The sequence below is a fragment of the Eublepharis macularius genome, chromosome 5, assembly GCF_028583425.1.
Source record: "Eublepharis macularius isolate TG4126 chromosome 5, MPM_Emac_v1.0, whole genome shotgun sequence".
Taxonomy (NCBI): domain Eukaryota; kingdom Metazoa; phylum Chordata; class Lepidosauria; order Squamata; family Eublepharidae; genus Eublepharis; species Eublepharis macularius.
The window spans coordinates 120,956,881-121,101,059 of record NC_072794.1 but is presented as its reverse complement, the minus strand read 5'-3'; the positions used below and the strand labels follow the sequence as shown (position 1 = coordinate 121,101,059).

At 41.0% G+C, this 144,179-nt stretch overlaps 1 protein-coding gene across 2 annotated transcripts; it reads right to left on the bottom strand.

The window, feature by feature from the left end:
• Window positions 1-27,299: 27,299 nt before the first annotated feature.
• Window positions 27,300-142,256, bottom strand: RAP1A (RAP1A, member of RAS oncogene family). Of its 2 annotated transcripts, XM_054980845.1 has the most exons (9): window positions 142,095-142,256; window positions 79,985-80,055; window positions 58,061-58,144; window positions 45,273-45,341; window positions 44,535-44,591; window positions 43,528-43,668; window positions 36,412-36,555; window positions 29,398-29,513; window positions 27,300-28,022 (listed from the first exon to the last, which is right to left on the bottom strand). In XM_054980845.1, the coding sequence occupies exons 3-8, from the start codon at window positions 58,115-58,117 to the stop codon at window positions 29,427-29,429; spliced, it is 555 nt and encodes a 184-aa protein (XP_054836820.1). In that variant the 5' UTR covers window positions 58,118-58,144; window positions 79,985-80,055; window positions 142,095-142,256; the 3' UTR covers window positions 27,300-28,022; window positions 29,398-29,426. The 2 variants fall into 2 exon arrangements, with proteins under 2 accessions (XP_054836820.1, XP_054836821.1); XM_054980846.1 differs by lacking the exon at window positions 79,985-80,055.
• Between the last annotated feature and the right edge of the window lie 1,923 nt (window positions 142,257-144,179).

The window sequence follows — 144,179 nt, the reverse complement described above, 5'->3', positions numbered from 1 at the left end:
TCTTCTTAAGTGACTAGAATAGAGTTACATTTCAAAGATAGATTTGAAGGCACTGAAGCCAGTTTGGCCCTCAATCTTTTCTGCTCTGCAGGAAACCCTCACTTTCCAGAAAGAAGCCTGGACTGTTGCCACTTTTGATAGTTAATATGCTCAGCAGCCAAGCCTTCCTTTAGCTTTTTTTTCCCTCTTGAAGTCCTGAGGCTAACTCTGACATTGCATGTTAGCCTTAAAACTATAATTGGGCTCTTGAACCTGGGAGGTTTTTTAACCAAACTTTCTGGTGAACCTATGAAGGAGGAGACCAACTTTGAGTGAAGCAAACTGCTCCATCCCCGCCTTTCATATGAGCCATTAGACAAAGTGCTTCCTTAAACCGGCCATGGAACAGCCAGGTTAAACATCAATAAGAAGAGGCAAAGTAGACAGAAAACTGAAATGAGGGTGCGTTTGTAAATAGTTCAATGTCAAGGGGGGGAAGTACAGAGAAACAAGACTTTTTCTTTTTAAAGGAATGGCACTGGTCCAATCAGACATTGTATCTAAGGTCACATTCTCTAACCTTCTTAGTATGATGAGAAGTTTTTGTTTGCTAAGGCAATAGTAGTGGATTTTTTTTAACAAACATGACACTGGGAAACATTAATTTAGGCACCACAATCCTCTTGGATTGGAGTCAATCATACCACCTCAAATGTGAAAGTACAGTATGTGAGGCAAAGCAACGGACCTGTACATCTCTACTCACATGCTATGTACCCTGGCAATCTCTATTCACATGCGATGTACCCTGGCAATCCAGGCCCAGCTGCTCATACTTGCTGAACAAAAAATCTGCAGCTAGGTTCTTGAAGCAGATAAAGCCTCACTAAGATCACTGTAAATTCCTGTTTTATTAACTTTGTGGGGGGAAACTTGAAAATATCTAATGGATTCATCAGATTCCTGCCCTCTATGAAAGAGATGGCAGAGTGGGGAAATACTCATGTGGAGGAGGATGCCATCTGGCTGTTTAACACTCAGCCCCACAATAAAAGCTGTGTACTCAACTCACAAGTGCTCAACTGTCTGCCCATGAAGTTACCCTTTGTGATTGTTGCATCAGCTGCTGTAGGGGAAAGGACTAGTGGGAAGTCACATAGCTGAGTACACTGCTTCTTGGGCACACAATGACTGGGGCCTAGCCAAGGCCAGGCTGACCCAAGGGCTGGCTGTCACTTGACTATTTCCGCAGAGATTTTTAATGTAGCAGAGTGCTTATATAAGTACTGGATTAAATGAGGTATTGTTGAGATTGTAGGAACCCAGCACCAGCTAACATCCATTAGAGGGTTGGGGATAGTTTCATGTATGCAATTTTCTGAGTGATTTAAATACAAAGCTGCCATATAATAGTCCTGATACATAAAATGTGCAACGAGTCCTCAGTCATTCCCTTTCAACTTGATCTACCTCTCAGGGTTATTGTGAGAATAAAACTATTGATGGAAAACTAAGAAAAGCTAAGATATTGTATGAAGATAATGTAGCCTTTACATCACAAAAACTTCAAAAGTCAAGCTGTATTTCTGATTAGATAACAAAGGAATTTGGTGCTTTGTTAAGATAGAGAATAAATCTGGGAAAAATCAGTCTTGATATCCTTGACTGGACAAAGCTAAAATCACTAGCATTACAGGATCTTGATGACATAGTCAGGGTTTCCAGGCCTCCCTGGCAACTTGTGAGAACGAGGGGGGGGGCTTCAATACTTACCAGGCTTTTCCTTCTTTCTGTGCGCACTTTCTCCAGGCTGGTGTGCGATGACATCACTTCTAGAAGGAAGTGCTCCAGTGCTTCATGTGGGATGAATTCTTACAGAATTGGCCTATTTGGGCTGAAATTGGACCTGTATGAAGTACAGGAGCACTCCTGCAGCCACCTCAATGGCATCACTTTTGGAAGTGATCTGTCATCACACTGGGTAGGGAGTGTGCACGCTGTGTGTTTGCTTGGGTTGCCTGTTGGTGATGGGCAACTGCTGGTTGGCTTGTCACCTCCCACTGATCACAAGCAATCAGTGGGCAGAGGGGCAAACCATCTGGAGTTTTCCCACCACCAATGGGCCCCCGGGGACTCTGGAGATAGTAATATGAGATACTTAGGTATCCATTTTTCTACCAATATTGAAAATCTTGCCCTTGTTTAATAAAAGGTTTTGAAGCTCAATTGAACAGTGATCATCTACATATAAACTATCATGGCTAGGGATAGTGTTACCAGTCCTCCAGTGGGGGAGAGGGATTCCCCACTCCCAGCCTCTATCCCCCTGCCACCACTTACCTGGCTGGCAGGGTGGAGAGGAGTGAGGAATAGGCTCAGGAACCCCCCCAGCACACTCATATGAGCTACGGAGCACTTCCTTGTCATGCTGGGAATGACAAGGAAGTGAAGACCTCCGAGCAGGGCTGATTTGATGCGCTCACCCCCCCCCCCCACTCCCCAACCTCTGGTTTGGGCTTCAGGGGACCTGGAAACTCTAGCTAGTGAAGATAGCAGTAATAAAAATAAAAGTATTTTGAAGATTTAATAGTCAAATCAAAGCAAGAAAAAATCCTGATGGCCAAAATTTATTCTTATATTTGGGCTATAGATAAAATTTATCGGGTATACAAACCAGTGGCGAAAATATTTTTTAGTAAAAATACCTTTAGAAAGATGAGCAAAGATGCTTAGGAAAGTAACTAAACATTTTTTTGAAAGCAGGGATTAGAGAGAACTGCCACAACTTACAATTCATTGGCATTACACTCCAATTTGGCTGTCTAAAATTTCAGGAGGCTCTGTTTATTGCTGGAGATGTGAAAAATTTGAAAGCAGTCTAAATCACATGTGGTGGGAAATTATGGATGCACAAAAAATAGCAGCGGTTGGCTATATTTTTGTCCCTTCACCTATGATCTATCTATTGCAGGATCTGTCGACAGCTATAAAAAAAAGAACAGTGATTTAATTAGGAATCCCATCATTGCAACAAGGTTGGCAATAGCTCAAGTTTGGAGGCAACAGGCAGTTCCAGGAAAAAAGGATTAACTAGATAGCATGTGGCACATAATAAAGATGGAGAAACTCTGCATATGTATGTGGTAAGGAAAGAATGGATCACATTTGTAAAGAACTGGTCCCATTTAGTTGTTTTTGGGACAAGTACAACTCTTAGGATAAAACTGAAACTGAAGATCTATGATGTGATGTAGTCAGGCTCCTCTAGTCCCATCTAGAGATGGACACGAACAGAAAAAAACCCTGAACATGATGTTCGTTGTTTGTTGCCATCCACGAACAGGGACTCACGAACACTTACGAGCATGACCTGTTCATGAACATGTTTGTGGTTGGATGTTCTTGGGGGCCAGCAGGTTCTCCTCCAGCCAGGAAAGGTACCAATAATAAATAATAGCTCGGCCCCAGAGCCTGGCAGCAGCCCTGGAACTTGAAGGGGTAGACCCCTACCGCACCACTCCCAGAATCCTTACCTGAGCAGCAAAGGTACCAATAATAAATAATAGCTTGGCCCAGAGCCTGGAAGCAGCCCTGGAACCTGAAAGGGTAGATCCCTATCCCACCACACACAAAGAAAATTCAAGCTCCAATGCACTCTCTCTATCAAAATGCCAACCGCAACTGTTTCTCCCTCACTGTCTGCAAAGCCAGAGCTGGGAGCCCCCCCTCCCCCCTGGACTTTGCTCCCTTCTAACAAATTTGGAGCTCTACACTTGAAAGGAAGACCTGCCTATCAAGCTAAATTGGGCTTAGATTGGGGTTTCCAGGGCAACAGCAGGAGTTCAGACAGAGTTCAGACGATCCCTGCCTAAGATGCCAAGGGAATTGATTGCAGGTGCCAGACTGTCTGGCTTGACAAACAACAACGAACGAGGCTTGCAACGACCACCTGTTCATTTAAAATGGGGCCTCATGAACAGCTTGTTCTCGAACAGCAGATTGGGCTGTTGGTAGCTTTTTTTTGTTCGTATTGCGGTTTGTGCCCATCTCTAGTCCCATCATAATATAAAACATGCATAATTGGTTTTGTTAAGACTCATATGTATTTTTTTTATACAATGATAATGACTTTGTTTTTCCTACCAGCAAGGACAGATAGGAGAGCCCTCAGAGCTTCCTGCCTCTTGGTCAGACATGTTTCCATCCCAGCTGTGCTTCAGCTCTGCCCATAACAAAGAATCAGGCAAAAATTAATAATGTGTCTATTTTAAGCATCAGTTAGGAGGGAAATGAAAATGCATAGGGTCAAAGTTATTAGGTCATAACAAGGAAATATTATATCAGTACTAGCTTTGAAGGGAAGTTGGTAGCTGTGAAAATGCAGGTAAGACTAATATTTTGAAAAGTTTCAAGCAAATATCTGAATTCAACTAACAAGGTTGACCTATATGAGAATTCTGTGAGAAAATTTATATTTTTAACTCATTGACTCTGGTATCACTTCTATTTGTGCATTTATATGTGTTCGGCCTCAGATTAGTAACTAGAGCCTCCCCTGAAACTGCTTTCTCCCCTTTTCCTCCTTGATTTCCTCTTAGTTAGCCTCCTATGTGTGCAGCGTGTGTATGTAAGTTTGCCTTTTTATTTCTCTTTTAATTAAAAAAAACCTTTCCAGTTGAACATCTGGCTGGCTTTATTTCAAGACTTTGCCACATAAACATAGATGGAGAATCCCAGTTACCTCATCTCACTTGTTTCCTTTAAGCTAATTCCCCCAATGAATCAGTCCGACTCGAATGTTGCGCCCTCCTTCTCTTCCCTTCCTTCCCCCCCTGTTTACTATAAACAGGGATGGATGTTAAGGTTGAGAACCTGCCATCTCGGAGATTGCAGACTGTATATTTTATGGGTATTATGATTGTTTGATTTTGTTGTGATTTTAAATTGTATTTATTTTTGATGTAATCCACCCTGAGCCCATCTGTGGGGAGCGTGGGCTAAGAATTGAACAACAACAACAACAAATTAGGAGACTGCCTATTGGGTACATCTGGTGTAGGTCACCTCAAACAGACCACTTTGCCACACAATGTTGTGCCTGTGTAGCAGCTGCTTGCTCCTTGCAGCAAGTAGAATCAGAATGGTCTTGAAAACAGACAAATATTGATAGCAATAAAGCAGCATCAAAAGTAGTCGGAGTGGTTCATATTTGTACCATTCATGGTATTGTATGTGATAGTTGGTTGGATATGTGCTGTTGGCATATTATCACAATATACTGGCTTGATTGGATTACATATTTGTAATGCAACTGAACTACTTTGATTACTTGATATAAAGAGAATTTGTCAGTGTTGGGGGTTGGCAATCTAATGCAAGTTCAATCCAAGGTGTATAACCCATCACTGGTTGAATGTTAGTAGTAAGGTCCTGTATTGGAAACATTCTGTTGCTTCTTGTGCAATGGATGCCCTTTCTCCCCCCTCCCTTTACTTCTGCAACAGAAATATCCCTTTATAATTACCTTTACAGGGAAATCTCCTTAGGGCACTTCTTTCCTATACCTGAATCTACACCCCAGCTCAAACAGAGGTGATATTCATATCTTGCCTGAAAGGAACACTGTCACACTGAAATACCCTAACAGATCCTTGGCTACATAAACACTGGCTGTTTAAGAAATACCTTGTTTGAAATAGCAAGTTGGGGAGAATATATTTCAAACTTTTTTTTTCTTTTACAATGAAGAACATCCATTTAAAACTGGTACTGTGGACTGCAAAAATATCTAATGAAACCAAACATCAAATTTCTTCCTCTCTACCATTTTTGTTTAGGCTGTATGACAAATTTAAAAAGTATTAGGAACACGTATTTCTCAGAAATCATCACACACACTCTATTGAGCCGAAGGCTTTCCACAACCACCATCACTCTATTGAGCCTTAACTATTCAAAAGCCCACACCAGAATTAGGAGTGTTTCCATACATGAAGCTTATACTGCCTTTACTTTTCTGGTGCTATTTATGAATCCTGAATGCCAAAATTTTGAAAAACACAAGAGAGGAATTAGTTATTCAAATGCATAATAGGTGTTACATGCACTTTACAAACCAATTGAATAAGTAATTTTCATATGTGAAAAAGTCCCAAATAGTAAGAAATCAGTACACACCCGCCCTTTGAGAAATCAGCAACCCTCCTGCAAAATACACGCATCTAATGGTGCATTTAGGGGTTTCATGAACCTCATAGTATTGCAAAGTTTTTCTAGCATTCCGAATGGCATGAATATTTCAAAGCCATTCCTTCCAAGCAGTGCCAGGAAGTAACTACCATTCTCAAATTATCTTTTTCAAGCCAGCTGAAAGAACGCTGTGAAATATTTCTGTAACTAAAATTCCAAAGGCTACATTGCTTCCACGCACAGCCTCAGTTTGAGCCAAAGGTGATTAAACAGATGGTTTGACTCTGGCTTTGTGGAAAGAGATAAAGGGAAAGAGAAATGGGTACTTGTTCCCCTCCTGCTCTATTTTCCCCTCAGTCCATCCTGATTTTTTTCCCTTTCCTGTCTTGCATCATACAAAGAAAAGCTACATTTTGGAATAAAGCAATTCAATCTGATAGTCAATCTGAGTCTTTACCACAGTCAGTGGCAAATACGTGATGAGTCCAATAATGGCTTCTCTCAGCTTAATTCTTATCTTTCATAATGCCAATCTATTTCTGCAAAAAAGTCAGAAGTAGAGATGGGCACGAAACAAACCACGGAACAAAATTCCGTATGGAATGGCTGGTTCATTTGCACATATTCCGTGGGAACGCGTTTTTATGGAACAAACAAATTTTTCCAGCTGTTCCGTGGCCGGTTCAGAGTTTCACAGACCCTGCACCGGTTTCAGCCCATTGGCTGAACCCAGCACAGGGTCTGTGAAACTGACAGCCCGTGCGCAGGAGAAAGAGGCTGTCAGTTTTGCAGACACTGCACTGGGTTCAGCCAATGGACTGAAACCATTGTGGGGTCTGTGAAATTAACAACCTCTTTTCCCACTGCCCAGGCTGTCAGTTTCACAGACCCTGCGGCTGAACCCAGTGCGGGGTCTGTGAAACTGGCAGCCCCTTTCTCCTGCCACTCTGGCAGCAGGAGAAAGAGGCTGTCAGTTTCACAGACCCTGTGCTGGGTTCCGCCCATTGGCTGTAACTTGTGAGGAGTCTGTGAAACTGATAGCCCAGTTCTCCTGCTGCCTGGGCAGCAGAACAAAGGGGCTGTCTGTTTCAAACGCCTCACACCGGCTTCAGCAGCCAGTACAGGGTGGTTGAAATGCCATGAACCACGAACTGGCAAAAGGTCGAAAGTTCGTGGTTCAAGGTTCCGTGGAATGCTATGAACCACGAATCATGTGGTTTGTTTGTTTGGTTGGTTCATGCCCAAGAAGTAACAAGAAGTATAAAACATTAGTAGCAACCATTTGTTGTGACTCTACATTGAAATTCAGGCAAAAATCCTCCCTCTGCTAAGACTGTATTCTCATTATTCCTTTCAATCAGGTCTTCTGCCTCCAACAAGATACTTGATATCAGTGTCATATCTCCAAATCCTGATTGGAGTGATCATCCATCAATCAGAATTCCCTCCTTACTGAGAGCAATATTGGACTTAGTGTAGGTATTCCTTGTAACAAGAATATTCTGATTGGTTAGTGATTGCTCCCATCAGGATTTGGAGGCAAGACAGTGCTCCAACCCTCTGTTGCAATTGGAGGATGTCATCCCTTCAGTTCAAGACTTCCACAGATGACACAAACAGACCAGAAGGAATGGCTTCATAGCTCTCACTGCAGTAACAATCCAGAATGATTTCTTTCCTTTGGCTTCTCTGTAGGGCACAAAAATACTTTGTTAAGAGGTAGCTCATGGAGCTCCAATGTCTCATATAGTTTGGCCCTTAGAACTGCCTGTGAAATTTTACCTAAAGAGAAATCTGAAGTAGATTTGAAGTTTCTTCAGGAAAAACAGCTGAGAAATTCTGAGGGAAGCCAAGGGTATCAATAAAAACCCTGAAATTTCTCATCAGTGTTTTATATTCTAGGTTGTCACTAGAGGTCACTCAAAGTGAAATTCAGAATGAAGTTGGAGGTTCTTCCTTAGCCTGAACATCTGAAGTCTGGTTTAAACATGAAATTAGTGTGGTAAAAAAGCTTAGCATTCACATAGCATCTCATTTAAGATGAGCTGTTCCCATGCAAAGTAGCTGTGTGCACTCAATTAGGAATAGAATTAGGCCACTGCAAGTTACCGAAATTAAGAACAGAAATGTTAGGGATAGAACCCTGCAATCAATCAATGGAAAACAATAGCAGAGATCTTTTTGACTCTACACTATCCCCAGAAGCCATTTCTGAAAATTTATTCTCAAGGTCACAAATCCCAGGGAGAGTAACAGCCATGTATGTCAGGAGGCTTCAGAAATGATGGGAAGGGAGGGGGGTTGCTTCCTTCTGCTCCCTGCATGAGCAGGGTTCTGCTGATGGAAGCGGCAAGCAGGAACAATTTCTGGCTCCCTATTACAACCGCCAAAACCTACATCGAGTCCCTGTGGGTCCTACAACAACAGAAATAAACTTTCCCAGGGTTGGAAATTGTTGCTTGGAGAGAGGAAGAGCTGGGAAGATTTGAGATCCTTGTATGGATCTCTGACAGTCCTGATGTTGAATCCCAACCCAGATGCCCACCAGTTGGCTTGCATGTATGTTACCAGCCTATATATGCGCCTGTTAAATTGGCTGTTCCTACTGTGTTTAGTTTTCTGAGCTTGTTGTACAAATTATGAAGTCTGAGTGCTATTAGAAGGTTCCTACTTAGAAGCATAGCAGGAACAAACAGAGAATAAAAAACTTAAGCTGTTTCAATTGTACTTTGCATCTTATCAGGAAAAATAAATAGGGAGCTCTTGCATAAAGTGAAGGCATTCTTGGAGGAAGGACAAAGTTAAAAGGCCCAATACTAGCCTTCAGCAGAGACAAAATGATGCTGTGCTAAGCAAAATTCTTCCTTCTCTCATGCCAGCTTTGCATTCCAAATACGACACGGTAAGATGCTTTTTGTGAATTGCAGAAAGAAATGTAGAATGGAAAATTCCACCATGAGCTGTTCTCATAAATATTATAAAGAATCCAGCAGTAGCAGCAACATTTTCCAGTACCTTTGAGACTATAGTGCAGTTTACTCAGAGATTAAATGTCAGTTCTATCCTCATGATACAGGATACAAAACTAATATAAAAAATTCAGTAAATTAATCAATGTAAAGAACACACCAAATATGAAGGCTTTCAGGAGTCTGGAGATGCAGGGTTGTCTTCATTCCTCCCTCCTTCCTTGCATGTAGCCCTTTCCCGTCCCTTACTCCAACGGGAGTTTAAACTGATATTGACCTTCTTCAGCTCCTCTTCCAAGACAGCAATTCCTTCTATATTTTCCATCTTGGCACTACTCTGCCAGACTACCTTTAACTCTCTTTTGTTGTCTTCTTCCAAGTCTGTCTGTGTGTGTATAGGCCAGTGTTTCCCCATTAAGGTCCTATGGAACCCTGGGGTTTCTTACTACATCATCAGGGGTTCCATGAGAAATCGTAGAATAAAGAAATAAAAAAAAATTGAGACAGTTCCAAATATGCCTTGAAATATAGTAGTTATCAAGGTTATGTAAGCTGACAGAGAGAGACCAACCATGCAACTCTTTGCAAATAAATTTTTTTGACAATAATTTAGCAGTAATTGAATTGCGCACTATGGAGCTTGTTCGCATAGTTGTTGGGAAATCAGATATATATATATATATATATATATATATATATATATATATATATATATATATATATATATATATATATATATATATATATGCACCTCTGAAAAAAGAGCATGTAACTTGTGGCCCCACCCCCAGCGCCCAAAGACCCATGGGCCATCTCCCCGGGTGGAGCTTCTGCCGGGCTGCCTGCTTCTCCCAGCCTTTCCCTCCCTCCTTCCGAACCTTTTTCTTTCCTTGCTTCCTTCCTTCTTTCTTTCTTTCCCTCCCTTCCTTTCTCTTTCCATGTCTTTTCTTCTTCCCTTTCTTTACCTTTGTTGGTCAAGTGGAATCTGTGTTCAGTCAATGGGGAAATGGGAAGGAGATGCTTATAAGGGATCTTTACTTGGCGGACTTTTTTTTTTTTGGCATTCTGCTGACTGTTCCATGCAGTCTTTTGCATTTAAGTGGTCAAGAGACTAACAGTATGTCATGTTAAATTGCTTCTGTTTTGTTTTGGCTGTGTATCAGCTTTCTGCTTGTTTTCAAATTTATGCAGTCCATGCCCTATTGTATTATCGAATGTCCCAGCCGTAGATCATATTGACATACACTGTAATCTGCCTTGAGTCTCAGTGAGAGAAGCAGACCATAAATAACATAAGTAAATAAATTGGACATTACCTAGTCCCACAACCTAGGGAAATAGAAGAATCTGTATTTAAGACTGTTTAATGCCACAGCTTTCTGTCAGATTTAGGTAGAAAGTCATAAACTAGTGAAGGGTGGCTATATCCTTTATGGTTATCTGGACAAGCCAATCTAAGCCATGAGATATTGTTGCTCTAGGGTTTCCTATTAAGCTGAAGTAAAATAATGGCTGTGGGCTGTGATCCAGGAGGTCCCTGGTTCAAATCTCACTTCTGCCAGGATCTCACAAGGTAGCCTTAGGTACTCTCAATCTGCAATATGAGAACAACACTGGCCTACCTTACAGGGTCATTGTAAGGGTTACCAGAAATATTTGCAATGCTCTCTGAACAATGAAATTGCTATAGAAATGCAAAACATTATTTCACTTAGGAAAAAGTGCAATAATACAAAGCACTGTAGCTTTATCTTTATTTATTTTCTTATTGGACTTCTATCCCACCCCATCCCAAAGGCAGGATAGCTTGCAATACTTTATCACTCTTGTTTATGTACCAGCAAAACTGCAGCACTGGAAAAGTAATCATAAGCAAAGCCTACTTATCTTCTGAGATCTAAGGTCAGGCTAACCTGGCTATACTGCCCCAGTTAACGCTTATGCTAAAATAACTGTGAATAGATCTTTCATCCACACGTTTATCTAATCATTTTTAAAGTCCCTAATACCCCCATAGCAGTTTAAAGTCCCTAATACCCTCTAGTAGTTTCCACTTTGTGTGGCAGTGAACTCCATATATCACAGATGCACTCTTTAATATCCAGAGGAGTTAGCCGTGTTAGTCTGTAGTTGCAAAATAGTAAAAGGTCCAGTAGCGCCTTTAAGACTAACCAACTGCATTGAAGCACAAGCTTTCGAGAACCCCATGCATAAGTGGGTGTCATCAAAATATGCCTCAGACAATCTAATTCAAAAGTCTTTTAATCAAATGGATTCTGGTTTTGGAAAAGGCATGACCAAACTTTCAATTTGCTGCTCACAAAGTAGATTTCTGGCTCACAACACTGCACCGCTTAGAGGGAACATTGGGGTAGGGAAGCAAGTGGGCACGAATTGAGGGAGCGCTCTGGGGGGGTGGCTGCACCCTGCATGATGACTTTGTGCACAGGTGATAATAGAGAGATCCACCACCTCTTTTCCCAGAAAAAAGCTTTGATATGATGTAAAGCCACAAGGCTGGAATAGATTCCTTTTTGAGATCAGATCATGACATCTAGACGAGCTATCATGTTGCCTTCTGAGCTCCTTTGCAACATCAGAGCAGATCTGGCACTCAGCGGGGCACAACTGTTAAAGGCTACAGTCCTTGAAGTTATGAGCTGGATCCAATCAGATTTTTTGTCAACAACAAAAAAAAGAATTGTGCAAAAAAACTAGGGATGATAAGACCTGTAAGGAGGAGAACTGAATGAGATTGAGTGAAAATGGTAACAGCATTCAACCCTATTTTTCTGAAATGAATGTGGCCTTTTGCCACCTTACTCCACTAATTCAGAACAACTTGCCAAGTATATAAGCCATAAAAGGTGATCCATTGGATCTCTCAGTGGACAGGTCTCTTCATTTTCTGTCTCTGGAAAATCAGCTCAATGGCCAACATACTATGGCCCATATTGGCATGAAGTTTTGGTTGGTTTCACTGTCTGGAGGATCAATTCACAAGTCTGAATTGAATTAGATGTTTAAAAACATTTCCACAGCTGCAAGGACCAAGCATGCATGCACACCAAGAGCCATTGATGACTCAACACACTTCCAGCTTTAAAAAAAACCCTCCATGCCTGCTTTGTCTGTGAGCAGAACATTACGATAGCTTCCTGCAGCTGCTACAATTTTGCCACCTTCTTCAGAGAGTAATGAATTGCTCTGGCTCAGACACTTTTACTGTTGCCAGGGGTTTATTGCAGATGCTGCCTGAAGTCTTGGGGGCCAGAGGGACGGAAGTTGCTGTTCTGCTGGCCTTTTGAACACGCTGGAATCCTTCCAAATTTAAGTCCCTTGTTATCTTTCATGTAGAAATGGAGAACTGGTTCACAAAATAAAAATATGTGCCCACAAGCAGGACCTGCCTTCCTTTGCTACACATGTCATGAACAAAATGTACGAGGTGGACTAGGTGACTCTTCATGGCCAGCTGCAATTTCTGTGAAATTAATCCCCTTCTTTGACTTTTCTCATTGAATATTTTAAGTCACACAAGCTAAATGTTTGAATAAAATGGGTCAGTTTATCAGAATGAAATAGTGAAGTTATTCCTGGGTTGTAACTCCTTCAGGCTACGTTTTGAGATTTCTTTTCTTAGAAAGCTAGTATGATGGGTAACTGGTTCACTTTCCCATTGATTTATCCTGTTTCTATATGCAGGGTTTTTCCCCCTATGGGGGAAATTCAAGCACATATCACCTAGTGCAGTGCCACAAAAACTTTATCGATGGTTTGAAATGTCTGCACTAGCCCCAAGCTAACACCAGACTGAAAATTCCTGATATTATACAAGTCAAGATTTAGCAGACACCAGAACAGGAATGATTCATATATTAAATCACTATGATGATTTCTGCTAAATGCTGAACAGCTAGGCAGACACACAGAAAGAGACCCATCCCAAGATCAGAGCCATCTCCCCTAAACCAATGGTCTTAATCTATTTAAATCCACCCATCTTCTTATTAAAGTTGGATTTCAGTCCTAGAAAATACTCACCAATCACTCAAACTCAGACATAGCTCCTCACTTGAAATCATTTAGCAGTGGCTAAAATTAACATAACAATCTTTCAAGTTAAGCAGGCAGGGGAGAGGGGAAATGGTGCCTGTCCTTTTGCTATTCTTGTGCTCGGGCCCTTAAATTATAAACCTGGCAGGCAGTAGCAGAGGTATATTGCTGCTCAATCAGAGTTAACAATTGTATGTATCAGGAACCCATGAATAAATGCTGTGAAACACAGCAACAAGGAGATGATTCTACATACCCTTTCCAATGAGAACCATTTCACTGCTCACACCTTCATAAACACTACCAGTAGAAGCCATTCACAAAGATTGGCCTCTATAGTTCTTCCTCCGCATCATTTTGCAGCCTGTATAGGAGCTCCCGCCACTGCACAGGGCAATGATCCCTCTTCAAAACACAGTGAAAGGATAGACAGATGATATCTCAATTCCAGAAACTGAAGCTAGTCAACAGGTCAAAATTGCTGATTTTGTTGACCAAAATTCCAGAAAAGCTGACAAAAAGCTGACAAATTACTGAACAATTTAATTGCAGCCTATTGATAAATTAGTGGTTTAATGGGCCTTCATTAAAAAAATATTATTATCTGGCCTCCACCATCCCCATAGCCAGCCATCGCATACCTTTTTATTAGATTTATTTTTAATGAAGATAGGACAATGGTTTATTATCGTACAAAGTTTAAGGCAAAAAAGATTACTTTTAAAAATAATTGCATACTGCAGATAATAAAACAGCAAAACATATTAAAACAAAACATAATTACTGTAAGGTAAGATTTGTCTTTACTTTTGCTTTATCTTTGGGGGACTTTTTTGCTGGAACAAGAAGTTATTAACGAACTCTTTCGATGGTTGTTGTGGATTTTCCGAGCTGTATAGACATGGTCTTGGCATTGTAGTTCCTGATGTTTCGCCAGCAGCTGTGGCTGGCATCTTCAGAGGTGTAGCACCAAAAGACAGAGATCTCTCAGTGTCACAGTGTGGAAAAGATGTTGGCAGGTCATTTATATCTATTCAGGAGGGCTGGGGTTGGGCTGAGTCATCCTGTAAGAGTTTTCCAGGGTGTGGAATGCTAATGGAGGGAGGTTTCACTGTATCCTGAGGAGGTTCTTTTGCATATGAATTGGTGCTTGATGTGCTAATCTTCTCTGCAGGGCTATTGTCGGATATAGAGTGTTTTGTTAGCCTGGTGTTTTTCAGAACTGGAAACAATGCTCTATTCATTCTTAAAATCTCTTCTTTCCTGTTGAAATTGTGCTTATGCTTGTGAATTTCAACGGCTTCCCTGTGCAGTCTGACAAAGTAGTTGGAAGTACTGTCAAGTATTTTAGTGTCCTGGAATAGGATACTTTGTCCTGTTTGAGTTAGGCTATGTTCAGCCACTGCTGATTTTTCCGGATGGCCAAGTCTGCAATGTCTTTCATGTTCTTTTATTCTTGTCTGAATGCTACGCTTTGTGGTCCCGATGTAAACTTGTCCACAGCTGCAGGGTATACGGTATACTCCTGTAGAGGTAAGGGGGTCTCTACTGTCTTTTGCTGAATGTAGCATCTGTTGTATTTTTCTGGTGAGTCTGAATACCGTTTGTAAGCTGTGCTTTTTCATAAGCTTTCCCATCTGATCAGTGATTCCTTTGATATATGGCAAAAACACTTTTCCTGCGGGAGACTGTTTTTCCTTAGTTGTTTGATTTATCCTTGGTTTACTCACTCTTCTGATTTCATTTCTGGAGTAGCCATTTGCTTGAAGTGTGTGGTTTAGATGATTAATTTCCTCATTGAGAAAGTGCGGTTCACATATCCGTCTTGCACGGTCTACTAATGTTTTTATTATGCCTCTTTTCTGTCAAGGGTGGTGATTGGAGTTTTTGTGTAAGTACCAATCCGTGTGAGTTGGTTTCCTGTAGACCTTGTGACCTAGCTGAAAGTTTGCTTTGCAGATGACCAAGGTATCTAGAAATGGAAGTTTACCCTCGGTTTCTCTCTCCATGGTGAATTGTATGTTCAAGTGGATATTGTTGAGGTGGTTTAAAAACTCCATCAATTCTTTCTCACCATGGCTCCAAATGATAAAGGTATCATCCACGAACCGGAACCAGACTGTAGGTTTGTGGGGTGCTGATTCTAGAGTTGTTTTTTCAAAATGTTCCATGTAGAAGTTTGCTGTAACTGGGCTGAGAGGGCTTCCCATGGCCACCCCATCCATCTGTTCAGAGAATTCGTTATCCCATTGGAAGTAACTGGTTGTCAGACAATGGTGGAATAAGGCTGTTACATCCTCTGGAAAAATCTGATTAATAAGTGCGATTGTGTTTTTTACCGGAAACTTGGTAAATAGGGATACAACATCAAAACTGACGAGTATGTCCTGTGGATTGAGTTTCAGAGAGCTGATTTTGTTGATGAAATGTGCTGAATCTTTGATGTAAGACGTGGTTTTTCCGATGTGGTCCTGTAGAAGATTGGACAGATGTTTAGCTAATTCATACGTTGGTGAACCAATGGCACTCACAATGGGTCGGAGTGGGACTGAATCCTTATGAATTTTAGGGAGTCCATATAGTCGTGGTGGCTGTGCTTCTGTCTTGCATAGTTTTCTGTGCGTGTCGGGATGAAGTGAGGAATTCTTGATCAGGGCATTAGTTAGCCTGGTGATTTTGCAGGTTGGACCTCATTTTCGTTTTTTGTAGGTGGAAGGGTCCAGGAGTTCCTTAACCTTCCTTTTGTATTCTTCTGTTTTCATGATCACTGTGGCATTGCCTTTGTCAGCTGGTAGAATAATGATGTCTGAATCCACATTGAGGGTCTTGATGGCGTTCCTCTCCATGCGTGTTATATTGCTGGTGGGAAATTTAGCCTTATGTAGAATCCTGGCCGTCTCTCCTCTTATTTCCTCAGCTTTTTCTTCAGGTAGATGACGAATGGTAGCTCCCACATTTGCAATGATGTCGTCCACAGGAATTTTGGTGGGGGTGATTGCAAAGTTTCCTCCCTTAGCCAAGATGGAGGTTTCTTCTGGTGAGAGTTGACGATCCGTCAGATTGATGACAATGTGTGCATTGTCGAGCATTGGGTTTGTGTCTTTTTCCCTGTAATTTGTTAAACTTCTGCTTCTGTCTGAAAGTATGGCTGGTGAACACATGTTCCATCTTTCTGTAGGTGAGATTATCGATCTTGTCCCAATCATGACTTCTCATTTTGTGGCTGGTGTTGATATGCAAGGAGAATAGCTCCTTGTCTGTGGCAGCAAGTTCTCTGCAGGCAGTATGGATTCGTTCACGTAAGAGGGCCTGTTCCAGACGGTCATAAATGCGGTTAGCCTGTGGAGTTTTGAAGATTCTTTTTTGTTTTGAGAAAAGATGGAATGGTTTTCATGTCCCTGCAGCATAGGAGAAAGGTTAAAGAACAGAGTAGAAGTGCTTTCTTGTTCCGAAGTGTTTCCAATCTCCAGGTCTGTTGAAATGTTTCCTCCCTGTAGAGGTGTTCAATATATTGTCGAAGGCTTTCACGGCCGGAGAACGATGGTTGTTGTGGATTTTCTGGGCTGTATAGCCGTGGTCTTGGCATTGTAGTTCCTGATGTTTCGCCAGCAGCTGTGGCTGGCATCTTCAGAGGTGTAGCACCAAAAGACAGAGATCTCTCAGTGTCACAGTGTGGAAAAGAAGTTGGCAGGTCATTTATATCTACTCAGGAGGGTTGGGATTGGGCTGAGTCATCCTGTAAGAGTTTCCCAGGGTGTGGAATGCTCATGGAGGGAGGCTTCACTGTATCCTGAGGAGGTTCTTTTGCATATGGATTGGTGCTACAATGCCAAGACCACGGCTATACAGCCCGGAAAATCCACAACAACCATTGTTCTCCGGCTGTGAAAGCCTTCGACAATATAACGAACTCTTTCGTTTCTCAACAGTTTTCCGCACTGCATCTGCCAGCATTTTTTCTTGTCCTCTTCTTCCATTGCTTTCACCACTCCTTCTAGCACGAGCTGTGCTGTGTTGAATCCCACCATATCCTTTTTCTTAGCAGCCTCCTTTACATGTTTGGTTGCATCACTTAGCAATGTTCGAGCAATCAAACTGATTTTTCAGTTTTACTCCTTTTCTTGTATACTATCCTTTTCACTTCCTATCTTCTTACACCTTTCTAACTACTCTGCCTTTTCCCTTTCTCTTCTTTTCACTCCTTCTCTTTAATGGCACGCTGTTCATCACAATATTTCATGAGCTGTACTTGCCACCTGAAAAGCTCCTGTGTGATATTAACACGGTGTACCTTGTTTTCATATACATGATATAAAGTTTCTTTGACCATCAGGTGGGCATTCAAAGTTCTCTCTGCTGGCCCTTTCATTGGTCCAAATGTGTCCAGATTTTGAAAACCCTCTTTCTATGTCTGCACTACCATGTGAAAACGATAATGCTGCTTTCACCACCTTGGTAACCAGTGGGTATTTGGGATCTCCAGATTGTTTGGTCTTTTCAAAGAACTGATTACAGTATGTATCCATGCAGCAAGTTTCCATTCATCCACAATCATGTCCAGTGGAATATCCATTGGGAGCACTGCTGCTACTTTCATTATATCCTTGTAGGTTCCTTCCTTGACTCGTTGTGCTGGAGCTAAACATTGGAGATTTCTGAGGATGGGCTTGTCCGAAGATGACTGAAGTAAAAAGTGTTTGCAGGCTGCTATGAATTTTTTTTTTTGCTCCTGCTAAAAAGAGTAGCTGTTCCTGTTCAGAAAGTATTTTTCAGTTCATCACAGATTCTGCTGTCACTGATTACTTCTCTCACAGGTATGTAATGCTCATCACTGAAGACTTCAAGAAACAATGATGCTGAACTCTTACAAACACAATTCATTATGGTTCTTGTGAGCGTTTTTACTTCACTGTGCATCACATGCACCAAAGGCTCTTCTTTCTGGAACACTCCAGTGAACTTTGTAAATAAGCGGGCACTCATGCCAGAGAACATCACCTTTGCTTTCGTTGTCTCATGTTTTAAGAGGTTAGTTATGTTTCTATACTTTGTGGAATATTTCACCAAATCACTTTTACTCTTAGAAACAAAGCCCTTAAAGAACTTCATACCTGCTGGTTGCTGTTCACTCAGTTTTGTGGCAGCACTCTCTAGTGATAACCATCTAGAAGAAACATACTTCAAGAAACAATGATTTGGGATACCAAGATCTCTTTGAATTTTTGTGAAATCTTCCCATCATGATGGCCACCCATCAAAAAAATCATGGAAGAAGGAAAATTAAATTTGATGCATTGTCTCCCAGTTCTGCCATGCCCCTATGGAATGCATTGCTCAGAAGTCATCATGTTTTCCCCAAAATGCAATAATGAAAACAAAAAACAAATTGATGGCTGTTGTGGGTTTTCTGGGCTGTATTGCCGTGGTCTTGGCATTGTAGTTCCTGACGTTTCACCAGCAGCTGTGGCTGGCATCTTCAGAGGTGTAGCACCAAAAGACAGAGATGTCTTTGTCTGTCTTTTGGTGCTACACCTCTGAAGATGCCAGCCACAGCTGCTGGCGAAACGTCAGGAACTACAATGCCAAGACCACGGCAATACAGCCCGGAAAACCCACAACAGCCATCGTTCTCCGGCCGTGAAAGCCTTTGACAATACAAAAAAAAATTGCTGATCGAGATGAAAAATCTGACTTTTGCTGACCATTTTCCACCCCTGTGTTCCCTGCTGTCTTCCAGAGGCAACCCAAAGCACAGATTTTAACCTAGAAAACACTTTCTGCTTTTCTTAGATATAGAAAAATCATTGCATTGACTGCAAGAGCTGCTTTGCACACATTCATAGGTTTGAGGCTTGTTCAAAAAGGAAGGGAATTGGGGGAAGATGTTTGCCAGCTGAGCTTTTGTTTCCTTCCTGTTGCAGATATTAAAAGCCTGGGTGTGGCTAGAGGCATGAGCCAAAGGGCAAAAGTCAAAAAGATCTTGGCCTGTATGCTTGCAGCCTGCAGCACTGAATGACAGGCCTGGTGGGGACACAGTCTAAAAACATATCATGTGAATGAAGCAAACAGGTCTCCCATGCTGGTATACTCAACAGGGAGCTAAAAATGGCTGGATGTCTGTTGAGTGTATGCTTGCAGACAGAGCAAGGGGTGTGTTCCCATAACATGAGAAATAGCCAATAGAGAGGAGTGATTACTTTTTCTAGACTCTACCATAGCTTATCAGAGACTTGCCAAAGCTGCTTCAAAGAGCACTGTGAAGGTGCATCCAGACTGGAACTTATTTGAGTCAAAACTAAAGTCTAAATTAATAAAACATTCAGCAGTTCCCTGGAAACTCTCCACATGTCTCTTCCACAGTAGGGTTGCAGCATGAACATAGCAAGTTATCAGTATGGTAAACATCCGATTCGGTTTCGTTTTCCCGGCCATGTTGGATGCTCCTATCCACAGGTCCAGGAGGAAACGTCCGAGCAGCCTGACCGGGCGGTTGACTCGCGAGGGTTAACCCCCAGGACTCCCAGTGAGGGAGCAAGGGTCTTGAGTGTGGCGGGAAGAACCCCCTGAAAGCAATGCAGGGGGTAAATTGCCCGTTTGCTCCAACAGAGGCCAGCAGACTTGCGCAGCACATCGCGTGCAGCCGGGCCATGGAGAACGGCAATAAGCAGATTTAAGGTGAAAACCTGTAAGTAAGCGAATCCCTTCTGATTTCTAAGCGTATACGAAGGATTGGTGGGAGTTGAAGCTAAGAAGGTGCGGATTTCTTCCCCTTCACGGAGTTTCGGAACTTAGCTGGCGCCCCCCCCCCCCAAGATGGCGACGAAAAAGCAGAGCCCTGCAATGAGTAAATCGGTGATGGCGATGTTACAGGGGAAGGGGGAAACTTTGGAAGAGACGGTTAGACGAGCAGTCTTTGAAGCTGTGCAGCCCTTTGTAGCGAAGTTAAATGAAATGGGGCAAAAGGTTGATTCAGTGGAAAGTGAAGTGAAAACCATTAAAGAAACAGCGTCTCGAGCAGAGCAGTCTGCACGCGAAAACGTAGTACTCATGAAAGCAACAATTAAAGAAGTGAAGCTTTTGGAAAATCAAATAATAGGATTGCAAGTGGACCGTGCCCAAATGGTACTGCGTCTTCAGAATGTAAAAGAGGAGCAAAGTGAAAATTGAAAAGATCTGGTGTCGGGACTTTTGGCGTCATTCGCAAAGGCAACTAAAGAAGAGTTAAAAAGCGATATTTTGGAAGTCCGTCGGACATCTTCAAAGTATGTAATGAAGCGTCAGCTGCCTCGTGAGATTATTATTGACTTTTCATCTAAGAAGACTCGGGACACCATCTTATATAATTCGTATAATGTGGACTTGGACTATTTGGGCAACAAGGTTAAAATATTGAAGGATGTTCCATTTCTGGCTCGTAAAAGAAGATTTAAGTATAAAAGACTTGCAGCTTTCCTGAGGAAATGTGATGTAAAATACAAATGGTTGTTTCCGGAAGGCGTCTGGTTCAGATATAAGTATCAAACCTACAAGATTACATCGGAAGTACAGCTGACAGACTTTTTGTTCAACCATCAGGAGTTTCAGCAAGAAGAAAGTTCAAAGTCTGAAGGGGAAAGTGGGGGGGGGGGAGAGAACGAGTGCAGCTGTTGCAGCTGCGCAGAGAGAACTGAGACCGAGACGCAGGGGGGGGGGGAGAAGACCTGATCCTGAATATAGTCTGTATTGTATAAGATCTACCAATAGGATAGCATATTAGAAAGTTAACTTTAAAGAAAAATTGCAGCATGAAGGGAATACAAGACATGTAGAGTAGTGTGCGTTTTTTGTTCATATGTTGCTCTTCCCTTTTCCCCAGTCCCCCCTTTTTTCCTTATATCTTTGTAGTCTCTTTTAGTTTTCTATGTTAGATATTAAAAATAAAAAAATTGCAAAAAAAAAAAGTATGGTAAACATCCATTATCAGCCAATTATTTCATGTTTACTAGTGACCTCCCTTCTATCATATGCAATGTCAGAAGAAGCTAAAACTTCTTGTGCTAGTCTCCTTGAGACAAGGACAGGTGGGATATAAGTATTTTAATAAATAATGAAGAATTAATGCCATTTTATGAATGAAAAATAGAATTAGTATAATTTTATTCAAGTTTTCATGGTTATAGATCAGGGTTCTCCAATGTGTTGCCTGTGGGTGCCACGGAACCCAGTGGTACTTCCCTTGGCACCGAGTTTTTCAGAAAGTAGGTGGAGCCACTGTAAGGCAGGGCTTGTTACTGGCTGTCGAGGATTTCCACTGGAAGATCCGGACTGGGCTTTCCTTAATCAGTGTATGGTTCCATTCCCTCTTCAGGCTTTCTTTCCTTCCAGGAGAACTGAGAAGGGAGCTATTCAGCCCCATCTTCTGTGGCAATCATTTCAGGTTTCGCTCCAGCTCCTGTGCTGGCCATTTTGCAATAACACTCACCACCATTCTGGAAATTCTTAAGGTGCCCACAAGCTCAAAAACGTTGGATCACCATTATAGATACTGGGCTGAAGCAACAAGCACTCCTGCTCAGGCAAGGGGACTCCCCATATATTTTACCACCAGGCTGCATCCAACACTGTTCATGAAGGTCCCCCAACCCTAAGCTGTAGCACAGAGAGGAAATTAGGAAAGGCCTACTATGCAAACCAAGCCTGGCTTGGTCCTTTGGATCCAACACAATATATATAAAGTGCACGTGAATGTAGAAAAGCAGCAACAGTGTTGGTTGCACTTTTGCATTTCTTTCTGTACACTAGCCCCATAATATGCTGTCTCTTGCAACGTAAGTTAAAAATGCAGCTTACTCTTAGACATCACAGAATATCTCCTTAGTCTATAACTTCAGTCAGAAGTGGAGGCTCCCTTTAGTCAGCAAGCTAGTACCATTGAGGTATTAGCCATCTACATCTGCCCCTATGTACACTGGCAGTGAATTCCTCTGCAAGCAGAGCACTTTAGCATATTTCCCTTTTATCCTCACAACACTCCTGAGGTGAAGAAACAGTTGCTTGACTAATGCCACACAGTAACACTAGATAACTGGAGATCTGGATCAGAACCCCTGTATCCAAATTGTATTATATCCACACACAATCATGTATGCAGTGCTCTTCTGATGAAATTGACTTGCCACCGATATGTGCATTGTGGAAACATTCAGTTAATAAACCAAACCATCGTTTCAGATCCTAGTTTGATGTACTCTAACTATATTGAGTGGTGTAGCCCACATTTGGAGGATCACAAACTACAGTTTCACATGAAGTCTTAACCAAGCCACTGTGTGGTCATTTTGCTGTGGAAAATGTTATGCTTTGTTCATAAATGTATCTGTTTTTTTCCATCAGACATATAACTACAGCACCATCTACTGGCACAGGGAATAGCTAGTACTTTTTCCTAGTGGTAAGGAAAAATTAAATTACATTGTACTCGTCTGGCTGCATACATTTCTGCATCATTTTCAGTTGTCCAATTTCAAAAAAGTATCAGCAAGATCTGTTTTTAATGTGAGAAATAGTATTAAAAATATATCCCCCTAAAATAACCCCCCAAATGAACCATCTATGCTATAACTAAATATTGAGGGGAAACCCAGGGTTTCCAACTCCATGGTTCCCTCTTAATACCAATACAGGCAGTTGGATACCCTTGCAAGTGGATATTTGCATGCAAAGAGGAATTTAAGTCCTTTCCTGCCCACAAGTTCTCCCCTAAAAATCCCCTTCACTGCACTTTTACATTCATTTTCTGCTCAGAGATAAGCTCAAAAGCCAAAAGTAAGCACACCTAGAGCAAGAGACAGCCTAATGGATTTTCACAAGGCTGTATGCAAGCATATTTTCGTTTGAGAGGTGCATATAAGTCTGTTCTCTCTGAACAGAGACTCAACTATCCGTACACCCAGCATCTGACCCTCCTATACAATTATTGGATTTTCCTTTTGAAACAAAAGGGCAGATAGAAATATTATAACAAATCCAAACATCAAGGGATTTACAATGTAGCCCGCTGCAAATGCCGTCCTGGGTTTTGTACATCTAGTGATACAATATGGAAAACACAATGGTTTGTTCTGCATTACATTGTCACTGATTTCAATATACAGGGTATTGGGTAAGCCACCCTTCTTTCTGTTCCATCAGAGTGGTGGTAGCAAATCGGACAAAACATAAAAGCTCATCACATTTCCCAGCTGTCTTTCCTTTACTCTCACTCTCACTCCTCCTGCTCTGTGTAAACCTATCCACCCCTTTTGCTTCCCTCCCCTAAAACTTTGACTTCTTCTGCCCTCTTATCATCTTTCATGCTAACACACTCACTCTCTCATATACACACAATGTTTAACAGACAAAACCCCTAACCAATAACAGATCCAATAAAAAAACTAAACCTACTCAATCAATATGGACTAGTCTAGACATTACAGTGGTTCTGCGGAGATTGACAGGAATAGTTGGTCTGGCTTGCTGATACAAGCTCAAGAGTACTTCCTGTGAGGAATCTCACCATTCTGCCAATCTTTACACTTCATCCCTGCTACTATACCTCTGTGGAAGTCAGTATGTGAAGTATTTGTGGGGCACAGCCAGACTCCATACATGAAGTCAGCAGGGTGCACTTCTATACAAAATGTCTCCCTACTGAAGTCCATGAGCTCAGATGGTGCTAATTCCTTCTGGCTGCATGCGCACACCATGACTAGAAAAAGTTGCAGCCCCCCCCCCCCCATGACAGAAGCACTTTTTCATGGGGGCATCCTTTGTACCTGAAATTCTGTAAAGGAGAAGCAACCCCTCTGGAACTCTTTAAAGCTAAAATAATCCAGACCTTTCTTATTCACCACTATGTTAGAAAAAAAGTAACTCATTCATGTATGATCGTATGATGGTTTGAACCACATTTGCTAGTTGCATAAAGCCTAGCTTTAATGTTGCTCCAGTCCTCAAACACCACCTGGTGGAGATAAAGCAAGTGATCATGTATAGCATCACTATGAGCGGAACTACAAGTGACAAAAGGCACAGGTTGGACACTTGTCAGCTTCCCTCAAGTTTTGATGGGAAATGTAGGCATCCTAGTCTTGCAGCTTGGCTCTCTGACTGCTGTCCAATGGACTTTTCAACTGTCACTTGTCCAACATTCCGCCAAGCTGCCTACATTTCCCATCAAAACTTGAGGGAAGCTGACAAGTGCCAACCTGTGCCTTTTGTCGCTTGTAGTTCCGCTCTATGTCTAATTTTCAACATGGCTCCATCTGTGGATACTTAAATGCTGAGCCATGAGCAGACAAGACAGATCATTGTACAAAGCTAAGAAATGTCCCCATTTGCAGAAAAACCTGAAATCTTAAAAAAAAAATTACACTGATGGGGGTTAACACCCCCCCACCAAATAACAGAAACAATAGAAGCAACCATAATATTGCAGCCCTTGAGCCTTGGCTTTTGTTACTGAAAGGGAGGGGCAGCCCTTTGGACTCTTTCCAGTGTTATTTTGGCCTCTTAGCCTACCTCTGCTTCCCTCCTGCTCTGGAGTGAGGATTTACTCGTCCAGGCCCAGCAGCAACCACTGGCAACTTGCTACCATGCAATCTGCATATCTCACCCAGGTGCAGCAGTGACTACTATGAGATGACACACAACTTGCCTGGGCATAGCAGCAGCCTTCATTCAACTTGCATGACTTGGCTGGAGCTGGCAGTGGCCATTATGTTACTCATCTGAGTGACTTGCTACCACATGAATTCTGCAATTCCGCTACTTTTTCCAGGGATAGGGGAGAAGGGAAAGGTGAGAACTAGTGTGGTGTAAATGTACAGTGTCAGACTATGATCGGGGAAACTGAGGTTCAAATACCCACTCTGCCCTGCAAGTCTGCTGGATGACTGTGGGCCAGTCACACACTGTCAGCCTAATCTACCTCACAAGGTTGTTGTGAGGATAAAATGGAGAGGAAAATGTATTTTGAGTCCTCATTGGAGAATAAGGTGGCGTATAAATGAATAAATAATAAATAAAGCTGAAACCTGGTGGAGGGAAGATAAAGACAAAAGGAGGTTTGGTCGATGACTGGAACAGAAGGAAGCAGGGAAAAGGGAGAGGATAGGGGGGCTGCCAGGAGGAGAGAAAAAGGAAATTATGTGGGGAAGGTGATACAGAGGCAAATGAATTGAACCCCCGTAAATCTTTGCAGGTTCCCTGCTTATGCACGTCTATTGCCTGATGTCACAAAAGAAATGTTTTGCAAAGCACTGAGTAGAAGTGCGCAAAGCCTACCTACTTTTCAGTTTGCTCAGGTAGCCAAGTTCACACACCCCCCCCCCCCCGCTGACTGCAGACCAAATAGAGTTTCATAACAACTTACCGGTTACTATGGGCACTATTTTTTTTAAAAAAAAAAACATTTCAAGAGTGTGAGAAGTCAATTGTCAAGCACTCAGTTTAAATTTGAGGTCTTTTTATAGAATCTATTCTTCTGTACCTCACTAGTTCACTATTTTCTCCAGTGAACAATAAGTCTGAATCGAACCAAGTTTGCCAAACTCCTCAAACTCAAAACTATGGCCGCTACATTAAACTTAATATCTGGGGCAGACTCCAAGCATTGGGGAATGGTGTCTCCCCTCCCCACCCACGCAGATTACTTCCCCACTTGCTGTTGGAAGCATAACTCCAGTTTTACTCTACGACAGGTTTTCAAATAGATTGCAACACAATTTTGCAATGCTGTCTCTCCAAAGCAATTGAAAGAATAGCTGCACTCAAACCTAACACTAACAATTAACACTAACGGTTAACCATTAACAAACTGTTTAAAAACTTCATTGCATTTTTAATATTTAAAGTTGCACAGAATCTCTCCAATGTGGGAAGAGGGGTTGAAGTGGCCTGTAGAGTTTTCTGCAAAATTTACATCCACCAGGTGGCGTGGAAAAGCTGCTTAATTATGACGAGCTGGTTTTCACAAGCTAGTAAGAACGGCTCGAAATGTCTCAGGCATATATCTGCACGTGGGAATTAATGCAGACAAAAACACCAGTGTTTCCTTGATCATTTCTCCCATTATGTTTTTCTCCATCCCAAGCCATAGCGCAGTGGCTAGAGCATGTGCCTTGAATGCAACCACCCTGGCATCTCTACCTAAAGGATCCCAGGGAGCAGGTGTTGGGAAAGACCTTGGCGATTCACTGCCGGTCACAGCAGACAAGAATGAATTAGATGGACCAGAGTTGACTAACTGCTAAGGAGATTCATTTGTTCTTACGTCCTTAGCCTCAAGGAGACTGAGAGCCAGAAAGCTGGCATGGCGTATTATCAAACCGAGACATGAGACAACTAGTTATTAGTCCCTGATCTGCTATGGACATTTGCCAGGTAATCTTGGACCCATCACACTCTCAGCTCAATCTACCTTACAGGGCTGTTGTGCAGTGAGGGTGGAGGAGGGGAGAATGATGAATGCTGTTTTGGGTTCTGATTAGGGAGAAAAGGATATAAATAGATTTTTTGGAAAAAGTAACTTGTACTGAAGAGATCCTAGCACTGTATAACCACTAGGTTTCAGAACAACAGAGAAAACATTTGGAATTTACAATTCCAGTCATTTACTGTTAGCTTAATAACTAATGGCTTAATTATGCTTATATAATAGTACTGTCCATCCATTAACGAATCAATCCTATCTACATCTAATAACAGATGTAGACAGATAATATAATGTAAATGTTATTTTGCTATCATCTCTGTCTGGAGTGGTCTATAAAGTTAAAACGTGTGTACCAACTTACTAACAGATATGATTGCAATGAAATCACCTTTCCTATCTTATGGCACTAGTCTTATTCATTCATTCATTCATTCATTCATTCATTCATTCATTCATTCATTCATTCATTCATTCATTCATTCATTCGCTTCAACTTATATTCTGCCCTCCCCACACCAGCAGGCTCAGGGCGGTTCCTAGTGAAACACATGGAAATTATATAAAATGTCTCAGTAATGTTTACCATTACATCTTTTAAACTGCACTTTTAACCAAAGTCTGAAACGTGGAACAGAAACACACAAACAAAATGAAAATGTACTAAAATTTAATCATTCATAAAAGCTGTAATTTAATCTGTGACAGTAAAACACAAGAAGCAATATTAGAGTTGGTTTAGTATATTATATATTTTAGCTTTCAAAGCCATAGAAATCAGTTATCCCAGTTTTTTTCCTATAAAAGACCCATTTTTTCAAAGCATTATGCACAATTTTAATTAGAATATAATGGCAAAACGAAAATAATGATATTCCGTAACTTTTTAAATATAAAATGAAGTCAATGACTTGGGAAGTTATTTGCTGCAGTGAGTTCAAAAGGTAAAATTTGTATTGTCATATCTATCTCGATAGATATAAAGTATTAATTGACTGACCTTTTTAGTGCTTGATGGGAGAAGAATTATGGTAAGAGGTCATTATGAAATTATAGTAGCAATATCTAACATCTGAAATGCATCCATGCTCTTTGTATAATCATACAACTAGAGTCAATTATATTTATCACATCTGTTAACTGCTATTGCAAAGGAGAAGGACTATTGTCTTTAATTTCCAAGAGATATACACAGAGAAATTTTCTTTTTTTTTCTTCAGGGACCTTTGTGCAAACCATTATAAGATCAAAATTCTTCACATAATATATAAAAACAGGAGAAGCCTCTTCAGATATGTTGTTAATTGGTGGTGTAGTTATTTGAAGTCTGGAATGCTGGCACTTTCCAAGTTAGGCAACAGTTCTTCATTCCTGCAATCCTGGGCAGCAGAAACAGAACAAAACAGAATTTAGAAATGATTAATCTTTGTTTTAAAAAATTAAGGATACAGAGAACTGAAGGTACTCTCTCAATATACTCTTAAGGAGGAATGCCCCTAGTGGCGATTTATTTATTATGGGAAGATATTTCACTGCTTAACTGGGCTCAAATCGAAGAGCATATTTTTTAAAGGCTGATGTAATTGGATACTGGATTATTCAGACTCTTTACAAGCTCTCTAGGCAATGGCTTAGATTTAACACAAGTAAAGCAGCACTCAATGAAGAGAACTCTCCCGCATCCTCCTTCCTATTGCAGCCTGCTGAGTCCCCAAGAATTGTGCCACCTGAGGGTCAGTGATATGCAGTGCTGAAGTAGGGTGGGAGAGGTAAACAGAGATAATCGCCCTCTCCTTTTATGCTGGTGGAAGTTCCACCTAGGATTCAAGCCAAAGTTTTGTAGGCAGGGGGGAGAGAATAGGGAAGACAGTACAACTGTACTCACATCAGGCCCATGAGAGATAAAACTAGATGTCAAATACTAGTAAGTCAACAAAGGGAACTTCAGCATCACAAAGAACACAAAGGAATGTGTTCGCAGAACTCAGTATACATTGCAATACCATACTACTGCTCAAAATCTGTTCTAGTACTCCCCCTCATAAACACTATGCCTTTTAAAGCCACAACAATACCATGTATTTTGACTCAATTCTTTATGACTATATGTGGGGAAGGAGTCCACATACATTATTACCCCTACTCATAGAGCAGCATCCCAATCTCCAGAGAACGGGGGGAGGCCATTTGGCTTTCACTTCTCAGTGAACAAAGCAAGATCTGGGGAGGAGGAGAGAGAAGAAAAAGGATCCTCTGTTGTGTGTACTTTTTTCTTGCGGCAAATTATTTGTTATGAAAAATAATGACCTAAAGGAACAGCCAGGTAAAACTTGAGTCTGTAGCAGGTGGCTGTAAGATTCCTCAGAAAAGATGGTACTTGGGACAGAGAACTAGCAGGGAGTGTGAAGCAAAATTGTGTCAGGCCCTGTGTCAAGTTTACAGCATGAGGTATTTTTCTCTTCATGTCTTCAAACCTGAGGAGAATGATGTGTTGGGTCGTCTATGTGAGAACATGTAGGACACAGAATGCTTGGCCAGATTACACAGGAAGGTTATTTATAGAATGTACCCAAAACATGGAATGTTTGGCAGCTTCTCACTGCTTTGCCAAAGGAACCCATGCACCCTCCGCCCCCAGTCTGCAAGTATCCTCACATCACACATTCCAGCTGCAGCAAAGCCAGGAAGACCACAACATCTGAGCAGAGTTCAGAGGACAGAAGAATAAGGTCGGTGTTCTGGTCAGCTGCTCACCTGGCTCAGAGCTGCTGCATGCTGTGGGTCTAAAGCAGCAGACACGATTTCTTTTTAGGCTTCTTCTTTTCCACTGGTGTTTTTCTATTTATCTGTCTGACAAGATCATAAAAGATCTGGGAGAAAATCAGAAAAGCAGGAGTTAGAGAGTACCTACTTCTTACACAATCCTACGCTATGGTTTAAAAGTTTTAGGTTAAATTAAAGATGAGATATAAATGGTGGGGGTGATGAGAGTGAGAGAGAGCACAAGAACACGCATGCATTGAAATCCTCTCAGCGCTTTCTTAACTAGAATCTGGGTCAGGCACTCTTAACCTCTTGTCCTAAGAAATGCAAGGCTGTCCTAATTTATTTTTAGAGTCTCTTTAGATGGGCACCAAAACTCAAGTTTTATTGGAAGAATCCCAACTCATGTTTGTTTGAGCCAAAGTATACCTTAAAAACAGTATGTGTGTGGTTGCAAATGGGCTCCTGGGCAAGCACACAGGCAGGAGAAGAATCCTTGTCCCTCCTTTGAACCCTGGATGCTTTACCTAGCAAAGAGGGACTTGTAGGGGGAGGGATATTTGTCTTACAGCCAGTTCCATGCATCTGCTTAGAATCTTCCCACATCACTTAATCATGCCAGGGCAGACGCATGGAACTGCATGGCCCTTCTCTGCCAGTTAAATCATGAGAGGGGGGATAAAGATGCATGCATACATGGTGGCCAATTTGCACTCACTATCACCACTGCTTCAAAGGTAAGCTTTGGGGCACATATTAAACACAAGTTTCCCCCAATCAAAGTCAAGTTTGGTGTACATATAATGAGATCCTCAGAAAGGCACCTGTTGGGGCTTACCCAACTATGGGCTAGCTACAGTTTCTTTCCTGCAGTTACATCAGAAAGACAGGGAATGGTTTAAAAAGTGTTCCCCAATAAAAATCATTTCATTACAAAAGATTCACTACAAAACATTCTGTGCACATCTCACACACTGGACATGTTATACACAATCTTGCAACAGTTGCTTTGATGAGTTTCAGTTGTTGCCACCTTAGAAAGATGACAGGTTTCCTGGAAAAGAACAACCGACCACATCAGTGCCGGACTTTGCCCATCTTGGCTTATTATAGCTTGCTGGTCCGGGGGCAGGGGGGGAAGTGGTGGCAAGGAGATGGGGGAGAACAGTAACTGGATTAGAGGTTAAGTTACTACTGTCTTAAGGAAGGAACCTGTTCCAAATAACTTAAAGGAAAAGGCCATGGATCCTATAGAAATCCTCTTTGGATTCAGGCAATCATAACAATATAGGCTGGTGACAAATATCCACTTAAACTTTTGAGCAAATTAGTCTTAAACAATCTAAACTTATTTCAATTTCATATCTGACTTAGCTTTGAAACTGACCAGTTCTGAATTATGACTGTGTCTGAGAAAGGTTGTGATCTCGTTGATTCCCCTGGATCTCTCTGTAGCTTTTAATATCATCAACCCACTGGTTCCATTTCCTGATTGCTCAATCCCTCGGAATTGTGCTATGGGTTCCCTATGTCTGGTCTCCTATGCTGATTAGCATTAAATAATGATGCCATTGGGGGAAGCCATCCAGACAGCTGCAATGAAGTGTCTGCGTTTTGCTGATGATCCCCAACTCCAGGGGCAAATGAATCATTAAGGGCACCAATGGCCTCCCACTCTACCTGGGCCAGTGGTCTGGCCCATATAAGGCAGGTGGTGCTCAGTACGTTGGGGAGGCAGGTTGCCTCTTCCTACTTCTTCTTTTGGGAGAGGCAGGCAGTCTGCCCCTTCTGCCCTCCCTCATGATGAGCAGGGCCCTTTTCAAGGCCATTTTTCCTTCCCAGTCTCCCCCTGCCCAACTCTGTATTTATAGATGAGGTGAATTTTGTGATCAGTTTTTATTTTATTGTATTGTGAACTGCCTCAAAAATGATAGTAGGAAAAACATGCTAACAAATACAAATACTTTTGGTCCAGTACAAGAAGGAGTATTAGTAATAGCCTCAGTCATATCATCTACTAGCTTTGTTTATTCTAAACAACTGTTCATATATAAGCCGCAAGCAATGCAGCATCAAGAGGGCAGCACTCTCTTTACAGCCTTTCCACTTACAGTACATGATTGCTCAGCTCTTAGGGTAAGTGAAAGATTTGACTATCAGTAATGGCTACCATTAAGGCCCAAGTGTTGTTGCACATAATATACTTACCTTTTGATTACATGAACACAGAAGTACCCAATATGTGGATGGGTAGGTGGGGGAACAACCTTTTCCAGTCACCCTTTTCACAAATTTCACTACATTGCTGAATGTGAAGCAAGAGATTGTTTTGCAAATGTCTACATGGTACAGTTAGCTTTGTATGAATGCTAATATACTACTTAGCCTGATAGGAAACTCCATTTTTCCTACCCTGTGTGGCTAAGTCTGCAGTTCTTCGTGAACTGCAATATGGGGTTATTCGCTGCAACCTTGATATTATCTTTTTTCAGAAGGCTGAAGCAGAGCCAAGCACTTTCAAAAAAGTAAGATAAAGCCAGCATCTCTTTCATTCTGTACAATCACATGCTATAACAGCATTTTGATTTCTCACACATGCTCCCCATTGGGTTTACAATTACATGGTTTGATGCTGTCAGCCTAAGGCAAAATACATCCGCCTGTACTCTGGTATGGTCACCTTGGCTTCTTGTGAGACGCTTAACAGAATTTAGAGATTAAAGATTGCAAAGGAAAGGCTCACTATGCTGGTGCAGGGGAGAGAAAAGGAGGGAAATTCAGAACTGCTACCATGTGGGATATACTATTATTTCTATTTTACAGATAAGAGAACAGAGACTTACTCAGAGATATTTGGGAAGTCCATCCCGGAGTTATGACTTCAGTCCTTCTCATTCCTCTGCACCACACTCGTTTCCATCCTCCAAATCATCTATACATGCACACCCCAGCCCTTGCTCAGTTGCTGTACCAAATGGTACAGCACAGGTGCCTGGGAACAGCAGTCTAGATGAGCTCTTCAGCTTCATGATTCCCAGTAGTTTTAGGTGGGTAGCCATATTGGTCTGCAGTAGAACAGCAGGATTTGAGTCCAGAGGCATCTTAGAGGCCAATAAGATTTTCACGGTGTAAGCTTCAGGGAGCTCTGACTCTCAAAAGCTTACACCCTGAAAATCTTGTTGGCTGCTAAGGTATCACTGGTCTCAAAACCTAATGGTTACCAGTAGCATCTTGGAAGGTGACTTTTAAAAAAACTATTCTAGATTCTAAGGCTATGCACAGACAGAATCTCTCTACACTAGTAGAGCCACTGTCATCCTCTTCTTGCAGGAGGTAGGGTGTTCCCACCATCCACCCTGCAAAACTACTGCTTTGCTCAACTGCAATGCTTGGAAATGCTTGCATAGGCTTTAGGTTCTAGAGTACAGGATCAAATAAAGCGTTGCTTTCCATAATGGTTCATTATCTTACTATATAAAAGGCTAAGCGTATTCAAGACACTTCCTACCCTGGTGTGCCTCCAGAAGGCGCTGCTGTGGAGGGAAGCCCAGATGAGGCAGTCAGACCTCCAGAGAGTGTGCCGTAGCATGAAGCCCAGGCTGGGATCAGGCATGGAGCCAGAGGCAATGCCCACCCCCTCCTTCACCCAGCTGGGATCAGGAACAGAGAAGGAGCAATGCCCGCCTCCTGCCTTCACCCAGCAGGGATCAGGAGCAGAGCAGGTGGCAATACCCAGCCCCCGCCTTCACCCAGCAGAGATCAGGAGCAGAGAGGGGGCAATGCCTGCCACTCCCTTCACCCAGCTGGGATCAGGAGTGGAGCAGGTGGCAATGCCCAATGCTCCACCCAGCTGGGATCAGGTACAGAGCAGGTGGTAATGCCCAGCCCCCCTTCATGTGGCTGGAATCAAGTGCAGAGCAGGTGGCAGTGCCTGCCCCCTGCCTTCAGCTGGCTGGGATGAGGAGCAGAGCAGGTGGCAATGCCCACCCCCCTTCACTCAGCTGGGATCAGTCACAAAGCAGAAGGAAATGCCAGCTGGGATCGGGAGTGGAGCAGGTGACAATGCCTGCCCCTTTCACCTGGCTGGGATCAGGAGTGGAGCATGAGGCAATGCCCGCCCCCCCCCCTCACCTGGTCTGGCTCAGGCGCAAAGCAGGAGGTAAAGCCTGCCCTCTTTTACCCAGCTAGGTCAGGCAAGGAGCAGGTGGCAATGCCCACCCCCCGACTTCACCCAGCAGGAATCAGGTGCAGAGCAGGAGGCAATGCCTGCTCCCCGTTCAAACTGCCAGAATCTGGTGCGGAGCAGGTGGCAATGTCCCCGCTTCACTCGGCCAAAATCAGGTGCAGAGCAGGTGGTAATGCCCACCCCCACTTCACCTGGCCAGGATCAGGCAGCAATGCCCACCCCCTTTCACCTGGCCGGGATCAGATGCGGAGCAGAAGACAATTCCTGCCCCCCTTCACTCAGCTGGGGTCAGGCATAGAAGAGGTGGCCATGCCTGCCCCCCCTACCATATCAGTGATGGATTTCCCCTCTCTACAGAGCCAGCAAAGATGGCTCCCTCAGAGGGTTTGTTTATTGCCTTTTTGCCTCCTAGAAGGGGAGGTGCAACTGACAGAGCCTTGGAGAGGCAAAGAGAAAATTAGCAAACCCTCTGAGGAGATCTTTGCTGGCTCTGCAGAGAGGGGAAATTGACAAAGCTTTCTGATCTCTTTTAAAACTCAGCTTCCCAGCTAACACTGCAACTCCCTTCACGTGCGCATCCTTGTGTAATTCGTCTCTTGTCGTTTAGCTCTCAGATGCTGAAAAATGGAAGTTACTTGTTACTTCCAAGAAATAAAGCAGCAATCACAGATTTGGCACAGCTGTAAGAAAACCCAAAAATCAGCCAACAATTGCTTCCAAAAATAAAACAAAAAATGGAAATGCATCACAAAAACAGCCTATAGACCACTTCTTTCAATCTAACAAATGAGAAGCAAAGATTTGCCAAATACCAAACCATGAATCACTCACTGAGGATGGTCACATAATTTACAGGTAAGGTAATGGGTGCAAAATAGTTGCCTCTAGGTGACAAAGGAGTGACATTCCCCACTTGCTCGGCTGAGATCCCTAACATATTAAAATGCTTTGAGAGATACGAAGCATTTCCCTTAGTTCCATGAGTGCTTGTTATGGCTGAAAATGATTTGTTTTATTTAATGTCACACTCACTCTGTATTTTAACTACTATAGCCTGTTCAGACAACTGGATTCCAGCTAAAAAAGGTATGCTCTTTTTCTAAAGGATCTTGGTTTAAAAAAAATACCAGGGCTATTTTCAGTGACTACTTAACTGCTAAGCACCCACTTGTCCATCAACTTCAGTGATTTCCACTTTCCAATCTGTGCTTTTAAAAACTATGCCAGCAAAAACGGTGTTATGGAGAAAGTATACTTGAGCAAACCACAAACAGTTCAGACCTCAATCAGATCTTGGCCGCTCATTATTTCCGAGTAGGTGTAAAAACATTTGTATCTTATTAAACATGCATTAACTTTCCTGCAATATCCTCTTTTGTTACACTGCACAAATAACTACAGATGAGTTAAGTATCAGCTCATTGCAGTTTAAGGACCAAAACACAGGCTATGAAAGGAGAAAAGCCCACCACACACACCATACCAAGAAACACTTACTGACCACCCTTTTCACCCATTTCTGTTCTGTTGCCCTTTTTTCATAGTTTCAGTATTATTTTTAATTTAATTTAATTTATTGGATTTATACTCCGCCCTCTCCACATCAGCAGGCTCAGGGCGGAGTATAAATCCAATGGTTAGACAATCCTTCTTTCCAAGGATTCCAGCCAATCAGAGATCACATAATGAATGTGATGGCACTATACAGCTACACTGGGCTATCAGTTGTGTCACAGGGAGCCAACAAAGCTGATTGTAAAGGCAGCCAATGTGGTATAGCAGTCAGAGTGTCAGACTAGGATCTGGGAAGTTCAAGTCTGAATCACCACTCTGTTGTAACTCTTACCCTTCTCTTGCTACATGGCATTGTACCAGTAACACACTCAACCTAACCTACCCCACAGGGTTGTTAGGAAGAAAAAATGGAGAGGAGAATAATGCAAACCTCTTTGGGTTGCCACTGAGAAGAAAGAAGGCATATACATGAAATAAAATAAAGGCTGGTTTCACAGATTGTAACGGTATCACTGATTGAGCAACAGCTTCTCCCCTTTGGGACCAAACCCTAAAAAATTGCCAAAGGGATGTGGTGTATACGTGTGTGTGTGTGTGGGGGGGGAGAATGCTGTTGAATACTTAAACAGTAAGCATTTTCATTTTTGCTCAGCCCTACTAATGTTTTGTAATTCCATCCTTCCCCCTATATACCAATTTTGCTTATATCCATTTAGATGCCAATCCCCATCAATTAAATCATGAAGTTTCTTCCTTTCATCTGTGTGCCTTAAGCTTGCATAATCTCTATTTTATTTTCAAGAGACATTACAAGTGCTTTGGGATATTAAAAATGAAATGCATGGCACACCTGTTTACACAGGTGCTTGCCAAGCAAACACAACAAAAACCATTTAAGATTTACATTTAGTCCCATTGTTAAAGCACAGTTAGTCTGAATTGGAGGAAGAATTCTGGGCTAAAGGATTACTTCTCTCTAAGGCAATATGACAGCGAAATGAATCTGATACAAACAGCTCGGGAGAGATAAATATCTACAACCTGCATTATGGCCTCAGCACTCTGACACTGCCTATGTGCACTGTGGCAAATTTCACTTTTAGAAGATAAAGTTTTGTACCGAACAGCAATGGCAATGAAGCAAATAGCATCCCTTTAGAACAGAGCCACAATTTTTTTCAGAGCTGCAAATGGCTACTCTAATGAAACTTTAGAAATATAATATGGGTGACACACACTTAGGTACACTTAAGACTACTAACACAAGGCACATGCTGCATTCTGATGGATCAACTGATAGTTACCTCGTTAACATTGATTTTAGACTTTGCAGACGACTCTAGAAAGGCACAGTTACACCACTGTCTTGCTAAATTCTGTCCCTGTTCTTTGCCAACTACACGTTCATCTTCCAGGTCACATTTATTGCCAACCAAAATCATTGGAACCTGTGTAGAGAGACAGAAAGAGAGACAGAGGTTATGAATATGTGCTTAACCTGGAGTGCAAAAATATTAGTGAACAAGGTTGCCAATCTGCAGAAAGTTATGTTGCTTCATTGATTTCACCCACAACAACCATTGTTCTCCAGCCGTGAAAGCCTTCGACAATACTGATTATATTCACTTGAACATCCTCGTGTAATTCATCTTGTGTGGTTTGGTGTTCAGTTGGGAAGTGATTAGAGCCCAGGGACAGTGCAGTGGGCAGGGACAGCTGAGGGGAAGTGGTGAGAAGTGCCACCTCTCTCTTAGCATATGCTGCTCTGATGGTTTTGAGTTCACACCTCTATTCCAACAAACAGCATAAAGGTTTATAAAATTATGAACTGTGTAAATGAGAAAACAAATGATTATGTTCTCTCAACATATCAGAACTTGGAGTCATCCAAAAAAGTTAACTGCCAATTGGTTAAGGAGAAACAAAGAGAAGTTTGATTGTTTCAACCACCTTGCCTCATATAAAAGCAAGACCCGTTTTTTTAATTCACTAATTAGGTTATGCACAATTAACACAGAATTCACTGTCATATGATATGGCTGGGGCCACCAACATAAATGAGTTTTAAGGAAGATTAGACAAATAGGAGGTTTTTAAAACAAGCAACTTTCATTGCTTGATTATTCACTATGCAACTTAAAAATGGAAATGTCATGTTTCTGAAGCAGTCTCTCTTCATGAACAGATGCTGGGAACAAACAAAGCATGGCTGTTTCCACCAAGCCCTGCTTGGGAGGTGCTAGCTGGACACTGCTGGGGACAGCACACGACATTAGATTGATCTTTAACCTGCTCCAGCAATGCAGTCCTTACATTCTAATTCTGAATTTTACAGAGGTTTTGGCAGTACACTGCCCATGAAGAGCTCAACTGTAAAATACTAACATACACACCCATCCTGTTTCCCCAGAGCCATGTAAAAACACTACGGACAGGCAGAAAGCTGCTGATATTGGGTGTGCACACCATTCCGTTTCCTGAAATACTGAAACCCACAGATAGATACACAAAAGCAGCTGCAAAGCCTGCATCTTCCAAAGGAAAGCACACCAACACACTTATGCTCATAAATAATTACCGGCATACAGTAAGAAATTTTGAAAGAACGTCAATATTTAAATATTTAAAATTGGCTGTGCAAAAGCAGTTACTGACTGCCGCTTTCATGTGGATTTAGAATTGCTTTTAATATCTGTTGGAACTCCGGAATGTTTTCTCTATTCAGAAAGATCAGAATAGATTCGAACTTCAGGGGAAACCAGTTTGTGTGATTTTGAAAACCCCTCATCAAATCAAACTTACTCTACAAGCAAAGATATAGCCATATTGAGACACAAATGCCAAGAATTAAATCAGATGTCCCTCAAAAGATCATTTGATCTTCCCTCAGATAGGAAACAAACTGCAAATGTTTTTCAAAGATGCTGAACAGGAGTGTTAAGACATGCAACAGTGAGGTATAGGGCTGTGCACTTCGGTATTCGCTTCAGGTAAAAATACCCAAAGCGGAGCCGATCCGGAAAGATTCTGGATATCCCAAATCAAAGCTTTCTGAAGCTTTTGGAAAGCTTCAGGGCTAAGTTTAAAGGCCTTTAAACATCATCCCACCCCCACCTACCTTGTTGGCAGCAGCTGCCGCTGACTCAGCCTGCGGGGCATTGGGGAACGCCAGAGCTGCCTCCTCCGGCCCTTCCTGCCCTTTCAAGTGGCAGGAAGGGCCGGAGGAGGCGGAGAAAGCCCTTCTGCCCCTCAAATGGCTGCTGCGGCGCCGGCATGCCATGGCCATTTGAGGGGCAGGAAGGGGCTGAGGAGGCAGCTCCCCGGAGGCTCAGGCAGCGGTGGCAGCACGAGGCTGCTGCGACGGCCTGGAGCCTCCAGGCCATCACAGCCCTGTGCCGCTGCCGCTGTGGCAGCAGCCCGCAGCACAGATGACCCTTCCACCAGGTAAGGTAAGTGGATGGGGGGTGGAGTTCCCCAGGGGGATGGGGGGTGGAAGAGTTGCCTCCCTCACTTCAGTATGCTCTGAATATTTACAGAGCATACCGAAGCGAGTAAGCTGCTTCGGAATTAAGGTATTTCCGAAATTTTTTCATGTTTCAGGTAAACCCGTAAACCCAAATCAACCCCCTCCTGTACACCGCTAGTGAGGTATAGTGAAAATAAAGGTTACAATTCTGAGCAAGCTTGTGTAGTTCTATTGAAAGCCCAGTGATTTCCGTATGTTTATAGTGCCATGCTAAGCAGAGTTACACTCTAAGTTCAACTGACTTCAATAGCTTCAGAAGCTAGAACGCTGCATAAGATGGTAACATTAAGCATGCACCTATGCTATGCACAGAACTGTAGCCATAAGGACAGAACTGAAAAGATAGTGAATGTAAGACCGCAATGTCACACAACACATGTTCTTAACTATTCTGCATTACTGAAGCAAAGTGAATTTTATTATTGCTTCTGAGAATTTAGATGTTCAAATACAAGGCGGGAAGTACTTTTGCTGAAATGAGATGAACTGCTGTTATTTCATGGTTGTTGTGGGTTTTCCGGGCTGTACTGCCGTGGTCTTGGCATTGTAGTTCCTGACGTTTCGCCAGCAGCTGTTGCTGGCATCTTCAGCCAGCCACAGCTGCTGGCAAAACGTCAGGAACTACAATGCCAAGACCACGGCAATACAGCCCGGAAAACCCACAACAACCATCGTTCTCCAGCCGTGAAAGCCTTCGACAATGCTGTTATTTCAGTTAGCAATTCAGGGACCGTGCATTCCTATTCATGATACCACAAGTTAGAAACACATTTAGCATATTTAGATCTGGAACCTATCAACACGAATTCAGCAGTCAATTAGAATGAAGGGAACTGCCTCCATTATGATTCTCCTAGGATACAAGGGCCATCTAGGACCTCTCCTAAGATACAAGTGCCACTGCAAGATGTGTTAACTGCTTCCACAGCACAGCTCTTTGACCTAATGCTAAGAAAGGAATCAGGTTCCAAAGGGTTTATGTGAACATAATCCCTATCTAAAAGAAGATTAGTCTTAAAAAAGGTAGCAAACACATTGCATAAAAAAATAAAGAAGTTAAAGATATTGATCAGCAAAGATGTAAACAGAAAAAGAGAAAGGAGTGATTAAAATGTATTTCAACAGAGCTGGCATCTTTCAGCACTATCCAGTCACTTACTCATCTTTCAGGCAATGAATAACCATTTATGTACAATGGGCTAGACAGGCATACTAGTTTTGTTTTCTGATTAAGTGGAAAGATCTATCAAGAAATGAAAAGCCTGTCAAAGGAACAAGCTGCATTTGACATTAATCAAACACTTCATAATTGCCTGGACATCAAAAAATTTTATCACCAACAGAAATTATGACTGCATTGTGTTTTCTAGTACTAAATTTTTTAAAACCTGGGACTTGTTTTCTACAATTTTACAACAGTTTAACCTACAACATATCAAGATGGTAAACCTCTATCAAATACTACCAAAACTGAGCACAAAAAGTTTAAAGCAATCATGAACAGCTGCTTTTAAGCACATTTTAATGTGCCTAAATACATTAGTTACACAAAGCTTCTAGTTGATACTTGGGTCTAACTAGAAAGAATGCCAATTTATGGAAGAAGATACCAATAATGCCTCACTACCAACATGATTATTCTGGAAGAATATTCCAGGGGCCTAAAATTATATTCCCAAATAAGAAAATCTAACCCAGTTTACAGCGTGAGAACTCCAATCAGTCTGAAAATATGGATTAAAAAATCTCATCCAAATATGCAACCAGCTCATTTCTAAGACATGTAAGTATGCCAAAGTATTGCCCTGTCATAGCTCTGGTCAAGAACCCCCTTCACTTTCCATTGATAAGGCCACTACAGGAAGAGGAAGCAGCAGCCAGTTACCTTTTTATTATGTCTGGATGCAGCTCAGCAGAGAACCTCTTACTTGTGAACCACCTGTATTTAATGGCATGTCTGGTTGTATATTCGTTATTTATTTTTTATTTGCATGCCACCTCCATCATAACTCTGGATAGGTGCTTAAATATCTCCCAAACATACACAACTTTTCTATTTTTCTTTTATTTCTGAGCACCACTTCCGGAGCATATTTTGACTGAAAAGCAAGGTTAAAAATATAAATACATTCACTCTGTTATTGATAATAATAAATCTAGATGAAGCAAGCCTGCCAGGTGCTTGACACTTTGTCTTGATTTCACTGTCTCAACAATGCAACAAAAGCAGGTGGTTTATTTATGTTGTTTATTATCCACCTTTCTCACTGAGACTTAAGGTGGACTACAGGGTCAATCAATGTGATCAATGGCTGGAACATTCAATAAAAAATGCAATAGGGTACAGACTGCAAAAATTTGAAAAGAATCAGAAATCTAACACAGAGCTAAACCAATGCTGAAACAAAGCACACGCAATTTAATTTTGAATCCCTGGTGGACTACAAATCGGCTGGACTAAATGGATTTTTGATCTGATCTGGCAAGGCTGCAATTGGCAGATGCCGCATTGGCCCCTGTGGATACTGAAGGCATCCATTCTCAACAACACAGACGACTGCATGAATGACTTCAAAGGAACTGATAATGCGATATAAAACCTAAGAGCTTGGATTACTGAGTGATCAGTAGTGATTACACTACAGTACTTGCTTAACAGCTGTGTGTTGGAACAGGACATCAAATATATTTATTTATAAATTACTGATTGACCTTACTGTTGAACAGATCTGATATTGCACAGCAAGCTGACTACCAGAGCTAACATTTAGCTGATTACCAAGTATTAGCAGATTCTTAAGGCTGTAAGGGTTACTCAAAGGATTCTTTCCTTGTATGAACCTGTGCAACAACTGTGTTCCTCTTAGCAACTCTTGAAGACTGCACAATCTTTCAGGGCCACGAGATCTGCCTCAGCTTATTTGTAGGCTTTTCCTGCCGTTGCCCCTTGCAGAAGAGGTCAGGAAATAGTTTTCCCTATTGTCTTTCAGGAAACTGTGTCAGTGCTTTTTACAAAAACCTGTAGCTAACTACATTATGATGTTGGTGGTATTTCTTTATGGATTTTTAATGTCTTTTTAATATGCATGCTTTACTGTGGTAATGATTTGGGTATATATAAGCTGCTTGGACCTCCTCAAGGAAGGGAGAAAGGAATTTAAGAGTAAATAATGCATGAAGTAAGTGAAATATTTGGTACTGACAACAAAAAAAGCAATCTTGTTTATATTTAGTGGGATCGGAAAAGCCTATGTACTGCAAAAAAAACAAAAAAAGGGAACCATTGGATCAGGAAGCTGAACAGGTAAAAGCCTTTAAAAGTAATTTGAGAGGAGCCCAAGTGATGCAGTAGGCTGAAGCACAGGTGAAAAGAGAAGTTGAAATCAGTAAAAGGTAACAGATTTCCTGACAAGTAAATGCAAGAAGCATTTTAGTTTACTGTTGTACTTAATGTGCCATACAATTGCACACAGTTCAACATTTGATCAGAAAATGCTGAATACACCTGAAATTGGCTCTAGGGTCAGACTGTATAGTAATGGGATTTCTTCAGAACACAACCACCTTCAGAATAAAGCAACTCTGATCCTGGCAAAAGCTCAGTCTAGATTCTGAGACATATGCACCCCAAATTTAATAATACGCTCAAATGGGTCAAACGCTCCGCAACAAGGAAAACGTTTTATCTGGATTCTGTACATGTCTAGTTTCATCAAAAGACAAGAATAAAATTAAGAGTCCAGTGGCACCTATAGCATCTAGGTGACATTCTAGCTGTATCTGAAGTGAGCTGTAGCTCATGAAAGCTCATACATACCACAAATTTTGTTAGTCTTATAGGTGCTATGGGACTCTTGCTCTTTTCTACTGCTACTGACAGACTAACACAGCTACCCATCTTGAATAAAAATTAAACCATTTTGCACATCTTGCTTATGTATATGAGAGAAATAATTTGGAAATACAGGAATAAGGCAGTACACAGCAAGCTGCAGGTATTCTCAGGCAACAGCATTTAATGTTGTATTCTATTTGGAATGCATTATTATCCACAGAGTCATACTGCATCTATTAGGACTACATGGCCATGACTTGTGGGAAGGGGGATTGGTTATGCATTAGATTCAAGCAGCATATAGTGCAAGGAAGTTTGATGGTAGTGTGACTTTTCTGACCACTAAGCAGCTCATAATATTTAACATGCACACCCTCACACAATTTCAGCATATACCAGTTTTGCTTTATACACAATCATTTTATTTACTTTATATATAGACTGCTTTTCCTCCCAAAAGGAACTCAGTGTGGCTTACAATGTTTTCCCCTACTCCATTTTATTCTCATAAAAACTCTGCTTGGTAGGTTAGGCTGAGCACACAAGACTAGTTCAAGATCACCCAGCAAACTTCCATGGCTAGCCACTACCCCACATCATTCTCTATTAAGAAGCTACAAAATCCATTTAACATCACAACAGCAAGTATGGAAGCTTGTCTGCAATGGAACTATTGAGCTTTCTAATAATCTGACTATAAGTTCATTTCCTTCAGATGGAACTGATGCTTGGGGGACATTCTAGAGATTGCGTGTAAAAATGTATGCTACAGAATGGTCCAACACCCCCCACCCCCAGCTTCTTACAAGAGCTGAACTCTTCCCAAAGTTCACCCCAGTTTGGGATGCTGGGTATTTGTGACTAACTGTCCAGTAATGTCCATGTGAATAAAGAAAGGGGATCTCTCAAACATTCAAATAGAGAATATGATTATATTGTAACTGAGCTGTCTAAAGCTGCGTTCTTCAGCCATCTTGCAACTATGCAAAAACAGATGCTAGCTTGTTTAGTTTGAAAAGGATTCCAAGGTTTTCTCAAAGCAAAAAGCTATTTACTTACATCTTCAGTGTCCTTGACCCGTAAGATCTGTTCCCTCAGGTCCTGTAAATCATTGAACGTAGACTGTGCTGTAATAGAATATACTAGTGCAAACCCCTGACCATTCTTCATATAGAGATCCCTCATTGCTGTAAATTGCTCCTGGAATAAAACATTTTTGGAAAAAACAGCTTTAGGACAATCAACTAATTGCTGTGCATACAATAAGAACAAGAACGTCATGACTATTTTAAATTTCTGCTCTTTGCTCTTGCAAAGAGTCCAATGAAGCATGTGAATTTAATTCTGAAGTAGTCTGTTATCTCAAACTCAAGATGAATGGGTGGGGGTTACATTGTGACAGGCAACTATATATTCTTCACCAACTGACATTCCTTCATGCTGCATAAGCTCTCCATTGAAAAGATATTAAGACAGACTTATTATTTATGTCATGGTGTGTAGAAGATGAAAAAAAACGGGAAGCCATGTTGCACATTGTGCGAAGAAGCAGACACATTAGAAATTGGTATGCATTTTGCATTTAGTAAATAAGGTGTGAATGAGCCTTAGATATGGAGGGATTTGGGGGGTGTTATTAAAAAATCCAGAACCACTACTGGCTTTAAAGAACAGACAAATGGTAGATAGATCTTACAGGGCAGTTATAGGGCAACTGTGTAGGTATGTTTTTAACAGCTGCAATTTGTACACACACAAAGACACAGATAGCCTTAAAGAAAGTATTTAGATGTTTTGTTGAAACTTTTGAATCTTGGTGAGGCAAATAAGCTCTAATGGAAAAATCTTATTGAATTCCATCCATGTGACATTTCAGGTCATTCTTTTTTAATAAAGGAAAACGTGATAGAATAACAAAGGAGTTGTACAGCTTGAGATACCATTATTTTTAGTTTGCTTAACATTAGCATAAATGGCATTTCACATGGTAAAGACAGCAAAATACTTTACAGCAAGAAGTTATCATCTGAGATCTCATTGCCCTCCCACATGCAGATCTCACTTACTGTCCCTGCTGTATCGAGGATTTCAAGCATACATTGTTGACAGTCTACTTCCACTTGCTGAAAAACAAAAGTAGAGACAAAGAGCATTAAAGCCTCAAAAACCCGATGTAAGATAATTCAGAGCTTGCTTGCACCAGTGGCTACTTTTCACAGTTTCCTGAGTATACTACATGGAAATGTAGACAACTGAAGAATTTGTGGAAAGTACACAAAAATTTCACACCAAGATTTGAGGGGAACGTTTTTATTTGGGCCCACTGTAGGCTAAAAAGAACATGAAAGATAGAAGGTAGGTTCACAGTAACAGAAACTATAATAATAATATTTTTTTTAAAAAACCTTGGCATAAACTTTAGGACACTGGAGTTGTGAGTGACGTTTCTCAGGCATGATATGATCATTACTTTGGAGTGGCCCAGGTTCCAGTTTTGAGGAGATGGCCAAGAATTCTGCCAAGTGAAAAGTGTAAAATCAATTCCAAAGGCCTGATTTCATCAAGATGCTAATGAGGCAAAATAGCCATGTGATTTTGCAAGGGATCAAGAGGCTGATACCTGTACAAAACAGTTAGCATGCCATTGCAACAGCTGCACGGGCCATGTACTGCTAGAAAGCTAACTATGCAGATGAAGGTTCTCTGCATGGATAGCAGGCTAGATTAAAACAAAATACTAAGCCTTGACAGAATTATACTGCAATAAGGCCAACGTTACTATATAATGTGGAGAAAGTATTTACCTTTCTGTAGGAGTCTTCTATTGTAGGGTCATACTTTTCAACAAAAATTCCCTGAACAAACTGTACAGTCTGGGGGGGAAAAGACACACAGACAGGTCAGTTAATTACCTATAAATCAATAAGCTAAACTGGGTAAAACTTTTATGGAGCAGAGAGCTTTGATTTTATTCCTCTCAGTCTTATTTATAAGCCGTTCACTGGTGTCTAAAGCTCAAAATGATTAATACAAAGATTTATGATCCATTTCTGATTCCATGCTGAAACTTCCTACTAGCGTGCAACTAGCCTAGTGGAAATCTCTTATCTGGCAAGCCTACTAAGGAGAATAGTTTCAGGCCTTTGGCATTTTTACATTATTTTCACAACAGCGTGTTCAACTGTATCTGACTTACTATGTGTACAGCGCCAACTTTCCTGCACAGCTGTTGCTGACAAGTTCCAAGGCAGCCAACCACCATATTTAGGTTACTGCATTACATGCAGTGCAATCTTCTTCCCACCCTACCTTCTACCACATAGTTTATATCCACCCTGGCATAAACAGCTAAAGCTTTAAAAAGACAAATAGAGGCAAACATTTAAACACAATGTCTATTTTAAATGTTGTATATGTATGGGCATATATGTTTCAACAAACAGGGTCATGACTAAAGCTCCTGTAGCCAATCAAGTCATTATAGGCTTGCTTCTTGCATTCTTCAAAAGGGGTCAGGCCATAGACTCATGATGGATTTAATGTGACCATTACGCTTCCGTACTGAGAAATGTAGTCTATTACATTCAGGAGTCTACAAATTTGAGTTGACTTTAGCAGCCAGTTAAAGTCCATATTCTCCACAGCCTCTGCCCCTTTTCCAACTTGGTAGGATAGAGCCGTGCTATTATCAATGTTATTCAGAGACTCTTCAAAAGAATGGGAACACTTGCTGGTTTCGGAATGGTTCAGAAGCTCTGTGTAATATCATTAAGAGAATCTACACTTCTGTGCTGGGAGCAGGGAGGGGTCTTTTGACCACACTGAGCTTAACTTAGTCAGATTTAAAGTGTGCTGACCAGCTGAGCATATTTATGACCCCCTGACTACAAACTCAGTTCTGACCAAGATCTTATGTATCAGGTTCTGTGCTTTCAGCTTCATCGTCACCTAATTATAATCCACTTCCATAGCTCTTTCATTGTGATTATGGCACCAAAATGATAAAATTTCCTCACCAGGGGTATTTGTCTGCTCCTTTCTGTCATTGTCTTCCACCAACAGGTGATAACTTTCTGTTTTGTTTAGCATTTACTCACTCCTTTTTGTTTATGTTTTTGTTTGTGCATATGCATTATTTTATATTTATGTATTTAAACTTAGTTGTTTTAATGTTTTTGACTGCTCACTGCCTTGTGGCCTTTAAGCTGGGCAGAAAGGCAGAATAAAAATAAAATGTAATTCATCTTTCATGTGCCAAGTGTTACAGTGAACAAAAAGGTTTGAACAAAGTTTTCCATGCCATACTCAATGAGTTTCAAGAGGTTTTAAGGGGGAATTTAATCCATTTTTGTGGGGGTGCTAATAATTCTTATAAAATAGACACTCTGTAATTTTTTAACATCTAAACAGTCAGTCGGTATTGGACAGCTTTGCTTTCAATATAGCAAAAATGTTTTTGTACAGTGGCTCACATAAACAGTTATTCTAGATACCAGCTCTTAGCAGTCACAAGAAGTCTTTAAGACTAGCCTCATTTTATTCAGGGTCATAGCTGAGATTTTTCTCAAGATGTCAAGAATGTCAAGCTCTAATGCTCCTAAATAAGCAGTTTCAGATTTTGACAGCCCTCTTATCTGCAAAAGGCACCACTGTATTTTGGAGAGTGCTGTATGTTTCCATGATTTCCAAACCAGGGAGAAAACAATTGTCTAGTTTTTATGTTCAGTGATACTTTCCTGAGCTTGGGGTAGGGGAGAGAACAGAGATACCCCCAAGAAATGTATTATGCCACCCCAGCTCAAGCTACACTGTCACCAAGGAAGATCAAGGTGTCTCCCTGTACAGCATCGCAATGAAAATTCAGTATTATCTCAGGATTTTTTTTTCAATACGAGAGATTCCAAGCGTTTTCAGCTACCAATAATAAGTAATTAAGGTCAAAATATGGCATAGAGATTACAAACTTCTGATGAAAGCCTGGATTCTCAGTTAATGCTAGAAATTTTAATTTGCCTTTCAAGCCATTTGCAAGTGGTTAAAAAGTTACAAAGAACTAGCCCATAGTTTTTGATTAAATTATTAAAGGAAAGAGATGCAGGGCTATAGAAGCCATTTCTAACCCCCATTATACACCCCTACTGCATACAGATTGAAGTTCACTATACAACCAGCTCATTCTGTATTTCATATGGCTTTTATGACAGGATGTGTAATGTATTACATTAAGTTCTAAGAAAAAAGCAAACTTTTACAACAGAAAAAATTCATTTATATCCTGCCTTTCTCCCCAATGGGGACCCAAAGTGGCTTATATTGATTCTTTAACAACAACAACATTCAATTTATATACTACCCTTCGGGACAACTTAACACCCATTCAGAGGAGTATATTATCCCCACAACAATCACCCTGTGAGGTGGGTGGGGCTGAGTGAGCTCCGAGAATCTGTGACTGACCCAAGGCCACCCAGCTGGCTTCAAGTGGAGGAGTGATGAATCAAATACAGTTCTCTAGATTCGAGTCCTGCCACTCTTAACCACTACACCAAACTGGCTCTCTACATCAAACTGGGTCTCACAAAAGCCCAATGGGGCCCCATATTGACTCATTTTAGCCTCACAAAAACCATGTATGGTAGGTTTGGCTGAGAGTATACACCTATTGCAATGTCATCCAGCAAACTTCCATAGCAGAGTGGGGATCTGAACCTGGGTCCTAGTCCACTACACCACACTGAAGGAGGCCTTTTCCACTTAAAGATTTATTTATTGTAGCATGAACTTTCCTAGGCAAGATCCTCCATCAGTTGCGCCAAGTATAGATAAGTAATTTACACTAGTGCTTTTTCCCAGCATCACAGAAACAAAGACCCTGTGTCCAACGTATGTCCCTTTATATCTATTTTCACAGAAAAGACAATCCACACATTTATACCTTATGGTTGGTCTAGTGCAGCGATGGTGAACCTATGGCACGCGTGCCACAGCTGGCACGCAGAGCCCTCTCTGTGGGCACGCAAGCCAAGTCGCTGATCGCTAGGTCCAGGGCTCATTTGGAGGTGGAACGCCTGCAACGGCGTTCCAGTAGCTCTGAGCAGAGATCACATGGGTTTTGGCCCTGCCCACGTGATTCCTTTTCCTCAAGGCTGCCTCCCTGCTGCCCATCACTTTAGCAACAGGAAGCAGAGGCAGCAGCCAGGCTGCTGGGGCTGGCTTTCTCAAGAAGAGTAAGCTGCAATGATTTAACTTGCTTTACTTTCAGTCATGGCTCTTGAGTGAATAAGAGAGAGAGTGCTTGCAAGCAGGGCTGCTGGTCTAAAGAAGGGCAAACTGCTTTGACTTAACTTGCTTTACTTTCAGTCGTGGCTCTTGAGAGAGAGAGAGAGAGAGAGAGAGAGAGAGAGAGAGAGAGAGAGAGAGAGAGAGAGAGAGAGAGAGAGCTTGCAAGCAGGGCTGCTAGTCTAAAGAAGGGCAAACTGCTTTGATTTAACTTGCTTTACTTTCATACGTGGCTCCTGAGAGAGAGAGAGAGAGAGAGAGAGAGAGAGAGAGAGAGAGAGAGAGAGAGAGATGTTAATTCGTTGGGACAACTGTATGAGTTATTTTTTCTTAACTAAAACCTCAGTATTCAGGTTTAATCGCAGTGCTGGCACTTTGAAATAAATAAGTTGGTTTTGTGTTGCAGTTTGGGCACTCGGGCTCAAAAAGGTTCGCCATCACTGGTCTAGTGTAATGTGACACTGCCTTTGAAAACATTTCATAATGCAGCAGCCCAATTACAACCAGCTGATATGAACACTTCTTAACTGTTTAAAAAGAGCTACATTGGCTGTCTCTCCCCATATGCCAACTGCAGGCCTCTGGCTACCATCTCCTGGTTATTTTCCCATTTAAGTTGTCTGTTAGTATCTACTAGAATAAAAGCTTACTTCAGACACTGCAAGGATATGGCTGTTAATGCAATATGAGATGTAGGTATTTTCTTGAGGGATGGGGTTAACAGGTCTTTATTTTAGAATCTTAAGCTTCTTTAAGCCACAAGGGAAAAGTGGGGTTTAAGTATTTTAATAAAATGTTAAAGAGTAGCAGCTGTTATTTTTTTAAAGATGCTGTAGCTGAGTATGTCTTCTAGCACTGCTATAGATACTTTTAAGGACTGTGAATTAAGTCTACCTGTTACTAGTATATATTATTATGCTTGTCAGTTGTGGTGTGGGTTTCTCAAGTCTACAGCCGTATTCCAGACCAGTCTTGGGAAGTTCTGCATGTTCTCCTTCTCTCCTCCCCATAGGCAGCTTGGGGACTGAAAACTTACACATACTTGCATCACAGTTTGTAATATCTAAATTGGGCAATTTGTTATCTTGCCTATAAACCACAGTTACAATGTAGCTTGGAATGCTGGTTTATAGTCAAAAGAACAATTTTGTTGTTTTAGTCACTGTTTATTTAGAAAAGTTGTATGCTGCCTCTCTAGACTGCTCATGCAACAAAACAAAGACAAGGGCAATAAAAATAAGTCCATAAAGATACATCATGCACAAACCAAAAAAAAAAGTTCATAAACACAAACCAAGGCAAAAAGCACATCAGGTAACCAATCAAGGAGAGTACACGGTAAGTAACAACGAAAGCAAGAAGTCTCACATGTACTGACTAATGAACCTTTTAACAAAAATTATGGCTGAATCCACATTACCTCGGCGCATCCTGGTGTTGCACTAAATGTTTGCTAAACACCCGTAAGTATAGCGTCTTTCAAGTGCAATTTCTGAATCGCGTTAGAAAAACGTTATACTTCCGGGTGTTTAGCGAACATTTAGTGCAACGCCGGGACGTGCCGAGGTAATGTGGATTCAGCCTATGTGTCAGTTTCTTATTTAATGCTACTATATATAATCTAAATAACATACACAGTGGTACCTGATAATACACTAAAGAGAATATGAGGACTTCCTATCACTGCTGGAATTACAATTTGTACATCTGCTATAACATAAGTAACCTTCTATCCAAGTATACATAAAGTGCTATTGCTAAGGTGCTGTAGTAAACTTACATATTATTGCACATTCTTAAAAAGTGCAAGTGCATAATATAGCAGCAACCAAGCAAATATATATCAATATACACGAACCATTATATACAGAGGTCATGAGCACTATGTATCCAGGTGGCAAAGAAAAGTCCAAAAAGCTGTCTCAGATACAAGTCTATACACAACAAGGGAAGCTGCCCGGATAGTGATGAATCACAACAAACAAACAATTCCGGGAATATATATTTAACTATCAATTTTTATATTTTTATAGTGCATAAGTGCGAAGTGTGGTACATAATTATATGCAATAATAAATATTCAATAAATACAATAAAATGCTGATTTCTCTGTCTCGATATGCAATAAATACAATAAAAGTACACCAAATTTTTAATTGTTATAAGGTTATTTTTCGAAGAATCAATGTCCATAGGCTATATAAGGTGGAAATGTGGCAGCATACAAAATTCCTTATATAGAGTTCCAATGCAGATGTTAAGAAGCAGGTGTTGGGAGGCTCCAGTCCAAACTAAAGATAATTCCAAAAGTGCCGACGGGATTATGCGTGCATATTTATACAATTCCCGTTTCGTATATCATACTTCTTCATGGGCACAATAAATGCGGACGGCCCCCAGTTCACTGGTAACTCAAGTATTGCTGCTTATGCCATTCTAGTTCAAATTCAATACACAAGACGCATGGATTGACAGCAATACTTGAGTTACCAGTGAACTGGGGGCCGTCTGCATTTATTGTGCCCATGAAGAAGTATGATATACGAAACGGGAATTGTATAAATATGCACGCATAATCCCGTCGGCACTTTTGGAATTATCTTTAGTTTGGACTGGAGCCTCCCAACACCTGCTTCTTAACATCTGCATTGGAACTCTATATAAGGAATTTTGTATGCTGCCACATTTCCACCTTATATAGCCTATGGACATTGATTCTTCGAAAAATAACCTTATAACAATTAAAAATTTGGTGTACTTTTATTGTATTTATTGCATATCGAGACAGAGAAATCAGCATTTTATTGTATTTATTGAATATTTATTATTGCGTATAATTATGTACCACACCTTGCACTTTGCACTTATGCACTATAAAAATATAAAAATTGATAGTTAAATATATATTCCCGGAATTGTTTGTTTGTTGTGTCTCAGATACAAGTGGCTGTGAAAAGTCTTATATGAAGAGATGTATTCTTTCAGGTCCTCTGACGGGTTGTCTAGATCCTTAGATTAATCCTGTTTCAAAATTCCATCTTTTTCAAAGAGTACACAGACAAAAATCCATTTATATTTTTTTCAGCAAGTTTGACAGTTTCTTCACAAAAGTTTCTTCACACAGTGATTGTTACTTTTGTGAAGAAACTGTCACAAACCCGTCAGAGGACCTGAAAGAAACCTGAAACCTGTCAGCAGTGATAGGAAGTCCTCATATTCTCTTTAGTGTACTATCAGGTACCACTGTGTGTGTTATTTAGATTATATATAGTAGCATTAAATAAGAAACTGACACATAATTTTTGTTAAAAGGTCCACGTGAGACTTCTTGCTTTTGTTATAAAAGCACATAAAAACAGAGCCATCTAAAATATTGATCAAACTGTCCTCAGGCTAGAAGTAGATCATAAAACAGCTAAAAATATAGCATTCCTTGGTCAAAAGTGAAGAAAAATATTTTGCCTCAATGCCAAAAGGAAAGGAAAACAGGCACCAGGCAAGTCTCTGGGCAAAACACATTCCAAAGGTAAGGTGCCGCCACCACAGAGGCTTGTCTCTGGTCACCACACACTCCTTTCCTCTGCAAGAGGGTCCAAAGAACAGTGCTTGAGAAGAGAATTTCAACTGCAAGGCTAGACATTAGGGGAAGAGTTAGTCTCATTTTTTGTCATGATGCAGCCTGAGGTCCTAAACCAGGCATGATATTGTACACAAGTACACAGATAGCCTATCTGGTAAAACCCAGAACATGTATGAGTTGGGAGCTAAAATGGGAACTGCTGCTGTGCTTGGCGTCCCCTTCATCAAGCGCATTCTCCTCTGCTGCTGCCTCCCTGAGTAAGAAGCCCAGATGTTTCCCTGGTGCCAGTATTTGCTTGCTGGGGATGGGGTGGAGGAGAGAGGGGAGGAAAGAAAGTGGCATGCATGCTGCTACCTCCCTAAAGTCACATCACAGCATGGGACTAGTGGCATGGTAAGAAAGGGAAAACAGAAGCGGCGAAAGTCATGCTCAGAGAAGGTAATGATGGCAACAACAGCACTTCCTGTTTCTATCTGATGGCATGTTCCCATTCCACGGCAGTAACTGATTCAGGTTAACCAGATGGCCACAAGACTGTGGAGCAACCTGTGAGTTTACACATGTAAGATTTCATGTATAGTTAAGCAAGTGCCACAGTGAAGAGAGCTGAAGCCATGTTGCTTTAAAAACCACACACCAATATGCTTTGCAGCCTATAGAGAAAGATATGGAAGAGGATATTAAAACAACAAAATAACTAACTGGTGGTCTTTTGAAACTTTGGGGGAAAATCCGAAATAATGGAAACCTGGCTGTTTTCCCTATGCCAGATATCATTTACGCTTTGCATAAAATAAATAAACACATAAATAAATAAATAATTCATACAAGGTACATCAACCTTATTGGAACCAGGACTTTTTTTCTGGGAAAAGAGGTGGTGGAACTCAGTGGGCTGCCCTCGGAGAAAATGGTCACATGGCTGGCACCGCCGGAGGGCAATCTAATCTCCCCTCTGTCAGGGGGCGGAGCCTTTTCAAGAGGTTCCGGAACTCCGTTCCACCGCGTTCCTGCTGAAAAAAAGCCCTGATTGGAACTATGGGATATTACAATAGCTGGGTGGCAGCCATGAAGTTGGAGGAATTCTGGAATAGCTTTCAGAAAAATCATTTTAATCTAAGTCAGACATTACGTGATAGAAAAATGTTTCAACAAATTTTGAAAGCTAACAATTTCTGAGGAAAAGATTTTTTTAAAACCTCCTCAGAAAGTTTCATGGTTTGATAGGATTCTATGTGAAACTGGCACTAAGGACACAACATATATTAAAACTCGGGGGGTGGGAGCGGGGGGTGGGATTAAAAACCTATATATCCTTTGCTATATTGTAAGAATTCCAGACAAGAGCTGTGTGGTTGTTAAGATACCATGGGTTCTTGTTTGGCTGCAACTGCCTAACCATTTATTGTGGCATATGCTTTTGTGAATTATAGTCCACTCTGCCAGATCCACGAAGTGTTATCCATTGACAGTTACTTAGGAATATATATGGGTATAGAGAGCCACCAATTTTGCAATGATAGCAATAGTCACATTTTCTGTGGAAAGCTAGATGTACACAACCTAAGTATACCATAGCATAGCAATCACAGTCTTTCTTACTATGCTAATTTTAACCTGAAAGCGCCAATTACATAGGAAAGACAATCACTAGAGGACAGAGGCTTTGAGTTCATCCTGTTCTGTAGGAGATATACCAGACAGTTTAGGGGCAGAGTTTAAGCATTGCTAAACCTGGGTTCTACTAGAAAGTTGTGTTGGGGGGGGGGGGGTCTGTGTTCCAAAGACTATTTGTATACTAGGCCCAGCTTACAATAAAACTTCAATCTTACTTATGTCTGAATTTAAAACAGTTAAATTTGCTAGTAAATTCTAATTCAGCAGCTAAAACCTTCCTTTGAAGTTTTATTTCTTTTCCCTTGTTTGCTTAAAGCCATAGATCATCAAAATAAGCGAATGAAGTGGTATACCAAATGTAAAAATTAAGGGGTCCCAAAAAACAGATGAAATCTTGTCTTAATGTTTTACACAGTGATTGCATATCAAGCCGCTCGATGCATTGCAAACTTAACATGTTACTCCTATACAATACTGGCATCTCAAAACTGAGAAGTTCAGCCTTGGCAAGAACACTGCCAAAACCATTTTTCTACAGACTGCTCATAAGGGTCCATATTATAAACAATGGAACAACATCTGCCATGCATTTAAAACAATGTATATCAACTGTTAACTTCTCTTCTAGACGAACCACTGATATTAGGATGGAAGCAGAGGATTATCAATGCCCTTGCTGAGCAATATGTGAAATGATGACAATAGTGTCCTCCTAACACATGGTTAACATTTTAAAAAATGAAACTGAGAAAGTAGAATGCTGGCAATAAATACAATATTTGTGTGAATTGCAACCTCATTCACCTGGTTCTTTGTTTCCTGGCAATGTCAGCCTTCATCACTATCAGTCTGGGAATAGCTTGTCATCTAATGATTTTGCATACCTGTACCCAAATAGCAGAAGGACATTGTTGACAAGTGATGGCAAGTATCATGTTGGCAGGTGTACCTGTGATGGTATGGCTGACATTATTAGGTCTTGTAATAGTGTTGCCAAAGCATACGGCCAATACCAACAGTTCACCACTTGTCACCTACAGCTGTCAGCTAAAACTGTTTCAAAGCATCACTGACTTCCAACCCATCCTGAGAACCCATACTTTCTCACAGAACTTGGGTAGTTAGGCCTACTCTCACTTACAGATATTTTCTAATCAAAAACAGCTACTCATAAGCAACAGCAGACAATCAAAGACTTGCCCCAAGAGCCTGTCACAAACCCTAGTGTGAGCTTTATAGGCACTTCCACTCAGGTAACATTATTACAGCACAGAACTTCTTTATCAGGTAAACCATTAGGGATTCCTTCACCTGACACACTATCTTATGTGAAGTATTAACACCACAAGACAACTATGCTCTTCAGCTATTTGTACAGGACAAATAGTTCAGTACTTCAGTAAAAGAATAAATTATGAAAAAATGCCAACATGTCAGTTGCCCAGGACAATGGCGATCCCAGTGCTTATTTTGACAAAAGAATTCTAATGGGGACTCCTAAGGAGAAATGTGACACTGTTAATACTATCTGTTACATTCTGTGGCCTTTTGAACTCTTGTAAAGGGCCAGCTGACCCAGGAAGTACAGTCACAGGAAAGACAGCTTCAAGCAGCCAACACTCACACATTTAACATGGCAAGGGACTTGGGTTTTGGACAATGGGCACCATGTATTATTACTGGTGTATTAACTGAGATCGTTAAGTTGCTGTTACTTGCTGTTTGTAAGGATAGTTAGGTGGGTAGCCATACCAATCTGCAGGAGAACCGCACAATTTTCATCCAGAGACCAACAAGTTTTTCAGAGTGTAAGCTTTTGAGAATCAGAGTTCCCCTTCTTCAGGCCTTCTTCCACTCACTGAAGAAGGGAGCTCTGACTCTCAAAAGCTTACACTCTGAAAAGCTTGTTGGTCTCTAAGGTGTCACTGGACGAAAATTGTGTTGTTTTGCTGTCTTAGATAAAATACAGACAAGTAACAAAAGTTGCTGGCTTTCAGGAGTCTAGTCCACAGAACTGATTCAGGTAAAAAGAATTTGAAAAAGACCTATGTCACTACTGCCTAAAATATTGATTTCTACCGTACTCTCACTTTATGGAGTAGGCTCCTCTGAGAAGGTGAGGGATAGCTCTCTAGAAATTGTTTGGATACACTGCAATGCTAATTTATTTATTAGGGGTTTGAGGGATGTAGGCTGCCAGCATCATGGGGGGGGGGTGTTATATCCAGTTTTATTGTGTTTTGTATATTTAAACCGTTATTTTTAAGCCACCTTGAGCCACGGGGAAAGGTATCGTATGAATACTTTAATAAATACTGCTTTGAGACAAGGGCAGAATATTTTAGAAACTCAAGTATCTTTCAGCCTATTATTTGATTTCTGTGAAATAGGTCATTTTCAAGATTACAGGTCTTCTGCTACAGCGAGACACATCATGGTGGCAGCTTCTAACTCTACACCACTCAGTACGGTGGAGATGGGAAATAACGAGCTTCCCACCAAAAAGAAAAAAGAAAAAAGAAAATTTCCAGTGAATGTTAGAGCATCACATTGTTAGCATGATGCCACTTTCAGGTCCCCCCCCCACCCAAAAATTATGTCAAACAGTCTATATAATGTCCCCCATGTCCCTACCCCCAGTCTCCCACCAGGTGCCAGCTGCTGGCTGGTAATCCTAGTCACTATTATTTTCATAATAGTGAGGGACACTGCCTTGTACAAAAATACATATCTCCAAGCCTAATAGCATCAAATAGTCTACCAGGCTCTGAGTTCACAAGCTTAGTCCATAAAACAAAAAAGTACATTATTCTGGGTGCTTCTTACTTTTCCCCATTTTATTTCTCTAAAGCAGTGTGTGGCCAACCAATAAAATGATTCCCCCATCTTGTAATGTCCTAATTCCAATGTCAAAGAGAACAGCAATGTTCACCACAGAATGATACAACTATCTCACCCCTAACACACCACCTATAATTCCCGGCTTCCCAGGATTAGTTCTTCACACTCCTAATTTTATTCTAGAAGATTCAGCTGTCACTTAAACAGGAAAAGAACAAACATGGCAGAACAGTGATTTAAGACTTCTAATTTAAAATAGCCACTAATGTTTACCAGCATCTAAAGTGTGGTATTTTTAACCTTCCAACAACAATTCAGGTTCAGTATTCTCGATACTGTTAGCATAAGCAAGGATTCTAGTAGACTGTAAGGGTGCAACTGCACAAGAGAGCACAGAATAAGGCTTCCAAGAGAAAGTGATATTTCTTACAGAACGCTAAAGGTTGAAAACTTTCTGCAGTACATGCTGAAATTCAAGGCAACTGAGGGGGGGAAAGGCAACTGAGGGGGGGGGAAGCCAAATTGTGAAGGGAGCTTATTATCACATAACCCAACTTTTCATATCTCATTTTTCTTCTTCCATAACCTATATGCATCACACTCACAGCCTTTTCTGTATTGATTCCAACTTAACTTTTCTCATTGGTGATAAGAAGAGAAGCAAAACTGCATATAATAGCAAACACTGGCAAACTGGCCACAGCAGGGATGGCCAACTGGTAGCCCCTGAACCAGAAACAAAATTTGGGCCAATTTTATTTAGTACCCTGAAACCCTTGTTTTGTGTTTCCCTTGTTGGGGAAAAACAATTATTTCCAGTAGCTGTGGGATCTCTCTAACATCCAGGGTACTTACAATCACATATACCATGTACACTGGAAACCCTTATGGCCAGAAAGCCCCGCTTTTGTGGAGGGAATCTGGGGGAATGCAACTACATACACTTAAGGTTTCAGTTCCCAAACAGCTGTCTGGAGAACAGACGGGCACCAGTGAACAACAAAGTTGGCTCTCCCTGGCCTGTTCAAAATCTCAGAGCACAGGCTGATTGCAGAATATGAGTTTCCCCCACATTAAGAGTTTCCAAACTTGAAAATTTAAAATCAGCTGTGATCCCACACTTATTTCTAAGTCAAGTACCACTGAGTTCATCATCAGGTATTTGGAATACCGATATCTTGACAACTAATCATGGCAACAGCTGCCAGACTGAAGATTTAAAAACTGCTTTTGGGACAAGACTGTCCATAAGTTCTCTCTGAAGATATGACTCACCAAAGCAGATTTCCCCACGCCGCCTGAGCCGAGGACCACTAGCTTGTACTCACGCATGATGTGGTCTATTCAGATACTGACAGGCTGAAAAAGAGAAGGAAATCAAAGTTGAAGTCTTTCCATATGAAATCATCACCAGAAACAGTTACTAACTATACCATGCATTTCCCCAAGCTGCTGCATAACCACATTCTTGTAAAAGCTACCCTTAAAGCCACGAAGCTGATATAGTAAAAGATGTATCAGTTTAAGCAGACAATCTTCCAGGCAGAATGGTCTGCCCAAAGCACTCTGGACATGAAGTTAGTCTCTAAGTCTGTCTGCAGCAGTTCTCACACATGAATCTGCCTTCTACTCAAGTCAGACCATTGGTCTAGCAAGGCCAGTACCGCCTTCTCTAACTGGCACCAGCTCTCCAGGATCTCAGGCAGACGCCTTCTACATATTTTTGACTGGACGTTTCAGGAATTGAACCTGGGACTTCTGTATGCAAAGGAGATGCTCTACCACTGAGCCACAACCCCACTCATAACTAGTTTTCCAAATTAGCCTAGTGCAAACATAACATTTCCGAATAGACAGATGATTAAAAGCATGCTGCTTCCTTCCCCGTTTCCATTTTTGGAGCTAGCCATAATATAGCATCACATCTGCATTAATGTTTAGTAACTGTAATTGTTTCAAACTAAAGTTAGAAGCTGGTTTGCAAACTGTGGTTAAAAACTAACTATGGTTAGAAAACTCAGGAATACTAATTTGATATGCTCAGTAAAAATCTACCATGTACCATATAAAAATCAGTCCCCTATTAATGTTTTCAGTGCTTGAGGTAAATATATAAATCTGCCCTTACAATGAATCATACCACTGGTTCTACTAGTCTAGCACTGCCTATTGTGTCTCCAAGACCTGAGTCACAGGCCTCTCAAAGTCCTGCTAGAGGTGCCAGGGACTGAACCTGGAACCTTATGCATATCAAGCATATGCTCTGCTACTGGATGCTAATGAGCTACTGGAGTGGTGAGGTTAGGAAGAGAGCCAAAGCCACTCTATCACCAGAGGCAACATGAATTCAGACTGATTACAAACAATGAATTCCTTTGAATTCATAATGTATGTATCTATTCTGATTCCAATATTCAAAAACAAATTGGACAAGGATTGCATTTCAAGAATGGAAAGGAACAGTGCTGGGCGTGGCTTAGCACTTCATCTTCGATTTGAATACTTCTGATTTGGCCTAAAGAGATCTTTGGGCAAAAGAAAAAATTTTAAGCTGGATGTGTTGCCCGTACTGTACTTCAAGCTGTTTAGTGGAAGAAACTGAATGCATTTGTTACATGACTTTTTAAAAAAACTTACTTATGTCAATTTTGTGCAGGGTCAGGTATTTTGGATTGATTAGGTATATTGATAGAGTGCTTTGTATGAATATATACTACTGAAGAAGGCCTTTGGGCCAAAACACATCTGGTTCTGGTTCAATACATATGTAGATAAAATGTACTAACATACCTGTATATGTGTGAGTTTACTATGTACATATACAAGGGTATGATACCTATATGTTGAACCATACTGTTGATGTTTTTAATCATACTTTTGCATTTTCCTTTGTTGAACTAAATTATAAACTGGCGTTTTATTTATTGCATCTTTTTTGTCCCAACCTCTTTAGTTATGCTGCTTCTGCAGGATTGGTTTTTTTTCCTCCCCCTTTTTTGTTCTTTTTAATAGTACTGGGGTGAAACAGGCAGTAAAAAGCACAGTGAAGAGAATTAAACAGAAAGCAAGAGTGATGGCAACCAAACAATTAACTGGTAGCAATCATGCTTTTATTCCAACCTTCAACCAAGGATCTAAGGGTGGCATGCACAAGTCTCCTCTCATTCATTTTGTTTTCACAAGTCTGCAAGGTAGGTTAGCCTGAGAGTGATCAGCCTAACCTAGTAAGCCTCATGGCTGAGTGGGCATTTGAAGCTGGGTCTGCATAGTTGTAGTCCAACACTAACCTCTATACCACACCAGTTTCTGAGTCCTGCCAATTACTCACACATTTGTGATACTGAACAAGACTTTGCCTCTATTCAGCATCTAAAACTTCACAATAAAACACACACAAAGAAGCTAGATGCACATTTTTACTCTGGAGCAAAAGGTGCTTTCTGAAATCCTACTCTCAAAACACATTAATACCTGCTTATGCAATTAATTTTTTCCACACTCAATTGCACAGAAGAAGCCACAATTAAGCAGGAAAATTATGGTGGTTAGTTACAAGAGGCAAAGATTTCTTTCCCATCCCCAATAAGGAATGATTTAGGTCAATATTTTCTCTCTGTAAAAGGTCAGGCCTCACTTACCATTGCCAACTCAAAACCTTTTCGCTCCTCAAAGCAATGCCTGTGCCTTTTTATGGAAATCTCTCTACTCACTACATTGGACCAGAAAACCTTTCATTCTCTTCAAGAATACTTGACAAATAAGGAAAATGACAAAACCAATGATAAACAATTTTAATACTGTTTACATTATAAGCCAGAGCCTTTGCTGCCCTAACTACTGAGCCTAGCCAAACTATGACATCACTTGCTAATTATCTTTTCAGTCCCTCCCCAAGATAGCCTTGCTCCCAAGTAAGGGTTTAGAAAAGCAAAAGCCATATGGGATTAGAGCAGGCAAGTTCTTTCGGAGATTCAGTTTAACTTTGCTGCAAGATTAATGGGTTTCCCTGCTACATAACTCCTACACTTGTTCTTATTCCCTGAAAAATCATATGAAAACGATTGTTCTGTCTTTGTAAGAAAAAAAGATACACATACAAGGCCAGTTTTTAGCCACTGTGACCTTACTCTGTGTTAATTTCAAAGAAAATCTGTCATGTGAATTAGCATTCACGGAGAAGAAGCCATGTCCACAATCAAAGCAGTAAGCACTAGTAGAGAAAAATCTTAAAGCGTGTAGACATTTGAAGCTGGGTGTCTGCCTGGTCATAGTGTGATACTAATCATCATGCATTCTGCATGGCAAAAACAACACATGCGTATTTTGAGCATGGTCATTTCTATTTGGGGACCATACTAAAAAGACTACCCTGTATGTTTCTGCAATCAACAAGAACAGTTCATCACTAAAGCTTCTTTACAAATAGTTGCATCCTCAACAGCATTATCGTAGGAACATTTACTCACTTATTTATAGTTTGCCTTTCTCACTGAGACTCAAAGTTGGTTATATAGCATAAGTTAATACGAACATTGGCTGGGACGTTCAATAAATAATACAATAGGGTAAGTTATAAAACAAATAGAAATCCAACACTGAGCTGAAGGGGAACATTCTGAAACAAAACATAATAGCATGGACCAATGTAGTAGGAGCATATTTACAAGCAACAGACAGGACACAGTAGTTTAGTCAATCATCAATGCATCTTTCTGAGCCATTTCCTTAAAATACAGCCCAATCACCTGCGTAAGAAAACCCTCCTGAATAATTCAGTTTTGCATTATTTGTGGAAACATGGGAGAGGGAGCTTTCCAGATCTCTTCAAGCAGTCTGTTCCATTAAGTTGGGGGCCACCACAAAGAATGTGTATGTACGGGTATGACAGAATGCATGTTAAAGGAGGTTTTCTAAGTGAAACAATTAGAGAATTGGGAGGGAAAGAGTTAATTGTTGCCTGGAATGAAAAGCTTGAGTGACAGGCTGCTCTCTCATCTCTGACTGGTCAACTGGAGCTCAGCTGAAGGGCTGACAGTTGCTTTCTGACAGGATTATTCAGAGTTTTGTGAGTGAGTATGACAGGGAAGGTCAGACAGATTCCCCTCTGGAGTTAGGGAAGAGGAAATTTTGCCTTAAATGTAACATCACTGTCCAGAAGAAGAATTCTATTTAAGAATTTTTAGTATAAGTGTCAGCAGAAGCTGAAGCCCGCTTAACACAGACACCACAGAACTGGGAGTGTGTTTGGACAAGAGTGACTGGGTAGTAGGTTAGACTCCTTTTCAAGCCAAAAGAAGGGTTATATCTTCATAGTGGGAGAAGATTAATTCCTGCCCAGTTTCTAAAGAGGGTTTGGCTTTGAGGAGGACCCTCAGTCAGTTGTGAAGGGAAAACAGTTTTAAACTAACTCCAGGAAACTTGAGCTGTCATAGGAAACTCTGTGAAGAAACATTGTTGCTGTAACAAAAGTATTAAGTAAAACACCTCTCATTGATTAGAACCAAGAATATAAGAAACTAAGCTTCAAGGAAACTATTTTGCCTGATACTCACTGTATTCTGAACTACCAACAAAATTTTACCTCAGCATTTTTATTCCCTGTCTACATTTACTCAATCTGCCTGTTAAATAGTTATTTCCTTTTGAATGTTATACATTCTCTAGTGCCATTTCCAACAGAAAGGAAGAGGGCTCCTGCTTCTTCCCATAAAGTTCCTGAGCTGGACTAAAAAAAACCCCCAAATTATATCTGACTGTCAGCATGGGACAAACAGACTTTCAAGCCACGAAGATTAACATGCTACTTTGGGGCTGCTCAGCAAAAGCAGGCAAACTGAATATTGGCGGGAAAATTTGCCTCACGGTGGGGGAGTGAAAGGGGCTTTGTCATAACCGGCAGCTCTTCATTTTATCCTAATGGGATTTATTTATTTAAAATGTGTGAGTTTTCTCCCAAATAATGAGATCCAGGGGGTGTAATTAATATAAAGCCATTTAAAAGGGGGTAAAGCAGCAGAAAATTAAACCCAGCCAACAAGCTAAACAAGTAATACTCACTTAAAACCCCTGCCCTCAATGTTCTGAACAACTATAATGTAATCATGTGACCCTCTGCAAAGGCCTCTTAAAAGGTCTGATTTATAACCCATATGAAAAAAAATGAAGTTTGCCTTAATTCAACCAGGAGACTGTTACATAGCAACCAAAAAATGCTGTTGCCAAGAAGGCAATTGTTACACATGTTCATACCAGAAGAATGGATCTTCAGGTATCCCAATGAAGACTCCAAATAAGTGATTTACTTCCACACGCACACTGACACAGTGAACAATGGCTTCTTAAAGCAAGTTGCAGCCCTTCTTTATCAGTTTCCCTCCAACTCCCCATTCCAGATTCTTCATTTCCAAGGAAGGGTTGCAGCCTGCTGTGCACAATACCAGCCTGTCAATCTTTCCTGCCAATGTGTTTATCTGCAATTAAGTACCACAAAATTAAGTACCACAACTGGTTACCTCCAGTTGGCACCCCGAGTTCTCCTTGAATTATAACTGATTATCAAGGCTAAAGAGATCAGTTCCCCTACAGGAAATGGCAGCTTTGAAGCTTGGCCTTTATGGCATCACATCTCTGCTGAGCTACCTCCACTCCCCAACCTCCCCCACAAATCTCTAGGAATTTCCTAAGCTGAAGGACAACTCTTCAAAACCATTTTCTACAGGCCACTATCGTTGAATACTGAGAGAACAACCCAAAGGAACTACCAGTTGAGAAGAGTCTTCTAGACCGAAAAATCTGACTCAGAAAATCTCAAATTACAATAAAATATTTCATATACCAAAATGTTCAGGGAAATGTGTCCTCACATACAGTTTCCCAAAAAGTTACATTCAAGGGATCTATGTTTTATGCTATTGCAAGAACAATTAAACTGTAGGGATGCTTCAGATTTCACCACAGATACATCTGACAGTTGAGTGTACCATATTCAAAAATATCAGATGCAGGACTACTACTAGCTCTGTTCGGTCCGCGGCTAACAGCTGCGAACATCTGCTGAACTGGTTTGCAGCAGGTTTTCACAAAACTGTACAGGCACAAAGACTCTGCCAATTCAAATTGATCAGCTGCCATTAGCATCATTAAGGACTACTTAAACACTAAAGAGTAGGATTTTAGTGAAACAGCATTTATTTTGATTTGCACATGATCTAATCGTAACCAACTGTCTGCTTAGTGCAGCAAGGATGGGGGTAGCAGAGTATAATTGGGATCTGTGAGAATGTGCATGCATGAAAAGTCAATTCCATTGTATTGCATGGGTAGGAAGGAACACAGTGAAAGAATACAGTGAAGAAACCTGCTGAATACCAATGAACAGATCAACAAATTGTTGAAAAATCAGGCCCGTTTGCAAGTAGTGAACAAGATGCAAGTCAAAGTGGCAGGAGTTTGAGCATCCCTAGTACAAACTAAACTGCAATCTCCGACTGGTTCACTTTAACATGTAGTAATCTTAAACCAGGATAAACAGTTACAAATCAAAATTTAAAACTACGCTCAAAAATAAAGGGATAGTTCAGCACAAGGTAGCAGAACTGGAATTAATTAGCAAATTAGGTAATACCTGGTCTCCTACAGAAAGGAATTGTCCACCTTTAGGTGGGTGTTTATGCTATCAAAGACCCCCTGTTCATGTGTTACAGTGAATGCAAGTACATCCTGTATGTACGTATGTTGGTACATCTGTTTGTAAGAAAGAGCCAATACATGATCACTTTTACAGATGAAACTGAGGACCAATACTTTGATAAATGTGAGCTTTAAATCACACGTTCAGCTGTACATGTATTGAATGTAACATAAAAATTACTCAACATACATATAAAGAAAAATCTAAGGATACACTGTAAACAGACTGTACACATATTAACTGTAAAGTGTGAACAGGGCTAGAGTGGAGTGCCTATTCATCAGTACTTACCCTTTTCAGGAATGGATCACAGCTTCAGTGACTGGATCATTACTAGATGCTTTATGAAATTGGGACTGGCACAGTACTGTGAAAGACATACTATCTCTTTGCACTGCTTGACCATCAATTTGTTAAAAGCAAAAAAAGGGGAGGGTTGTTCTTCATCTTCTCACTGTACACATTCATCTCACAAAGTGAGCTCTGGTCCACAGAAGTGTATGCCACAATATGCCTTTCATTTTTTAAAGGTGCCAAAAAACTTTCTGTTGTTTTCACTGCAACAGACTAACACAGTTGTCCTGTTAGATGATGCAATTGTGTGGTTATTTATTAGAAATTTCTGTATCGCTGTTTGCATATATAGTTGTCAGCACAACAGCAAACAGCATAAGAAGAAATGACTGGGGCATGGGGGAGGGGGTTGAAAGCAGAGAAATGAACTTTTTCTTGGTTTTGTTTGCCAGAGTAACTGGATTGAGTTTTGCAGTGCAGGAGTGGAGTGAACCAGTTTGTCATCCTCCTAAAGCAATTGAGAAAAACCTGAACAGTGGGGTAAATTAACATAATGGCATCTGGATGGCAAGTGTTGAACTGCTTATTAAGTAGGGAAGTATAAGAGAAACTAGGCAAGAGAAGCTGATCTTGAGGCAGCCACAGAAACCATGAAGAAAGACAGAGAAGCAAAGGAAAGGCAGAATAGTACAGAAGGCAAACAGTGTACAGACACTGTCTGGGATTTGTTGTGGTAGATCCCAAACCTCCCCCTCAGTTAGACTCTCTCAGAGCAAGGCATACAGCACTCTTCAGCTCATATAACATGAACAAGGTACTGTTAATATGTTCAGGCTAGAAGAATGGTGATTTATGTTTGACCTTCAATCAACCAATGAAGAAAAAAAATCTCTTCACAATTCCTTGCACATACTCAAGATTACTTTGCCCTTTGAAGAAATTATCCAGAAAGAAAGCTAGAGATACCCAGATGTTCAAAGCCTACATGCCAAGAAAGAAGCCCAGGCAACCTGCACAGATGATGATGATGATGATGGCAATGACAATGCTTATCTACTACTCTTCTAGACAGATTAGTGCCTCACTCAGCAGTGAACTAGTGTTATTATTATCCCCACAATACAGCTGAGGAGCTGTGGCTGAGCGAAGTGGCTTACCCAAGGACACCTACTGAGCTCATGGCAGTAGTGAGATTCGAACCAGCAGAGTGTTGATTTGCAGCTGAACCACTTAACCACTGTGCTACAGCAGCTCTCAACTGTACTTCCTGGAGAAGGGGGGCTCTGTGTGATCTAACCTGGTGCTCTCTAAAACTTATTGGAGAGAACAAATTCTGCGGAAGTGACTGTCTTCAAGAAGACAATTAATATAAATTCCCTCTGCACTTCATTACTGTTCTAAAAACATCCGTGAACATGTTAAATATCCAACTATTTTGGCAGTATATTTGACCAATCAACCCAAGTTTTTCCATACCAATCAAACGCCTACCTTACCTCCACTTGTGTTTTATGCAGAAAAAGGTGAAAATAAAATGTGTAGTTTCTTTCATTAATGATAAAAAGGGTGATGCAGATTAGCACAATTTCAAAGAAAATCTAGCATTTGCAGAGCACTATGTGTTCACTGGGACATAACAAGACCTTTTCTGAAAAATAAAACAAATGAACTGGCACCATTAACATTTACCAAATTTACTGCAATATAAGATTTCAAGAGTCAGAGCTCACTTCACCGGATGCATGAGTTCTAACTCAGAACCTGACAAATTTTCTTTGGCTCTAGAAGCCAGCCTAAAAAAATTAGGAGTCAAAACTCATTTTTTTCACCCATCAGGGTTTTGTATTTTAATTACTATATATTCTAAGCAGTAGAAAAAAGCAAGAGTCCAGTAGCACCTGTAAGACTAATAAAATTTGTGGTAAGGTATGAGCTTTTGTGAGTCACAGCTCTCAAGTGAGTCACAGCTCTCAAGAAGTGAGCTCTGAAAGCTCATACCTTACCACAAATTTTGTTAGTCTTACAGGTACTACTGGACTCTTGCTCTTTTCTACTGCTACAGACTAACATGGCTACCAATCTTGCATATTCTAAGCGTTGCTATCACAAAATGTCTTCATAATTTCTTGTAATTCTATTTGAGTATGTCAGAAGTGTGGAGGCATATAAATAAGGGGCAACCCTGGCTGTCATCACCATAACAAGCAGCTGACCTGTAACTTTAACCTAACTTCACCCCAGTTTCTCATTTCATTATTATTTTAAAAGCTCCATATAACTGAGTATTAGAGCCAATACAGAAAGTAACTGGTTAAGAAATGTATTCATGTACCAGCACTGAATGGTATAAATCTAAGCTTATATAGAAATAAGCATCAATAACTTCACACAAAATTAGTTTTATATAATAGAACAAAACACTGTGATACAAAATGGTAACTTTTGTAGTTCCACTGAGACACTATAATAAGTCACCGCTGAAAACACTAGATGTCACGCTGAAATTTCTAGACACCATCGCGACTTGTTGTCTGGGATTTGTTGAGCCCTGCTCTAACTCATGAACGTTTATGCAGGCATAAACTCTATTAGTGTTAAAGGTGACCCTGGATTCCTGTTTTATTTTACTACAACAGACTAACTTGGCTACCTTTTGACAGATACTTTCTGCTGAGAACACAAACTCTTCAACCAATCTTCACTGTCGTATTTCACACTCACCACTGTATCAGCACCTTATCTGAATGCAGAAAGAAGTCAAAGGAAGGCAAATATGAAATAAAATGCTAGATGCAGAGGATTTACTGTTCATCGAGTTATCTTCAAAACTACCTCTATTGGGCAGGAAAGCACCCTCAAGCTACAGAGAGGAAAACTAGTTCCTCCCAGGTGAAGGCACAGCTGCTTTAAAATCTTGCAGAAAGAGGGTGGCACTGCACATAATGACTTTAGTCCTCCAGAACTGGGATTTCTCATCAGAAAATCTTTATGCCTTGCTAAGCATGAAAGAGACCAAAATCTAGCAGGTCAAATGTTATCTACTCCTTGGAGCAGTTTCTTTTTATGTTATACATATAGATATGTGTAGCCTAATAATGCCAACTGCTGCAATTGCTCAAATGTTCCACTGGTGTCCATATGTGTCATTTGTTAATAGGTCATAAGGAGGATAACAATTCTCTGCTTGTGCAGGCATTTGAGTCAACTGTTCTGCCAATTATTCCGCTGGCTGGCAACTATGGAAAGAGCGCCGAAGTTGTGTGAACAATGACCACATTGGTTCTTCTTGAAAGAATGGCTTGCAGAGGAATCTTTTCAATAGACATCTGTCTAATTTGACAGTGTAGCGGGAAGGATAGTATTTGGAGACTGGGAAGCTCGAAAGCATACTCTCGGCCATTGTAGTAGTGAGACACCTTGAGTGAAATCAAGCCACCTAAAAAAAAAAATCAGAATCTGGATCTCTGTAAAACTGAGGCAAATACTCTGATATTTTAAAAACTGAATATTAAAATAATTCTCCACGTATTTTAAACAGAAAACTTTCAAAGATAAACATTTTGGCAATTTCCATTTTTATCAGTTATCAGATTTGCTGACTGAGGTTTTTAAAAAGATTTTCATGCATTCCTTTTGGCAATGTTTATTAATTGTACCTTCTCAGGAACAAATATGGCTATTGACTAGAGATATCACAGGTTATGAATTGCCAACAGTACCTAAACTGTTTTTGTTTGGTTTTTTGAAGAAAAACATATATAATATATACTAATATATTATATAAAATTAATCACCATTCTGGTAACAGTAGAGAGAATGTATGTTGAAGCTATATGAAGATCAAGGAATCCACTATCACCTATGGATTGGAATAAAAGAATTTAGACTATGGTGCTTTTAACCAAATTAACTTATAAAAGAGAAACAAGATGGCTTCCATCAAATAGATTTGTAAAAATCTACTGAAAGAAATGATCTAATTCTCTTTATTATTATTTTTTAAAGTTCAGCAATTTCAATTTTTATCATTTACTAGATTTACTTACAGAGTTTTGACCTAAGCTTGGCTATACAATGTCTTCAATAAAACACAAATTTTAAAAAAGTGTATTGACTTTAAGTAAAAGGGCTCTCTTGCTGAATAAGTTCCCAAACGTTAGAATGCCGTAAGTTAACTACAGGGCCTAGAGTTCTCCCACTACAGGATCCAGACAGCTCTGCGACTAGTCCTGTGTGACCTAGGGGATTTTGGAGGCAAGTTGCTCAGTCTACAGCCCCTCAAGTAGCATGACAAGCTAATATAGCATAGGGGACCACTGTTCAAAGAAAAAAACGCAAGCCTAACTGGACATGCATTGGAGATCCTCAACATGGTTTTCGGTAACCCTTTGGCTCACAGCTAGCATCTCCACTATTCCAAATATATACCAGATCTTCAACGTTTTCATTGCCATCAAACCTGACAGCTGTCGGTCTCTACTACAAACAGGATCAAGAACAGTGTTACTCAGTAAAAATACTCAGGAGGCATGATGTTTAGACAGAAGCAAAACAACATGTCTAATTTAAGAAACCATGGGAGCAAGGCAAAATATGTTGCAAGAATAATCTGGAAATGATGATGATGATGATGATGATGATGATGATGATGATGATGATGATGATGAACACATGGACTACAGAGTAGACATGGACACAAATCGAAATATGAATCAAATTTCGTGATGAATCGGGCCGATTCGTGTTTCACGAAACATGTTTCATGGAGCCGCAGTTTTCACAAAATTCAAGACTTTGGGGGCCGATTCGTTCGATTCGTGAATGATTTGTGATGCCAGACAGGCTGGCGCCGATCCATTGATTCCTTAGGCAACATATGCCCAGAATGTCTGCAGACCTTTTGTTGCCATTGGAAACCCCAATCTTAGCCCACATAACCTTGATAGGCAGCTCTCCCTGCCAACTGGAGAGCTTCCATTCTGTCCTATACAGCAAGGAGTGGGGGATTAATCCCCTAGGCAGCTGAGGAGATGGGCCTTCTGTAGCCATGGGAACACCAATTTCATCCCTCCAAACCCTGTTAGGCAGGTCTGTCTGCCAACCAGAGACCCTCTCTTCTGCTCTGTGTGAGCATTTCTTATATAAGGCACAGCTCTCTGCCTCATGCTTTTCAGTTCTTATTTGCTTATATTCTTATTTAGAGCATTTGTTCTTGCTGGCTTGTTGGACGAGATGGATGAAGGAGAACCTGCTGAAATCTCCCTGTGAGTCTGGCATCTCTGGGTATGGAGGGGGCCATTGAAGTGCCCTGGGTTCTGACGAATCACGAAACTAATTAATCGTTTTGCGAAACGGGACAATTTTGTGAAAGTTCATGATTTGTGAAAGTTCATGATTTGTGGTATGTGATGAAACATGAATTGCTCATTTTGTTTTTTCCCATTTCTTGCCCATCTCTACTCCAGAGCAACTCAGAGACTGTCTTGTGTCCATCTACACTCAGAGCTCCATTTTCACACTGTACTCTGTAACTACCTCACAGATGCCTCCGCCACATGCTATGGAAGGTACCAAAGTCATCACCAATCTGACGGATTAGGACTGTTCATTTTTACTTACAACTCTCAGCTTTGGTTTCCACATGCAAAATACTACCACCTGGCCTCATTTCCTCACAAGGATGCCGGGAATTTTAATTAGGCAATTGTCATAAAGCTTTTGGCAGAAATGACACACATCATTACAACAGCAGGGGCAGATTGTTCAAGGATATCCAGAGTTAGGCAGAACAGTCAAGGGCCTGTTGAAGTATTTTGTAGCACCTAAAATCTTATATAAGCCAGGCCTTCCACTTCAATTGTTTGCTTTCGGAGAAAATAGAAAGGTCATCAAATAAAAATCCTTCCTTGGACTAGCTGGATCACATAAGAATAAGATTATTATCTAAGGAATGATACTCATTATTTAGAACCTGCAAAACAAACTGCCAACAATTCCTAGCTAGTCTGTCAGGAAAACTTTAGAGCCTGTAGGGCTCTGGCTAGGTGCCTTCCCTGAAAACTTGTGTTAATACTGCCCAGAGTTCTTTCTATACAATGTCTCTAGCTTCACTATTGTATCATAGTACTTGAACACTGCCCTTTTGAGTAAAGCCATAATGCAGAATCTGTGCTTCATTTTATCTCACTGTAGTTCCCATAAATCTCTATATAGCTTAACAACTGTATCTTAACAGGAAGTTTTAGAGTTATGTGGACAAAAGGTCAAAGGGCTTGGCAATATGAAGGGGGGGGGGAGAATAAGCAAGTGCATGGAAAAAAAGCAAAAGCCTCTTCTCAACTGCAGAGTCCTAACTGAACTAATTCAAAGTGTTTGCTGCATCCAAAACTAATGTAACTACGACACAAAAATATTCCAAAGAGGCAGCCGTGTTAGCGTGTAACACCAAGACTGTTGTAATACCTATAACAAATGTATTGAAGCATGAACTTTTATGGACCAGAACCCATTTCCTGAGATCCATAAGATAAACTAATCTATAACATACAAGTAACAAATGCCTCTTTAGTTATTAATGCACCAGACTCCAGGCAACAGAGCACACAATACAGTGAAGACATTGACGACATTAACTGGTCAAACAGGATTGTTCGGTTTTTCTTCTTTAAAAAAGCAGAGCCAAGTGCAGATACATCAAGAAGTGGAAGATATACTGTTGGGACATGAGTGCTCAATCTTAATTGATCAAATTAAATCAGAACTTTTCAAACAGGGACACATTTTTTGTAAGGAAGCTTGTAACTCTAGACAGTGGCTTGGATCCTATGACAATCGTTCCCCTTGCACTTCTCTCTGGCTGCTACAGTGCTCACTTCCTATGCTGCTAGTGCTTCCATGCACCTAAGGCTGACTTGAAAAAACACTACTCTTGCACATGTGGAAATGCTAGCAGCAATCAAAGAAAGCTCCACAGAGGAGGTCAGCCTCCTCTGTGGCCAGAGAGAAACAAGAATGGAATGATGTCATAGATGCAAACCAGACTGATAAAAAATGCTCTCCTTTATTTGCAAACTAAGTGTGATGTCTACAACTCCCCTCCCCCCACCCCCAACATTAATAACAGTTTGAAAATGAGAGGGCAAAACCATTTTTTAAGAATTATTTGGAGTTAACAGCAGAATTCTTCTCAGGTTAACCAATTTAAAACCAACATTCTAACTGAAATCAGTCTTACCTAAAATGGTGGGAAATCTGTGCAAAGCCAAAAATACCACCACCACCACCACCACCAGATTTATAGTCTACCCTCCCCGTGAATGGCATCATGCCATATAAAGACAAGTATCACACTTTCACGGTCTACTTGGGCACAAGCTCTCCAGAGTCTCAGGGAGAGAAAGGTCTTCCCTGACAATTGCTTGTTATAATGCTTCAGAATAGATAATGATAAGACCTTCTGTCTGCAAAGCATATCTTTAACAACTGAGCAAAAACTTCTCTTACATAAATAGGAACCCTGGACTTGCTCTGACCTTGGACCTACCTCTGTTCTGAGAAAGAGAGGGCATCTTAGGATGGGTGATTCCCACCAGTCAGACAAGAAGGAAGGTCTTAATTCCATAACTGCCTGTCTCAAGTCATGGGGCCACCCTAATCCTCAGTTCAGGTGTTCCTTAACCCATATAAAACACTTCTAAAACTCAGAAAGAAACTACAGAGACCCATGTGGCAAATGACTACTGTACAACTCTGATCAAAGCAGGTAACAAACAAGAAGATAGGAAGATAATTAACATAATTAACAACATAAGGAGAATATAATCACCCCCCTTAATTCAGGGTGTGGTAAGATTCCCTCCTTTCCTCGGAGTAGAAAGAACCACCACAATAAATCCAATGATCCTTTCTCACTCTGAAGGGGAGGGCATCTTAGCATGGGATGTTCAAAAGCAATTGCTCTCATTTTAGGAGGGAACAGCTGACATTTAATCTGAATGAGTAGTAGGAAGACCTGTCTGCCAAGGCTGCAAACAGCCAATGCAAGGGTATTTTAATTAAGTCGACTGATGGCAGAAGAAGACACCCAGGCAGTGGTGCCCAAGTAGTGGTTCTACTCCGCAACTAAGGCACTAGCCAAAAAAATGACTGCAGTAGTTGCTGCCCTACACATTGAAAGGGTTGTGATCCTTCCAGAGCTGGAGGTCAAAGAAGGATGGCATGTAGCTCAGTGTCAAACTGAAGAACTTTTTATTCATCTTGGGAAGGTGGAATGATCCTGAACTGAAAACTGGATCTCCTAATTGGAACTGTTATCCTGAGAAATAACTTCCGCATCTTTTTCAAATCCACTGTGAACCACTCCTTCCTGTTGATGGGGTGGTTAACATAAGATAAGGGATGAGCAATTTCTTTAGAGTGATGAGAGTTAGAATTGTAGGTCTGTTCCAAGGACAACCCATCCTAATAGAGTACATAAGGGCCCCTCTTGCCAAGTTCCAGTTAAATGGAAGAGTGAGATATGAATCCAGTAGCACCTTAAAGACCAACTGGATTTCCAGGGTATAAGCTTTCAAGAGTCAAAGCTTCCTGTTTCAGAAGGTACAAGAACTTTGACTTTTGAAAGTTTCTACCCTCAAAATCTTGTTGGTCTTTAAGGAGTTACTGGATCTGAATCTTGCTCTTCTACTGCAGACCAACACGTCTACCCACCTCAAGCTAAAAGAAAGAGAACCTAAAAGACAACAGCAATAGAGAGACCTTGCTATGGAGCTTGAATGGCAGGGCCAATGAAGCTGACAGGATCATATGCTAGAAAAGCTATCTGCATTACATATAAATGAAATGGGAGATGAACAGTTATCTGGATACATGAACCTTGTATATAGGAGCTAAAGAACCAGGGTGTCCACCTATACCACTATACATAGGTCTAATAGAAGACATCAGATTCGTAGAGGAGATACGTGCCCCAAAGAACTGCACAATGGGCTATAGGAGTGTAATAGCCTAATTTAAGAAAATGATGCATCTCAATTTCCCATGTGTCTTGATGCCTCCAAGAGAGAGGCAGCTTGGTGTAATGGTTAAGAGCGCAGGACTCTAATCTGGAGAACCGGGTTTGATTCCTCACTCCTCCACTTGAAGCCAGCTGGGTGACCTTGGGTCAGTCACAGCTTCTAGCTCTCTCAGCCCCACCCACCTCACAGGGTGTTTTGTTGTGGAGATAATAATGGCATACTTTGTAAACCACTCTGAGTGGGTGTTAAGTCATCCTGAAGGGTGGTATATAAACTGAATGTTATTATTATTATTAAGACACATGTTCAAAAATATTTGGCTTGAGCATCCCTCATTATAATCTATGATCTGTCTGCTCAGCCACCTGGCCTTTGGGTTTTATTGGCCTTGCATTTTATTGGCATTGCATTTTTTGACCTTTTCTGACAAGGTCAAAATTAGAAGGCTCTTCTTGGGGTGACAATTATTTGGTGTCTCCCTGCTTTACTCATAAATTCCTTGCCCATAATACTGTCTGTTCTCATGAGCCCAGGGGAATGTTCCATCAGGAAAAGAAGAGAGAAACAGACAGAGCTGACCTCCAGTAGGCTGATCCTCTGCATCTGGTCAAGGACCTGGGACCCCTTAGGTCTGCTGGCCCAAATGGGTACCTCCTCACCTGGCCCAATTGGTCAATAGCTGTAGCAATCCACACCATAATCTGCTTACAAAGTTTCCCTTGGAGAGGATGCCCCATTTGTATCACACTATCTCCTATTTTGTTAACAAGCATCTTCCTCTTGTTTTCTGTTGTTAAGATAGAAAAAACCATTGCTGAGGTCACCCAAGCATGAAGTCACAGTAGGCTGCCATTACACCTTGATGGGGTGCAAGGACAATACAGACCACTTGTATCCTCTCATGATCTAGGAGGCTTATTTGTCAACTTGTATTCTTTCTATGAATAGGCAGAGATCATTTACAGTAGAAGCCAACCAGACCCTATTATCTATCTAAGTGATTTCTATGCTGTGTCACTTGTGTGTGTGTGGTGGTGGTGGTGGTGGTTTCATGCTGCCCCAATGCAACTTACAAGGAATCTGCTAAGAAGAATGGAGAGAGTTGTCTATTCCCAGTAAGAAAAAAAGCATACTCTTAGGTTGCAGGTTAAGGTGGCTGTCTCTGTAAAAACCCATAATCCAGAAGCAAGTGAACAAAATGGATTAATGTGCCTACCATGCTGACAGAGGAGGGACACCAAGGCCTAGAGAAGGCTCTGGAAGAAGTGAGCAGACCAAGGGTGGAGCCCTTGGATAGCAGTGAGTGCCTGGCGGGCAGTCCTCCAAGGTTACTACTGAAAGGGCAAGAATAGCACAGAGAGAAGATTGTGCCACACAGCCTCTGGGACGGAACTAGCACCTCCATCCAGAATTGCTAACATTTTATGAACTGTTCAGGGAATTTCTGGAGCAAAATATCACATCCTGCATTGCTCACTCATCTCCTGTGTTTCCTACTGCCTCTGCCAGTGGAACCTGTAAGAGATCCTAGCAATGTTAAGTAAAGTACCTCTGACACTTAACCTCCACTTAGTAAAGTGTAGAGCTTTTGGGGAAGCAAGATTTTTCTTTTCAGATCCCTTAGGTTTAGCTGTTGGATAGCCATCCTCCCTGGTCAGATTAATATGTTCAATAGCTCTAGGGCAAGAACAGCCCTGGCCAGTAGGCTCTGATAACCATTCAGAGAGATGTTTAGTTACTCAAGAAAGCTCTCTCTCTCAGATATCTCCCCTCTTACCTGCCTACTGAAGTCTCAAAAAAACATGATTCCATCGTTGGGCTGTTCAGAGTTGTTTAAGGTTGCATGGTGGTATAGGGTTGTGCTGCTTTGCAAAATGCAGCCTGGCTCCATGCCCAACTTGGACCTAGGGAGGCTGTTCCTGGCATATTCATACCTCAAAGTGAAAGAGGGTGGAGCATGGAAAGGCAAAAATGTGTGCATGAGATGTTCCATTTGCACCCTCTACAGGATGCTACTGCTGTACCTGCCATTGGGGACATAGATTCCTCCATCTTGCACTCCACAGCCATCTAGCTACATGAAGGTGGGGGCAGTCACTGAGGTGCTTGAAGCCCCTGAGCCTTAAGCTCCTTCCCTTAAGCTCCTTCCCTTCCATGTACACTTCCTGTACCTCTCAGAGACATCCCAGGTCAGCCTATGACAGATGTCATTGGCTATCCAATGCTGTTCTGCTCTCCCTCGTGGGAATTTCCCCACCCCAAAAGATCCCCATCTAGGCCATGCTGATACTCATCGTTGGCATCTTGCACCGCTCACTCATCTCCCATGTTTCCTACTGTATAGCCATCGTGGCATCAGGCAGCTGTGTCCCAAGAGATCGGAAGGGCTGATCCCAGCTTCCTACCTTTAGGAGTGAAGGAAATCGCTATCCTCTTGAGAGCTGTGGCTACCTATAGCCTGCTGCTGCCATTGCTTCCATTATGGCCATGTTAAGGCTGCAGCCTCTTGGTTTCACTTTCTTTTTTCCTTGTGACAAACGGCAAGGAAGGCAGATGGTATGGAACGTGTTGAGTTGTTGATAGAAGAGAATGTTTCAAAATTCAGAAGCAGAATTAGGAAGAAATAATAATTAGCAGATAGTGAGAGGCTTTTAGTGTTCCTCTTTTAGGCAGGAAAAGAACAGAAGAGAGGGTGACCACCACTGGTCAAGACAGTTAGTTTAGTATTAAGACCTGTCTCTGACTAATTGGTGGGAATCACCCATGCTAATATGCCCTCCCCTCTCAGAATGAGAAAATGCTGTTCTACTTGAAGACTTTTCTGAGCAGCAACATTCACTTCCTTCATTTTACAAGACTACTGCTTTACACACTGGAGGGGAAAGTCTAACTATGAGTAATACTGAAGAGGAAGTTCTATATTCAGGCATTAAGAAATGCTAACAGCACCATGGGAAGTATAAATTAAGCTTATTATATGCAAATTCTTTTCTACAACTGTAAAAAAGGAACAAACAAATAATGGAATATATATTATGCTGCAATTCTCTTAGCTTATTTATAGATTGAAAGTGGAGAGTTAAAGAAATATGCAAAAAAAATTAAAATGCAGTAAGAATACTACAATAAATGCAATAAAATTGCCCACATTTTTTCTACATACATTGATACATAAAATAATGCAACAGAACTAGGCTGGATTCAGTCAGATTTTCTGAGGAAAAGAACCATAAAAAAGCGTATTCTTGGAATCACAGGACATATAGACATGTGTGATGGGGGATGTAGTAAAGAACTGTCCAAGACTGAGCAAAAAAAATGGCTGGGTTCTACTCACTGTCTAAAATATGATTTAATGTGCTGTCTAAATTGCCAAACCATGGTTTGCAATTGTTCAACAAACCAGAATCAGAAAAAAAAAACCATTTGAAATTGATTTGCAACCCATGATTTTTGCCAGCGACAGTCTGGCATGTTATGTGAACTGACGAATTGTAATTATGGTCACTGCAAACTTGAGTGCTGAGCAGAAATAAAAAAAGAACTGCAGATTAACAGTTTATTTGTATATTAGAAGCTCTAACCATTATTCGGGTGCTGAACTTTGGTTAGCACAATACATAGTGTACCATGGTGTCTAAAATGAGCCACAAGTTGCTTGCCAGACTGTCACTTAAAATGTTATCACTTGCATGACAAAAGTCATGGCAAAAGTGAACATACTCCAGGAAAAACCCACTGAAAATTACATGACTTTTTTTTTTAATCAAGGGTTAATTTTATCAACAGAGCACACGTACCTTCACACTTTGCCCATCCAAATTAAAGAACTACAAACATCAAGCCTTTCATTCGTATGAACTTTCAATATCTCTTATTACTTTGCCAACAGCTGCCTGAGCTAGACCTTAGATGCCAGTTTTTAAAGACCTCACTTTAAATGGATTGCTAAACTCCTCTTTCATAACAACAAAGAGACCTGTGGCACCTTAAAGACTAATTTGTAATTAGCTTTAACTATCATGGGTACCCCTTTGGAACTTAACATAATTTAAGGCCCCAAGCAGAATTGGAGATATTTAACCCAAGCAGTAAATAAAAATTATAATGTAGCAAACTGTACAATCTTCATGCTGTTTACAGATAAATGGATTTAATATACTTGTTGCAAATGCAAAGATCCACTATGAATTCTTGGAATGGATAAGCTGGCCAACTATAATGAATTACATTAGAAAACCAATCTTACAGAAGAGTCCCAATACACCATAATTGCATAGCAGCTGAATAGCTCAAAACCATTTAAGAGCACTCTGACTGACAGCCTAAGGATATAGGTCAGTGATAAGCATTTTATATTGCATAAATATACGCACAACAATTTAAGTAGTTTGCTGTAGGCTGCGCTAGCAGGGGTTGCACTGAAACTGCAGTCATTCCTGAAATCAGCAAGAGCAAGTGAGATCCACAAAAACTCTAAGAGAAGCACATTCATATTCTCCCTGAACCACCAATGGCCTTGTACAGTGCACTTTTAACTTGAGTTCAGCAACTACAAAACTGGGATAGTACTGATCCGCCTCTTAGAGCATTTGCAAAGCACCTTAGCCATAATGCTACTTAAAATGGTTTATTCAAGCCATGCAAGCAGGATGATAGAGAGAGCGGAGAGGGGAAGGTCTGGTTAATAAGAGCCAAGGCTACAAATCAGACAACATTTTAGGGTTTTTTAAACTACTGGAGATATACAATTTTGGAACAGGCTCATCAGATCAGCTGGTGGAGGGGAAGGGGAAACAAAGAATCTCAGTGGAGTTAAGAGTAACGTATGATACTATGAATTCTTGTCTTATGCTTCATATGAGTGTAATTCAGGCCAGGCAGTTTCCATGTTCTTGAATAGCCCATATTATACACATGTACTTCCATGCACACATTTTTTCTAAGGTATCAGAAACTAACCCTACTGCAACTTGGGACAAGATTCTGGGTGACATTTAGATATGCCCAATAAAAAGTTATCCTTGATAAGGCATCTGAAGATTAGGATGTGCTTACATTAACTGTCTGGACTGATATTCATATTTGAGGATCTAGGAATTACCTCTCCCTCCGATGTCAAGTTGGCGGTTGCTCTGGTGTATTTTTGCTTGTCCTACACTACAGGATCTTTTCTTATCTCAATGAGCCATCTCAAGCTATTTGCCAGTAAACACCTGTTCTGCAGCGTACAAGTTCAGTGCTTGCGCAACATTATGACCAGGATTTATTAGCTGAAGGTGAGGATGGGAATGGACAATGTCCAGTTCTGTGGTTTTATTAATGACCACAATAACAGAAAAAACCATGCTCCTAAACCAAGTTGCAGTAATTGACCTTGGAGCTAGCTCAATTCGTATGTAATTTTACCTTGTAAAGCAGGTTACTGAACAGGTGTGTAAATGCAAGCTGGCTCGTTGCCAAAATGCACTCATGAAATACTCAAAACCCTGGATCCATATAGTGTATCAAGTTTTAAACTGCTGTCAGCCAAAATCCATCAACCTCACATCCTTTTCCCTGCTTTGTCTCATGAGGGAACATGTGAGCACCATTTTAGAAATCGTGAAACACAATTTGGGTATGCCCAACTTCTTTAACTCTGTGTCAACAATAAGTCTGCATCAGATGCAAAGATGTACTTGGACATGCAGATAAATAGGAAAAGGTGGTACATCCATCCCAACAACCAAGATTTAAGCAAAACAATGTCAAGAAATTTAAAAATTTAGAAATGCAGTAACTAAGCAACCCACTTCTATAAAGGAACATACAGATGAAACAATCTTTCTCAAAAGACCAGTGAACAGTTTATATCAAATTTTAAGTTACAGCAGAAACTAAATTGTGTAAGCACACTACTTTTGTTAAGTTTTGTAACATATGAACTGCTTTTAAGCCACCTGTTGCTTCTTCCTCAACCCCCAGAATTTCGTAATTTGGGAGAGGCCACAGTACAGTTGCAGAGCACATATTTTGCATGCAGAAGCTCTCAGATTCAAAGCCGGGCTTCAAACTTCCGTTAAGGGATCTCTGACAGCAGCCTATGACACTGAAGAACCACAGCCACTGTAAATATTACAGAGCCAGATGAACCAACGATCTGAAGAAACTTAAGGAGTCAGAATGACACAGGGTACGCAAAAAAAAAGTTCATACCTTGGCATACAAGATCTCTCATCAGTGTTAACAGCACCTGCTAGATGTCTTCCCAATTTCTCTCTAAGGGACTGGGGGGGAAAGGAAACCGAAGTTAAGTACTTTTCAACATCTAACAGTGAAGTGGTTGGCCCACGTAACAATTACAAAAGCAGTAAAAACAGGCCACCTAGACATGCTTTGAGGACTCTCCCCAAGTATCCAGAAAAATATGACTTTGTAAATTGACCAGAGGGAAAAATAAATAAACACCCTAAAATGGCCTGATGAGAAATGAATGTGTCCTAGAAGGATGGTTAGTTAGTTAAAAGATAAGAGTGAGGGAAAGGAAATTACTCAAACTCTTTAGTAATTATTCTGTACATGTGCATCTCCAAAATGGGGAAAATAATTTTGTCCCAGGGCCTTTTCAACTCAGAAAAATGGCAAGAGGAAAGGCAGGAGCCTCCTTACTTCTTCCGTGCCATGATCCCGAGCAGAATAGGTCCCCAGATGGATCCGTTCTCTGCAACTGCTATGTGGCTGTAGGGAAAGTTAATCAAGTCGCAAACCCAGACGAAACTTGTTCAACATTAGAACATGTAAGTTGGCCCCTAGAGAATCTGGGGAGGGGGGAGATTTTTTGGGGGGAGGGCAGGATTTTCAAATTAATTCTCTTCCTCCCACCATCACAACTCCTAATGGGCCCTCAGCTTCTTTCAGCACATTTAACAATATATTTTGAAACACAGTTAACATAGCAAATGAAGAAACAATTCCTTGTATAATAAATATTAGAATTGAAGAATTCTCAAAGGTGCTTCGCTCTCTCCCTGCCAAAGAAATGATTTATTCTGTCTCCGCCCTCATTCAAGTAATATGACCAGAGTTCATCTCTCAACACAGGGCTTGACAAAGACAAGTCTCTGTGGCACCTAGAAATTTCACAGGGGCGCCTAGTATTTTCACGCAATGATTTTATTGTAGTATCTTGAGGCATTACTTAGAGTTAAGTACAACATTTATTTACTATTTTGTATCAGACTACTTTGTTGTATGACATACAAAAAATGTGCACGATAAGTCACTGCTTGTTTACATGTAAGCTTAACTTTATACTTTTAGTGACGGCCGATTAATTCACTTTTAACCAGCTGCTTTGTATACTGGCTACAAGATTCAGTTAACTGGAGCTTTTTAAAGCACTGATGGAATTATGAGAAATCAAGAAGTTAGATGAAGGTTAGAGGTTAGCTTTTGATTGTGGTGATGACAACCAGAGTTACCTCTTTTTTTTATACTACACCACTTTTGCCAAAGTTTTTAAAAAGTTACAAGAAACTGTGAAGAGGTTAGAGCTAGGTTTGTGGTAGCAATAATTAGAAAATATGGTCATTCAAATACAAAACACAGAAAAATGCATCCTAAAGTTTTGGATTGGATCCTAGAGCCCAAAGAAAATTTGTCAAAGCCTCTCTCAACACACCAGGTCATCTAGCACTCAAGAAAATAAAGAGAAAGCACATGGAAATAGGAGATTATTGCAGCAACAAGAATCAAAAGCGCAATATCAGTGCGTCCCAGCCCCTCTGAACATATACTATTGTCAATGGGACATTTACATGTTCAACATTCTCCAACCTGTAATATTTTTAAGTTCACAATTCATAGATCCAGAACTATTTCAAATATATCACATTTCCCAGACCAAAGGGCAGAACATATAGTCTGCTTAAACAATCTGATGCCATCTATAGAAGCCTCCCTCCCACTGCACATTCTTACATTACATTAGGCTAACTATTGAACAGGCCAACATTGTTTAAAAGCTGCCAGGCTGCAATGAATAGCTAATACTATGAAGGGATGGGATTTTTGCATGTGCTTTGTTTTGTCCTCTCAGCTACACAAGGGCTAAGCATCACATCCCCATCAGTAGAACCCATCTTTCCAAGCACAAACCATTCAAAAATACTGGCCAGAGAAAAATCAAACACTGGGCTGAAAAAATGCACAACACCTCAATGCAATATCCACTCACAGCAGAGCTGATTAGAGCTGTGTTGTTAATTCCAGATGTGATTACAGAAAAGAGCCATTACTCCGCAATTGTTTTTGAGGTGACAGTGGCCCCTGAGCTGTGTCTTTTAATGTAGATTCCCTTCACATTCTTGCAATTGCAGCAAACTGCTTTATACAAGAACTGTTCCACTGTTGTAGCCGTATCTTCAGGCAAGCAGGTACATTTGAGTTTAATCAAGAGAAAAACCAAAGAAACCAGATCTTAATAGATAAGTGAAAGTATCAATGGTCAGGACATAAAACTGTTGGAACTGCCAATGAAAACAGAGTAAATGGCAGGTCTCAAAGCATGTTCACAAGAACCACCCACTTCCCATTCCTGGTAGTATGTATTAGCAGTGCATACTAGCACTGGAAGAAAGAAAAAAGTTCACCTATAACCCTCTTGCTGAAGCCTGTATTTCTGGTTACCTGGCAAGTCTGTATATATAAGAAACCACCTAACATAGCCTTTGCACTGCCCAAAGAGAACATTCACTAATATTTAAAATTCTTCTGGGGTAGAGAAATACAATGTTAGTACAGTTACCTGTCCACAGATGTTAACAGTGCTCCTCCTTCCAAAATATGTGTTTCAGATGGCCTGCCTACCTGGATCCTACTCTGCATATTCTACCACTCTGTATTTAGTGTGAAATCATCTAGTCAATAGGCGAGTTGTCTTCTTCCCTCTAAAGCTGCCTGCTTTTTTATTCACAGTTACAATGGTGCTAAGGCACACAGTCACAAAAGCTGTTGTGCAGCAAGTATTGTTTTAGCATTCTTGGTCCACAACATCAGTGAAGCACTTAGGAGCTAAAATTAGTAGGTTTTATACATGACCTGGGAAGCAACACAGATGTCTCTATTGAGAAATGACAGCCCATTAGCAGAACTGTGAAGCACCTGGCTCCAGGCCTGAAAAAGTCTCCTGAGGAGGGCTTCATAAGAGTGAATTTGTCCTGAATGGGCCTCCTTTCAGGCAGCCATGGTTTACCTGGCTTTTATCCTGAGCAACACTGTGAGTGTCAGACAATTCTGCCCACGAAAAGGATGATTCTGTACTCAATAGAGCACATTTAAGGAGCCCGTCCCTTCAGTGGACTCAGTTTAGTAACTGAATGTTGGCATTTTCAAAGCTATCTACCAGTTTTGACCCTCAAGGTTACCTGAATGACAGCTGCAAACATTATATACAGCTCTAACTTGCAAAAAGTCTGTTCAGCGCCACCATTAAATTCTAACATGCTTCACAGGAGAGAGGAGACCAATGTACACCACCACCCTGAGTTCCTTTGAGAAATAGCAGAATAAAAATGTGTTATTTAAATAAGGTTAATAAAGTCAACCTCGACATGATGTGAACTTTGTCCTACTTGGCAACAACTCTAATTTCTAACAATACATTATTTTGCTGGGTTTGGGGGTCATATTAAAACATATACGCCAAGTTAAACACCAAGAAACAGCATATAAACTTATTCTCGTAATCTATATACTTGACGGTGGGCGGGAATCTAATAGTTTTGTAGGGGGAAACTACTGCTACCATACCTATACAGAAGCGCAAAGAATATTTAGAAAGACAGCAGTATTCTAGAGTTACCAAATACCCATATGCCTAAAACATCCTTCTTGGGTTTGTTTTATGCCTTGTTGAAACAATATAGTTCCTCTTCCGAGAACAGAGCTATAGCCAAGAGCTAAACATAAGTATTTTCCAACACATGCCCTCACAAGCTGCCTGCTATTGACTCATATGCAAGTCCCACTGAAACAGAAGTTTGGATTTTGGAAGCTGCAGTCTGTCTTTGAGCTGTATACATTGTTTCTACAGACCAAATGGTACATAATTCTGCTCTCTGAAAGGACCTGAACTATGGTACACTACTGATTCATTAGGGGGCAAGGCCTTGTCTATTAGATATAACGATGCAACTTTAAATTGAACAAATATTGGAACAAAATATACTTCCTAATATTCTACCTCATCTGAGGGACCAACATGGCTTCAAACCAGATTGTTAGACAATTCTAATATTTGCATGACCCATTAGATACTCTCAATGGTTAATGTTTCAGGTTCTGCACCAATCTCATTCCACCTTCCCATAAAGGTCCCAGGTTCTAGCCCAACACCTCAAATTAAATGGCTAGCTAGCAGCAAGCCAGGAGAGGGGGGGGGGTCCTCTATGCAATCCTAGAGAAGTCTAGAATCAGAGCCTTGTATTACTGCCATCATTCATGGTCTAAATGAGGGCTTTTCTGTTGCTATCCTTTCCAGTTACAACATTCTCTTCTATTGGAAGTTTAACAAGAGAAGTTTGGTGTTTTCGCCTTTTTTGAGAAAATGGGTTTCTGAGCTTTCCTTTTAAAAGCTTTCCATTTAAAAAAAAATAGCTTTCCTTTTTTAAAAAAATCTGTTGCTATATGCCCCAGACATTCAAGATCATATGGACTGTAAATCTAAATTACTACTACATGGGATAACTTAATTGACAAATACATCCTTAAAATAGGCTTCTGTAATTTGTTTCAGACTGATATATTTCCCTCTACTAAACACAAAATTATTTTTATATTCTGTGCCATCAAATCCCTTCTGGCTAGTGGGAACGCTATGAATTAATGACCTCCAAAATGTCTTATCACTGACAGCCTTGCACAGGTCTTGCAAACTGAAGGCCATAACTTCCTTCACTGAGTCACAGGATTATGCACAATTGGGGGGAAAATCCCCATAACAACCTACCACTGATAAACCCTAAGAACTCTTCCAGTAATGTTACCCATAGCAAAAACTGTTTTAAGAATGGATCATTTAAATTGTTTAGTCTCTATTTCTTCAGGAAATTTAAAATGTAAACACATTTATTTCAATACTTTCTTTACTTTGTTCAAAAAGTTTGGAGGTTTGTTATTTTGGTACTTAAGAATGAAAACAGAGGAAAGAACAGTACCTAAAGGCTCACGTTCACACCTATGTTGGAACTGCCTGGCAATCTAGTGCCTGAACGCATGCTGATTCCACCGAATGAATCACCTGGACTAGGCAACATATCTTGTTCCAAGATAGCATTTCACCTTTTCTATTGTCTCAACATTTTGCTAAGAAATCTTTTGATCCTCTTTATAAAGCATTAGAACTCAAAAGATAACTTTCAAGAAAGCAACCCAAGAAATTCTTAATGCTAGTGCTTGCACTGCCATTCTGCACTAGATGCACCTGAAAGAACAAATAATTTTTGATAGTATACCCCTAGGAATTTAGTTAAGTGATTTTTCAGACAATAAAAGAGAAAAAAACCAGGAAATTCAAGAACTGCAAAAGCAGAAGGGTTGGGGTAGAAATAAAGCACAAAATTTGGGGAGGAGAGGAGTATACCACATTTATTGAAATTACTGAAAGCAGTTTACATTTTTTTAAAAAAAAATAGTAATACAAAATCAAAAATATAACCATCAGATGTAAAGACACAGACTTTAAAATCTCATACACATCTAGCATACAAAACAAACAGACCATTTTAAAATGTCTTAATGATATTAAAAACTTGGCAGAAAGTAAGTCATAACCTCACAGATAGGTTGGCATTATGGCTGACTTTCAGATTACATTTTTCCATTCATTCTGCGCAAAATAAAAGCACAGTGCATCAGCTACTCTAAACACCCTTTAAAACAAACACAAGGGACAAGGATAAGGTCTATAAGTGAATTTAAAGATGGAAGTAGCAACTATGCTCTTTTCTTACATATTGTTGCAAGATGAATGTCTAAATGGATTGCCTGCTCCTCTGCTATTCATTTACTCTGGGACCCAAGTGAAGGATGCCTTCTTCCTGCCTCTTCCAGTATTTAAGTTCCCCCCCCCCCTAGTCAGACAGTTCTTTATCTTGTACAGCATCATCATTTTCCTTCTACCAGCTGTACCACTGCCAACACCCCTCACTCAGCTTCCAGAAGTGCAAAATTTTATTGTGCTCACTTGCTCACCATCAAGGACGAAGTTGGCAGTGATGTAGCAACTCCCCTCCCCCCTGCAAAGTCTCACGATTAGTCTGCAAACGTTTACATAAGACTGTATACACACAATACTATACAAGGACATGCCTTTGCATCTCTCTACAGCCACATTTTGTACTTCTATCTTATCTATGTCAGGCTTCTTTGCCTATATAAAGAAAAGATTTCAGCAGAAAAACATTAAACATAACGCTGCTTCTTCCAGGACCTTCAATTTTCTCTCCCGCTTCCCAATGCTAACCTCAACTTTGACACTTTACCTACTAGTCATGAGAAAACTGATCTTAACACCTCCATGGAATGTCTAATGTCAACTAAGGGCAAAACTAGACATTTAAAAATGAGTGGCTGATGCTGACGAGGCCCACATTTTACATCCACTGGTGTTGGAAAGTGCCATCAAGTCATGGCTGACTTATGGAGACCCCTGCTGGAGTTTTCAAGGCAAAAGACTAACAGAGGCAGTTTGCCATTACCTGCCTAGCACAGTGACCCTGGTCTTTTCTTTCCACTACAATGCCTTGTGCTTGTGACAGCAAAGACACCCCATCAGACTTACTAGACATTATGAGGGAAGGAAATAAAGGAGAATAATATTTGCAGTGGCATACATTAATCTACTGCAATGTTTAACTTCACCCTAATGAAGAGGGAAGCAATGATAAACCACCTCTGCTCATTTCTTGCCTAGAAAACTCCGTGAGGGGTTGCTATAAGTTGGCCACAACTTGTTAGCGCTTAATTATTGTCCTGTCCTGAATGGGCCATGCTAGCCCGATCTTGTCAGAAGCGAAGTAGGTAGGGTCAGCGCTAGTTAGAACTTGGATAGGAGACCATAAAAGAAGGCAGGGGCAGGCAATGGCAAACCATCTCTGCTAGTCCCGCGCTGTGAAAACCCCCGCAGGGGTTGCTAGAAGTTGGCTATGACTTTACACACACACACACAATGCTTAAATGCTGAGAAATGAGTTTAGCAGGTGTTTGGCAATTCACAGAATTCACACTTAACTAGCAAGAACAGTGCCACAATACAGCTAAAGCAAGCCAGCCAGCCTAAAGTCCACTTCCTGCAATATGCCACGGCAGCTTAGCTCAGCATTTGCAGAGATCTAGCTAAAAACCCCTACCTTCACCTTTCTAGTAATGGCTGCTCAATGCAGAATTCTGAGATTACAGAAGTTATGTATGTTTTAATGTGTTAGACGCATTGGTGGCTCTATTAGAGCAGAGAGGCAGGTAAAAATCTTGTTATCAGCAAGTAAAGAAGGAGAAACCCAACCAACTAGTACGTATGTTTCCCTATCAGCTCCCTATCCCATCTTGTGTTTCTTTTCATAATACAAAAGAGCTATTAAAATACAGCAAGTTAAAATGACATGTGGAAAGGTGTCTCAGATCAGATGGATCCATAAAGGACACGTTGCCTTACTGAAGCTACCCTGCCAACAGTAAAGAAAATGCCAGAATTTTCATGGTAATTAATTCTTAAAGCTGCGGCTGGTAGAGTTACTGTTTGGGGAAACATACGCAATTAGAAAGAGAACAGGTTGGTAGGTTTTTATAAACTCCGGCTGGCAACTAAAGGCTTTTGCATAATCTCTTTCATTTTGACTAGTGTATCTGGATGGAGTGGGCAGAAGGATCAGAAGTCATGTGTATTAGATGTATTGTCGCAGGCTTTCACGGCCGGAGAACGATGGTTGTTGTGGGTTTTCCGGGCTGTATTGCCGTGGTCTTGGCATTGTAGTTCCTGACGTTTCGCCAGCAGCTGTGGCTGGCATCTTCAGAGGTGTAGCACCAAAAGACAGAGATCTCTCAGTGTCACAGTGTGGAAAAGATGTTGGCAGGTCATTTGTATCTACTCAGGAGGGGTGGGGTTGAGCTGAGTCATCCTGTAAGAGTTTCCCAGGGTGTGGAATGCTAATGGCGGGAGGCTTCACTGTATCCTGAGGAGGTTCTTTTGCATATGGATTGGTGCTTGATGTGCTAATCTTCTCTGCAGGGCTATTGTCGAGTATAGAGTGTTTTGTTAGCCTGGTGTTTTTCAGAACTGGAAACCATGCTCTGTTCATTCTTAAGGTTTCTTCTTTCCTGTTGAAGTTTTGCTTATGCTTGTGAATTTCAACGGCTTCCCTGTGCAGTCTGACAAAGTAGTTGGAAGTACTGTCAAGTATTTTAGTGTCCTGGAATAGGATACGGTGTCCTGTTTGAGTTAGGCTATGTTCAGCCACTGCTGATTTTTCCGGATGGCCAAGTCTGCAGTGTCTTTCATGTTCTTTTATTCTTGTCTGGATGCTACGCTTTGTGGTCCCGATGTAAACTTGCCCACAGCTGCAGGGTATACGGTATACTCCTGCAGAGGTGAGGGGGTCTCTACTGTCTTTTGCTGATCGTAGCATCTGTTGTATTTTTCGGGTGGGTCTGAATACTGCTTGGAGGTTATGCTTTTTCATAAGCTTTCCCATCTGATCAGTAATTCCTTTGATATATGGCAAAAACACTTTTCCTGTAGGAGACTCTTTTTCCTTGGTTGTTTGATTCATCCTGGGTTTGATTGCTCTTCAGATTTCATTTCTGGAGTAGCCATTTGCCTGAAGTGCGTGGTTTAGATGATTAATTTCCTCATTGAGAAAGTGCGGCTCACATATCCGTCTTGCGCGATCCACTAATGTTTTCATTATGCCTCTTTTCTGTCGGGGGTGGTGATTGGAGTTTTTGTGTAAGTACCGATCAGTGTGAGTTGGTTTCCTGTAGACCTTGTGACCTAACTGAAAGTTTGCTTTGCAGATGACCAAGGTATCCAGAAATGGGAGTTTTCCCTCGATTTCTTTCTCCATTGTGAATTGTATGTTCAGGTGGATGTTGTTGAGATGATTCAAAAACCCCATCAATTCTTCCTCCCCATGGCTCCAAATGATAAATGTATCATCCACAAACCGGAACCATACACTAGGTTTGTGGGGTGATGATTCTAGAGCTGTTTTTTCAAAATGTTCCATGTAGAAGTTTGCTATAATTAATTCCCAGATGTATATTTGAACTGGCCATGTTGCCATCATAGTACTGCACTGACCTGGAAGGCTAAGAGCAGAGCAATGACAGTGAACAGTACAGGCTTTAAAGAGCTGAGATAGCCTTAAAAGGACATCATTCAGTGGTGCAGGCAGGCACAGTTTACCACGACACTCATTTCAAAGGCAACTACAGCTTGTCCTCATACAATGAGCCAATTGTATTGTTACCATAACTAAAATGAAGCTACAAGTTCTACATCACAATTGCAAGAATAGTTATGCATGTTTAGCAACAAGGTAGTTCTAAGGGCCCAGTAATATATGACTGGGGTTGCCTCCAAATAGAGGATTTGTTCTACTCTGGCTCTCAAACTGAAGCAGGATTTTTCATTCTAAAAGCAGGAAAAAGGAAGGGATTAGCAGCCGCAAAGTAGTATTCTAAGGACCTTAATCTGATGAGAAGAAGCTAACTTTTCAAATATAATGGAGCCAGGAGGGGGCCTGGTAGCCTAGATATGGTCAATGCCATTCTCATCGTAAGGCATTTTGCCTTAACTCAATCAAAAGAAAGCCAGCTGCAATCAGTCTACATGTACCAGAAGTGACTCTGATCCCTTGATGAATCCTCCAACAATTATCACGTAAAAACTTCAGAGTTGACACACTCACTCTAGAGTTCTGAGTCATTCCACGTATTGATTTCTCAATCCAAGGTTCACAAGGCAGTTAACAATAACATCAAAATACAATAGAGGTAACTGAAATAACCGCATAAAATCATATAAAAAAACCATATCAAAACATAGCCAAATACAGCCAACAGAAAACAGAACAAGAACCACCTCAACCACATAATCCTTACTAGAAACAGCATTAATCAAGGAACCTGTGCAAAGAGGATAACGAGGGAAAACAGTATTGCACTTACCTTTAACTTGTTCATCGAATGTCTTCTGTGCCGACACACATTGGGACTGTGCCTGTGCAGTCCTGTCTTGGAGAGAGATTTTTAGCCCTAAGACTTCTGAGGGGGCATCTCCGCCCGTCTGCGCATGCCTGGCATTGCTCAGCCGTTGCACAGGAACATGGAGCATTCCCTCGTCCCTCAGTTCTCTTAGACTGACGGAGGATTAATCCATTTTTTTTAATATTCTCATAGCGGGGTAGGAGGAAGGGAATGTGTGCCTGCACATAAGATACTCGATGAACAATAGTTACAGGTAAGTGCAACACTGTTTTCGTCTTTATTCTTCTGTGCAGCCCTACATTGGGAGTATAACAAGCTACTCACCAATGGAGGGGTGTGTGAGGAGTATCTGACAGCCAGGCTACAAGTGACGAATGACACAGCTTGGACACTTGTCAGCTTCCCTCAAGTTTTGATGGGAAATGTAGGCAGCTTGGTGGAATGTTGGACATGACAGCTGAAACGTTCATTGGACAGCAGTTGGAGAACCAAGCTGTAAAACCAGGATGTCTACATTTCCCATCAAAACTTGAGGGAAGCTGACAAGTGTCTAACCTGTGTCATTTGTCAATTGTAGCCTGGCCCTAAGAGATCAAAGACTGAAGTACTGCATTTCCCACAGCTGCGTCTGAACTGGAATTCGTGTCGATCATGTAATGTCTGATAAACATGGCGGCTTGGCAGATGTTTCGGAGGGATGTGCCCTGGAGGAAGGCTGCTGAGGATGACTGAGCCTGTGTTGAGTGAGTCTTGATCAACCTTGGACACAGAGTCTTTGCTGTAAAGAAGCATCGTCTAATGGCCGCCACTATCCACCTGGAAAGAGACTGATAGGCCCTTACGTGGGCCTGCATAACACACAAAAAGGGACTTTGACCTTCTAAAGGGTCTTGTTCTATGAATATAATAAAGCCCTTTTCACATCTAAGGTGTGCAGTGTACGTTCTGAGTCTGATGTGGGGTTTGGAAAAAAGACTGGTAATGACAGCTTCTGGTTCAGGTGAAAGTTTGAGATTATTTTTGGTATAAATTGTGATTAGGATGTAGTATGACCTTCTGTGAGAAGTATTGTAAAAATGGAGAGTCTACTCTTAGGGCACCTAATTCCCCCTCTTCAGTGAGGTGATGGCTACTAAGAAAGCCACTTTCCACGATAGAAGTGCTAAAGTGAAGTGAGCTAAGGGTTCGAAAGGTGGTAATATTAACTGAGCCAACACCAGGGAAAGGCTCCATTGAGGGACTGGGTTCATCCTAGGTGAAAAGGTCCGAAGAGCTCCTTTTAGGAACTGCCTGGATGCGTGGTGGGAAAATAAGGTCTTACTATCCACCGGTTCATGGAATGCTGAAATAGCAGCAAGATGAACCTTAACTGACGATGCTGTTAGGCCTCTATGTAGGAGAGAGACAAGATAGTCAAATATAACAGGTATGGGGCAGGTGAAAGGGGATTGTCCTCTTTCCAACACCCACTTTGTGAAGTTATTCCATTTGAATTCATATGATACCCTGGTAGAGGGCTTCCTAGCATTTAATAGGATCTGAGTTACTTCCCTTGAGAAAGTAGGTGCTTTGGGAACAGTACCTAGGCTGTAAGGCTGAGGGTGGTGACATTGTTGTGCATAATTTGACCCCTCAGTAGTAGGTCTGGGACCACTGGTAGTCAAAGGAATGGACCCTTGGCCACCTCCCAGGAGCAGAAACCAATCCCTGCGGGGCCAGAAAGATGCAGTAAGGATGCAATGTGTGTGGTAATGTCTAATTCCGCACAAGACTTGGGGTAGCAGGGGTATTGGTGGGAAAGCATAGAACAGACCTTTGTCCCACAGTATCTGGAATGCGTCCTCCCTGGAGTAGTGATCCGGTCCCACCTGAGAGCAGAACATCTCAGCTGTGGTGTTCTCTGAAGTGGCAAACAGGTCAATCTCTGGAAATCCCCACTTCTAGAAGATAGGGCAGATATATCTGTCGTTGATCGACCACTTGTGATGTGGCCTGAAAAGCCTGCTCAATGTGTCTGCCCTGATGTTTGACATGCCAGCAATGTGTATCACCTAAGGGAGGGTATTGTTGTGAGTAGCCCATCGCCAAAGTAGTGTAGCTTCTTTGCAGAGAGTTAAAGAAGCTGTTCCCTCCTGTTTGTTGAGGTAATAGGAGTGCGGTGGTATTGTCTGTCTGCACCTGAACTCTCTTGTCATGTAACATTCCTGCAAAAGAAGTGAGTAACGTATGGCCCTCAATTCCAAAATATTCCTCAAAATGAGCTCCCCAGCCTACCAGGGAGGCATCGTTGGTCAGCCCAACCTCAGGTGGGTAGATACTGAAGGGTATACCCTATCTAGGTTATCCTGGTTGATCCACCATTGTACTGATCTAATAACAGATCTGGGGACTGACAGGCACTTAGATTGTGGTTCCCTAAGGGGGTCAAACTTCCTAATAAACCAGTTTTGCAGTGGTCTCATAAAGAGACGTACAAAGGGAACCACACAAGTGGTAGAAGCCATAAGTCCCAGTAATTTCTGGATGGATTTGGCAGGCTGAAAACGTTTGGTCTCAAAATGGTGCACCATTGATTGGAGAGAAGCCATCCTATCTGCAGGCAAAAAGGCTCTACCTGCTTTTGTATCTAATGTGGCACCTATAAATTGTACAATTTGGGTTGGCTGTAGGGAAGATTTTTTCCCAGTTAATTAGGAGACCTACATTAGAAACAGTTTGAATGGAGATTTGAATGTGTTTCAGCAACACATCTCTGGATTGGCATACCAGGAGCCAGTCATCTAGGTAAGGGTAGATGATGCACTCCTTGGATCTGAGGAATGCTACTACCACAGCCTGGTTTCTATGGATTTTGTTAGGAAAATTGGCTTTATTGAGGTGTTAGATATAGTCTATAGTGACCGTAATCCATCAAGAGTCACTTTTGGTGGCAGATCTGAATCATCTGGGTTCTCTGGTAATCTCAACAGTAATGTTTTAATTTATAAGAGACATAATGGTCAGTTCGTATGAAGAATTCAGTTGCTGAAGTCCTAAAAAATGAGGTTGTTATACAGGAATCTTTGAGTTCCAAACCAAAAGATTTTGATGTGATTATTACAATAAAATTGTCCAACGTTTAAAATCTCTGTTATCATGTAAGGAACCAGCTAAGTCTTCACGTCCCTTTAGAAATTCTTGATTTGATGGGGAGTGCTTGCGGTTGAAAAGATATCTAATGAAATGTGTAAGGGTCGCAAGAAGGAAATGGGACCAGAGTTCTCTAAGGGTGGCAAGTAGGGCCAAAAGTCAGTACAAGGAGTTATTAAAGGGAAAAAAACAGGAATTTGCTACTCGTTATTGGGCTGAGCTCCAAGAAGGAATAATTAACAAAAATGAAAGCAGATATGGGACAGTGGTGATGGCTGGTTTTGAGAGTGAATCTATGGGCTCAGAATCCCTTACTCAGGTTGACTCTTTTTTGAAGATGTACAGCTATGAGTACGGGAACACGATTTTATGTGATTTATTACCAAGTGTGCCGAATTGGCCCCCTGTGTCAGAATCTGAAGTGAGATCCTTGGTGGAATCTTTGCCAAGAGGTAAAACCCCAGGAGAGGACCTGATTTTAGCAGAATTTTTAAAACACATATCGATTGGCGGGTCCCTCTGTTGACAAAACTTTTTTGTCACATTAATGACATGGGTAGCCTTCCTACAGGTTGGACTACAAATATTGTGGTTCCGATTTATAAGAAAGGCGATAGGAGCAACCCTCCTAATTTTAGGCCGATTAGCTTATTGTCCATCGCTTCTAAATTGTACAGTAAATATTTGAAAAATAAATTAGAGGACAGTGTTACTGAGAACAACTTAATCCATCCCCTGCAGATAGGGTTTAAAAAAGGACACTCTACAACTGAACATTGTCAAACATTATATTCGTTGGCTGTGGATGCAATTAGAGGCCGAACAAAAGTACTTTATGTGGCCTTTATAGACCTGGCCTTGGCTTTTGATTCTCTTGACAGGGATAAATTATGGAGGAAACTGATAAAACTTAATATTAATTCCAGGTTGGTATACCTGATAATTCAGCTGCATAGTAACACTATTGTTAAGGTTAAAGTTGGAAAGGAAGATGTGTTCACTGATGATATTCCAGTACATAAGGGGGTAAAAGCAAGGTTGTATCTTGGCTCCTATCCTGTTTAATCTATATATTAATGACATAGTATATAGTTGTGAGGGCATGGAATTTATGCCCCCAACAATAGGTCGAACTAAGCTACCAATAATTTTATATGCAGATGACATGGTTTTATTGTCACTGATCAAAATTGGCCTGAGAAGGCTATTTGATAGAGAGGATCAGTATTGTAAAGAAGGCCTCCGTATAAATTATGCCAAGTCCAAGGTAATGATTTTTAGGAAGCGCCCTAGGAAGTCAGTTTGGAGAATTTTAGGTGTCCAGATAGAACATATAAATACTTAGGAATAATGTTTTCAGAAACTTTCTCATGGTAGCCTCATTTAACACTGTTAAAGTCTGCTTCTATAAAGACACTGGTGGTGATAGTGAAATTTTTCTTTTCCAAGTGAGGTGGTATGGTTGATCCTGTGATCAAGCTGTTTGAGAGTGAGGTGATCCCCAGTTTGTTTTATGGGATTGAAATACGGGGCTGGGAAGAGAAGATTCTGGATCAATTGGAAACAATTCAAAATTACTTTATGAGATGGATCCTCGTGTTGCCAAAGGGTTCTCCAGTTGCACTAATGAGGGCTGAGCTTGGTATTCCTTCGCTGAAAGTTAGGGGAAATTTTAGAGTTCTATCTTACTGGAAGAAAAATCTAGAGTGCCATCAGGATTCATTGGGAGGCCAAAGTTTCTGTTCTCTTTTGAATCATGTTAAAACCTATAAGGAATATCTGGGATGTATACAGTCCAAGTATGTAATACTGAATGACCTGATCAGATCTAATAGATAAGGTCATGAGCTGAGGGATTGGATCTTTAAAATGGATGGGAATATAAATATGCAATTGTTCAATCTAAAGTGGCCCCTTAGTTCAATTTTTTTTAAAAAGATCATACTAGGTCACCGTACCTTAGGACCTTAACAACAATGAAATTAAGGATGGCCTTTACCAGCTTAAGATTTCAAGCTATGCCTTCTGTGGTACATATGGGCCGTTTTTTAAATGTTCCTACCCCTCTACGACTTTGTTTGTGTGGTATGGGAGAAGTAGATGATTTGATTCATTATGTACTGAGATGCCCTCTCCTTTTGGACCCCAGAAACAAATTTGTTTCTAATATTTTGTCCTTGCATGAAGGGGTTTCAGATATGGAAAAAGTAGTATTTTTGTTAGCTGATGAGGACTCTGTTTCTAATAGAGTTGCTTTGTATGCATTAGCGGCAAGAAAGATTAGATTGAAATATATGGTATAATAGTACAATTGTGTTGTGAATATGTTTTAATCTGGTTCTGACCCTGCAGCAAAACACAAACCTGACTGCACTACAATGGCTGAGGCTATGGTTCTTGCAGCACAGTCAGGTTCGTGTTTTGCTGCAGTCATTTGCTGCTTGGCCAACCTGGCAGCCTCACCCTGGAGCACACGAACCAGGTATTTTTTGTCCTCAGATAGATTCATTATGTATGCTGAAAGTCGTTCCCAGAGGAACAAGTTTATGATCACACAATAGATTGGTAATTTGAGATTCTAAAGTTCAGGGCCGCAGATGAGTAAATCTTTCTCCCCAATGAATCCAGCTTAAGGCCCTCTTTATCACTCGGTGATGAATGGGATCCATATTTATGCTTTCGCTGAACTTCCTCCGTGACCAATGAGGATGGTCAAGGGTGATTGAATAGAAATGCACAGTCCTGCTGCTTCAATTTGTAATAACTTTCCACCTTGCGTGATGTGGCTGGGGTCAACGCCAACTTCTCCCATACTCAAGTCCCCATACTCAAGTTCTCCCATACTCAAGTCCCATACTATGTCAAGTAAGTCCTCCACTGCTGGGAAGGCAAACAGATGGTGTAGAGTCGCAGCTCTAGCCATTCTGAGCATTTGTTCAGGAAAAAAGTCAGCAATCTTCTGTGGGTGAGGCTGAAATGGAGTTTCCCACTACTTCTTTGGGTGATGGGTCAGAGGCTAGTTTGGAAATCTTGTTAGACTGAGAGACAGAATCTATGTCTTCATCTGAACCCGATGCTGCAGATGACAGCATTAACGGAGCTGACTGTAGCCAATCCTACATACAAGCAATGGGACAGAGCAGGCATCACATTAGTAGATCCTCCTGTTTCAGTTCACTCTGAAACACTGAACCTAAACATGGCTAAAGTACTGGGGGCAAAGCAGGCCTATAGACTGTTAAGAAGTGGCCAATATGCAGATATCTTTTGATTCTCTTCACATAATTCAAAGGTTAACAAATAAAGAATAGCTCAAGGATGAGTAGTAAGCATCTTCCTTAATTAGTTCCACCATATACCTAAGGAAGGACAAACAAGTCCTGCTCAAAAGTTAATTCCAGTACATAGTAACTGGGATGTCACCCCACTGCTTTGGAGTCAAGGGCATTTAAAATATTCCCAGAATAAAGCATCTGCTATCAGTATTGTTATTCCTCCCCAGACAAAAAGCTAGAAAAAATACAGAATCAGTCAGTCCAAACCACCAAGAATTTTATAGTAATGTGAAGGCTACATCTGCAGTGCACTCCTAAGCAGAGTTACATCCTTCTAAGTCCAATGAAATCAAGAGACTTAGATGGACGTAACTGTGCTTTAGGACAGCACTGTTATTGCTGCATAAATGTTGATGAGCTAGAACTCACCTTGTCAGCTGCAAATTGTAACCTTCAGCTAGAAGACAGACAGGCAAACACACTGGGGTGGATCCTACCCTATCCTACCACTCCACAGAGCAACATTTATTTATTCTTAAATATACCCCACCTTTCCTTTTGGCTCAGGTTTGAAGCCCTCCTCCAATCTCTAAGGTACCTATTTCCAACATAAGTGGCTCTACTGTTGGAGGAAGGCACCTTGGAGGATGGTTGGATCCGCCCCAATATTACTACTAAATGAGGACAGAATGCCTTGCAATGCAAGAGGTATTGTGGTAATATTCAGAACACAGATGAAAACAAGCCCCAGTCAAAACAATAACCAATCCCATTTGAGTGGGAGTGAATCACTCCTACATGTGATGAAACAGCAAATCAAGATGAGCTAGCTACTCCCAGATCCTATTAAGATCAACTCTGACAGCATCAAATCAGAGTAAGAATTCCCATTCAACAGTCGCGCGCGCGCACGCATGTGTGTGACAGACAGACAGACAGAAAAATGCTCTGTGTGATCAGTATGGAGCTGCACTCAAATCTTGAAGGTGCTAGCGACGCAAAATGTCAACATAACAAAAGAAAACCATTCTATGTATTACAAAAGAAGATCCATGGGATACCAGCCAAACCAGCCAGAAAATTTATTTCATTTCAATTATCAGAATGGTTAGTAACTTATTTTTATGCTACATTAATTTGTTGCTTTAATCTCCAGAAGAAAAAAGTCAACCTGTTATTAAATTATTCCTTTTCATTATTCTCACAGCCTTTACTCAGATCAGAAAGACCTTTGTAATCTACCAAATAGGATCTACCAAGCATAATAGCAAAACTTGTCCACAGAACTTCTCCATCAGGTTGCTTTTCTGCATGGCAAACAAGACTCCGCTATTTCAATATTTTGCCTTTAGGAGTAATGTATCAGCTTATTACAAAAATTCTGCTTTTGTAGAAATAAATTTTATGCAGTCTTTCCTTGAGCCACTCTGATGAGGGAGTTTGAGATCCCTGCTCAGTAATGTAAGACATATTTCAGAAGGGTAGCCATGTTAGTCTGTTGTTGCCAAAAACACATATACTGGCAAACAAAAAGGAGCATTTATTACAGAAGAGGTGACATGTATATACGTTACAAGAGCACAGATGAAAACAAGATCCAGTCAAACAATCTAATCAACGTGGCTGAGGACCAATCCCAAAATAGCAAGAACAGAGGGACAATTACTTTCCATAGTGATTTAACCATTCACAATTATTAGTTAATCCAACCTTGATAGCATCTTCTATTTACCACCTAAGATCAATAAAGTAGAAATTCTGGACATACCACAGTCATGGGAAATAGTATTCCTTACAAGGGTGTCTAGCTATGCGGAATGTACATTCAAATCTTATGCTACGACAGCCAGACCACACAGACTTCCTGAGGAAGCTACAGTGCTAGGCTGATCTTCCAGGAAATACCATCTTGGCCACCATGGATGTGGAATTTCAATACATCAACATTCCACACAAAGATGGACTACAAGCCATGAGGAATACTGTTCAGAATAATGTAATGGCAAACTGTTGTTGAGCTTTGAGATTTTGTCCTCACAATTATTTCCGATTTGGGGACACTTTGGATCTTCAAATCAACAGTGTTGTCACATGAACTTGCATAGACTCAAAGAATTACAATATATTTGTGGCAGATTTAGAACATTCCTTAAGCTTACGCCCCAATGCCCACCCTCTACAATGACATTTTTATCATCTGAACCCATGGAAAGAAAGCTCTCAAATTCTACTTTGACTTTAACATAGTTTCCACCATCAACGTGAGCCTGGCCAGTCTGTACACCAGGTTCACTTTCTAAACAGCAATGCAAAAATACATGGGCATATAAGTACCACTTTATACCAGAAACTGACTGCAATACTTACCTAAGTTCTCCCAGCTACCAACTGTAACATACACAGAAGCCAAATCTGTGTTCTAGAAGACAGATTGTTCATTAAGTTTCAATGAGTGCGTGTTATAATCAACAAACAATGCAATACCAAAGTTCACAACATATTTCAACTCACCTCACACTGAGGTATGCAAGCTCAGCAGCTGTTTCAAGCAAGGAGGGGGAGCCAGAAAAATTCTGCCTTGCTGCACAAATAATTCATTTACCCACAAAGACAAACTTTATTTATAGGGTTACTATCTCATCTCAGACCAACACCTTCCCTGGACACACCACAGTAGGTAGTACAAGCTCAGCCAAAAACAAATAGGAGGTGGAAGATATTATGCTCAAAATAAATAGTTGTACAACCGTCAGAGCTATCACTATCCAGGAACTCAAAATAGTTTCCCTCTTTATGAAATGTTTGAAGAGATAATGCTTGAGAAGCCTGATAATGTTAAGTCAACCCAGGAAGATATCCTCAAAGTGAGGAAATCTGCCATGGAGTCAAGCTGCAGCTGGCCACTGTACCACCTCAGATAAACTTGTAGTGCATTCAGTATTTGACTGTCCCCCACCCCACCCCAAAACACAGACACTTAAGGGCAGGCATTTAAGACATGCATGTGAGAGAAAGCTTTTACTTTAGGCTTTACCCGGATGGGCATTCTTTACACATGCAAGGAAATTCTGGCATGGAGATTCTTCTAAACAAATCACATGCAGATTTAAAATGGTATAGTCCTAGATGACAGCACAGGACTTCTTATATCTAAATAGAGTGTATCACCTTAGAGCAAGATAGAGCTAAAAAATGGAGGGTGAATAGAAATGCATGTCTGCTTACTTTTTAATGTTAAAGTACTTTATTTAGTAGGTTTTTGTCCAGCCTTTCCACCAAGGAGCTGATGGTGCAGACTGGCATATATCAAAGCCCCACCCTCATTTCCCTCTTCATAAGAACCCTGGAGCTAACCATGGCATTTATTTGTATTACATCAAAGACAACACTGCTACACACTACACAGTATGGGGCAGGGCTTCTTAGTGACATGGCAGGAAGAGGAAGAATGCAAATAATATTGAACACCGTAGAAATCGCCCCAACCTGCTATAGCAGTACCTCCCAACGCATATTTCTGTCACATTAATTCCCCAGCCAACTTTTAAGAAAACAACTAAAGGAAAGAGGGGGAAGGAATGATTATACGTGTAATTTAATGCTACTTAGAGGTGGGTTCCATAACAGTTATCAAATGTTAGGTACAGGAACAAGAATAATATAAAGGGGGGAGCACCACCTGGCAAATATATACTTACTGGATAGTTTTCACGGGCTACTAAACCTATTCCTTCTTATTTGTAAGACTATTTTTAAAACCTTACGGGTATAAATAAATTACCACAATCTCAGAAGGAAATTTCAGTGGAAAAAGTACTGTCAAGAGGGAGCTTGTCAGATTATTTTTGTAATGTTCATATTCTTTTCAGGGAGGAAAATCCCCCAAGGATGAGCCACAAATATAAAATCAGCAAGATTTTAGTCAGAAATACTGAGTCACATGCAACCCCCTCCCTATTTTTAAGTTTCAAAAAGAAAGTCTGAGGATGGAAGGAACAGTTCATACTATAACTCCCACTTACTGACTCGATCTTTTGAACTTGTTTTTGCATTAATCAGATAAGACAGACAAACCAGAGCAGGAAATGCCAGTAAAGGCACTCACTAATATTTTTCTAAACCTCCATGTACATATTAAGTGGACAACTTTACAGATTCAGGGACATCTAAATATGATGAAAAACCAAGCGGACTGTATTTTATTGGTCAATTAGAATAATTCAGACTCCTTGACAAAAACTTGGTTACACACACACTTTTGCAAGTTTTAAATCCCATCACCACATTTTTAATTCTTCTACATAATTTTTGTCCAAGACATTTCTTTTTGTAATGCGCATTAAAGCTCCAATTATGATTTAAAGATCCCTCAAACCTAAGTCTGAATTGCTCAGTAACAGAAGAAAAGCTATTTATTTTTCTGCACCATTCAAACTTTAAAAAAAGAAATGTGAAGAAGCTTTGCATGAAACCATGCTGTGTCAACTGAAACACACAAAATCTTCTCGTTCAACCTGTAAGAACCGATAGATAGGTCTTGGAAACAGATAACTCATCCAAATTTAAATTAAGAAAATTAAATGGAACCAGAGTCAGGAAATGCCAAGAATCTGCGGTGCTGGTTCTCGGAGTAGAGAAACCGTCAGGCATTAGAGAAAGGAAACTCAGCAGAATTTGTGATGATCAGGCAGGAAAATGAATCGAGCTTTGGTAGCAAACAAATCTACCATGCAAGTTGGGGGAGGGGGGAGATAACTTCCTTCAAGAACTCTGGCAGGAAAGGGAAGTCATATGCATACCCAGTGCAGGCTGCCAACCACACACAACCAGTACTTCTCAGAAAAACAAATCATGTAGAGGTTTATCTAAATGTTGGCCTCTGGAGCATTTTTTTTAAAAAACTGGTACATGAAGACTAGGGATGCTATGAATTTGTGAAGACATTCAGCTGTCCAACTTAGCATCTTTGAAGGTGGCAATCAGATGAGAGCTGATCACTCAGTCTGTTCAGTTTCTGCCGCAAACACCTGCTGAACAAGTTTGCATTGGTTTTTCCCAAAACTATGCATGTATGCAAAGATGCTGCTAATTCAAACTAATCAGTAACTTTTAGCTCCATTAAGAACCACACAGATGAACAAAAAGGGGCAGATTTTTATTGGAAGACACCACACATCAATAATTAATTTGTGTGGATAACGTTAAAAGACCGTAAACTGCTGACCTTGGAGGGACACAAAAAGTTGTTTGGATGGCATACCTATTTGTGGTATGATATAGTTAAAGCAGACTCTATGTTTTTGCATCACTATATCAGAAGAAGCCTTTTCACAATCTGGAAGAAATATAAGAATTACATGGAAAGTGGCACCCCCTCATGGGTGGTACCATACGAAGTAATAGATCCGAGAGCTGTCTATAATGAACAATGTTTAACTTATAAAGAGATAATGTCGATGGAACATAGAATACTAAAAATAAAGACACAAGAAGAGTTATCTCCTCACTATGGATGGTTTCAATATAGGCAAATCAGGGATCTTTACAACTCGGACTGTTTAAAGGGAGGAATAAGACTGAAAAACTCGGAGTTAGAAGAAGTGATTCTACAAGAAGGCAAAAAAGATATTTTGAAAATATACAAAATACTTTTAAAATGGTATATGGAAGACGAGACAGTCAAAGTCCAGATGGTGAAATGGGCAATAAACCTTCATAAAGAAATAACAATGGAATCATGGGAATACTTGTGGAAAAATACTTTGAAGATTTCAACTTGTACCAACATTAAAGAGAATGTATACAAAATGATGTATAGGTGGTATTTAACGCCTAAGAAGATTGCGCATGGAAATGCAAATATGTCAGATAAATGCTGGAAATGTAAAAAGCATGAAGGATCATTTTATCATACGTGGTGGACTTGTGAGGTAGCTAAGCAATACTGGGGAGATATAATAGAAATAATTAATGAGGTTTTGCAAACCCAAATAAATAAGAACCCAGAGTTGTTGCTACTGAACTTGGGAATGGAAGAAGTTCCAAGGCAGTACAGAACATTGCTATTTTACATGACTACAGCAGCAAGACTTTTGTATGCGCAGAAATGGAAAGTGCAAGAAATACCAACTATAGAAGACTGGATTTACAAATTGCTGTACATGGCTGAGATGGACAAAATGACAAGAAAACTTAAAGATCTTGATCCAGGAGAATACATTGCAGACTGGGAGAAATTGAAACAATATTTAGAAAAAAAATGGGATGTGAAAGGAGGATTGTGGCAGTTTGAGAATTATTAATATGTGACTTTATAAAGGGGAGAGAGAAGTAACTTTACCATTAATGGGGAAACTTAGCTATTAATTAATCTAAGCTAATATTAGTAATAAGGAGACTGTATTAAAATAGATAGTTTAAACAGTGAAATGTAGATTGATATATTAAAAAATTGGAGCTATAGAAGAATTTGAACATGCTTAGAATAAGTGATATAACATATATAGGATTTAGAAAAATTATGGTTAAGAGTAATTTGAGCAATAAGAGGGGTTTGGGGTTGGAAAGCTGTTGGAAGTCAGTAAGGGGGGAAGGGGGGCTGATATAATTTAGATAAGACGGGGAGTTTGTGTATTGAATAACATTGTATGTACTCACCAATAAAAAAAATTTTTTTTTAAAAAAATAATTAATTTGTGTGTGATTTAATGTTTTTCTATTTAAGTAACTTCTTGCTCAGCAAATCACTTCCACAGCAAGGATGCGGGGGGGGGGGGGGAGCAGAACTCAGTCTGCGTGAAGATGCGTGTGCATGAAATACCAATTGTGCTGTGCTGCATTGTTCATAAAGAATACAATACAACAACTCACTGAATGGTGGGTGTTTGAGCATCCCTACTAAAGAAAGAGGAAGAGGTTTTAGGCCTCAAGGCTTACACCTGAATGGGTTTGCAGTAGAAGAAAAAATTTCCCCCTTAAAAAAGACCACTACCTTCCAAGTAAAGCACAAATACCAGCTTTGCCACAGCAATGGCAGGATCCATTTTCACAGATCATGTCACTGAGCAAGAAATCAAATTAGGCAACAGTCACAATCCTGCTGGGCCTCAAAAATTATGCAATTAGATCTACACACTGAAACTTGCTTCAGGGCATTATTAACATTTGTTTTCAACCATGACTGCTTGAAGGTTTCTAAGAAACATAGTAATTGGAGGAGCTTATTAACTAATCAGCATTAATATCGGTAATTCCTGAGCAATCTATTTAGAGTTGACATTGGTCAGAACACTGGGTGTTCTTTCTAACTATATAGATGCATGCAAATAAATTCTGTGCAGCATCCCATAAGAGATCTGGTAGTGTGTACAGAACCTATTTTAACCCTTCAATGGCTGAAAAAGTCTTTTATTGTACTGGGAGTCAGATATCCAAATCTGCACCATTTTCCCCCAATGAATGAATTCAAAATCTATTCCAGTGTTACCTTTTAAAAATATACATAATCCATGTTGTACCTGAAAAAAAGATGCGGCAAACTCTGGGGCCATACTGATTATCAAATACAACTGGAAAATTGAACATTACAGCTACTAGTGTGATTTCATTTCTTGTAATGCTTGGTGCACAGGCAAATAAAGTTGTTTCATGAAACTTAACAGCTCACAGCATTTTCACACTAATAACTGACCTAATAGGATAGCCTTTCATACTTTTCGCACTTCTGTTAATGATTTACCTTCAATATACTCTTCTTCTAACAAAGGGGCAAGCTGCATAACGATAACCATATCATGTGCCAGGATCTATGAATAAACTCATCAGGCTTCCTAATCAATTTAAATCGATATATATAAAGTCAAGTGTCCTGACTGACTTATCAACGCCCAGCCCAAACCCCTGGACCTAGAAGTGTGACATTTGGGGAGGATATTTCTTTGGTGGTGTAGAGGCTCACTAAGAAGGGATTTTAAGAAATTCGCCCCCTAAGGGGGTCAAAAGGGTAAAATGTGTTTTCCCATAGGGATACAGCTTCCCTGTGTGGCTGGCAGGCTGCTCATCCCCCTCTCCCCGCCAACTGCCAATTCAGCCGCTCTGCTCTGAAGTCATTTGCATATGCGGCCTTGATTGGTCATCATCCCAACATTCTAAACAGTATGCAGGACACATGCAGTACTCAGGACACATTCAATTACTCCCAGTCATTGAACGTGTCCTGAGGTAAAAATACACCTCCCCTCTAGGTTTGCCAATCTCCCTGTGGGGCCTGGCTTTCCTGTGTGACTGGCAGGCTGATGGGTCAGCTGTGGAACTGTGTTCTGAGGTAAAAATTAGGTCAAGGAAACTGCAGACAGTTGAAGAAAGACAGTACAAGACTCCTGAAAAGGGATTTTATATAAAAGTCAGTATGGCAGCTGAGTTTTTAAATGTTCATGGGGAGATGGTCCCCATCTTCATGGGGAGAGGTTACCGTTTGTGTCAAGGCATCATATCTGTGGCCCCTCATCAGGAAACTCTCACCAAGAAAGAACATGAGGGTCCACTTGAGAGGCGAGGTGTCTGCTGGGGAATTCTCTGAACTCCTACTAAAAATCGGGGATGGAGAGTATCCCAAGTCCAAGGGAAAGGTGACTATCCCTGCAGGCCTGGGCAAAGTAGTGACGACCCTAGCAGACCTAACAGCCACGATATACCCTGATATTGTCACTATCATGAAGAAGTCCATGGACGGGCTGTGCAAGTGTGACACTCTGACCCCCAAGAAAGACAAGGCTGCCATCATTAATGAAACACAACTTAACTCCCTTGAAGGGGCAGAAATGGAATACAGATCTGTGGACTCAGTGGTGCAAATGGATGATGCGGTTCACTACCCTGTGGAGTTCTTCAACACGCTCAACCCTCTTGGCTTCCAAGCCCACAAACTTCTCCTCAAAGTGGGGGCTCCAAACTGGGTGAAAACCACCAATGAGGTCTATAAAGAGGTCCTTCAGTAGAAAAATAAGGTTGTACATATTTTTCACTTTATTTACTTCACTAAAATCTTTTCCTTTTAAAAATCTCTTCAATAAATGTTACATTTCAAAATTCACTTCATCAGTTTCAGGCATCAACATGCTTCACTTTATTTAAACAGTTTTGTGACGCTTCGGTACTATGCTATTATACTACAAAACCAACTCAACCGCCCCCCCCCCCCCAAACCAAAAACGTTACTTACCCATAAATATTATAACTGGGTTTAAAGTTGTTAAATATCGTAGCGAAGCACGGGCATCAAGCTAGTTTATCTATAAGGCAATGAGTTCTAGGACAAACCTTTAAGCCTCCATTATTCAACTACAGTCCAAAAGCCAACATTGAACTGGTGAGTATTTTGCAAAACAAAATTAGGTGACAGGGGGTGGGGGGGTGAGTTCACATCACAATTACAATATCAATAGAACATTTTAATCCTGGAAAGCAGTAGGGTTTTTTTTTCTTTTGGTATAAGTGACCTCCAATGCATCTGAAGTTGAATCATTATCCTTTACATAAAACATAAGGGCTGCCTTCAACTGACTGCTAACAAACCTGTGGACTTGCCCTCTTTTCCCTTACTTCAGTAGTCCCTTCTGACCACCAAGATGACAATGCTTGGAATCACAGGACTCACGTGGACCAAAAGCCATATAAGCTCAAGGGACTGAAGAGAGAAGAAGAAATCAGACAAAGTATCTTCCATTCTCAAACTCCCATACTTCTGCTGGAGGGAGAGGAAGAAAAAGAAGAATTTTGCAGGCAGGATTACTCCCTTGGTACTGCAGTCCTCAAACCTGCATGGTTTTTTTTCCTCCACTGAGCCCTGCAATTTCAGGACTCCCCTCCTTCTTGGCTGTTAAAAGGAGAATGCTGGGGGAAGGGAATGTGAAGAAATAATAACAACGTAACATGCGATTTATATACCACCCTTCAGGACAACTGAATGCCCACTTAGAGCACTTAGAGTATGTTATTATCCCCACGACAAAATACCCTGTGAGTGGGTGGGCTGAGAGAGCTCTGAGAGAGCCGTGATTGACCCAAGGTCACCCAGCTGGCTTCAAGTGGAGGAATGGAGAATCAAAACCAGTTCTCCAGATTAGAGCCCCGCGCTCTAATGTGCATCCACCAGTACCTACTGCTGATGGTTCATTGGATGCAACCCAGAGTCACACATAAAAAACATAAAAATAAAAACAAATAAACTGCCTCCTCACAGTTTAAAACTACTATAGTCAGTGTCCTTGTATTTTAAAGATTTCGCCAACATATTTCCATATAAACCTATCTGACCACTATGGTCACCTTCAGAGGCCTTGCTCTTTGAGTGACTCCAAAAAGGAGAAAAAGACAACAACCCTGCACACCAAGGAGGTGGGAACAAAAGATAAAAAATATTTAAAATTATTGCATATAACTAAAATACAAATTAGAAACACTGGTATAAAATTTAATCAATTAGAAATACAAAAGTTAGATTTAAAACATCCTCAATATGGCTCTACATGTAAGTATTAAAACCTTGTATATATAACAAAATCACTAACATACATTTCATTGCCATATGTACAGAACAAAAAAAACCCAGATGTGTTTCGACCCAAAGGCCTTCTTCAGTCATATGAAAATTTCACGAATTGCACCACATTAATAAATTACATAAAACATACATGACCTAGCGTGCAATAAACGCTGAGATGAAATTTAGGACCACATGGAGTGAATTCATTAGAATTCTGCCCCAGAAAAACATGAAATAAAATCATGGCAATGCATCTAAGTAGGTGTAGGAGTTGTTATTCCCTTACCCATAAATCTTATATTGCCAGGTCAAGAATATATAAAGTTCAAGACAAAGTGCAGGATACCGACCAAAGACGAAACAGAAGTGAAACTCCATTACTCACCCAGGCCTGCTTGTTTGCTCCCCCTGCAGCCAGCGTAGTGTAGTGTAGTGGTTAGCATTTCAGAGTCGGATGTGGAAGACCCAGGTTTGAATCGCCACTGTGCTTTGTTAGATCACTAGGTAACTTTGATTTAGTCACTATCAATCTAAACTACCTCTCAGGGTTGTTGTGAGGATACTATGGAGATAAGGAGAATGATGTAAGCCGCTTTGGGTCCCCAGTGGGGAGAAAGGAAGTATGCAAATGAAGTAAATTAAGAAATACAGGTGAAGATGAGGGGGCAGATAAAAGGTAAGTTGTTTAATGGGTTTGAAGGCAAGAAGGACACGAGACATTTCAGAACAGTAGGATGTAGCAGTTTGAAGCTGGCAATGAGGATTCCCTCTGAACAATGGGGTAAGTCTGTGTGCACATTTTTCTTTGAATTTCCAAAATATCAATTAACATTACGATTACAATTTAAAAAACTGAACTTTAATCAATAAGTGGTTAATAAGGTGCTTCCTTATTTCAGAAGAACAGTTCCTAATTTTTCTTTGTTGCCCTTCTACCTTTCATTTATTCTGTCAAAGAACAAGAGGGTTAGAAGAATGCTACCCAACCTCCTGCTGCAATGCAAGATTTTACCATTCAAGTGAAAATTCTTTCCTGTTATCTACTTCCTGTACCTCCACATCCTCCCCTCTCTTCTTTTAGATGTTCCTTAATAACCTGCTGTCATTGCTCATCTCATGTGGGCTCTTACAGGCTGTGTAATCCAAAACTATTTACTGTGTCTTTATTTATCCCAGTTAGGGCAGGGTGCTTGTCTAAGGAAATTGCATTCTGCATTTTGTGAAGCCCTCTATATGCAGTTCAGCATTCTGGGTAAAATTATACAAAGCCTCCAGAAGACAACTAAACGCCACCCATGCTTAGGCCACTGTGTTGTAATTCTTGATTCTGTCTCTCTTGAACACAAGTTTTTCCCTCATTTGATTTTTTTTCTTAGCTCTTTACAGTATCACAAATCTCAAAAATTCCCTATATGGTTATAAAGGCCTTCGAGCAAAAAAAAATGCACCTGTTCACAGAAGCTTCTGTACGAAAATTTCATTTGAAAACCAGATCATCTATATGTTGTATATATGCTGTATAACATAAATAAAATTCAAGCACTGGATCCCCTTCACGATTTATTGCATTTGTGTGCATATCCCTCTCATTCATAAGGAGACAGCAGAAAAGAAGGGAAGAACTCAACAACTAATAGGTAATTTACACTGCATTCCAAAGTCTCTTCCATCCCATTCTTGCCTTAGAGCCAAGCTACAAGTGACGCCTGACACAGGTTGGATACTTGTCAGCTTCCCTCAAGTTTTGATGGGAAATGTAGGCGTTCTGGTCTTGCAGCTGTAATGGAGAGCCAAGCTGTAAAACCAGGACGCCTACATTTCACATCAAAACTTGAGGGAAGCTGACAAGTGTCCAACCTGTGTCAGGAGTCACTTGTAGCTTGGCTCTGAGTCTTCACTGAAGATTTCTCCATGATGCAAAAATCTACTGAGAAAAAAAAATCAAAAACTGCTCCTGCTCCCTCGTAGCTGAATACTTCTTGCCAGGACTGCAAGTCTTTCCTAGTTTAGTTTTCTAAAGTTTCATCCAACATGCATCTGAATTGTTAAAGAGATGTATTACCCACATATATGCCTATCTTCAAAGAAGAATGATAGATGCAATTTCCATTGTTCTCACGTTTGGCTCAGAATACTGAGATGCATATTATGGGCAAGTATCTGAAGCTGGTGTGATTTTCAGTGCTGCAGCATCCAACTATTTTTAATGTATGACTGTCTAGAAATCATCTAGAATAGTACTAATAACCAAGTACAGCAAAGACAATCCTAGCTTAGGGTCACTTTATTAGTGGCATCCAGGACACAGCATCAGTCACACTTTGCATGGATGACATCTGGTATTTGCTACATAGCACAGCTGTCCGGGGTCAGCAGCCCAGCGCTCCCGGACTTGCTGGGAGGTAGCGGCGGGGGGCAGCCAGGAGACAGCAGTTCAACCGCTCTGACTGGCAAACAGAGCCAGAACCTGCCTGTGCCAGGGGGAAGGGGAGAGGCCCCAAGGCCTCAGAAGGCGAGAGGAGACAAAGGGAGCCCAGCTAGTCCCACCCCCCTGGGGGAGGAAAGGGGGCTAAGCAGAGCAGAGGAAGGGGGCAAGGACAGCGGGTTTGGGGACCCAGCAGTCGCCCACACAGAGCCCTCACCTGAAGAGAAGGAGCAGCAGCCCCAACAGCCCAGAGCCATGCCCCAGCTAGAGAATAGTAGCCTGGCCCAGGAGATGCCAAGAGCCAAGCCCCTCCAGGTGGAGCTGCTGGAGGAGCTGGGCAGCCAGCCAAGGGGCCACAGCTGGGCCTGCCTTCAGCAATCAGCTCAGCCAGGGAGGCTTGGCAACCAGAAAACAAGGCACAGCTGGTGCTGGTCAGTGGAGCCAGATCAGCTACCCCAGCTGCAACTACTTGGGGCAGCCCAAGACCAGGCTGGAAGGAGGGCGGAGCAGAGAAAGGAAGACCTATAAAGGATGGCTGGGAAGAGCTCTGGGGTGATGGGTTTGAGTAGGAGTAATAGAGTGGAGCAGAGCGAGAGCAAAGACCAGGAAGAGAGTGGATAGAGGAGGAGAGGCCAGAGGCCAAAGGGGATGACTGGCACAGGTTGAGGAGACCACCGAGTGGATTGAGAGGGAGTCTGGGTGATGTATACCGCCCCTCCTTTCACAGAGCAGGGCCCTGCAGCATCCATGGCACCCCTCTGACGTCAGGAGCAGACCGCCCAGTGCCCCGCCCAGCGGCGGCCGCAGCAAGCCCTGACAACAGCAACTGAGAATCTCACACCTTTAATTTTTATAACTAATTGAGAAAAGCTGCATAGTGCTTGTGACATTCAGAAATCAGGAAAAAACCAAATAAAACTGAGAATGGACAGAGACTTCACAGAAAGTTGGCAGTAACCTGATTCTGACAGATAAGTATTCAACCGTCGCATTTAGTTTGCTCCTTATGCCCCAAGAGGCAGTTCCAAAAGCAAATGCTTACAGAATCTAACATCTGCTCCAATAGGTACCAATATCTTAATCATATATTGTGTAGCTTAAGTTATAAGTGATTTGGTTAATTCTTCAAAAGGGAAAAATGAAGATTCTAATAGAGGGATATAAATATGTATTTATTAGCAAGAGAAACAATTAATATTGGCTTGGAGCCTACCCAGATTACTATAGGCACACCACCCCGCAGGAGACCTCTGATTCATTCCCTATCCCCTATCCCCAGAAGCAGCATTTCAGGGTATGTTTGGGGCTGCTACCGGAGAGAAGAACTGACACCTCACTCCCACCCCCGCCCAAGGCCAATGACTTTCTTTGTTACTGGCAGAACACATTACATTAAGATGAAATATTGATAAGTGTTGACAGCTTTTTAAAATTTGGAGGAGACACATTTGAGGGACTCTTCTGTATATTCAATAATGGATTGATAAAAATACAAGAAAAAGGTATTTTGCCCCTTTCTATCAGAAACAGAGAAATATTATGATCATGATAACTACATCTAATCCTCAACAAGTGTCCAGGGTAAACAGGATCCCTGGGAATTCCTGCCCGTACTTCCCTCTTTTTAGCATCCCTCCTATACTATCCCTTTTTTGCTGGTACAATCTTGCAGCAATGCCAGGGAGAGGAAAACACTACTGTCGAGCAGCTCTGACCCACTGATCCTTCCTTGAAAGTTGAAAGTATGGAGCTGCTTTCTTACAATGGTGCAAAGAGACAAGATCCACCCTTGTAAGTAACAGTGTTAGTAGTTTAGTTCTAATTACAAAGTCTATTATGGAAACCAAGTAAGTGATCTTAAAAGAAATATTTTGGTATAAAGTAACATGCAAGCAAGTAAAGAGTTCCTCCCACAATGCATGCAAGTCACAAAAAGTGTCAGGTGAGGGAAGATGCTGTGCCGCCTTTAGTTTGTCCGCTTCCTTAGCTGCACTCTTGGCAGAACAAGCTGCAATTTTCACTTTCCGTTCACAAATAGCAAGTGCTATTTTCAAAGGCTACTTTTAGAACATAAGCTGCAACCTTAGAGAGAAAATGTTTTTGTGGGTACGACAGACCCGCAAGACTGAAATGCACAGGGAGAGTCACTTTTGCAATATTTAGGGGCAAACATACCCATAACTAGAGCGTCCTTTTTCTATAGTTATTACTGCTAACTTCAAGCATAATTATACCGCTACCATGAATTAGCAGCACTGTCCAAAAACAGCCTTGTAAAAGACACTATTCTTACAGTCAAATATATAGTATGAGGAGTATTATTACAGCTCTCGCTTTTGGAGAAGAGTCTCTTACATTCTAAACTCTCTTAGATTCTAACTGCATAACTGTCCATATCCTATACACAGCAAGTAAACTATTTTGTTCCTGCCCAAGTTTTGACAGCTATTCCTGCCTTCAATCTTTAAGTCAAAGTTGGCAAAAGCTTTTGGAGCCATCTATACAAAACAAAGCTTTTTGCTCCAAGAGTTCTGAAGTGCTTACAACTTTTTTTGTTTGGATCCTTTCCAAATTGGTTTCAGGCCTGGTTATGGGACTGAAATAACCTTGGTCTCCTCATGGATGACCCGCACTGGGAAATGGACAGAGGGATTGTGACAGTTGATTCTCCTGGGCCTCTCAGCAGCTTTTGATACCGCTCATCATGGTATCCTTTTGGACCACCTCTCAGGCAGGGTGGTTGTGGTTTCAGTCCTACCTGGAAGGCAGGCTTCAGAAGGTGGTGCTGAGGACTACTGCTCAGTCCCTTGGCCTCTAAGGTCCCGCAAGGTTCCATCTTGTCTCCTATGCTCTTCAACATCTATGTGAAACTGCCAGGTGAGGTCATCCAGAGATTTGGACTGGGTTGTCCACCAACATGCGGATAACACTGTTCTATCTTGTACTTCCATCAGATCCCAGGAAAGCTGTAGAAACCTTCTTCAGGGGCCTGGATACAGTATGAATGCATACTCTCTTGTCATACACTGCTTCCTATGCATGGTGCCATACCTGTATGTTCCATGCTTATGCTCCACCATGTGCAAGAAACTGACCAAATGTGGCAGGATATAAAAGCTTTTAAGCAAATAAATCATGATTTCACATCAAAATATAAAAGGAAGCTCAAGGCTGTTTCATTCCTTACCACAACCATACCATAAAAATCTTACTTTAGGCTCTCCCAATGCCGGTTGCCTTTTTTCCCTCTGAAAGACAAAGCTGAATCTAGAGATATGAATAGGGGTGTGCAGCAAAAAAAAATGGGGTTTCCTGCTTTTGGAAACCCGAAGTGGGGAGGGGGGGATTCATAAATAAGGGATTTCTGAAGCAGCAAGCAGCTTCAGTAATTGCTTATTTAACCCACTTAGGTGTGCTCCTGCCCAGCTGCTTATTTCACCCGATGGGAGGGGGAGGGGGGTTTCCTCCCCCCCAATCAGGAGAAATAAGCAGCGTGGGGGGGAGTAGTTTAAAACCCACCAGCTTCAGCTGCCTGGCAGGGAATTTCCTGCCAAACAGCTGATTTGGGGGTTAAAATGCCTTCTGGGCACTGGCTTGACTCAGCTGCTTGGCGGGGAACTCCCCGCCAAGCAGCTGATTCAGGAGTTAAAATGCCCCTTTCTGTGCCACTGCGCAGCGGCACGGAAAGGAGTATTTTAACCCCATCGGCTTGACTCAGCTGCCTGGCAAGAAGCTGAGTCAAGCAGCTGAGTCAAGTCAGCAGGGTTAAAATACCCCTTTCCCTGCCGCTGCACAGCGGCATTTTAACCCCTTGACCCAAAGCTTTGATTTGGGGTTTCCAAAATGGACCAAGCATGCTGGGGCCGATTTGGAAATCCCAAATCTTTGCGAATCGGGTCCAATTTGGGTATTTTTCCTGAATTGGAAACCTAAATCGCGCGCCTCTAAATATGAAGGTCCAGAAAACAGATCTAGTCCACTACCCATGGACTTTCAGTTTTCCCAACAGAAAAATTGGAAAATGTTTAGGGAGGGAGGAACACTCCTTATACAGCACATGCATATTTAATGAGAACTGTGAAAAAATAAAACACAAAGTTAAAAATTTTTACCATGCTGCATCGGGGCTGACAGAAGGGGGAAGAAAGGCACTGCTATTCAAGAATAAAGCTTCTGTAGGCACATACTGTTCTTTGAAACCACGCCTGTGTCTCCTGTCCTTGACACTGTACAAATCAACTGCCAGTTTTCAAAACTGATTCTACCCAGTACCGATGCAAGGATGTTTCAAGCTATACTCTGGGGACAATGCACCAAGAAAGGCTTCCAGGCCAGCACAAGCTTTTCTGCAAAGTTGTCACTTTGTTCAGCTGGTGAATGCTGGAGGCTATTCTCTAGGATTTTTGCCAATTTTTTAAACTCAATATGCTTGGACCCAATCAAGCAAGATGTGATGCCAACACAGTACTGTATATTCACAAAGTTGGAGCTGACTGTGGTTAAACCAGCCACATTCAGCCGGTTGCCAGTTTCTATAACAGATCCAGGTATCAATGTGAAACTCCCACCCACTCTACTCCCACCCACCATCAGGTAGGGGGAAGGTAATCTTGATATCCCTTTCTTTGCTACAGCTGAACACCTGTTCAGCAAAGGGAAGTCGAGAAATATAGCATTTTCTTACCTAAAGCATTCTAAATGGCCCTTTCCTACATGAATTAGTAGCACATTATTAGGGTTCCCTCTATCAGCAAACTATCCTGTTCCAGCAACATGTGTGGGGGGAGATAACACTTGCTGCAGGAGGGCAATTTCTGAACAAAAAGATAATTGGGCCATGTGAATTCTAGTTTATGAGCACCCAATAAGTGCAAAGCTTGCTCACAGACACAAGCAGTATATTCATGGGTTTAGTGAACTTATGGGCCCTGCCTATATGCTTGTATGACAGGCAACTTGTTTCATTTTTCTTAGTAGATACCATCTTGCCATCTGTGAGCCAACACTCCTGCTGGAGGCTGATGAGCCTCGGGCTAGGATGCCTTAACCAAGTGCATTAAGTTCATCCTGCAATGCCAGTTTTGCTTACTGCCAGTGACCCAGACTTCATTTAAAGTATGAGAATGAGGCCATTTCACACACTCCACTTGAAGCAAATAATAGGGGAGAGCATATCACTCCATCACAGCCTTCCACAGTCCTTCTACAACTGCAAGGCATGCAGCAGTTTGAATTCCAAGAAAGGTGTTTATCTCGGGGAGAATTGTACTTTTGTACTTTTCTGTTGACAAAAATACTCCCACCTGAACACTAGAAGTTTAATACCTAAGCATTTACTTTCTTCCAAAAACATCACTCTGGAAGGAGTCATTTGTATTAAAGGATTATATTTCACCAAGGTCTTCGATGCAGAGTAGTATTACTTTCTAATTTTAACTCTATGGAGCAACCCCCAGCAGTTTAGCCCATAAACATTCACCAAGTCTAGGAATCTTGGCTTTCCTTTAGGTAGCTTTACTTTTTATTCTGCTGGTCTATATTTTGCAGGAAGTTCCAAGGGATGAGCGCCAAAACAGAAAGAAGTGAAGCAAGAGGCAAGGCTTGAAAACAGCACGTTACACCCTTGCTTAGAACAAAAAAATAATTTCATTTACAGTACTTGGCAGAGTCCTCTCAAAATGGGCTTCAGTACTAACACAGACTTCATAATAATGAATAGGACTGTGGGACCGGAAGAATAGGAGCCTACCTAACTGCTGTGCATGTATTTGTGTGTGCGCGCACACATGTGTGTGTGTGTCTGTGTGCGTGTTTGAAAGGGGGGAGGAGAGAGAAACTGCTCTTTTTGTTGTGCTGATAAAGCAAGACAATAGAGTTACCTTGGTACATAGGAAGGGCTGTGTACTAGCACAGTGGAAACAGAAGGTCACAAGAAATTGCTCTGTTCAGTCTCATCTGACTAAATGTTATTCCCTGCTGCCAAAATACATAGGTAATACAGGTCTTCTCATGGCACAGAGTTACAAGTTTTCAACACAGGATGTGTTACAAGGTGGAAAAATTCTTGGTACCTTTTTCCTCTTCTAGTCCTTTGGGACAAAGAATGGTCATATAGTTGTTCATTTTCCCTTCCTTTAATGCAAACATGAATTAAGAACCCATGAACATCAGTTAGCTTCTCAAATTAGATTGAGCCCAGGATTGTTCTACAAAAACACTGAAAAATTATCAATACAAAACTCAAGCATTGCATTAAGAATGCTGCTTACTCATGAATCCATTTTTTGCACACACTATAGGTGATTCCGCACGAATGGTTTTCCCTGCTTCAGCTTCTAAATGACCTCGATTTTTCTTGTGTTTCCACACGTGGGAAGGCAATCCTAGCAGCAGATTCAAAGTCACTGCACGTTTTGTCCGGTTTTTTTTCCCATCCTGCTTTCCCCCAACTTATTTGTCCATGCGCAGCAGATTAGGGATTTTAATCATGCGGAATTCTTTATCCGATGTTCTCCCCACCCTTGCTCTTTTCTTTCGCCCTTCGAATCAACTTAATTTGATTGGCCAATCATGTTTTCTAAGCTACACCCACTACCCTTTCCCTTCCCCTCTTTTAAAAAAAAAAATGTAAAAAAACGTTGCAACGTTTCTACAAATCTATGCAGAAACATATCCTGTGTCACATGACAACAGCTGACCAATAATGGGTCCATTTTACAACACGCCAAATTTGTTACTTGTTGCTGCTGACAGCTGACAGCTTCTGAGGTAGAGTTAAAGTGTGATGGAGGGACTTCAGCATTCAACTAGTGGTCTAGGCATTTCATGGAGGGAGAAAGAGACCGTCCTCAACACAACACCTATCACTAAACCACACCGCTCACGAAGAAAGCGGGAAAGATAGACGCGGGGTCATTGGTAACAATTTTCCCTCCAAATGTCAATAGCCAATACTCTTCCACAATATCGGCGGGAAGTGCTCTGGCCTATCCAATATGTTTATTTGATGCAATGTTTATGTGTAGCAACGTTTTTTTGTGAGAAATTTTTTTCTAATGTGTTGGTTTGACGCAACGTTTATGTGTAGCAACGTTTTTTTGGGGGGGGGGGAATGAAGATGTGCATCATTCGACACTTCCCCCGGAAAAAGCAATGAGGAATCGATTTTTATTGTCAAAAATTCCGCATGATGGACTTTGAGCCGATGAAATGTGCGAAACAAAAGCCTAATGTGGAATCGGGGAGAAGTGGATTCATAGGACTCCACCGCGGCATGACTGCTCAGAAAGTCTGATCAAAACTGATCATGCGGAATCCCTGTATAACTGTAGTCCCATATTTTATCCTGCACTACAAAGTAGCTTATCAAAACTAAGCCTGCCACTTTAAAAAAAAAATTACTATCCCCTTTACTTTGGGTAGTAAAGGAACTCAGCCCAAGATTTCATGCATTTATTCAGTGCACATGTTACTCCCCTCCTCCATCTTCTCCTAACAACAACTCTGTATGGTAGGTTAACCTGAGAATGTGTGATTGGCTAAAGATTACCCAGTAAATTTCATGGCTTAACAGGGATTTGAACCCAGGCCTTCCAAATTCTAGTCAGATACTCTACCCACAACACAATGCTTTATCACCTCGTTTGAGAATCTAAACTTGAACACACATAAACAAAGTTTGCAGATTCCATATTAAAAGAAATACTGAGGGTACCATTTCAGAATTTTTGAAGCCAAGAATTTACTGATATTGAAGCAAAGTTGAAACTGAAGTTCTACACCAATTATTTTACACATTTATGCCATGCAAACTGTCTGCCGAATTTGGTTTTCAAGGCAGCTTTTGAGTGCTAAAAATATCATTAACTAACTATGGAATACTAACAACCCAGAAAAGCAAGATTAAATACAGATCAAACACAGCAGCAAGGCCACAAATAAAATAAAACACACATAAAAAAACATTTTTTTTAAAAAAAGTCAGAGGCACATGCACAAATAGCCAACTTCCTATACAATGGGACAGATTGTCAGCAAGTTTCTGATCCTAATGGCAAAATGGAGAGGTTTGTCACTAAAATTCTTATTGCACTGCAGCCAACAAAGCTACTTAGAAACAACAAGAGGAAACAGTAATCAGAGGTGACCAAAAATAGGTGACAAGGCTAGAGAGACCTTCAGTATTAAGAGTCCTTGACAAACCTCTTCCATGAAGACCATGGGCTGAAAAAAACCAAGAGGAAGTAAGTCTATTATTAGATACACAGGTTCATGAAGCTCAGTACTGATCACCTGTACAGTGTAATTCTGTAAGCTTGCACGATATCACACTATTGAGAACTACAGGGTGAGAACCAATGCAAAGCTTGCTTGCATTTGAACCTCACATGAACCCTGTAAATTACGTATCAGGCTTTTATTTTTAAAACTTGTGGGCTTTAGTCCAAACTACCACAACTTTCAACAGCATGCTTAGTGAGAGTAGTATATATTTATGGGGAGGCCCAGGTTCAAATACCCACTCATGACGAAACTCACTCAATAACCTCAGGACAGTCATTTTCTCAAACCAGATCTATCCCACAGGACTGTAACAAGGATAAAATGCAAGAGGAGACACCACTGCCATTATGTATGCTGTCTTGAGCTTCTAAGAAGGACAAAATTTTAAAAATTAATTAATAAAATTTAAGTGACAAGACAGACCAATGTCCTCACAACTGAACAATTCAAGACAGCCCAATTACCAAACAAAGAAACCAAACCCACACTCATATAGGATTCCAATTATATGTTAAGAACCTAAAGGAAGAGAGGAATAAATATTTATACAACTACAACTCTTACAGCTGCTGCACATTATGTTTCTGCCTAAAAACAGGTTTTTGCCTTTTCCTGCTCCGAAATATTTTCATCCTTCCTGTAGCTGGAACACAATAAACTTGCAAATATAGAAGCAACCCTACTTCACGGAGTTTGTAGCTGATGGATAGCAGTAAGATAAAGGGCCTGTGACTGCTCACTCCAGACTAAGCAGTAAAGTCTTTTGTTATGGGAAAAGTAATAATAGTTGAGAAAGATCTATCTAGAAAAAAGTGGACGAGGTGAGGTACTAGCCCAAGGGTCTGATGTCCTCCTTCGACTTTCAAAAATACAATCTATCCCTCTGATTCAGTTTTAAGACCAGCTTACTCTTTAAAAGGAAATCTCAGAAAATCTGCTGATGGAAGCCTGATCACACAAGGACACCTTGACTGAAATACTGAGCATGTAAGAAAGTAAACACCTTTACATTCAATTATTACTATTCTATGGGGGACACCACAAGTCACAGACAACTGTAAAACACGAAGGCAACTCTGGCTTAAAGGGAGGGGGGAAGATATGACAGTTTGCATCTCATTTCCATCAAAGGCCTGAACATTAAACCTGTAAACACTAGGGAAGGAGTCTTACTGCTAGACCAGACCCCCACCCCACCCCGTCCAACCCAGCACAGATCCGTGTATTAGTGAGCTGAAATGCAGCAGGGCAAGTATACAGGATACAGTTTTTATACAGTTTTGTATAACTTCGTGAAGCATGTTAACCAGATGGGAGATTTGACCTGTGAAACAGGACCTGACCATGGATTGAAGAGTATTCCCCTCATGCTAATATATATATGCAGATCACCTTCAATCCATGCACTTTCCGCTCTGACATTCAGGAATGAGCTGCCTGATCATTCCCAAGGAAGATTTTTTCAGGAGGAAAGGCAGCATATCCCATCTATCTAAAGTTAAAAATGAAAAAAAAAACCTTGTTTGGCTGGTGCAGTCTGTCGTGCTCCAATTCTATTTTTGAATGTCCTTTAAACCTTTGTTCAAACATTCGCTAAGGAACACAGGGCTGAACTCAACATTTTTATTTCACGGGGCTTATCTAGCCAGAAGCTATCCCCATCATATCAACAAAATACTTTAATAGTTCACACTCAAGCTGCGCAGCCATCAAAGTGGTATGACACATGCTTTCAAAACCTTCCACCCTTCTATCCAAGCTGAGCCTTCTTCACCCCAACCTCCCCCAACATTTCCCATTCACATCTCACTGGAAGCTGGCAAGCCAAGCTCTATGTAAAGTTCAGCATTATCCAACACAGAAAGATGGAATAGACCAGGCAAAAGATAAATAGAAGCCAGAGGGCATATTAGCTCAGTAATTGGATTCTGCATTCATAAAAGGTCATTGGGAATGTTTCTAGACATTCCATTTAAGGTATATAATACAAAATATGCTGAAATAGCTTTTGGTTGCTGTAGAATCTTTCTAAAAAAAAGAAAGATATTTGTGTTGGCAAATATTGTGGTAAATTCACAAAAAATGGTAATATTACAACAAACACAGCAAAGAAAAACAAAAGCTTAGATAATTGCAAACACAATGGCAGATGCATAAAGATACAACGCAAGGAGATCAGAATTCTATGAATACTCATGATCTGGAGTTTATGAAAAGCCAGCAGAAACTATAGTCATACAGCATACCTGTTTCATTGTACTCTGCCTCAGTTCAGAAACCCCTTAGCAGTAATGTTACTTCTTGGCTACTTGTTAAGTCCATGATTTTCAAAGGTTTTTCAGTAGGGAACCCTTGAAATTGATGGAAAATAGAACCTCAGCAACAACACCTATGTTACTTTTTGGGTATGTCTAAGTTCATATAAACCCAGTATGTATTAACAACTATACTACACATTAACAACCATACTACAAGTATCCAAAAAGTTTTCAAGCAAATAAACTCTGCTGCACCTCTGTTCCAGTTCAGAATACTGCTAGATAACTAAAATTCTAAATACTAAAAATCTTTAGTCAGTTTAAGCTGTACTATCATGCAACACAACCAAAATATTTAATCTTAAAAGTTCTCACAAGCTTAAAAGTATAGTCACAATTTATTTCACAAATGACAAACACATCTATCTTTATTTTCCTTATGCATTCCATTTTAGGTCTGTCCTAAAAACTGTTAAATGAGTACTCTAACTGGCCATATGGCCACTAATTAAAAATGTGTGATGTATGACTTTCTGTGCCATAGACGATCAAGAACAAAAACAACAAAGTGTAACAGTGAAGGTAAACACATCAAAGAGAGATCATGATTACATAAAAAACTGACTCGGCTATGCCCCTTAGGATAATGACTTTCAGGAAGTTATTTTACAGAAAAGTACAACACATTGCCCTTACACCATCCACCTTGAGAAGATACGAAACAGCTTCATACAGTACTATACTGAAATGCTGTGGTTGTCCATGACTGGATCTCATATACTGCTTTGGATCAGTGCAGAGAAATGTAGAGCCCTTGCAAAGGAATTATAAAAAGACAGTTGCAACTGAAAATAAGCAGCTTCCTTTTTCACCCAGAAACCCTTCAGAGAAAGTCATATTTATAACCTTGAAGTTCAGCTGGCGCCCACTGTGCTGTCCCTGAGGCACCAATGCAAAACTATTTTTTTACCCAGGCTTTCACTTAAGGGGCTCCATCTTTTAAAGATCTTTTTATGGTTTGCTTCTAGTCTGAGGACTATTTTATAAATATATTATTTTAGGCTGCTGAATGTTATCTTATGTTGTTTTTATGCCCCTGGCTTATTTGAGGGTTGCTTATTGATTATTCTTATGCTGATGTTGTTTTAATAATTCTTTTGTTGTTTTGTGAGCCACCTGCAGCAGGTCTCTAGAGGTGACCAGCATATAAATTTCTCAAATTACTAAAATCTAAGAATTAGTCGTTGGATGGACTATATCTAATGTTAAGGTTACATTTAAGGAATGTATTTCCAACTGAGTAACAAAATAGAAAGTTCAAGGTAAACTCAAATGTGGCTTTTTAAGCAACAAATGTGATTTTAAATTACTCCTTGCTTTTGCTAATACATAATTGGGGGGGGGGGACTGAAAATTTGAGAAAAGAAATGATATGCTAAGTATGGCATCCTGCTAGTATACAATATACTCAAGTCCCATTCAATTTCAGTTGTCTCACAGCCTGTTGATCATCTACCAATAGCTGTGCATTATATATGAAGTCAGAAGGCTCACATTTATTTCTGCTTGCAATCTAAACTTCAAACCATCCCCATCAACTGCAACAGGAATGCAAGACATTCCATCAGGTTCTTGTTCTGTACACAATTTGGGTCAGCAGTCTCCCAAGTGGGAGTTGTTGTTTTTTTTTTAAAAAAAACTGGACACAGATTAGAATGGAGTCAGACATACAAAGCATAAAGGGAGGTACTGACATTTTAAACTGTTCCACAGCCTATCAACACTTGCCCACAAACACATAGACATGCCCTGGAGGTGTTAGAAACACCCTCTGGCAAACTATTTGCCGCTATAAAGCAAAAGGTTTACTGGTAAGTCCCTAAGTTAAATGCAAACTTTCTGCATAAACAGAAAACCAGATGGGTTGCATGGCTCAAATGGCAGCAAAAGATTTCATATGTATTCTGCAAAAAGGAGTTTAGAAAGGCAGAAGTGCACACATAGCACTCATGGACAACATTCTCTAGATTATGCAAATGACTTTGTTCTCTCACATATTCGGGGGTGCGGGAGAGAACCAAGATATTTAACATTTTCTGTGCAGAAATGTCGCACGAGGCTAACATCCAGTTATTTGTTATCTTCAAAGCCTTAAATGCAGTAAACTGAAAACCCAAAGGGGACTTTGTGACTGTTAAGGAAAGATTGCTTAATATTACCCAAGTAGCATTTAAAAACAAAAACCTGCATACTTTCTGTCCTTTGTAACATGGTATTTCTCCACAGTCTCTTAAATGCAATCTCACAGGTTAACCCAGTGTCTTTTTACTCAGTCAGCTTCTGCTGTCCTCAACCACATGTTTTCTTTGGAGGATGTCAAGAACAGTGTGACATCTTGGAGGACTGCTGTTGCCATTGTCAGAGACTGAATATTCTGTGGAAGACAAATGCCATGGTATCTTTGATATGGCTAACTAATATTATGATTCTATACATTAAACCATAGAATCATAGGGTTGGAAGGTACCTCCAGGATCATCTAGTCCAACCCCCTGCACAATGCAGGAAATTCACAAATACCTCCCCCCCCCCCCACAAACACAGTGACCCTTACTCCACGTCCAAAAGATGGTAAAACAGGATCCTAGGATCCTAGCCAAACTGGCCTGGGGAAAATTGCTACCTGACCACAAGGTGGTGATCGGCCTTACCCCGGGCATGTAAAAAGGGGCCGTGAGAACTAAGCACTGGTGGAACCCTTCCTGTCCTCCCTCTCTTGATCTGCCTAGATTCACAGAATAAGCATTGCTGTCAGATGGCCATCTAGCCTCTACTTAAAATCCTACAAAGGAGGAGAGCCCAACACCTCCCGAGGAAACCTGTTCCACTGAGGGACCACTATAACTGTCAGGAAGTTCTTCCTAATGTTAAGCTGAAAACTCTTTTGACTTAATTTCAACCTGTTGGTTCTGGTCTGACCTTCTGGGGCAGCAGAAAACAACTCTGCACCATTCTCTATATGACAGCCCTTCAAGTACTTGAAGATAGTTATCATATCATCTCTCAGTCATTTCCTCTCCAGGCTAAACATACCAAGCTCCTTCAATCTTTCCTCATAAGACTTGGTCTCCGGATCCCTCACCATATTCGTCCCCCTCCACTAGACACGTTCCAGCTTGTCTATACCCTTCTGAAACTGTGACACACAATACTCTAGGTAAGGTCTAATCAGAGCAGAGTAGAGTGATACCATTAATTCATGTGATCTGGATGAACACTATGCTTCTTTTGATACAGCCCAAAATCGCATTTGCCTTTTTAGCTACCACATCACACTGCTGACTCATATTTAGTGTATGGTCTACTAAGACCCCTAGATCCTTTTCGCACATACTACTGCCAAGACAAGTCTCCCTTATACTATAATTATGTATTTGATTTTTCCTACCTAAATGCAGAACTTTGCATTTATCACTGTTGAAATTCATTATGTTTGTTTTCACCCAGTTTTCCAGCCTGTCAAGATCATCCTGTGCCCTGACTCTGTCTTCTACCATATATGCTACCCCTCCCAATTTAGTATCATCTGCAAATTTAATAAGCATTCCCTCTATTCCTTCATCCAAATCATTTATCAAAATGTTGAACAGAACAGGTCCCAGGACCAATCCCTGAGGAACATGTGGGGGTGTAGAAGGTGAAGGGGAGAAACAACGGTTTAATGAGGAAGGATATCCACACATACCCCCGCAACTTCCAAGACGGATTTTGAAAAGTCAGCCCAGCAGCCCCCTGGGAGTTCCAAAAAAAAAAGCCTTCAGGAGTCCAAACAAAGACTTCCCAACTCTTTCACAGTAATTTATAACATCTGACAAACTTTATAAAACCTCTGGAACTTTCTGAAGCTCTCTGGCTGAACCAGACAGTGTGACTTTGGCAATTCACTCTAAAACCTCTTAGAAAAATGAATCTGGCTTCCTTCTTTTAAAAAGAGAGAAGGATTGGGAGGGGGGTTCGCTTCTTATACTTCAGCACAGCAGGTCTTTAATGAGTCACCCTTCTAAAATATCAAGACTTTTTTGTGCTGGCTTAGGAATGCTCACCACTAGAAAATAGGCTTCTTCAAAAAATTAAGCTATTAGATATCCACTCAAAAGATCGAGCTGATGAAGTAAACATGTGGATGTATAAATATTGTTGTGCAAATATTTCAAGGGAAGCTGATATTCAACCATTTTTAACATTGTCTCATCAGTTCTCTTTGAGACCAGTATCTAACAGAGTCTTAAAACGTATATAGCCCATCTCGAAACACAATTCGGAACATTTTACATTGGTGTTTCATAATCCACTACTCCCCCCTGCAAAAAACATACACTATTATAGAATTTCCCCTTTATTAATATATACACACTCTTTGCCATTGACAACATGGCTCACAGCAGATTTCAAGAAACAAGTTCAAGTAACAAGGACCTGGGATGATCTAAGGTGGCAAACAGACTCATAATAAGCGCACAAGTAAAACCATTAAGAAGAAAAAATCCAAGCCATTCATATCTATATACATAAAGACAAGTGTCCTGATTGACTCATCAACACCCAGCCCAAACCCCTGGACCTAGAAACATGAAATTTGGGGAGAACGTTCCTTTTGCAATGTTGAGGCACTAAGAAGGGATTTTAAGAAATTTGCCCCCTAAGGGGGTAAAAAGGGGTAAAATGTGTTTTCCCATAGGGATACAGCTTCCCTGTGTGGCTGACAGGCTGCTCATTCCCCTCCCCCTGCCAACTGCCAACTCAGCCACTCTTCCGTGAGGTCATTTGCATATGTGGCCTGATTGGTGGAACTCTGTGTTCTGAGGTAAAAATCAGGTCAAGGAAACTGCAGACAGCTGAAGAAAGACAGTACAAGACTCCTGAATAGGGATTTTATATAAAAGTCAGTATGGCAACTGAGTTTTTAAATGTTCATGGGAAGATGGTATATGACCTTTCTAGGGGCCATTTTAATGAGAACCTCACACATAAACCTGCTGAAGGGCCCACCACACCACCCCTCGCTCAGTCCAACTCCACCTCACACCTCTTACTGCCACCAAGAAGCCTTATGGAAGACGTCGTGCAAGATACACCAACGTTAAAAGGAGGAAGCAACTTAGAGATGCGGAAAAGAAATATGCACGTCCTGCTCCTGTGGTGTACCAAACAGCAGTGGCCAAGTACCAGCAAGATCACCCCAAGGTGCAAAGAGTGGCAGAGTCTCTCTATGAGCAAAGCAATCCTGGAAGATGAGTAGAGAGGCGCTCACTTCCATGGAAGATCAAGGCTCACTCAGGCATGGCAGATGATCCTTTGCTACCTTCAAGCTGCCTCTTAACCTCATCCATTCAGCATCCCTGTTCAGCATCTCAAAACAAAGCAACATGGCCCAAGTGCTATGGAACTGTAAGCTCATTGTTTGGAATGGAAGCATTATGGTGCTTAAGGGGTGTTTTGAGGCACTGAGCATAACCCTCAAAGATGTCAGGGGCAATGAGAGAGTGATGGGAGGAGTCACAGTGCTGCTGGCTAGAGACTTCTGACAGACTCTGCCAGTAGTCCCAAGGGGAACTCGAGCTGACAAGGTTACTGTGTGTGTCAAGGCATCATATCTGTGGCCCCTCATCAGGAAATTCTCACCAAGAAAGAACATGAAGGCCCACTTCAGAGGTGAGGTGTCCGCTGGGGAGTTCTCTGAACTCCTACTAAAAATAAAGAAACGGAGCGTATCCCGAGTCCAAAGGAAAGGTGACCATCCCTGCAGGCCTGGGCACAGTAGTGACAACCCCAGCAGACTTAACAGGCCCGTTATACCCTGATATCGTCACTATCATGGAGAAGTCCATGGACTGGCTGTGCAAGCATGCCATTCTGACCCCCAAGATTGACAAGGCTGCCATCATTAATGAAACACAACTCAACTCACTCAAAATGGAGTACAGATCTGTGGACTCAGTGGTACAAACGGATGATGCAGTCCACTACCCTGTGGAGTTCCTCAACATGCTCAACTCTCCTGGCTTACCAGCCCACAAACTTCTCCTCAAAGTGGGGGCTGCAGTGATGCTGCTCCAGAACCTCAGCCCACCCAAACTCTGGAATGGCACCAGACTGCGAGTGAAAGCTCTCCACAGGAACTTCATTGAGGCCACATTGTTCACCAGCAGTGCTCGAGGGGGGTGGTCAGTGTTCATACCTTGCATACCACTCATACCATCAGAGAACCCCTTCAAATTCAAGAGACTGCAGTTCCCCCTCAAGGCCTGCTTTGCTATGACAATGAACAAGTCCCAGGGACATACACTGAATGTGGCAGGAATTGACTTGAGGGAGGACTGCTTCTCACATGGGCAGTTCTCCGTGACCTGCTCCAGAGTGAGCTCACCCAGCAGCCTGCTGATCCTAGCACCTGAGGGGAAAATCACCAATGAGGTAGTGAAAGTAGTGAAATACCATAGCAAAGCATGGGCATCAAGCTAGTTGGTATATATTTATGATGTGTCAATACAATACATAGACTTCAGTCAAACATTTGATGAGACCCTTGTGCATGATGGCCATCAGCCAACTCCATGTTAGGTTTGATTACTTTTCACTGTGTGCCACTTAAGGGTTTCTGATAGAAATCTAGGATGAACGCTATAAAACAACTCTCCTCCACTAGCTGTCAAAAGCTATTGCAAGTGGGGAGAAAGGACTGTCTAAAGTTCCAATTTTCTCCCAAAACTTCTAAATGCATCCCAAGATCTAGATTGCCCCCAGAGGTGGATAAGGCACCCCTCTTCATAATCACCAGCTTAATTCTGTGCTGTATCTCCTTAACTTCCGAGAAAAAAAGATAACTTTTTGATCTTCCCTCCCAAACCTCAGAGGAGTTCCAATTAGCTATAACATAATCTTCATTATAAAAACCCTTGGTCTTCTTTGCAGCCTCTGTGTGATACAATGTTATCAAGCAACGAACAGATTGCTGCTCTAGAAGTCTTCTGAAAATTATTCCCTCCTCTCCCCTGCCCAAAAAACCACCCCAGTTAACATAAATTAAACAAAGAATGGCATAACTGTTGCATGGACTGCCTATCCGAAATGTAAATACCGCAAGATCTTCTGGTCTTCTGATGCCAGACGTGCAAGAATACACACTAAGATCTTTCAGCCTTAGAATTCCTTAAGAGTAGGGAAATGCATCTAGTGCAATACTGAAAACTGGTTTTTTGATCAAAGAATGAATTTAAGGCATGCCTGGCAGGGAGCAGTCTGATTTTCTGAATATTCTGGAAACATATCAATAAGACTTCTTTGAACCTCCGGAGCCCCTCAAGCCCTTTTGGACACTTAAGTCCACAAGATAATAAACAAAGCTCTTAAATCTCCTTCCAAAAATACAAATACAGGCAATAGAATCAGAAATCCAGGAAAGGCCATTTGCCCATCTCTGGGCCATTATTTGCAGATCTATAGGAATGCCACCTTGTCTAAATCAATTTCCCTCTATCAAATACATTTTAGGTATGTTTATTCAGTTTTCCTTCTACCGTAAATGGGTTGCTCCATCCTATTACAGCACTGATCTTGAAATTGTACCAGTGGGCTCTGGATCCCAAAAAGGCACCAATCAGAACACAATCCAAGGCCCACAAATGAGAAGACTGGTTCTGACATTTTGACCCAATGCCATCATTCTGCACTAAATAGAGACCAATAGCAGATTTTCTCCACCGGCACTCAGGTAATTCAGATGCTTATGACAGGCATTCCCAACCCCCCAACACCACCATTTTTGTAGCTGGTTCTTACTATCACAAATATGAAGTTGCCAGACCCTTCTTCATCAAGAAAGATAGGTATGATTTCTTCTCTCCTTCCCAAAATCAGCCCTCTACATCTTTTTTCTCCTGTATACCTTTGCTAAACTTCTGCATTCCCGTTACTGCCTGCCTCACTGCCAGCCAGCCCTTCCCCACTGCACCCTCTTTAAGGACTCCCTCCTTTCTATCTTAAGTTTCATTCTTGTCTATTTCACTACATGTTCTAGTCCCAATTCAAGCAACCCCTCACTATTTGGGTTGGTTGCGCTGGACTAACCAAGTGGGAAGAACACTATTTGGAGCAAAAAGTAACTTTAACTGGGCATTAAGCTAAAGGAATACAAACTCACATTTCTTTATCTGAGATTTATTGTTCCAAACTGAGAGTTGTGTATTAAAATGTCCCCCTTTTACCTCAGGCTTGTGTTTTGGGTAACAGAAAAATAGACTAAAAATCTATTTTCAACTCCTACTTTGTTCTATTTATTCAGCTGAAGCAATGCTCTTAAAATCCTTTTCCCACTACTGCCATTTAAGCCTTCCACAAGTGGGTATAATTCATATAAGGTAAGGAGTACACTGAATATTGAATATTCATTCATTTTATATCATATTCTATCTTATTTTAGCAATCCATGCTGTTTCACCCTGAACTCTATTCTCATTTTAGCATGCAAGATCCCAACTGACCTTGTTCCATTCCTATAACTTTACAAAACCATTACAGGCTGTTCTTCATTTCTTAACTGTGCGATTATAGTTCGGATTCAATCTCACTTGGAGTCAACTCATTCGATGGTATTATTTACTCCACAATATGTTTACATAAGGAATTCATATGTGTAGATGTTAAGCAGCCTACTTTAACATAAATGGTCACTTTAACCATAGCTCCAGTTAAACATCATCAAATAAGATTAACTACTACGTAACATGAATGTAATAAATTTCACAGCAATTCAAAATGTGCCCCTTACGGACTGCTTGTTAGAATGGGAAGATAAGTGCAAGTTAACACAACTATGTTCATCACTTTATGACCAACATCAAGTAAAGACTTCTGCATGCATGCAAAAATCAGCACAAGTCCACTGTTACAGGGAACTTTACATATCATCTCTTAGCTTCTGCACATAATACTTTGAGGCTGCACACACATTCTGCTACAAGTCAGACTAATGTAAATAACAAATAAAATGATGTGACACTGAATTACTGCATTCCAGTAACATACATACATGTAGAAATCAGCGCTTACAGAAGGATCAGTAGGAGTGAATTAAAAAATATCTTTGCCTAATTAAATCATGTACCTTGCTAAATTTACTGGATATGTTGAATAAGAATGATGGAGGGAAAGTTTTTATTAAGGTCTTTTCATGCTACAGACATACTACTGATTCTCGGGTAGAAACAGGAAACTAACTACTACATGACCACTGCTTTCAAATTTCACCCAGGTGACTGGAAAATTAGCTGTCGGGTAGCTCACTCATACAATCAAATAAGCCATCATTTGGGAATCCTCATTTTAATCATCTGCTCTCTGAAATTCCAAGTCTTATACCCAGAAGACAAAACTGCTATATGAAGAGGAACTTGGGAACCACCACTTACTTCCACTCCTTCTGAAAGCCTGTTTAATAATTAATGTGTAGCTGCCACCTCCTCCTCACCACCTTCCACAAAATTCAGCAAACAGGAAATATTCCTAATGTAAACTGCATTAATACAACTTCTAGCCAGTCTGGTTTTGCTATCAAGCATTGTAGAGCTGCCATGGTTCATTCTTCTCAATACACATTCCTAAAGACTCCATATTACATGTTCCAGTCTCTCACATATGTAAAACTTATAATACCTTCACATCAAGTGTTTAGCAAAAGTCCTTCATTTTCTGTGTCAGGTTATTCTTATTCCTGAAACTCTGACATGTTACAAGGCAATACTTCCCCACCGTGACAGAGTCGCAGAAACACATTCTCTTCCCAGAGATCTGTCAGATGGGACATTAAAACAGTTAGAAAAATAGATTCAAATTAAACATTCTCCACCGCAATGGAAGAATCTCAACCCTTCACCCTTCCGCTTTTTTCTCATTAAATTCTCAAATGCACATAGGTTTCATATTAATGAATTAGATTCAACATCTGAGTAGGCATAATACACCAGAAGAATATAGAATATTTGACATGCAAAATTAATAAACAATCTGGCACGTAATTTATGAACACTTCAGGAAATCCACTTTTCTCTGAAGGTCAGAGTCACATAACATAGAAGTATCTTTAACTTGATTAATTCTACCAGTATTGGTCTGCCATGGAGACCACACAGCAAAGAGAAATTCTGAGATGTAACTACTTGGGCCTCCGATTCCCACTTACATCAGCAAGTTAAACATACTAGGTTTTTTCCCCATGCATATCATTTTCAGAAGTATGAAACTTAGGTAACAAACACCTTGGATAATGGATGGTTCCATATATAAATTATTAGCTTCAAGACAATATTGACAGAGTGAGACAATGCTTGAAACTTCAATGAGATACCTGGGAAAAGATGTGATCTTGTCACAGGCTTCAAGAAGAGTATTTGAAAATTAACATATTAACACAATTGTGATAACACCAAAGCACCAAAAGAAAACATTAGATCTGAGATGTCTGCAAAAGTGAATTTAAAACCTGCTTATTAAAAAAAGCCAAGAGGCCAATGTCAAAAGAACACAGCATGCAAGCTGTGCATTCAGACACCATATCTATGAACACAGTTTAAATTCTCAGATAATTTTGTGAACCTAATCCAATTTAGGTCCCATTTATCTCAATCCTCCAAGTCAACAGAGAATGGAGTGATACAAAGGCCAATCATGGGAGCCTCTGCTCTCTGATACTGATACATTATCAAAACAGTGTCAAGGAGACAAAGTACTAGGCAGATGCAAGTGCCTCAATGAAGTGTAAGAAAAGGCATCGTAAAGGCCTTGTGAATAAAAGCTTTTGCTTCAGTGCCCTAGTTTGAAACTGAGCACCTCAAAGCAAATGGTAAAGTATCAATTTGGAATGCTCTTGTGAGAAGCATACATTGAAAAAGCATGGCAAATAATAAAATGCCACTTGAAGGTTTCATTTTATTAATGCTGAATAGTTTGCATATTTATTCTGCTCTAACTAAATTTCATTGGAGCTTCCCTTTAACAAATGCAACCTTGTAAATCACGTGGGTCCAGATAAGTCAAAGTAATACTATGGTAAAAACATCCTGATTCACAATGATTAATTCTCCCTTTATATAGGTAAAAGGTAAAGGTAGTCCCCTGTGCAAGCACCAAGTCATTATTGACCCATGGGGGGACGTCGCATCACGACGTTTTCTTGGCAGACTTTTTACGGGGTGGTTTGCCATTGCCTTCCCCAGTCATCTACACTTTACCCCCAGGAAACTAGGTACTCATTTTACCAACCTCGGAAAGATGGAAGGCTGAGTCAACTTTGAGGCAGATACTTGAGTCCAGCTTCTGCCAGGATCAAACTCAGGTGAGCAGAGCTTGGGTTGCAGTACTGCAGCTTACTACTCTGCATCACGGGGTTCTTTTTTTCTCCATTTGTATAGGCAATATAAAACTTTCATACCAACAGTATCAACTGATGCAAAATGAGAGCCATACCACAAGTGAGACTACAACTAAGAAATCAGAAGAAAACAGACTTGGAAGAGCAGCCATGAGGCAACAAGAAAAGATCTTTAAAAGATAATGATGTTTCTTTGGAGACCAAGATAATCCACACTATGGTATTTCCCATTACTATGTATAGATGTGAAAGTTGAACAGTGAAAAAAGCTGACCAGAATAAAATTGATTCATTTGAAATGTGGTGCTGGAGAAGTTTTAGGGATACTACTGACAGCCAAAGAGACAAATAAGTGGCTACTAGATCAAATCAAGCCTGAATTCTCTCTAGAAGCTAAAAAACCAAAACGGAGGCGATCATACTTTGGTCACATCATGAGAATACAAGATTCTCAGGAAAAGTCAAATTTGCTAGGAAAAAATGAATGCAGTAGGAAGAGAGGAAGACTTAATAAAGGAAGCCACGTCCTCCAGTCGTCAAGATCTGAGCAAGCGTGTTAATGACAGGTCATTTTGGAAGTCTTTCATTCATAGGGTCACACAAGTCAGAAACAACCTGACAGCACATAACACACACCACTAGACTTCAGCTGAAAAACTGAAAGTGACTAGGGATCATTCCAGTGAAGCCACAAGATTCGAAAATACAATTAGAAGCTTAAAGAACCACTTAAATGTGTTAATGGGATTTTTAAGCTAGAAAAAGACTGAAATAGTTTTTCTCAAAGCACAGAGTATTTGGACATTCAAAAAAGTTTAGCAACTAGTAATTATGGACTGGATTCCATGAAGGCACTGGTGAATTTTTCCTGCCTTCCAGCAGCCTCCTGTAAGTATCAAAAAAGCAACACAGGGTTGCGGAGCCTAAGTGTACAGAAAGACAAGAAATACAGTTGCAGCAGACAGTTATGATACACTACAGAATGATATCTGCTGGAACCTCACACCTCTGAGGTCTTACTGGCCCAGGGTTCAGCAAGAAGCATGTAGTAATAAATAACATACATGACTTATTGGGTCATTTACAATGCTTAAAATCAGAAATCACTTCTCTTTTTCACATAGAAAAGCAGCCTTTAACCCAGTGTGCTTTACTGCCATTTGAGAGATCATTGCTATGCTTTAAAATGTCTGAAAGGAAAATCTAAATTTAATACAGGTGATAAAAAACACCTGTTTATAATCCAAATTAAGAAATCCATCCCCCCACCCCCCACCTTGATTTATTAAAGAGCCTGAACAGCACATCACAACAAACCGAAGTTATAATGAACTTTGGGTTTTAACCTCAGCATGGTGAAAGAAACACAGGATTGTGTAAGCCTGACAATAAATTGGATCCCTGCCTAACAAAAATAAGTTTTGTTTATGAAGTCTGAATGCAGCTGAACAGACACTTGCCAAAGTGACCCAATAAGCTTCATATCTAACCAGGATCTGAGACTCTGCCATCTAACAAACTAAACACTACAGCTACCAACTCTCTAATATGAATGATACAAGAGAACCAGGCCTTGACTTACTAGCTCTCAATTTTTATATAAATCATGTTTAGATTTAAAATGCTATGTTTCAAACACAGTCAAGGATTAGAGACAAGTTACCAACAATGTGCCTCAGAAACCACACATTTCATTTGACCTTTGAGAACTCTGTCGTAGGCTGCTTAAATGTTTATTAGGGGAAAGCTAGATCAGATCAATTCAGAACATATTCAACTGGGGCCTTGAGAGCGTAGATTAATGCCCTTTAATCTTACAGTTGTTTCAAAGGCTGAAAATTCTCTACAAAGTGAAACTGAGACAACATAATTTATAGTGTAACCAGGTTTTATCCTTGAAGCTTTATGCTGTGAGAATAAATAACTTTTTGAACTAGTAAAAAATACAAATTCAGTATAGTAACCAGAAGCAGCACATCTTTAGCCATTCCCCAGAGGCATACTTTTTCAGAATTTTAAACTGATAAAACAGTCACATATTCAGTGCATTAAATTCTAGTGAGGAACACAGAATCTAGAGAATAGTATCTGAAGAGTAACCAAGCATATAGAATCAAACCCAGAAAATTATTCCTTAGAGGACAAATTGTGGAGGAAGACAGCATAGACAAATATAACTAGTTTTTAAAACTATTCCACAGCACAAACAGAAACATTCATTCTATTAATCCAAACTAGGGGAAAGTATGCAGAGGATTCACGCTCTTGTTATGTGTTCATTGATTTATTTAGAAAAAGTATATCCTGCCTTTCTGCCCCCATCAGGGGTATGAAGGCATCTAACAGATTAAAAACATATATAATAAAAACATCTCTTAAAAACATTAAAACAAACACATCAGCAAAGCCAAAGCTAAAATACAAAAAACATACAAACAAAAATTAAAGCCTAGGGAAAGCAGGAGGGACCACAGAAGGAAAACTAGATTAAACAAGAGTCCTCACGCACTGGAAGATAGCAGCAACAGGAGGGGATGGATGAGTCTCCTTGGAGGGAAAATTCCAGAGTTTTGTGCTGTGTGCCTCTCCCCTGGGTTGTCACCTACCTAACCTAAGAAGGTAGGGCAACTCAAATCAGGGCCTCCAAAGATGACCGTAGTGGTGAGATAGGTTCCTAAGGGAGTAGGTTGTCCTTCAGGCAAGCTGGTCCCAAACCATATAACCCTTAAAGATCAACACCAGCACCTTGACTTCTGCCCAGGAACAGACTGGGAGCCAGTGTAGATGGAGCAAAACTGAGGTAATACGTTCCATATGACCCTCTCCAGCATTTGGCACTGGTTGAAGTTTCCAAACACTTTTCAAGGGCAGCCCCTTGTACCATGTATTGCTATAATCTAATCTAGATGTACCCAGGGAATGCACTATAGTGGCTAGTACGCCATTCACAAAGGTTCACGTGTTTCCAAGAGAGTCCGTTGTCCAATATCAGAGGTATGAAAATCTCTAGAGCTACAGATGGAAAACAGTAGCTGCCACAGAAGTTCAGAACAGGTGCTTAAATAATGACAGAAAGGGTTAACAAAAGTAAAGTTTCCTATGCAATACTTGGTGTTTATTTTCATGATAATTTGAAGTTCTAAGCATGTAATATTAAAACAGAATTCTAGAAAACATCTTCATAGAAACCTGAATAAAAGTCCAATAACTTGGATCCACTGGAAACTGTGACTGACAGAAGGGATTTCCATTAGCAGAGCATGATTTTCTCATCTTTCTTATCCCAATGCAGCTCAAAATGTTGCTCTTGTGGGAAAAGGATCCCCTAGGAACAGCAAGGAGGGAGATGGGTACCTACAACAGGTGAGGAGAGGCAAAAGTTGCCCCCATCTTCTGTCTTCAGAAATGCTCTGCTAGATTCAAGGTTAATCAAGGAAAATAAAAGTAATGTAACTCAACGGTCTTCATTTCCACCTTAGATATACACAATACGCCAGCAGATATCCTGGTTGCATAATAAAACTATCTGAAGTGGTCATAATTTTCTTGTGTATAATGAACAGGCACAAGCAACTTCAGCTATCAGTGGAAACAATTATTTCAGAGTTTCATGCACTGCCAGTATGCCATGCACATTAAGAAATAGGAGATACTCAATAGACACAGCTCAATCTACTTCCTCACAATTCTATGAGTGCATCCTGACTAGGCTGTAACAGGTTGCAACCTTGCCTACTCTCAACATACTGTCAAAAAATACAGGTTTCACATCAAAGAAATGAGCAAGTTGAGCATTGGCTGGAACAGACTATTGCGTGCATTTGTTTCTCGAGTACAGCATACTATACTGCTTCTTTTTCTTTACATAAAACCATTACTGACATTCATATTAGCCAACACTAAACTACTTGCTTTCTTTGTTATCCTTGAAACCTGGTTATTTTCATTCCCCGCCAACTACACACCCCAACTGTCCTCCAAAGACTAAAGTTATGGTTAGCCCTAAATATTGGTGATGTGGGATAAGGCCTAGGAAAAAGGCACTTTAGGAAAAGTGCACAAAAATTAATCAGTTATCACTCACTGCTACCACTTGTTTGTATGTAGGAAGCAGGAAGGGGTGAGTAGGAGGAATACTCGTTTCGAGAAGTCAAACATGCTTGAAAATATTTTACGCACAAAATTATGCTTGCCTATCAATCAATCTAGTAGGACGTTATGAAGACTTGGGCCCCAATTTATGCCTACAGTACCCGATTGTGCAACAAATGTTCTCTTGGCATTGGTTTAAGTAGTTCTACCTCACTTTTCTCCCAATCGATAGGACTCAAAGCAATTTACATGATTAAAAACTAGCTGAAATCTAAATCCACAGAAACAATACAAAAGAACAAGACAAAAAACAAGCCATCTCTAATTGCTCATCCTACTGACTAACCTCTTCTCCAAAAGCTCTTGAAGATTTTGGAATCTTTGCAAAGCTGGGGTTTTCCTCACATGGTTGGGAAGATCATTCCATCAAACAGGAGCAGCCACCAAGATGGTAAAAGCAGAGTCAGTTCTTACTGGCCTGTGTGGAGGACCACTAAGAATCCCTGCTCTAAAGATATGGATTTTTAATTATTAGCACCAGCTCCTTGTACTGAACACAGAAGCAAACTGGCAACAAATGTAACGATCTTAAGCTTTGGGGTAATATGTTCAGAAATCTTAACTGCTGACAGCAGTCTATTTGCAACCAGCAGTCTTTTTGTTATGTTCTGCGCTCATTGCAGCATCTGCATTTGACTTCATCTAAATAAATACTGTGCCTGTATTTTATTCCTCCTCTATATAACACCACATAAGTGCTACTAGGACACTGCTTTGTGTACCATCAGGCATGTTGCTAAACTGACGCATAAATTCTCCCTCTCAACACCTCAAATCTGTTCTTATTTGACTTTGGCCTTACAGGCCAATATTCCTAGCCTAAAAGAAGTCAATAACTGCTATACAACTTAGTAGTGAAAGAAATTCGAAGGCTAAAAACAAACGAGCTCTTCTCCCTCTAGCATAAGGAAGAATGCATTTAGAGATGTCTAAGAGTTAAATGAGCCAACATAACAAAGCATATCCTCAATAAGGGTAGCTCCACAACAGATATGGAAGATAATGTGGCAGCGGGTTCTCTAGTGTTACACCGCTGCTTCCCAAGGATAACATGCCAATTTCTTCAAACAGCTATGTGAGCATGTCGGAAAGTCCAAGTGCAAAGTTTCCAAGTGTACATACATAGATTTATAAAGGCACAAGTTACAGCATCCATTATTAGCATAACTACTGTGATTGCATTGGGGTTCAGTACAAGAATCACGCAATATGCACACAGGTTCTTTCAGGCTAGGTCTGTGGGATGTTTCTTGTTTTCAGAGAGACTCCTCTATTTCTCATCCTCAGATTCATAGAAAACAAGGACATTTCTTATTTTAGAGTACCATAAATCCATAGCATTCTACTAATGATCCACTAGAGTTCTGAAAAACATTCTGGTTTTGAACGTTCTGATCTGGCGATTTGCTACATCACTCACTATCTCCCACTGAAATCAAATTAGTGTTGGATTATCACAAGTGTATACTGTTACATCTGATAAAAATTGTGCCTCTAGTTCATGAAAACTTATGCCACAATAAATTTGTTACCCATTTAAAGGTGCTACTAGATTCTTTGGTGTATGTATTGCACGCTTTATAAGTTTTACATGCTCCGATGCATTATGCTTTAGGAGATCCACAGCTTTGCCACAATCCTTAATCCTCAAAGGATTTACCACAAATAATAAACTTCAAGCTCAAAATGTTTGCCATGCTTTGGGTATTTTGCTGCCAGCATATGTTTATATGATTTGTAAACACAGCCATGAGTAGGAGTACCAATATGGGCTCAAGTTCAGTTTCTATAGCACAAAATTGAATATATTGCTTAGAAAAAAGTAATTCTGTATCAGCATAGATTTCTAAAGGCTCATTCCCACAAAGATTTTTTTTTCTTCACATTCTGTAGCTGCCAAACTAAATTCCTCTTGATGCCAACAATGCCCTCCAGTGTGTGGGAAGGGGCATGAAATCTATAGCATTTGGCACATCAGCACACATGCTTGCTCAGTGTGTGATTTCAATTGTGTGAACTATTCCAATAGTCTTTATAGAACTGGATGACAGAAGCATTAGAACAAATAACTATAAGCAACCTGCACTAAATTCAGCTCCAAAAGCTGGATCTAGGCTGAAAAACACACTTACTAGGGAGTAATTCCCACTGAGCTCAGTGGAATTTATTTCTGAGTTAAACATGCTTAGAATATGGCTGAAAAGCTATAGGTAGTTCAAGGTAAGTACAGTTCTAATGGCAGCAGGGAAATAACGGCATTGCACTTGTTTTCTGAAGCATACACAAAGTATGAAACACACATAACCATATATCCATCTGGAAACCCTGAATGCATTCCCAGATGTATGAGCACATAATGTATATAGCAGCCCCAAACTATATTAATTTTTAGTTAGCCTTTATATTCATGTATGTATCAGTTTTACCATCTACAAACTCTATCACAACTTGCTCAGACAAATACAATCTACCCAAAATATGACCATTGTGTGCCTGATTTATCCATAACATTTACTCTCTGATTATTATAAGGGCATAATACAGTTTCCTTAGTAATATTAATGGCAATTAATGGTAACCCAATTGCTAGAGGAGAAATTCATCTGCCATACATTTATTAAAGCATATGAAGCAAGTTCTTCACTACCATGCATGATCTTACAGCCTTCTGAAGCAGTAATCGTTGTTCTGCTGAAACATTAAGCTTTGATGAAAATATCCTGTATGAAAATAGAACACAGGACTTCCTGTTACAGTTCAACTCCACCTTACGAACTATCCATGTGATGCTATTGGTTCATAACTGTCCTAATCTGTTCATCAGTTGCACGAAAGACTTGAAACTTGCAAGATGAAAAGTTCAAAATTCAGTTCCTAGAACAAAAGATTAAATATTTGCTTATGGCAATGACATTTATTCATTTGGAGCAGTCAATTTTTCTTAATTTGCTGCCACAAAAACTTACGGGCACAATCCTCTCAGCTCCTTTTCCATATACACCCAATTAAAATAAATATAGTCGCACACAACAGCTGCTCTTTTGCACAAACATCCATTCCTTCAACAAACTGGAGAAACTTCAAGTAAACATTTTACAACATAACAGCACAATCCAAAGAATCCTTTGCATGCGGTCAAAATGGAGAGAAGTTACTGATTTCTTCTGGTTGTGGTCTCGTGTGTCAGATTCAGAGAGAATCCCATAACAGGAAATCACTTTCCTTGGAGGATGCCATGGACTGTAACAGAAATGGGGACTTGAAAACCCAGCTAATTTATCTTATTTTAAACCTTGCTTCAAATTGCACAACATTCTTTAGCACAAACACTTTGCACTTTATAACAAACACTGTCATACAAATATAGCAAATTGCTGCTATGTTTAAAACAAGCAGTAAAATTCTACATGATCTGGGCAAACAAGCTACTTACTAAACTTCATCTCAGCTTCACTTTCCCATTCATTCACACAAGATAGCAACACCTGTGTTGTAAGTATCTGTTTAAGAGGGGGGGGCGTATTTCAGTTTAAAGATATATGCCACAATAATTTCGTTAGCAGGAACTACTGCTGATTTTTTAAAACTCACAACATTTTACTTACTATTTCAAACCAGTTTCTCATGTGTATAGATGCTACTCTGGTTTCCTACATTGTAGTATAGATATAGAAAGTTACTCTACTCTTTTTAGCAAATCACCTAACAGCTAATGGCACAAGAATACCACCCCAGGGATTACTAATGTAGCGAGTCAACTATTTTGCAAGTCTTATAGTCACAAAGATATAACCTAGTCCTTTCCCGATATACACGGGATGTTAGAGGTTTCAGAATTGAAACATGATATATACTAAGCCAATGGCAGGCTTAAGTTATTTAGGATAACTTTACGAGTCACACAAATGAGATTTCAGTCTCTCAGGACTCTTTAAATACATGCAAATTTGACAAGATGAGGGTACTGCTCAGGAAGGAAGTGATGTACATAGAACAGAATCACTCACCTCCGTCATACTGGCACCAATTTGAGTCAACATGACACTCAACATACTCCTTTCCCTCCCCACACCATCACTGCCAGCCCAGAGACAAACTGCAAATAGTAACAATATGTCTAAAAAGGAAATGCAATATGCTCTTTCAAAATAGGAAGTGCTACAGACAGGCAACAGCATGAATGATAGAAGGTCACTTTTCCCCTCAAAAGCTCACTCAATGATGCCAGCAGGGATAATGCACTACAAGACTTATACCTACCAATAATGCCTGCTTGTTAATTTGATAGCTCTACCAACTTCAGCAGCCTCTGGCTGCTCCAAAACCTCAGTACCATACTAAAAGCAAGTTGCTAGCAAAATGCTCACCTTCAAATTTCACTACTATGAAGAAACAGCCCTAATTCCACTGCTGAAATAATCAGCTACCAGAAGGCACAAAATAGTCCATCTTTTACACAACATAGCTCATTTTTATTTACCCTAATCAAATCCAACAATGCAATTTCCCCTTACAATGACTCCTGGCTAGTTACATGAAGAGGTTTTCCGTTGGTGTGTAGTTATAATGCAAGGACTGCAGTTCCATAGCTAAACCAGCCAGACAAGGTCACCTCAGAAAGTACACCCACTGAACGAAGAATTGCTATTAAGCAGTAATGAAACCATCAACCCACGTTCCTGGAAAACAGAGATTCCTGGGCCCCAATGATTCCTAACTGCTGCACTTTTCTCATTGTGGGGTAGGAGGACGCACACATAAATGCCTTGTGGACGGTGCCTGTGCCAGCAACACAAGGCATCACAAAACCCTGGCTGTAGAACTTATCCATCAAAAACTTGGTTACACTGAGATTCTCTCTATATTTAAATTCCAGGGCTATGCATTTAGCCTCTTGAAGAGCTCTAGCACAAACTTCCTACAAACTTGATAAAAGGGGTATCCCACTGTGTCAAGGTTGTCAGAAACATACATTGGTTAAAATGGTCTGTATTAATGAAAAGCAGTGTTAACAAGAGAAGACTTTTGTCTAGAAACACACACCCATAAAAACAGGTACCACAAAAACCAACAGACATCCTTCAACTGAAATACACCACCAGCAAAGTCACTCTTACAGAAGGGATGAGAAGTCCTACCACTGTTCTAATCCAGAAATAGGGTGGCAGCATCAGGATGAACCCAAAAGCAGCATGAAGAAGCCAGGCTACTGAGGACCTTCCCTACCAACCACAACAACCAAACAGAGAAGTACTAGATCTCTGGCGCCTGCTTTCTTCTTCTTATATCCTGTTGCATGGGAACTGTGGGGAAACTGTGTATTTCACTTCCCCATTGCTGGCACCAGCAAAGCTCCAAACAGAGTAGGGAAGGAAGGGGAGCTGGCTCAAGCATTTCACTGCAAAATGTAGCACCACGTGCCAATGACTCTAAAGTGAGGGGTCAGGCCCCAACCACTGCATTAAAGAAACTGTAGGTCGCCAGCTGTCAGGGTACATGTTGGAGACAAATGGCTAAAGGTGTTCCATGTCTGCTTTGGGGATGGTAAGATACTAGAAGATCTCAAACAAAGGTAAGATGCCACTGCCAAAACCTAATGAGTAATTATACTGACTTTTAAGGAAATGCAGTTATATATCACAAAGACGCCAGACACACAAAGAACTGATATCATGTCAGTGCTGAGCACATTACACAGTAGCAAGCATGAATCTGAAAATTAATCTGCATGGGCTCCACTGCACACACCCACTAAGGGGGAAACTCCAACACAGTAGGACCAGAGTATTCCAGCTGCCACTTGCCCCACAAAGACCCATCCCACCATTCATCTAATTCCCCTACAGTGAGCAACCATCCACTCCCCATGGGTTACCTGCAAGCACCTCGTTACTCCCTTCACTTCGCTAGTGGCCCCTCACCACCTTTGGGGAGCTCTGCGTTTGCGATATCTTTGGCTGGAACATCCTCCCTCCCTTGCCAGTCCATTAAATTTCCCTGAAGCAGGCCTGCTAATTTCCTTCAAATGCGCGGGGGGGGGGGGGAGGCATACACTGAGGAATCGCATAATTGCCCTATTCCCGCCTCCACCAAAACTGGACAATTCCTCGTTTCAACCTCTTGCTCGTCAGCGATTGTCCATCATTCTCCTTGCAACCGCGGGCGGGGGGCGAGGGAGAGACCTCATCCCCGCACCTCTGCACACAGGCCGGCCGGCCGGCCACTTCCCCGGCCCAGCTCCAGCCTGTCACTGCCTCTTCCTCAGAGCCCCTTCCCCGGCCAAGCGTCATGCCTTCTCGCTGCTCTTTTCCTCCCACCCCACCCGGCCTTTTGCCTTTCTTTCTCCGGGGCGGACGACGGGAGGCGCCCTCTTGTCCTCGCCTGCTCCGGAGGAAAGCGCTGCGGTCTCTCGGCCCTTCCTCCGTCCCTCCCGGGCCCCGAGCCAAGGGAAAGCGGCAGGGCCCCTCGGCCTGACTGCGGGAGAGGGAGGAAGGGAGGCGACCGGGCCCCACTTCGGGCCGGCTGGGAGAGCCCAGGCCCGCCGCCGCCGCCCCTTCCTGCCGCCACACTCACCCCGTTGCCGCTGCCTGCCGGGGCGAGCCGAGTTGGCCGCCCGCTTGCCTCCTTCCCTGCTCCGGCTCTCGGCTGCTTGCTCTCGCCGGGGCTTCGGCAGCTCCACAGTGCGCGGCGGCGGCGGCAGGCTCATCCGCTCCGCCCCCCTTTCCTCCCTCAGTCTGGGGAGGGGCAGCCGGGCCGGCGGGGGAGGAGCCTGCGAGACCGGGGTGGGGGGAGGCGGAGCGGCACGACGAGTCCTGGGAACTGGGCCGGGTGGCGGACTGGCCAGAGGGGCGGCGCGCTACGCGACACGCGGCGAAACTCACCTCCAGACCTCCTTTCCGGAACGGAGGAGGCCGAGCGAAAAGGGCGTTTCTGAGCATGTACAGAGAACGTTTCCTCTCACCAGTCCCCACTGCGAACGGCTTAAAGTGGAGCTGCGCTTGCATTTGCCGCAGCAGGAGGCGATCGAGTCTTGGAGGGGGACAGTAGGCTGTAATGCCTCGGCGCGGTGTCTGCAAGTAGGAAAATAGCTCAGCGGAAAAGCGGTCAGAGTCGAAATGATGCGTTTGTTTTCTGCTTGCAGGGATTTTTTTTTAAAAAAGGGAGACATAATTGCTATTCACTGGTGGCTGGAGATCTTCTGGAATTACAAGTGATCTCCAGGCCACAAATATCAATTCCCCTGGAAAAAATGGCTGCTTTGTAGCATAGACTCTATGACTCTTTCTCCCGAAACCCCAACCTCTCCAGGCTCCGCCCTCCAAATATCCCGGAATTTCCCAGCCTGGAGCTGGCAACCCTAAAACATATAAAGACGTTGCCCCCTCTCCCACGTCTGCAAGCAGATACTTGTATGCTTCCTCCATATGTATGGAAATATCCTTGATACTGATTGTACTAATCTCACACTGTGTAATCCGCCCTGAGTCTCGGTGAGAAAGGCGGGCTATAAATGACATAAATAAATAAAATCGTATCCCCACACCCATCGACCATCTACCGTGCCATGCAAAGCTGGGAGAAGCAGCTCATTTGCTTCCTAGAGCAGGAGATGCCAAACTTAGGAGTGGAGCTCACGTTCCAGCCAAGCCGTCCTGTGAGACCCAGCCATGCGAAACTTCCTGCACTGACTTCTTCCATGCATCCCAACTGCTCAGAAAGGACTGCAACTACTGGAAACAGCAGCCAAAATGTGTTTGTGTGAAACAAAATAAGGTGTCCAGAACCAGCAAAAACACTAGTCGAGTGCTATTATGGGCAGACCCTAACAATGTATCAGTAAGCAGAGAAATGTGAGTTTAAACACGAGGGTGTTTTACATCGTTTGTTGATTTACAACAGTATTAACACGTCTCTGTTTCTGAGGATTCCAAGGATCCACAGTAAAAGTTGCCTTCCAAAGTATGTCTTGGATTTGCAATTCTGAACAGGCACAATCACTTCAGTTGTGCAGCCAGGTTAGTTTCCATGGAGAAATACAACCTGTGATTAACCACTGGAGACTGTTGCTCTGTTCATGATTGCAACTATCAGGTGATAGCCTAGTCACTTGAAACTTCTGACGCATCCACCTCTGATAGAGACTTTCAGTCAAGTCCAGGCAGTAGTCTCTAAATGGGAAGGAAAGCTTACACAAATTTAACACCTAACTACTAGTTATGGGAAAGAATTTAGCATAGTTTCTTACATGAGATTACTTAGTATGCAGCACTTTCTTTAATAGAAAACGTTTTTGTAATGTACTTACTTTAGAGAGCAACCATAAGCAGATCTCTTCAGCGGGGATTACTCCAAGGAAAGGGTTTGTGCCAGCAGTGGGACATGCCCCCTCCCAAAAAAAGTTTTAATTTTTCTGATAATCTTGTTTTGGTTTCATTATATTAGCTATTAAAGCTATTTGTTTAAAGCATTCAATCCAGTTTTTGTTTATGCTGGATTCATTAGGGAAGGACAGTTCCATTTGTACCTTTTTTCTCTTTGCAATTGGAATGAAAATCATAAGGATACTAACGCTCACAAGTTCACAACCCTACCAAACTTTAGACAAGTGAAAGTGTCCCCATTTTATAGTAAATTAAGAGTGCAGTCCTAAACCCATTG

Coding starts and splice junctions, on each gene's coding strand:
- RAP1A (XM_054980845.1), bottom strand. CDS start 58,117: ATGCGTGAGTACAAGCTAGTGGTCCTCGGCTCAGGCGGCGTGGGGAAA. Junction 45,342..58,060: donor GCGTGGGGAAATCTGCTTTG/GTGAGTCATATC, acceptor TTTCCCCCCCAG/ACTGTACAGTTTGTTCAGGG. Junction 43,669..44,534: donor TCCTCGATACAGCAGGGACA/GTAAGTGAGATC, acceptor GTTTTATTCCAG/GAGCAATTTACAGCAATGAG.